The sequence below is a fragment of the Somniosus microcephalus genome, chromosome 2, assembly GCF_052327205.1.
Source record: "Somniosus microcephalus isolate GS21.2 chromosome 2, FLI_Smic_1.0, whole genome shotgun sequence".
Classification (NCBI taxonomy): domain Eukaryota; kingdom Metazoa; phylum Chordata; class Chondrichthyes; order Squaliformes; family Somniosidae; genus Somniosus; species Somniosus microcephalus.
This window is the reverse complement of record NC_140988.1, coordinates 351,501,562-351,645,740: the sequence shown is the minus strand read 5'-3', so window position 1 is coordinate 351,645,740 and position 144,179 is coordinate 351,501,562. Positions and strand designations below refer to the sequence as shown.

At 47.6% G+C, this 144,179-nt stretch overlaps 2 protein-coding genes across 2 annotated transcripts in view; one reads left to right on the top strand and one right to left on the bottom strand.

The window, feature by feature from the left end:
* adra1d (adrenoceptor alpha 1D) overlaps nucleotides 1-12,991 on the top strand; it is a 49,226-nt gene extending 36,235 nt beyond the window's left edge. The window contains exon 2 of the mRNA XM_085975531.1: nucleotides 6,464-12,991. Coding sequence (XP_085831657.1) covers nucleotides 6,464-7,089 — 626 coding nt within the window. The 3' untranslated portion in view covers nucleotides 7,090-12,991. The remainder of the gene's footprint in view (nucleotides 1-6,463) is intronic.
* Nucleotides 12,992-72,192: 59,201 nt separating this feature from the next.
* On the bottom strand, nucleotides 72,193-128,521 carry LOC147123690 (trace amine-associated receptor 1). The gene is made up of 3 exons (XM_085966940.1): nucleotides 128,489-128,521; nucleotides 127,747-127,941; nucleotides 72,193-73,284 (listed from the first exon to the last, which is right to left on the bottom strand). The coding sequence occupies exons 1-3, from the start codon at nucleotides 128,519-128,521 to the stop codon at nucleotides 72,193-72,195; spliced, it is 1,320 nt and encodes a 439-aa protein (XP_085823066.1).
* Between the last annotated feature and the right edge of the window lie 15,658 nt (nucleotides 128,522-144,179).

Here is a 144,179-nt window from a genome sequence, read left to right as displayed (position 1 = left end):
GCAGGAGATGCAACAGATGCCCTTTTACCTCCTCCCTTCCCAATGCCCAGGGCCCCAAACACCCCTTCCAGGTGAAACAGTGATTTACTTGTACTTCTCACAATCTAGTATACTGTATTCGCTGCTCACGATACGGTCTCCTCTACACTGGGGAGACCAAACGCAGATTGGATGATCGCTTTGCGGAACACCTCCGTTCAGTCTGTAAGGATGACCCGGAGCTTCCGGTCGCCTGTCACTTTAATTCTCCGCTCCACTCCCACTCAGACCTCGCCGTCCTCGGCCTCTTACACTGTTCCAATGAAGCTCAACGTAAGCTCGAGGAACAGCACCTCATCTTTTGATTAGGCACTTTACAGCCTTCTGGGCTCAACATTGAGTTCAACAATTTCAAACCATAAACTCTGCCCCTATCTTTTTTTTCATTTTTTCTCTCTCTCACATGGCAGCTGTCGATCATTCTGCCAGTCCCATTTACACTTCATCTAGAGTCATCTTTTGTTTCTTAACTTGTCCTATTACCATCTCCTTTTGCCTTGCACCATCATCCCTTTTGTCTCTTAATCTCTCCTGCCTTCCATCCTATCACAGACCTTCCCCTTTGTTCTTTCCTCTCCTCCCCTCTTTCCCTGCCCCTGCACTTGCTTAAAAACCTGTTCCATCTCCAACTTTTTCCAGTTCTGTCGAAGGATCATCGACCTGAAACGTTTCTCTCTGAGAAACTCTGTTTCTCTCTCCACGGATGCTGCCTGACCTGCTGAGTATTTCCAGCATTTTCTGTTTTTACTCTGGATTACTAGTCCAGTAACCTAACCACTGTGCTACCGTTCCCTGTACAATATGTTTAGCCATGATGCTTTGGCCATCATGGTGTGTGGGGCAGGCTTGATGGACCAGCTGGTCTTTTCCTGCCCCATAATTTTGTATGTTTGTATGTTAACAACAGCCCTAAATAAAACACAATGGAATTTTAGATGAATGAGTTGACCAGTGCACTACCAGAGGACATGAAACCCCCAGGAGTGTAAGATAACCGCAACTGGATAATCTTACAGAAGAAAATTATACAGGCAAGCTGAAAGGAACCAAAGGGCCTATTTGACCAAATGTGTGCCCCAGGCACAGAGCTTCCCTCATTGAAGGTATATAGTGAGGAAATCTCTGGTGCACTCAAGTCATGAGGGCTGATTTTACACCCACTGGGAAATGGATGGAAAATCATGGGGCGTGCACCAAAGATTGCCAAAGATCAAAGGAAGATGGGGAAATACAAAGAAAGATTTGAAACTTTGGGGCTGTTTTATTAGAACAGCTGAGATTACAGAGTGATTTGATAGAGGTGTTTAAAATTATGAAGGGATGGGACAGATCTGATTGCAACAGACTGCTTCCGGTGATTGAGGAGTCTAGAATGAGGGGACACAGATACACAATGAAATGTAAGAGATTTAGGAAATTGAGCAGTTTTTTTTTAACGCAGAGGGAGGTGAGGCGGTGAAATGCACCGCTGGAGTTAGTGACAAGGCCGGGAATTGCCTCAGAGTTGCTCCCGTTCGGTTGCCGTAGCCTCGCCTAGAAATACGGCGAAAACGTGGCTTACGCACGTCAAAACGGGGTTCGTGCCGCACCTGCCGAAGTTGCGGCAGCAGGACGGGTGCAGCTCCGAGGGAATTAGCGGCCATGGCAACATTTAAGAACGGGTTAGGAAGGCGGTCGAAGGGAAAGCGAGCAAAGGGTTCTGGGTGATCAGGCCTATTGCTCATGTGAAGGATAAACATCAGCACGGTCTGGTTGGGCCAAACAGCCTGTTGTCATTTCGATGTAAATCAATGAATGAAACTCCTAACATGAATCAAAATTTCATAATTGAGATTTCCCATGCCATCAAGCTTAGGCGACAGACAAGGTACATGGGTCATTTAATGGAGGGCCACCTGAATTTACTAAAGTATATCTTTCATTGTAAAGCCAGAAGATGAATAAAGCAAATGATCCGTGCTCAACTTTACACATTGCTGGAGTTTGCATGAGGTCAGGAAAAGGTTAGGTAGCTCCGATCACACAGCTGCCCGTGTTGCCGCAGCTAGCAATGCCTGAAAACCTGCGGTTGTTCTCGTCTGAGCGATCTCAAGCCCGGGTTGCTAACAAGTTTGCTTGTAATTAGGGACGTGGAGTTCGATCTGTGCCAAGCGGACCTGCAGTGGGAATCAAGGAACTTCCCGTGCAGAAAGCAAATCCGTCTGAAAGTTTACTCTGCTGGCTGAGTGAAGCCAGAAGGAGCAACCTAAAACAAGGGCGGACAAATTGGAGGTCCAACTCCATCTAGTCATTTGTGCCCCGCAGGGATTGGGGGAGTGAGGTTTTGAACGTGTGTCTGTCCCTGCATCCACGCAGCAGGTTCCGACCAAATCGATGTTACGGTAACTTACAGACTCAATCATCAGCCTCCTTGACGATGTGTGATAAAACGTTTTGTTATCATCACGTTGGAGGATTCCCTCTTTACTGCAATTGTTATCAGTTGTTATCCCATGGTGTTGCTTGCAGTAAGTCAGAAAATACTCTGTTTTATAACGACAGGAGAAAGAAATAGAAAGATTTGCATTTATATTGCGCCTTTCATGACCTCAGGATGTCCCAAAGCACTTTACAGCCAATTAAGTACTTTTTGAAGTGTAGTCACTGTTGTAATATAGGAAACACAACAGCCAATCCACACACAGCAAGCTCCCACAAACAGCCATGTGATGATAACCAGATAATCTGTTTTAGTGATGTTGATTAAGGGATAAATATTGGCCAGGACACCGGGGATAACTCCCCTGCTCTTTTTCAAAATAGTGCCATGGAATCTTTTGTGTCCACCTGAGAGAGTAGACAGGGCATCTGAAAGACGGCACCTCTGGCAGTGCAGCACTCCCTCAGTACTGCACTGGAGTGTCAGCCTAGATTTTATTCTCAAGTCTCTGGAGTGGGACTCGAACCCACAACCTTCTGACTCAGAGGCGAGGCTGAGCCATGGCTGACACACACAGTTATACCTTAGTCTGCTACTAGAAACACTTGGGATTAGATTGAAGGTTCTGTAGGGACCCACTGACCTCTACACTTGAATTCCTAATAGGTGTGTGATCACTCCCATACTTACTTTCCTTCCTGCTTGTTTCTCCAAATCAAGGCCTAATGCAGCCCAGATACTTGCGATCAATACGTAGAAGGGAGCGAATCCGGCTCCACTTGTTTATGCTTAAGTGTCTCATGAGACCAGTGAAAACCTTGGGGCTCTAATGCCATTCGATGTATGAAGTTTCCCTGCATTATATTACAAGAGTGACGTGGGAACTCCCTCCCTAGCAGCACTGTGGGAGTACCTTCACCACACAGACTGCAGCGGTTCAAGAAGGCGGCTCACCACCACCTTCTCAAGGGCAACTAGGGATGGGCAGTAAATGCTGGCCTTGCCAGCGATGCCCACATCCCAGGAACAAATTTTTAAAAAGAGCAGTGGGAGTCTGCTGCTGACAGAAGTACCTTCTGCTAACTGTATTAGATTGCATACACTGAGCACAGTGAGCTTTAGCTAGTGCAGGATGGAGATTTTCCAATAGCCAGAATTGTATTGCACAGATCACATAAGCAAGTGCACCCACACCAGTAATTTAATGCAGCATAGGGGAACTGTCCCTCTCACAATATAAATCATTAGGCAAATTAATCTACAGATAGATAATCAATTAGCTTGAAACAACAGAAAATGCTGGAAACACTCAGCAGACCCTTCACCGACCTGAAACGTTAACTCTTGTTTCTCTCTCCACGATGCTGCCTGACCTGCTGAGTGTTTCCAGCAGTTTCTGTTGTTGTTTCAGATTTCCAGCATCTGCAGTATTTTGCTATTCCATCAATTAGTTTTTGATTGAGAAGCATTGGTGTGGGGCCAGAGCCGACAGTGCTGGATAAGGCAGAAAAGAGTAGGAGAGAAGATGAGATCGTGAAGAGGTTAGGGCCAGGTGGTGCCAAGCTTAAGCTTTAGAAATCAATAGTGTCAGCATTCATCGCCGGAACTCAGACTATAGTTAGCTGTATAGTTATTGCCTACATCACCACTGTCACCACACTCTGAAAATAGATCATTGTGTGAGGCTCCTTGAGTCGTTTCCATGTGACAGGGTGCTATATAAATACAGGTATTATGAATATTCTGTAACTGAAGGGAATAATTAAACAATCTTATCATCCGGATAACAATTGGTGGCTCTCATAAGCAGTGAGTATCCAGTCCTGATAAAGGGACACGCCTGAAGCGTTAACCTACCTTCTGAAGGGGAGGATTTTAACGGGGTGGGGGGAACAGGAGTTAAAATCGAATGGCTCGTTTTCCCCTCTGGTACCGCCTCATTGCCATTTTAACACAGAGCGGTTGCGGCGTCCACCTGATTCATATCAGATAATCTGGGGTCTTATCGCTCAGAGCCCAAAGACATCTTAGCAGCTGACTCACTACAGGGAGTAGTTGAGGTGAATTTCATAGATGCGTTGAGGGAGAAGCTAGATAAACACAGGAGGGAGAAAGGAATATATGGATATTCTAATGGCGTGAGATGAAGTAGGGTGAGAGGAGGCTCGTGTGGAGCATAAATGCCAGCATCGACCCATTGGCGACCTCAACCACCTAGAAGGACAAGGGCAGCAGGCGCATGGGAACACCACCACCTCCAAGTTCCCCTGTAAGTCACACACCATCCTGACTTGGAAGTATATCGCCGATCCTTCATTGTCGCTGGGTCAAAATCCTGGAACTCCCTAGCTAATGTTACACCACTATTCAAAAAAGGTGGTAGAGAAAAAGCGGGGAATTATAGACCGGTAAGCCTGACATCGGTAGTGGGGAAAATGCTAGAGTCTATTATAAAAGATGTAATAGCAGAGCACTTGGAAAGCAGTGACAGGATCGGACAAAGTCAACATGGATTTACAAAAGGTAAATCATGCTTGACTAATCTACTGGAATTTTTTGAGGATGTAACTAGTAAAATAGATAAGGGAGAACCAGTGGATGTGTATTTGGACTTTCAGAAGGCTTTCGATAAGGTCCCACATAAGAGATTAGCGTGCAAAATTAAGGTACATGGGATTGGGGGCAAGGTATTGACTTGGATAGAGAACTGGTTGGCGGACAGAAAGCAAAGAGTTGGAATAAACGGGTCGTTTTCCGAGTGGCAGGCAGTGACTAGTGGGGTACCGCAAGGATCGGTCCGAGGACCCCAGCTGTTCACAATATATATTAATGATCTGGATGAGGGAATTGGATGTAATATCTCCAAATTTGCAGACGACACAAAGCTGGGTGGGAGGGTAAGCTGTGAGGAGGATGTCGTGAAACTCCAGTACGATTTGGACAGGTTGGGTGATTGGGCAGAAACATGGCAAATGCACTATAATGTGGATAAATGTGAGGTTATCCACTTTGGTGGCAAAAACAGGAAGGCAGATTATTATTTGAATGGCAATAGTTTGGGAGAAGGGGAAGTGCAAAGAGACCTGGGTGTTCTTGTGCACCAGTCGCTGAAGGTAAGCATGCAGGTGCAGCAGGCGGTCAAGAAGGCAAATGGTATGTTGGCCTTCGTAGCAAGAGGGTTCGAGTACAGGAACAAGGATGTCTTGCTACAGTTGTACAGGGCCTTGGTGAGACCGCACCTTGAGTATTGTGTGCAGTTTTGGTCGCCTTACCTGAAGAAGGATGTTCTTGCCATGGAAGGAGTGCAGCGAAGATTCACCAGGCTGATACCTGGGATGGCAGGAATGACGTATGAGGAGAGATTGTGTCGATTGGGCTTATACTCACTGGAGTTTAGAAGATTGAGAGGGGATCTCATCGAAACCTATAAAATTCTGTCAGGCCTGGAAAGACTAGATGCAGGAAGGATGTTTCTGATGGCCGGGGAGTCCAGAACCAGGGGTCATAGTCTAAGGATAAGGGGTAAGCCATTTAGGACTGAAATGAGGAGGAATTTCTTCACCCAGAGAGTGGTGAACCTGTGGAATTCTCTGCCACAGAGGGCGGTGGAGGCCAGTTCATTAAATATATTCAAGAAAGAGTTGGATATATTTCTTAAGGTTAAAGGGATCAAAGGATATGGGGAGAAGGCAGGGACAGGGTACTGAATTTGGATGATAAGCCATGATCTCATTGAATGGCGGAGCGGGCTCAAAGGGCCGAATGGCCTACTCCTGCTCCTATCTTCTATGTTTCTATGTTTCACCACACGGACTGCAGCGGTTCAAGAAGGCGGCTCACCACCACCTTCTCAAGGGCAACTAGGGATGGGCAATAAATGCTGGCCTTGCCAGCGATGCCTACATCCCAGGAACGGATTTTTAAAATGGCCTGTTTCTGCCCTGTACATTCTATGTAATAATGAGAGGCTAGTTCATTGATTTTTTTCTTTTGAATGTATTTCAGGTGCTTTCTTTCCAACTATCAAGCCCCCTGACATGGTTTTCAAGGTGATCTTCTGGCTGGGTTACTTCAACAGCTGCATAAACCCCATCATCTACCCCTGCTTCAGCAAAGAGTTCAAGCGGGCCTTCACCAGGCTGTTGAAGTGCCAGTGCCGGAGGAGACGGCGCCCGGCCTGGCGGGTGTACGACCACCGCGACTGGAGGGCCTCCACCAACAGCTCGGAGCGTGGCTTCGAGGGCGAGCTGGCAACCAGAACCGTCGTGAGCCACGAGACATTGTCGGTAAACAATTCCTTTGCGCTGAACCGCGGGCACCGAGGGAGTGTTGCTGCCGGCGGTGAGGGCGTCAGCGGAGGCGGCGGCGCCAACCGGGCACTCAGCCTTCACGGCTGGAGACTCTTCCCCTCTTTGTCCAAATCGCCCTTCCAGCTTAGAGAGAAAATGAACAACCTCTCCAACAAAATAAGGATGGGACAGCACAGGCCCTGTACGTCTACCATCAGCAAGGTAGACAGTGTTCCGGTGGAGTCCATCTCCATTGGAGTATGCCAGGAGTTCAAAGAGCACAACGCTTATCAAATATACGAAGTTACTGACTGCTTCGGACTGAAAGAGACGGATATTTAAGGCGGGGGCCAGGCAGGAATGCTCTAGTGAGATGTATGTTCTGTAAATGTGTTTGTTCATGGGTTGGTTTTGTGTCTGCATTGCCAATTTCGGCGAGAATGAGAAAGAGTGTTTAAAAAATAAACGCCAAGAATTTCCTTGAAGGTTCTCCCGATCGCTCCTCCCCAGGTTCCTCGAGGATTCTCCTGATCGCTCCTCCCCAAGTTCCTCGAGGCTTCTCCTGATTGCTCCTCCCCAGGTTCCTCGAGGCTTCTCCTGATCGCTCCGCCCCAGGTTCCTCGAGGGTTCTCCTTTCGCTCCTCCCCAGGTCCCTCAAAGGTTCTCCTGATCGCTCCTCCCAAGGTTCCTCGAGGGTTCTCCTGATCGCTCCTCCCCAGGTCCCTCAAAGGTTCTGATCACTCCTCCCCAGGTTCCTCGATGGTTCTCCTGATCGCTCCTCCCCCATGTTCCTCAAGGGTTCTCCCGATCGCTCCTCCCCAGGTTCCTCAAAGGTTCTGATCGCTCCTTCCCAGGTTCCTCAAGGGTTCTGTTGATCGCTCCTCCCCCATGTTCTTCAAGGATTCTCCCGATCGCTCCTCCCCAGGTTCCTGAGGGTTCTCCTGATCGCTCCTCCCCATGTTCCTTGAGGATTCTCCCGATCGCTCCTCCCCAGGTTCCTCAAGGGTTCTCCTGATCGCTCCTCCCCAGGATCCTCCAGGGTTCTCCCGATCGCTCCTCCCCCATGTTCCTCGAGGATTCTCCCGATCGCTCCTCTCCAGGTTCCTCGAGGGTTCTCCTGATCGCTCCTCCCCAGGTTCCTTGAGGATTCTCCCGATCGCTCCTCTCCAGGTTCCTCGAGGGTTCTCCTGATCGCTCCTCCCCAGGTTCCTTGAGGATTCTCCCGATCGCTCCTCCCCATGTTCCTCGAGGGTTCTCCTGATCGCTCCTCCCCCATGTTCCTCGAGGATTCTCCTGATCGCTCCTCCCCAGGTTCCTCAAGGGTTCTCCTGATCGCTCCTCCCCCGGTTCCTCGAGGATTCTCCCGATCGCTCCTCCCCAGGTTCCTCAAGGGTTCTCCTGATCGCTCCTCCCCATGTTTCTCGAGGGTTCTCCCAATAAACCTCTGCACCGTGTTCCTCAAGTGTTCTCCCGATCACCCCACCCCCTCCCCCCCGTGTTCCTCGCGGGTTCCCCACTGATCACCCCACCCCAAAGGTGTTGCTTTGGAAATAAGTGCAAATCCGTAAAAAAAATTCCTTCAGGAATTTTCAGTATGGCATCCTATGGGATATTATGGAAAGGAAATGTCTGGGGCTCATTAGTACTTAACCCATCCCCATTATTGTTTACAGGTATTCCATTGAAATCATGCTAGCTTTGACTAATCCCATCCTACTGATTGACAGGAACCCCATACAGATTTTAGCACTTTAATCATTAACGGAGAATTGTAGGTCTTTGAAAGTGGAATGAGAGTCAAAAGCTGTGTCAGTCAAGGCTTCCCGCCAGCAAGTCTTAATCCTAGCTCTGCTGCCTGTAAGTTATAAACACAATTCACTTTGTTACACAGAAGTTAATCCTATATTTGAAGCTGCTCATGGTGGTGGAGCATCATGTCTTGTGGTGAACTGACATTTTATCCAAAGAATTAACACTGCATAGACATCCAAGGTCAACATATTCTTGGCCCGCAGGAAGTAAACTCTATTGATCTCTTTGATATTTTGAGTCAGGAGTGTGAAGGAATACTCTCCACTTGCCTGGATTGATGCAATTGCAACAACATTCAAGAAGCTCGACACCATCCAGGACAAAGCAGCCCACTTGATTGGCACCCCATCCACCACCTTAAACATTCACTCCCTCCACCACCGGCGTGCCGTGGCTGCAGTGTGTACCATCTACAAGATGTACTGCAGCAACTCGCCAAGGCTTCTTCGGCAGCACCTCCCAAACCCGCGACCTCTTCCACCTAGAAGGACAAGGACAGCAGGCGCATGGGAACACCACCACCTCCAAGTTCCCCTCCAAGTCACACACCATCCTGAATTGGAAGTATATCGCCGATCCTTCATAATCGCTGGGTCAAAATCCTGGAACTTCCTACCTAACAGCACTGTGGGAGTACCTTCACCACACGGACTGCAGCGGTTCAAGAAGGTGGCTCACCACCACCTTCTCAAGGGCAATTAGGGATGGGCAATAAATGCCATCTTTGCCAGCGCCGCCCACATCCTAAGAATGAATTAAAAAATGACCACCCCACCCCCCCCCCGTTTGTCAACATTCAAGATTAGATTAGATAGGTGGTTGAAGGAAAAGGTGAAAAAGGGACATGGGAATGAAATGGGTAAATGTGATTAGGACTGTTTGCTCACATGGAACATGGCTGAATGGCCTGTTTCCGTGTTGTAACTTCTAAGTATGTGTTTCAATGAACAGAGGCTGGAAAGAACGGGAGGAAGCAGAAGAAAAACTAGAATCAAACACATGAGGGGTCATTTTTTAACTTTGCGTTGCCTGGGGTGCATCATCAGAAAATTCGGATACCCATTCCTTGAATTCACAACCATTAATGTATGTCCTGGGAAAAGCATGCGTGGAGTCAGAAAATTACACCTTGAATATCAAAGAGATCCGTACGTAGAGTTAGCTGCAGTAGACTGCCAACAGTGAGACCATCATGATCACCTTTATTCACCTACTCTTTCATAGAATCATAGAATGGTTACAACACATTAATGGTGCCGGCTCTCTGCAAGAGCACTTCAGCTAGTCCCATTCCCCCGCCCTTTCCCTGTAGCCCTGCCATTTCTTTTCCTCATGTACTTATCCAACTCTCTTTTAAAAGCTGTGATTGAGTCTGCCTCCACCACCTTTTCAGGCATGCATTGCATTCCAGATCATAACCACTCGCTGAGTAAAACAGTTTTTCCTCATGTCGCCATTGGTTCTTCTGTCAATAACCTTAAATCTGTGCCCTCTGGTTCTCGACCCTTCAGCCAATGGGAACAGTTTCTCTCTATCTACTCTGTCCAGACCCCTCATGATTTTGAACACCTCTGTCAAATCTCCTCTCAATCTTCTCTGCTCTAAGAACAACCTCAGCTTCTCTCCCACATGGCAGCTGTCTCCCATTCTGCCAGCACATTTCACACCTAATCTAGAGCCGTCTTTTGTCTCCACTAGTCCTATCACCATCTCGTCTCGTTTTGAATACCTCTTAATGTTTCTTCATTTCTCTTTTGTTCTCTCCCAGCCTGGCCTTTCAATCTATTTCATTTCCTGTGCCTTTCCAGTCTTGACAAAGGGTTTGACTCGAAACGTTGACTCTACTTTCTCTCCACGGATGTTGCCTGGCCTGCTGAGTTTTTCCAGCATTTTCTGTTGTTATTTCCCAGCTTCTCCAGTCTATCCACGTAACTGAATTCCCTCATCCCTGGAATCATTATCGTAAATCTTTTCTGCACCCTCTCTAAGGCTTTAACATCCTTCCTAAAGTGCGGTGCCCAGAATTGGACACAATACTCCAGTTGAGGCCGAACCAATGTTTTATTAAGGTTCATCATAATTTCCACGCTTTTGTACTCTATACCTCTATTCATGAAGCCCAGGATCCCGTAAGCTTTTTTAACTGCTTTCTCAACCTGCCCTGCCACCTTCAACGATTTGTGTACATATACCTCTAGGTCTCTCTGCTCATGCACTCCCTTGAGGATTGCATCCTTTAGTTTATGTTTCCTCTCCTCATTCTTTCTACCAAAATGTATCACTTTGCACTTTTCTGCGTTAAATTTCATCTGCAATGTGTCTGCCCATTCCACCAGCCTGTCTATGTCTGCTTGAAGTCTATCACTATCCTCCTCACTGTTCACTGAGTCATCTGCAAATTTTGAAATTGTGCCCTGTACACCCACATCCAAGTCAGTAATATATATCAAGAAAAGCAGTGGTCCTAGAACAGACCCCTGGGGAACACCACTGTATACCTTCCTCCAGTCCGAAAAACAACCGTTCACCATTACTCTCTATTTCCTGTCACTTAGCCAATTCCGTATCCATGCTGCCACTGTCCCTTTTATTCCATGGGCTTCAACTTTGCTGGCAAGCCTATTATGTGGCACTTTGTCAAACGCCTTTTGGAAATCCATGTACACTGCATCAACCACATTATCCTCATCAACCCTCTCTGTTACGTCATCAAAAAACTCGATTAGTTAAACACAATTTGCCTTTAACAAATCTGTGCTGACTTTCCTTAATTAATCCACACTTGTCTAAGTGACTGTTAATTTTGTCCCTGATTATTGTTTCTAAAATCTTCCCCACTACCGAGGTTAAACTGACTGACCTGTAGTTGCTGGGTTTATCTTTACACCCTTTTTTGAACAAGGGTGTAACATTTGCAATTCTCCAGTCCTCTGGCACCACCCCCATTTCTAAGGAGGATTGGAAGATTATGGCCAGTACCTCCATGATTTCTTCCTTCACTTCCCTCAGTGTCCTAGGATGCACCCCATCCACCCCTAGTGACTTAACTACTTTAAGTACAGCCAGCCTTTCTAGTACCTCTTCTTTATTAATTTGTATCCCATCCAATATCTCCTCTACCTCCTCCTTCACTATGTCTATGGCAGCATCTTCTTCCTTGGTGAAGACAGATGCAAAGTATTCATTTAGTACCTCAGCAATGCCCTCTGCCTCCATGTGTAAGTCTCCTTTTGGGTCCCTAATCGGCCCCACCCCTCCTCTTACTACCCGTTTACTATTTATATGCCTATAGAAGACTTTTGGATTACCTTCTATGTTGGCTGCCATTCTATTCTCATACCCTCTCTTTGCCCCTCATATTTTCTTTTCACTTCTCCTCTGAACTTTCTATATTTAACCCGATTCTCAGATGTATTCTTGACCTGACAGCTGTCATACGCGCTCTTTTTCTGCTTCATCTTACTCTCTATCTCTTTCATCATCCAGGGAGCTCTGGCTTTAGTTGCCCTACCTTTCCCACTAGTGGGAATGTACCTCGACTGTACCCAAACTGTTTCCTCTTTAAAGGCAGCCCATTGTTCCATTACAGTTTTGCCTGCCAATCTTTGATTCCAATTTACCCGGGCCAGATCCGTTCCCATCCCACTGAAATTGGCCTTCCTCCAATTAAGTATTTTTACTCTAGATTGCTCCCTGTCCTTTTCCATGGCTAATCTAAACCTTATGATATTATGATCACTGTTCCCTAAATGTTCCCCTCCTGACACTTGCTCCACTTGACCCACCTCATTCCCCAGAACCAGATCCAGCAATGCCTCCTTCCTCGTTGGGCCGGAAGCGTACTGATCAAGAAAGTTCTCCTGAACACATTTTCTTTCTCAAAGTGCCTTGAAGTCACACTTTGGAAAACGAGCAACGAACGTGTTGGCACATCACATAAAATTCCGCTGTCGATATTTTAACAAAAGTGTTGCTAACCGATTTATTTTAATTTAACCCATTCATTTTAAGTCATTAACAATTTTATTTTAAAAGGGTTACCAGCATAAAATAAATGGGCTAATGCCTTTGTTAAAGAGTGGACAGCAAAATTTCATACAAACATCATAACATCTCCATATACAATTTGAAGACATGGGTCTTTTTATTTCTGTAAAGAGCAAATTCTTCATTTCATGTAAAAAAAAGTAATCATTCCTTTTTCATTGTTCAAGTCTTAGGATATTTGCCCCCCTCCTCTCCCCTCCCCTGAAGTCTGACACTTGCCACAGTACTTTGCCCATGTGGCCACACTTCATGGGCTGGATTTTGTAATTTCCTGCCCGGAATTCGATCTTATTGACAGGCGGGGAATGCTGACCCGGACGCCACAGGCAGGGGTTCGATCCCGGGGGGTCCGAACTCCGACCCGGGAGGGTGGGGTCCAATCCAATCTCCAACCTCAGGGGTGGGTGGGTGGGTGGGGGTGCGGGCTGCTGGTGGGTGAGCTCGGGGGGCTGGGAGGAAGCACTGCTCCTCCTCCCGGCCGACAAGGATTGCTCCCAAAGGCTGTGCTCGCCTCGCTGCAGCTACCGAGAATCCTGGATCCCGGGATCCCCGGCCGGCTGCAGTAAAACCTGCACAGTAGGTTGGAGCAGAGGCTTCAGGCCTCAATAAGATATTTAAAATGCCAACCCGCCTCCTGGCAGCCCTGTCCCGCCTGAGTGAAAGTCAACAAGTTGAAGGCGTGTTGGGGTCGGGTTTTAGATTTTTAAAACTTTAACTTCCCCCCCCCACTCCACCCCGTCTCCAACCCACCCACTTTTCCATGTGAAAATTCCCCCCATGTGTAAGACTAGCAGGTTGGAGGGCTATTCAGCTGCAGAGGGCCATCGCAACCGATCATGACCTTGTTCTCATCTGATGCTCACGCTTGGCTCACTGGATAACTAGCAGGAGTGGGAATCCTGGCTGCTTTTTTTTACCCCCTTCCATAGTCGAGGAGTACGAAGAGCCTATTGCAGCATTCCCTGCTGCTGCCGCAACTGAAATCGGCTGGCAACACAGGCCAGGAATGGAACCGTGCCACCTTATGGTCTGTGTGGCTCGGTGGAACAGTCCTGGGCTATTGAGGGAGCTTTGCTTCTTCTCTTTCTGCTTTGGGGCTGCAGTTGATCGATGTGCAGCCCGGGTAGTTTTTATTTTGGATGAGCTCCTATTAAGGACTAACTGCCTACGTGGAACTGTGCATCAACAGAGGGTTAGAATGACAGGCCTAATAAACCCAAACATGCTCAGGTCCACCAGTCCCGCTCACTTGTCGAGAAGATGTAGCGCGGCCAAGTTATTTACAGCCTTGAGCTTGTGGTGATTTTTTTTTACAGTGTTTCTCAATGCTGTCCCTTCCATCAAAAACAGTGCAAGTATGTAGCAGGGACTAAATCAGTTTATAGAAGTGCCCGGCTCCAGAGCGGTAGATAATCTCAAACAGAAACTGTTCCTGTAAAGCAAAAAAAAAAATGAAGAAATGCAAGAAAGCTTGAAGTATGTAAATTATTAAAGACTCTTTATCCCACGAGTCATGTCGTGCGATATTAGCATCTGAACAGCCAGGGCCTGAAATTCAGCTTGTGTCCTGCGTGTTTCATCTGTGCAGCTGCCAGCTGAGGGCCAGAAAGTAGGGGTGGGATCCAGTCCCATCTGTTGCCCCTGGAGATGGGGGGGAGGAAGAGGATTTATTTTCCACCCGATTACCCCTTCCCAGCTCAAGGGGGCATGTCTGGGGGAGTTGCCAGGCTTCTGTATCTGTTAGACCGTGCCAACCCCCATGCCCCACCCTCCCCGATATAAGGCTCGCTCCCGGGGAGAGGGGGCAAAATGATAGCAGTAAAAAAGAATCTGCGGCCCGTGTCAGGAAAAATTCCGGGAAATCCCACCACGATTGCCTAAGACAGTCAAGCAAGCTCCAGCAGACCAGGATTGCCCCTGAGGCATCAGTAGAGATACAGGAACACCCCCCGCCGCCTCCCCTCCCCTCCCCACACACACCCATATGCCCCAATTATTTTAATAAAGCATGACTGTACAGAACCACAACCAACTCCATCCATCCATTGGGGCAGTCCCAGAATTTGAATCACAAGCACGTGTGAATGAGACCATTCCCATCTTTCACCCCCATTTACCCAACCAAGTAACGCAACACCGAGAAGCTACAGCACCAGCCAACTCATTGTAACAAGGTTATAGAGAAGCTCAGACCTCGCCTTCTAGTTCTAAGTGAGCAGGGAGGCAGACGGTAAATGCAATGGGACAAGCGGGCAGCAGTAGAAATAGGCCGGTCACAATATGCTACGTAAGTTGAACATCACTTTGTTCTGGTTTAAATGTATTTTGGGGATATCAGATGCTGACATTTTTAAGACCAGAAGAGGTATGAGGTTTCAGATCAGGACATCCTGCGGAATGTACTCTTCCCCCAGCTCTGTACACTTAATAAAGCCGGAAGTGAAGTTTCACAGCAGATTGTTTTGATGTTTACAAATAGGTATTTTTGGGCTTGGGACATCATTTGAAAATTTAAAAAAAATCACAACATGTATTTAGACATTAGCCCGTTGCTATGTTTGTCCAGTCTCCACACTGCAGGTGCTGGGCGGGGAAGAGGGAATAAAACTTCCTCTGGTTGCTATGTGTAGCATCATCGTAAATGCATTGGCGAAGATTTACTCTGTTTAGTCTTTCTACAGAAAGAAAGCATTCAATGAATTACAGAGGAAATCATCACAAAACCATTTACAATGTTACTCTACATAGTCACCCCTGTGTTGGTAAATTATTGTCTATATACAAACTCCTTAAATTATATTGTTATTCCATGTTTACTATTTTTGTAAGTCACCAAATTCCATATTTGATGTTAAATTATATTTTTGTTTTTTTTTCAAATGTGTTTAAAAAGCCACACAGAGTTTAATCTGCATGATTTTCTCCTTTTGAAGTGAAAAGGTGTTGTATAATGTTCCACCAATGCACCAATAAAAGGGAATAAGTTGCTTAACAAGACTCGTGACTGGAGAAAGTGGTGAAATAGGAACGTGACCCACCTCTTAATTGGGGGAAAGGGACTGAGAGACTAATAAAAATGCTTTGTGTCTGCAGTGAATGTTACTTCTCACAGTGTCTGACAATGTTCTCAGTTTCATTGGTCCAATGGTTTTCACTGATAGAATGGGGTGCTAGATGTGTCAAAGCCCTGCCACCAATCAGCTAAGGTATGTCAAAATCTCAACCAATCAGAATGGGGATAAAACAATTTTCAGTGGCCATTTTTCTTCCAGGTAGTTGCCACTGTACCACCTCCAGCCTTTACGTCCCTAGGGTGCCTCCCCCTTGGTGCTCTGCTCCTTAGCCTGGCTCCATCCTTGACCTGTGCTGCACTGCTCAGTCCTGTCCATAGCCCTGCACCTCAGCCTGCACTGCTTTGGAAATACCTAAATTTAGCCTGACTTTATTTATTTCTATACTCATCTGTGTGGAACTAAATAAGTAACTAATGCCAGGCTAAATGAACTGGTGACTTTATTTTTTATTTCACTACCGGTCTGTCTCTGGGAGCACAGTACCAACCAGAAGAGAGAGTCATGGGGCAGCTATTGTTCAGGGAAGGGAGACAGCCCTCCTTCAGCGGAGAAGAAGAAAAAAACAAATAGCTTCTTGAGCGGGGTGAGAAGGACAACAACTTTCATTTATATAGCACCTTTAATGTAGTAAAACATCCCAAGATGCTTCACAGGAGTGTAATCAGACAGAAATTGACACTGAGGCAAAGAAGGAGACATTAAAACAAGTGAACGAAAGCTTGATCAAAGAGGTAGGTTTTAAGGAGCGTCTTAAAGGAGGAGAGAGAGGCGGTGAGGTTTAGGGAGGGAATTTCTAGAACTTACGACCTTGGCAGCTGAAGGCACGGCCACCAATGGTGGGGCAAAGGAAGTGCGGGATGCACAAGAGGCCAGATCTGGAGGAATGCAGAGTTCTTGGAGGGTTGTAGGGATGGAAAAGGTTACAAAGATAAGAAGGGGTGAGGCCCTGGAGATACTTGAATTCTAAAATCGAGGCATTGTTGGACCAGGAGTCAATGTAGGTCAGCAGAGCACGAGGGTGATGAGTGAATAGGACTTGGTGTGAGTTAGGATAGGAGCAGTAAAACCCTTACAGAGGAGAGGCAGGATGTTTAGCTCTGCTGGGACTATGAATGATCCTGTCTAACGGGAATTAGCAGGTCTACTTTATAATATAGTGTGTCCTCCAACTCATGTGAGCAACACCACAAGAAATTCACTAGCAGATATAAAGAAAAAGTACTGAAGAGTTGTTAGACATTATTAACCCAAACCATAACTCAAGAACATACATGCACAAAGAGATCCATGCACACACACACACATACACATATACACGCAGGCAAACTTGGACACACGGGCATGCACATTCAGATACAGTATATACACATAGTTGGATGTGTGTGCATAAATATATACATATACAAGCAGACATATTTGGACTCACATACCTGCACATGCATACACAAACATTTGCAGGTACTGAAAGACATATGTTAATGGTTGGAAATTCGGGGTGGAGTCCACTATGGGCAGGTGGTCTTCTGCCTGATTTTGGTCTATGTGCTGAGCCCAATCAATCCCTTATGCCCAAGTGCCAGATACACATGCATGTACAAATACTGCAGACACAGATATGTGCACACAGATTTAAAAGGCCACGATTTAACTCCAGGTGGATTCCCCGCTCAGGCCTGAGTTAAAATTACAGTCGGGTCTCAATGATGTCATTGGGCCTCAACATGCAGATGTAAAGAGGGACTCTGATGGCTCCGGGTGCATCTCCTTGCTACCTGCTCAGGCGAGCAGGTTAATATTGTGGCTGCTACGATCAGGACGTCTATTGGACAGGTAAGAGCCAGGGGGATTTTAACTGCCCACCCGCCAGGTTTCTGCTGAGCGAGTAGGGTTAAAATCACCCCACACCTGCCAAATCAATGGTGTGCACTAAACCCAATCAGTCAGCATGTGATATCTGGATGTACAGATAAAGAATTAAAACCATTCCAGTTTTCTGCTTTAAATCCTGCACCTTCTAAAATCATGTGGCAAGCTAATAAGAAAACATTCAATAAAAGTCAGAAGGCATATAAAAATCACAAGCACTTTAACTCCTATTCAGTTTTTTTTATTCTTAAACATTTTAGATGTTTGATAAGGTTTCAAATCTCCGATGCATGTGAAGAGCTCTTCATAATTACTTACAATCACTGATGTAAACATGATGGTGGCAGATCGACAATTTGTAGCCTGGTTCTTATTAATTATTGTGGTCCCCATCTTATTACTTTGTTTTCCCAATGTTTTTCTTCTTATGCCACTGTGTCTCAACCTGCAGTAGGTACCTCATCCCAAAGAGGCCAGTCTTCATTAGTGAGCACAATCAGGCATCATAGGAACAGGAGTTGGCCATTCAGCCTCTCAAGTCTGCTCCGCCATTCAGTTAGATCATGACAGATCTGCACCTCAACTCCATTTACCCGCCTTTGCTCCATATCCTTTGAGATACTTATCTAACAAAAATCTATTGATCTTAGGGGGCGATTTTGTGACTGGGGGCGCCTTGGAGGCGGGACTGCTGCTTGTCGGGTCGATGTCCCGCCTCCATCGATTTGTGGCCAACCCACGCTATTTTCCCTTGATTGACCTTGTTAAGTCCGCACAGCGGGCTTAGCAGGCCAATTAAGGGAAAGCCGGTTGCAGAGCACGTCAGCATTTTGATAGATGAATTGTCATCGTTTGACAGCACTGTGAAGCTGTCAAACAGTGACATTCTCTGCAGTTTGATGAGGTCTTGAATACAAGACCCCATCAACCTTCTATCTTTTGCAGAAATGAGATGGTTGTTGCATCTGAGAATGCAACGGCCGTCTGTCACTCCCAACGCGGAGGTTCGAGAGTCTCCGCATACAAACCGACTGAAGCCTGCAGGAAGAAACAAAGGCAAGTACACTTTTACTAACACTTTGCACTTACCTCAGATACTCACCTCTCCACTCTTGAACCCATCACTTACCTTCACAGCACACTTTTGCACCCCCCCCCACCAACCCCCGCTGACCCAGAACTCACCTCGCTGACCTGGCAGGTTTTGAAGCCTTCGGGAAGCCCGCACTTGTGAGGGCAAAAAGGGGATAATCCTATTTTCTGCCTGTTAACTACCTGTTAACAGGCAGTTAATTGGCTTTAATCCCTTCCCGCCTCCAAGGAGATGGGACCCGGCACGGGATGGCTACCCGCCTCCTGGGAAGATGGCATGGAGGCGGGTTGGACACCCGCCCCCAAATTCTGCCATTTTCCCAGCAGTCCCGCCTCCCCAGGGCTGGCAAAATCGCCCCCATAGTCTTGAAAGCTCAAATTGACCCAGCATCATTGACCCTACATAAAGCTGGGCTCATCCAAAATTCTGCTGCCCATATCGTAACTCACACCAAGTCCCGTTCACCCATCACCCCTGTGCGCACTGACCTACGTTGACTCCAAGTGCAGCAACATCTCAATTTTAAAATTCTCATCCTTGTTTTCAAATCCCTCCATAGACTTTCCCCTCTCTATCTCTGTAAACTCCTCCAGACCGACAAGCTTTCGAAATCTCTGCGCTCCTCCAACTCTGGCCTCTTGCGCATCTCTGATTTAAATTGCTCCACCATTGGCGGCTGTGCCTTCAGCTGCCTCGGCCCTAAACTCTGGAATTCCCTCCCTAAACCTCTCCGTCTCTCTCTTCCTTTAAGACGCTCCTTAAAACCTATCCCTTTGACCAAGCTTTTGGTCACATGTCCTAATTTCTCCTTATTTGGCTCGGTGTCAACATTTTGGCTGATAATCGTTCCTGTGAAGCGCCTTGGGGCATTTTACTATGTTAAAGGTGCTGTATAAATACAAGTTGTTGTTGAGAGAGGTCCAGATTTCTATCGCCCTTTGTGTGAAAACCTGCTTCCTGATTTCGCCCTTGAATAGCCTAGCTCTAATTTTAATTTTAATTTCTCTTGTTCTTGATTCCCCCACCGGAGGAAATAGTTTCTCCGTATCTACCCCATCAAATCCTTTGAACATTTTTATCACCTCGATCAGTTCGCCCCTTGATCTCCTATGCACAAGCCAAGTTTCTGCTACCTGTACCCGTAGTTTCTGCGCTTCCGTGATCACCACTTGCTTAACAGGGTCTTTCAGCTTGTATTTGCAGCAAGCAGTTAGGAAGGCAAATGGTATGTTGGCCTTTATTGCTAGAGGATTTGAGTGCAGGAGCAAGGATGTCTTACTACAGTTATACGGGGCCTTGGTGAGACCACACCTGGCGTACTGTGTGCAGTTTTGGTCTCCTTATCTAAGAAAGGATATACTTGCCGTAGAGGGAGTGCAGCGAAGGTTCACCAGACTGATTCTTGGGATGGCAGGACTGTCGTATGAGGAGAGGTTGGGTCGACTAGGCCTGTATTCACTAGAGTTCAGAAGAATGAGAGGGGATCTCATTAAAACATATAAAATCTTTACAGGGCTTACTCGACATGCTGCCTGACCAACTGACTATTTCCAGCATTTTACGCTGTCACTTCACATTTACAGCATCCACTTGCAGAGGGCAGAGGAAGACACAGAAGAGGAGGAATCAGAAGAGGGAGATGCAGAAGAGGGAGACGCAGAAGAGGAGGAAACATCCAAAAGGATGCATCTCAGACAGCTTCTTTGTCGCCGGGATATCCAGGATGGAATCATCTGCCTGTGGTCCCACTGGCTGGGCATGCTGCCTCTTCTTGTTGACCCACTGGCTGGGCATGCTGCCTCTTCTTGTTGACCCACTGGCTGGGCATGCTGCCTCTTCTTGTTCACCCACTGGCTGGACAGGCTGCATTTCTTGAGTGTGTGAAATGAGGACGGTACAAGGGTGGAGTTGTGCAGACAGGAGAGCAGGAAAGCAAGAGGTGCATGCCAAAAGGAGGATAAAGTTCGAGGACATCAGCCCCTCCACTGGCCAAGGGCCCAACCATGCCCCTGCCAAGAATGGCCTGCACCCTCTCCTCCAAGGGGGTGGGGTGAGGCTAGGAATGGGAGATGTGCCTCATCATTGGTGCAGATTGTTGGTAGGTAAGTGATTGGGGGTTGTGCATTGAGCAGTGTGTGAGGCTAGTGATGCAGTTGGTAGGAGATGGCTTTTGAAGATGCATTCACTGACCTTGACCAGTGGTCTGAGGTCATGAAGCTTCTTTGGGCACTGGAGCCAGATGGTGGGGGCGACACTGCTGGCAATGACGGCCTTAGTGAAGTACGCCTGCATCGTTCTTTCTGGAGGGCCTCCATGCCCCTGCGGGTCGAGGGCCGCTCTTGCAGTGTTGACCCCCTACACAAAGCTAGAATGCTGCAGGTGAGACCCTCGGTGTCCCTTCCCTGGCTTGCTGAGCCATTTGTGTTAGTGCTGAGGCAGTTTTCCCATTTGTTGAGGTTAGGAAGGTAATTCAACTTTAACAATATTCACATTTGGAACTTCTTTTAAATATTGAATATTTCTTAAAATGTAGAAAGGGCTGAAAAATGTATTGATTCACTGCATTTTATTTTGTATTGCCCCTTTAAATCTCAGACCTCTTCATTGCCCACAATTCTCTGCAAGAGCACTTCAGCTAGTCCCACTCCCGTGCCCTTTCCCCATAGCCAAGCAAATTTATTTCCTTCAGATATTTATCCAACTGCCTTTTGAAAGTCGTGATTGAGTCTGCCTCCACCACCCTTTCAGGCAGTGCGTTACAGATCTTAACTACTCGCTGTGTAAAAAAGATTTTCCTCAAGTTGCCTTTGGTTCTTCTGCCAATCACCTTAAATCTGTGTCCTCTGGTTCTCGACCCTTTTGCAAATGGGAACAGTTTCCCTCTATCTACTCTGTCTAGACCCCTCATAGAAACATAGAAACATAGAAGATAGGAGCAGGAGTAGGCCATTCGGCCCCTCGAGCCTGCTCCGCCATTCAATGCGATCATGGCTGATCATCCAAATTCAGTACCCTGTCCCTGCTTTCTCCCCATATCCTTTGATCCCTTTAGCCTTAAGAAATATATCCAACTCCTTCTTGAATATATTTAATGAATTGGCCTCTACTGCCTTCTGTGGTAGAGAATTCCACAGGTTCACCGGGTGAAGAAATTCCTCCTCATTTCTGTCCTAAATGGCTTACCCCTTATCTTTAGACTGTGACCCTTGGTTCTGGACTCCCCGACCATCGGGAACATCCTTCCTGCATCTAGTCTGTCCAATCCTGTCAGAATTTCATAAGTTTCAATGAGATCCCCTCTCATTCTTCTAAACTCCAGTGAGTATAAGCCCAATCGACCCAATCTCTCCTCATACATCATTCCTGCCATCCCAGGAATCAGCCTGGTGAATCTTCGCTGAATTCCTTCCATGGCAAGAACATCCTTCCTCAGATAAGGTGACCAAAACTGCACACAATACTCAAGATGTGGTCTCACCAAGGCCCTGTAGAACTGCAGCAAGACATCCTTGTTCCTGTACTGAAACCCTCTCACTACATCCTTGTTCCTGTACTCAAACCTGTAATGATCAATTGCACATTCTCCCTGTGTTTGCGTGGGTTTCCTCCGGGTGCTCCGGTTTCCTCCCACAGTCCAAAGATGTGCGGGTTAGGTTGATTGGCTATGATAAAATTGACCCTTAGTGTTAGGGGGATTAAATACGTGGGGTTACGGGGATCGGGTGGGATATGTGTCGGTGCAGACTCGATGGGCCAAAATGGCCTCTATCTGCACTGTGGGGTTTCTGTGATTTCTGTGAATAACATGTCATTCTATAGTGGACACTAGGTGGAGCTGTAGAGCTGTGTAGAGCTGTATATAGCTGTATGTATAAGACTAAACTACCCAGCTGTATGATATTAAGACTACATTACCCATGAGGCACTAGGCTACCCACAAGGCAGCAGTCAAGATGGAAGCCTCTACAGATACAGTACCTAGTCCACATGTGCTCAATAAAGTAACTAGCAAAAGCTAGCTGTGTTCATAATAAGAATGTCTATTTATTAATGAACATAACATGGTACCAGGATGGTGAAGACCTGCTGAAAATTGTGAAAAGCGACATGGAGAATTTGAAGCCACCAGAGCGTTTGAAACTCACAGAAAAAATCGACTACAATTGGCAGACTTTTAAACAACAATTCGAACTCTACATTGCAGCCATCGGATTCGGTACGAAGCCAGATGCAAGGAAGATAGTGTTGCTGCTCACGGTTGCAGGCCCACAGGCGATAGAGGTATTTAATACATTTGTATTTAATCCAGTGGAGAACAGAGAAAAATTAGAAGATGTGCTAAAAATATTTGATGCACATTGCTCTCCCAAAAAGAATGAGACGTATGAAAGATACATCTTCCGTTCTCGGACACAGCAACAAAATGAGACTTTTGATAGCTTTATAACTGATCTGAAACTGAAAGCACAGACATGTAATTTCTCTGAGCTCAAAGCATCCATGATTCGTGACCAGATTGTGTTTGGTATTTATGATAAAAAAAGTCAGGGAACGTCTGTTGAGAGAAACCGAACTAAATTTGGAAAATGCGGTGAAAATATGCCAAGCCAGTGAGCTAGCTCGAAAGCACGTGAAGACTTTCAGTGAAATCAATAATGATGCGATTGTAATGAGTGATAATGCTGCTGTCGGTGCTGTGTCCTATAAGGGGAAGAAACATGGGCAGAACAGAAATGAAAAGCAATCGGAGGATGAAATTTTTACTTGTAAACGCTGTGGTTACAAACACCAGTTAAGACAATGCCCAGTGTTTGGAAAAATGTGCACAAAGTGTAATGGAAAGAATCACTTTGCCAAACAATGCTTTTCAAAAGTACAAACTAAGAAAGGGCAACGAGTTAATGTAATTGAGGACACTGATTTAAGTGAGACATTTTTTGTAGGAGTGGTGTCATGTGACAATATCAAAAAGGATACAGAAAATGTGCAGCCCTCAGAAATGGACAATGCTGAACATAAAGTTAATGCAGTAAAAGAGGACAAATGGATGATCCCACTGTCGTTAAATGGAGCATTAGTTACCTTGAAACTAGACACTGGGGCAAAAGCAAACCTAATCAGTATGAGTGACATTAACAATATGAAAGAAAAGCCCAAAATACAGAAAAAGTCAGTACTACTGAAGGACTATAATGGACAGAAAATAGATAGCTTAGGTGTATGCAGACTTAAAGTGACAGTCAAAGACAAAGTGCATCATCTCATGTTTTCTGTTGTGGCTGAAAGGCTTGATTCACTACTGGGTGACAATGCTTGTGAAGACTTGGAACTGGTCAAGAGAGTCTACCGTATAAACTGTGCCATAAGCAGACCAGATGACTCGGTGGATTCTGTAGTGAATAATTTCCAGGATGTGTTCAAAGGATTTGGAGTTCTACCATTCACTTACAAGATCCAGCTAAAGCAGGATGCTCAGCCAGTGGTACATGCTCCACGAAGAGTTCCAGCACCCCTGCGTGACCGGCTCAAGAATGAACTGGACAGAATGACCACACTAGGAGTCATCAGGAAAGTCGAAGAGCCAACAGACTGGGTTATGTGTAAAGAAAAAGAACAATGATCTAAGAATATGCATGGATCCAAAGGACTTAAATGCAAACGTAAAACGTGAACACTACCAGATTCCCAAGCGAGAAGAAACCACCAGTGAAATGTCAGGTGCCAGATACTTTACAAAGCTCGATGCCTCACAAGGATTTTGGCAACTAAAACTGGATGAAGAGAGCACCAAATACTGTACCTTCAACACACCATTTGGCAGGTATTGTTTCCTCAGAATGCCTTTCGGGATAATATCTGCATCTGAAATCTTTCATAGAGCGATGGAACACATAATTGAAGGTCTGGAAGGAGTTCGGGTCTATGTTGATGACATCATCATCTGGGGCTCCACACTGAAAGAACACAATGAGAGACTGACTAAAGTGCTACAGAGCATACGCCGGAATGGACTGAAGCTCAACAAAGCCAAGTGTCAGTTTGGCGTCCAGGAAGTCACTTTCCTGGGAGATAATCTATCTGGTAAAGGAATAGAGCCAGATATGGAAAAAGTAAACGCCATACTCAAAATGCCCCGACCCACTGACAAAAAAGGAGTGCTACGCATCATGGGGATGATAAACTTCATTGGAAAGTTCATTCCTAACTTGTCAGCCAAGACAGCCTGTCTGCGAGACCTACTACATAAAACAAATGAGTTCGCATGGACAGAAAGACATGAACAAGAGTGGATAAACCTCAAAACAGTGCTGACAACCACACCTGTACTCACCTTCTTTGACCCAACAAAAAGAATCAAAGTGTCAACGGATGCATCAAAAGATGGCCTAGGTGCGGTCTTGCTACAAGCAGAGCGTGAAGATTGGAAGCCTGTTGCCTATGCCTCCAGGTCTATGACTGATACTGAGTGTCGATACGCCCAGATTGAAAAGGAATGTCTAGGCTTGGTAGTTGGACTAGAAAAGTTTCATGGCTACATATATGGACTTCCCACCTTCACAGTTGAGACAGACCACAGCCCTCTGGTTGCCATCATAAAAAAAAACCTGAATGAGATGTCTCCAAGGATTCAACGACTCATGATGAAGCTGCAAAGATATGACTTTGAACTGATCTACACACCAGGCAAATACATAGTGTTAGCAGATGCACTATCCCGAGCACCCACAATGAGTCATGTGAGCTCTACTGAAGAAGACGTGGATGTTCATGTGAGTATGGTCACTGCTGCGCTGCCCGTGTCAGACACAAAATCAAAGCAAATAGCAGAAGAAACAGTAAAAGATACAGTATTACAAACAGTAATAGAGAACATTCATCATGGTTGGCCAAAAGGTTCCTGTCCAAAATATTTTCACATAAGGTCAGAATTGAGTGTCGCAAGTGGACTATTACTAAAACAGAACAGAATAGTCATTCCACAGGCTCTACGTCAAGACATGCTCAAAAGGATTCATGAGGGACACCTCGGAATTGAAAAATGCAAAAGGAGAGCAAGAGACACTGTTTATTGGCCTGGCATAAATAAGGACATTGAGAACATGATAGGCAAATGTGAGACATGTCAGAAACACCAAAACAAACAAGCAAAGGAACCAATGATAGTAGCTGACATACCAACAGCAGCATGGCAAAAGGTTTGTATGGACCTTTTTCATTTAAATGGTAAAGACTACCTAATAGTGATTGACTACTATTCTAACTCTCCTGAGATGGCGCTGCTCTCAAGCACCACAGCAAGCAGTGTCATAATGCATGTGAAATCCATCTTCGCCAGACATGGAATTCCCAGGATTGCCGTTAGCGACAATGGTCCGTGCTTCAACTGTAAGGAGTGGCAACAGTTTGCAACACATTATGACTTTCAGCACATCACATCCAGTCCTTTGTATGCTCAGTCAAATGGTAAGGCAGAGAAAGGTGTTCAAGTTCTCAAGCAGCTACTGAAGAAAGCGACAGAAAGCAAGTCTGATCCTTATCTCGCCCTGCTGAGCTACCGAGCCTCACCTTTAGACTGTGGTTCTTCACCTGCTGAACTACTGATGGGTCACAAGTTGTGCACCATGCTACCCTGCTGTGCAAAAGAACAGCAAAGTGAGGAACTGAGACAGAGACTTCAACTGTTAAAGCTGAAACAGAAATCATACTATGACAAGTCATCCAAAACTCTAAAACCATTGACAAGGGATGATGTTGTCAGGATTGAGGATCCAGATGCATGGAACAGGAAAGCTACAGTTCTTGAGGAAGTAGGACCAAGGTCATACACTGTTAGAACTGAGGAAGGACAGATTCTCAGGAGGAACCGCCGTTCCCTCCTAAAAACACAAGAGACTATTCAAGACCAGATTGATGACAATGCCGCAACTGAATCTTGTCACTCACCACCAGAACAATCTCATGAAGACACATCAGACTTACCCGTGTTGAGAAGATCCACACGTGAAGTAAAAGAGCCTGATAGACTTAATCTTTGAGTACAATGTAAAGCTTTGAAAATGTGTTGACTGTTGTGAAAATGTTTATGTTTATAGAGCACTAACAATCAAGATGTGGTCTCACCAAGGCCCTGTACAACTGCAGCAAGACATCCTTGTTCCTGTACTCAAACCCTCTCGCTACATCCTTGTTCCTGTACTCAAACCCTCTCGCTACAAACCCTCTCACTCATGATTTTGAACACCTCTATCAAATCTCCTCTCAACCTTCTCTGCTCCAAGGAGAACAACCACAGCTTCTCCAGTCTACCCACATAACTGAAGTCCCTCATTCCTGGAATCATTTTCGTAAATCTTTTCTGCACCCTCTCTAAGGCCTTCACATCCTTCCTAAAGTGTGGTGCCCAGAATTGGGGCCGGACCAGTGTTTTCTACAGGTTCATCATAATTTCCACACTTTTGTACTCTATACCTCTATTTATGAAGCCCAGGATCCCCTAAACCTTTTTAACTGCTTTCTCAATCTGCCCTGCCACCTTTAACAATTTGTGCACATATACCCCCAAGTCTCTCTGTTCGTGCACCTACTTTAGGATTGTACCATTTAGTTTATATTTCCTCTCCTCATTCTTTCGACCAAAATGTATCACTTCACACTTTTCTGCGTTAAATTTCATCTGCCACGTGTCTGCCCATTCCACCAGCCTGTTTCTGTCTTCCTGAAGTCTATCACTCTCCTCCTTACTGTTCACTATACTTCCAAGTTTTGTGTCATCAGCAAATTTTTAAATTGTGCCCTGTACACCCACACCCAAGTCATTAATATATATCAAGAAAAGCAGTGGTCCTAGAACCGACCCTTGGGGAACACCACTGTGTACCTTCCTCCAGTCCGAAAAACAACCGTTCACCACTACTCTCTGTTTCCTGTCACTTAGCCAATTCCGTATCCATGCTGCCACTGTCCCTTTTATTCCATGGGCTTCAACTTTGCTGGATATGGAGCAATGGCAGGAAAACAGAGTTGAGGTGCAGATCAGCCAAGCTCTAGGTGAATGGCGGAACAGGCTCGAGGGGCTGATTGGCCAACTCCTGTTCCTATATTCAGGCTCAAGGAGCTGATTGGCCGACTCCTGTTCCTATATTCAGGCTCGAGAGACTCATTGGCCGACTCCTGTTCCTATATTCAGGCTCGAGGAGCTGATTGGCCGACTCCTGTTCCTATTTTCAGGCTCGAGGGGCTGATTGGCCAACTCACAGAAATCACAGAAACCCCACAGTGCAGATAGAGGCCATTTCGGCCCATCGAGCCTGCACCGACACATATCCCACCCGATCCCCGTAACCCGTACACCAACACATATCCCACCCTATCCCCGTAACCCCACGTATTTAATCCCCCTAACACTAAGGGTCAATTTATCATAGCCAATCAACCTAACCCGCACATCTTTGGACTGTGGGAGGAAACCGGAGCACCCGGAGGAAACCCACGCAAACACGGGGAGAATGTGCAAACTCCACACAGACAGTCACCCGAGGCTGGATTCGAACCCGGGTCCCTGGCGCTGTGAGGCAACAGTGCTAACCACTATGCCACCGTGCTCTATGAACTCCTGTTCCTATATTCAGGCTCGAGGGGCTGATTGGCCGACTCCTGTTCCTATATTCCTACAAAATGCACAGCAGGTCAGTCAGAAGCTGTAAAGAGGGGAAAAAAATTGCTTATTTTGCACGGGACCATTCCATCAGAATTTATTGTTGGATCATTTAAAATTAGTACTGTACTTAGAGCACTTTTTAATACCAACATGTTAAAATACTATTTGAAATAACAACAGTTAAATTCTCCAGAAGGAATCTGGTCTGCTATTCCGTTACCCACAGATTTGCTGTTTCACGTACAGTGACACCTTCTTGCCAGTGTTCATGTTCATTAAGATTGGCCATGATGGGGGGCAACTTTGACTTTGGGCAACAGTGTGAATTGGGCAATATCAGATCAGTCACCATTTATACATCTGTATTTCCATTAAAGTCCATTGACATATAATGTGGGGAAATGTGAGTTTATTCACTTTGGTAGGAAGAATGGAAAAACAGAATATTTTTTAAATGGTGAGAAACCATTAAATGTTGGTGTTCAGAGAGATTTGTGTGTCCTCGTACAGGAAACACAGAAAGTTAGCCTACAGGTACAGCAGGCAATTAGGAAGGTAAATGGCATGTTGGCCTTTAATGCAAGGGAGTTGGAGTATAAGAGTAAGGAAGTCTTGCTACAAGTGTACAAGGCTTTGGTGAGACCACACCTGGAGTACTGTGCACAATTTTGGTCTCCTTATCTAAGGAAGGATATACTTGTCTTAGAGGCGGTGCAACAAAGGTTCACTAGATTGATCTCTAGGATGAGAGGGCTGTCCTATGAGGAGAGATTGAGTAGATTGGGCCGATACTCTCTGGAGTTTAGAAGAATTAGTGATGATCTCATTGAAACATTCTGAAGGGGATTGGCAGGGTAGATGCTGAGAGGTTGTTTCCCCTGGCTGGAGCGTCTAGAGCTAAGGGGCATAGTCTCAGGATAAGGGGTAGGCCGTTTAAGACTGAGATGAGGAGGAATTTCTTCTCTCAGAGGGTTGTAAATCTTTGGAATTCTCTACCCCAAAGGGCTGTGAATGCTGAATCATTGAGTATATTCAAGGCTGAGATAGATAGATTTTTGGACTCTAGGGGAATTAAGGGATATGGAGATTGGGCGGGAAGATGGAGTTGAGATCAAAGGTCAGTCATGATCTTATTGAATGGCGGAGCAGGCTCGAAGGGCCATGTGGCCTACTCTGATTATAATCGCTCAACCATTGGTGGCTGTGCCTTCTGTTGCCTAGGCACTAAGCTCTGGAATTCCCTGCCTAAACCTCTCCACCTCGCTACCTTTCTTTCCTCCTTTGTGACGCTCTTTAAAACCAACCTCTTTGACCAAGCTTTTGGTCACCTGCCCTAATTTCTCCTTATGTGGCTCGGTGTCAAATTTTTTTGTTTTATAATACTTCTGTGATTGGGCCGCTTTAGTACGTTAGAAGTGCTACATAAATACAAGTTGTGTTGTTCTTATCAATTGCACTTTTTACACTATTGCCCGAAGTCAAAATGACCCCTGATAATTTTGTTTCACATTTCTACTGCACTGGCCTTTGCTGGGAGATCACCTCACTATTTTGTTAATATGCCTGTCGAACTGATAACATAAGAACATAAGAAATAGGAGCAGGAGTAGGCCATTCGGCCTTCGAGCCTGCTCCGCCATTCAATGAGATTCTGCCTCAACTCCATTCACCGGCCCTATCGTCATATCCCTTGATGCCCTTACTAGCCAGAAATCTATCGACTTCTGTTTTGAATATACCCAATGACTGAGCCTCCACAGCCCTCTGGGCTAGAGAATTCCAAAGATTCACCACCCTCTGTATGAAGAAATTTCTTTTCATCTCAGTCCTGAATGGCCTACCCTTTATCTTGAGGCTGTGGCCCTTGGTTCTAGACTCCCCAGCTAAGGTAAACATTCTCCCAGCATCCATCCTATCAAGCCCTGTAATAATTTTGTATGCTTCAATGATATCCCCTCTCATTCTTCTGAATTCAAGAGAATACAGGCTTAGTTTACTCAATCTCTTCTCATACGACAGTCCCGCCATTCCAGGAATCAATCTCATGAACCTTCGTTGCACTCCCTCTATGGCAAGTATATCCTTCCTTAGGTAAGGAGACCAAAATTGTACACAGTACTTGTAAGAGCCGTAAAAGCTTAAGAAAATACTTTAAAATAGTGGCTAAATGGCATAATACAGTTAATTTACCTGAACGACTTATTGTATTAAGAAACCCCCTATTTTCTTGCTCCAGTAGTATAGTCCGACACCCCCTTCATTCTTGCCACAATGAAACAGTCCCTAAGCCACACATGGGTGCAGCCATCTTACAGTTTTAAACTGCACGTGGTGAAAGAGGCAGAAGCTGTGAGGTTTGGAGCAGTACAGTTTTTGACCGTGTTCGTTTATACGTGTTTGCTTTGTAATTCTGTTTGTTAAGTGTTATAGTAAACCATTTAAAAGACAAAGCTACGTTTGGGAACGTTTTATTTCGACACGCGTCTACTCGATGTTAAAAGCCCCACAGCCCAGTGGCCTGCCTGTTTGGAAACTAAGAAGCGCCACTACATTAGTCAAAAACTAGCTCCCTAAGAAGGAAGGGACGGAATCGTCGGCGAACATATACATGAATGGTCACGGAGCCAGACGACAATTTAAGAAAGCGAAGGTACAGTGACTGTTACTTGCTTTGTTCATTCTGTTGAGAAGCTAAATAAGAGCTGCGGGTAAAATGGCCGAGGCCTTACGGAGCCAGGAGCTTCCCCCAGCCAGAAGGATTGCTGGCCAAAAGAGGGAAATAAAGCTCACCCCAAAGGCAAGGGAAGAGAAGTTACATAGAAGCATAGGTGCAAGGAAGGCTAAATTAGTTCAGATAACTGGAAAAATGAAGATAATTGATCGTCTCATGGAAGATAATGCTAATATTAAGAAAGCTGAAGACATAATGTATTACGATTTCTCCAAGCTGCATGAAGAATTTAATATACTCAATGAAGATGTATTAGCACTTCTGTCTGAAGAAGAGGGAAACACTGATCAGCACGACTGGTTTGATCTTAAATCAACCAGCATTAAGGACTATATCAAGGCCACGGAGCAGTGGATGTTAAAAATTCGTCAAGATGCTGATACAGCAGAGAAAGATAAGGTTGACGATGAAGTCGGACCAGACGATAGCATTTCAGAGACTTCCGCCAGACCGAGCAAAAATCGAAAAGAAGGTACCTCTGTTTCTGGACGCAGGTCAGTCGCTTCTACCACAAGCTCGGCGCGACGCATGAGAGCGGAGGCTGAACGGGCGGCGTTGATGGCGCGCGCAGCATCTTTAGATGAGAAGCAAGCTCTTGAACGGGAAGAGGCCCAACTGCAGGTCCAAGAGGCCCAACTGCAGGCCCAACTGCAGGCCCAACAGGCCCAACTGCAGGCTCAACTGCAGGCCCAACAGGCCCAACTGCAGGCCCAAGCGCAGGCCCAACAGGCCCAAGTGCAGGCCCAGCGGGCCCAGGTGCAGGCAAAGAAAGAACGGCTGGAGATTAAAACAGCTATCGAGGTCTCAGATGCCAGGTTGAGTGCGTACGAAGATTATGAAGGCTCACGGGACGCCGGGAGCCACTGCCAGTCAACGTTGCCACATAGAGTTGGATCCAGGGCACCTTCAAGAGTTACAACAGAGCCCGAAAGCAATTCCCCGGCATTACAGCGTGGAAGAGTGGCCTCTCCACTAACAGGAGCACGTGACGCTACCCCAGACGTCAGACGGTCTAGACTAGACCCTGCTGATGACCACCAGAGGCCTGAAGACACAGGGAGAAGCCTATACCGAGTGATGCAACGTCAGAACGAAATTACAGAGATGCTTGTAAAACAACAGAATCTGTTTCGACTCCCTCAAAGAGACATACCAGTGTTCCAAGGTGACCCACTCAAGTATAAGCCCTTCATCAGATCCTTTGAACAAGCCATTGACTCCAAGACAGAGAGCAGCAGTGATAAGTTGTACTACCTGGGACAGTACACCAGTGGTAAACCACAAGGCCTGGTCAGAAGCTGTGAACACATGAGACCGGACCGGGGATACATAGAAGCCAGGAAGTTGCTGCAGGAGCACTATGGTAACGAGCTGAAGATAGCCACTGCATATATCGAAAAGGCTACCAAGTGGCCACAGATCAGATCGGAAGACGGAGAGGCATTGAACGCATATGTTCTCTTCCTCATAGGATGTCGCAACACCATGGAGGATGTTGAATTCATGGAAGAGATGGACAATCCTACGACTATGAGAATCGCCATCTCTAAGCTTCCTTACAGGATGAGAGAACAATGGAGAAGAACAGCCTTTGAGATAATGGAGAGACAGAAAAGTAGAGCCAGGTTTGCAGACTTAGTGAATTTCATAGACAAACAGGCTAAAATTGCTAGGGACCCATTGTTTGGAAACATCCAGGATGTCAGCCCAACCACCGATGGAAGAGTGAAAGCCAAGCCTGCTGAATCAAAGACTCTCAGGAAAGGTGGTTCCAGGGGAAGCAGCTTTGCAACTATCGTCACTCAGGCCGAGGAAGAAAGGCCCCAGAACTCATCTCCCAAAAAGAGCAGCACAGTGACGCCTGCTAATGCCTTTCAGAAGCCATGCTTATTCTGCCAGAAGAATCATACATTGGATTTCTGCAGCGACATCAAAGCACAGCCACATAAGGACAGAATCGAATTCCTGAAGTACAACGGCCTATGTTTTGAATGTCTCTCTCAGGGGCACCTGAGTAGAAACTGTAAGCAAAGAACAACATGCAGAGAGTGCACTCGGAAACATCCCAGTCTGCTGCACATCCATAAAGAAGAACAAGTCTCTAAGAAGAGTGAAGAAAACAATACCGACGAGAAGGTTGTTTCAAGTGCTCTGGTGTCGCTAGAACCAGAGACTTGTGGACTCACTGGGGCCGGTGACAGTGACTGTATTCTTGCCATCATACCAGTAAGGATCAAGTCTAAGAGGAGTGAGAAGGTTGTGGAGACTTACGCCTTCATGGATCCAGGTAGTTCAGCAACGTTCTGCACAGAATCACTCATGCGACAGCTGAACGTTAGAGGCAGAAGAACAGAAATCCTATTACGCACCATGGGTCATGAGAAGTCAATGCAAAGTTATACCCTGTCAGACCTAGAAGTGTGTGGACTTGAAGAGAAGGACTTCATAGACCTGCCTAATGTTTTCACACAGAGGGAGATTCCTGTTAGAATAGGGAACCTAGCCCTGCAGAAGGATGTGGATAGATGGCCCTACCTAGAAAAGGTGCGTCTCCCATACATTGAAGCAGAAATTGGCCTATGAATTGGAACCAATGCCTACAAAACTATGGAGCCATGGCAGGTGATAAACAGCAAGGATGATGGACCCTACGCCGTCAGGACAGCCCTTGGATGGGTAATCAATGGACCGGTAAGGAGAGATGATGGCCACAAGTCGAACAAGGAGGAACGACAAAACGTCACAGTTAATCGCATCTCTATCGCAAGCATTGAAGAGCTGTTGATACAGCAGTTCAACGCAGACTTCTCAGAACGCAGCTGTGAGGAAAAGACAGAGATGTCACAAGAAGACCATCAGTTCATGGATTTGATGACAAGGTCTACACAGTTCATTGATGGCCACTATCACATTGGTTTGCCACTGAGAAGACAGACCGCGAAGATGCCGAACAATCGCTGCATAGCAGAGCAACGCGCCATCAGTCTAAAGAGAAAGCTGAACAAGAACCCCGACTTTCACGAAGACTACAAAGACTTCATGAGAAACATCATAGCGAAAGGCTATGCTGTAAAAGTGCCCGAAGAACAGTTGAACAGAGACGATGGAAGGGTCTGGTACATTCCTCATCACGGGGTGTATCACCCAAAGAAGAAAAAGATCCGTGTAGTGTTTGACTGCGCCACCTCATTCAGAGGAACCTCATTGAATGACCAGCTGCTTCAAGGTTCTGATCTTACTAATACCCTCATTGGCGTCTTGACTAGGTTTAGACAAGAGCTCGTTGCCATGATGGCAGACATAGAATCAATGTTCTACCAAGTCAGAATCCCTGACGAAGATGCTGATCTTCTGCGTTTCCTTTGGTGGCCAGATGGCGACGTTAGTGAAGCGATAGTGGAATGTAGAATGGCCGTACACCTGTTTGGAGCCACATCATCTCCCAGCTGTGCAAGCTACGCTCTCAGAAAAACTGCAGAAGATGGCAAGGGCAAAGCACCATCCGAGGCTGTGGAGACAATCTTCAGAAACTTTTATGTCGATGACTGTCTGAAGTCCGTGTCAACAGAAGACGATGCCATCGCACTGTCAAGAGACCTTAGAACTCTGTGTTCGAATGGAGGATTCCATCTGACTAAGTGGATAAGCAACAGCAGAGCAGTTCTAGCTTCTATCCCAGAAAAGGAAAGAGCCACTGAAGTCAAAGATCTGGACCTGAGCCACGATGTCCTTCCTATCGAGAGAGCTCTTGGTGTACAATGGTGCATCGAGTCAGACACGTTCAACTTCAGGATAATGGTGAACGAAAGACCATCCACAAGACGAGGGATTCTCTCCGTGGTCAGCTCCATCTACGACCCTCTCGGATTCCTGGCACCACTCATTCTGCCGGTGAAGCTGATGCTACGAGAGCTGTGTAGAGACAAGAGAGGATGGGATGAAGATATCCCAGAAGGTCAAGCTCAGAGATGGCACAGATGGCTGACAGATTTGCAACAACTTTCTAGCTTCAACGTCAGTAGATGCATCAAGCCCGCGAGTTTTGGAGTTACAAAGACGGCTCAACTACATCATTTCTCGGACGCCAGTGAGGACGGCTATGGCACGGCTACCTACCTCTTGCTGACAAATCAACAGGGCCAGAAACATTGTGCCTTCCTCATGGGAAAATCCAGGGTGGCTCCGCTGAAGCAGGTCACCATCCCGAGACTGGAATTGACGGCAGCGGTTGTTGCAGTTAAAGTTGACCAGGTGATGCGTAAAGAGTTACAGCTCCCATTAGAAGAATCTGTCTTCTGGACGGATAGCACGACGGTGCTGAAGTATATAGAGAATGAGAAGATACGCTTCAAGACCTTCGTAGCAAACAGAATCTCATCCATTAGAGAAGCTACACAACCATCTCAATGGAGGTATGTAAACATCCCATTAAACCCAGCAGATCAAGCCTCACGGGGATTGAAGGCTGAAAACTTCATGAGGAGTGAAACTTGGATACAAGGCCCAAGTTATCTGCTGGAAACAGAGAGATCATGGCCAGAAAGACCAGATATGCCAAGTCAGATTACTGAAGACGACGTCGAAGTCAAGAGATCAGTCACAGTAAATTTCATAACTACGAAAGAGGACTTTGACACAGTGAACAAGCTTGTTAACCATTTCTCAGGATGGCACCAGTTGAGGAAAGCAGTTGCATGGTTTCTAAGGTTGAAAGAGTTGCTGCTACACCTGAGCGGTAAGAGAAAAGAGTACCGAGCCACTATCAGTCAGTCTGAAAGTAACCCTGATAAGCAGAGAATGCTTCTACAGCAGTATATGCATCAGCACAAGACCACATTGAGCAAGAATTCATTGACCGTGGAGGATTTGGCCAAGGCTGAGAAGGAGATAGTTTGCTTCAGTCAAAGACAAAGATACCCAGAAGAAACCGAAGCTCTACAGCAAAATACTCCAATCAAGAAAGGTGGTCATATCTACAAGCTGGACCCTACACTGCAAGATGGAGTACTGAGGGTGGGAGGGAGACTAAACAAATCTGCTATGCCAGAGGAGGCCAAGCATCCTGCTATCCTTTCTAAGGACCTCCGGGTTGCTACTCTCATTCTTCAGCATATACACCAGAGTATTGGACACAGTGGGAGGAATCACGTGCTTGCGAAGCTAAGACAAAGATACTGGTTTCCAGGAGCTAATTCCGTAATAAGAAAAATACTCTCTGAATGTATTGTTTGCAGACGGTTACACGCTAGAGCTGGGGAGCAGAAAATGGCAGGCCTGCCTGAAGACCGTTTGTTACCAGACAAGCCCCCATTTACAAACGTAGGGGTGGACTATTTCGGGCCTTTCGAGGTAAAGCGAGGACGGAGCCTTGTCAAGAGATATGGTGTGCTTTTCACTTGTTTGACCATCAGAGCAGTTCATATTGAGGTGGCACACACGCTTGACACTGATTCCTGTATTAACGCCTTGCGGCGCTTTGTCTGTAGAAGAGGACAGGTGTCCATTATGCGTTCTGATAATGGCACTAATTTCGTCGGAGCGGAGAGAGAACTACGGGAAGCTATTGAAGGTTGGAATCAGCTTAAAATACAGGAAGCCATGATGCAAACAGGAATTAAGTGGATCTTCAATCCTCCGGCTGCATCCCACCACGGAGGTGTCTGGGAAAGACAGATACGCACCGTAAGAAAACTACTCAGTTCTGTACTGAAGCAGCAAGCGCTGGACGACGAGGGACTCCAAACCGTTCTGTGCGAGGTCGAAGCCATCATTAATGACCGACCGATAACTAAGACATCAGATGATCCCAATGACCTCGAAGCCCTGACTCCGAACCACCTGTTGTTGTTGAAAACACAGCCAGCCATGCCCCCGGGAGTCTTCAAAAAGGAAGATCTGTATGCCTGTCGGAAGTGGAGGCAAGTTCAGTATATGTCAGACCTCTTCTGGACCAGATGGACAAGAGAATACTTACCTCTGCTACAGGAGCGTCAAAAATGGTCCAAAATAAAGAGGAACTTCATCGTCGGAGACATTGTCTTAATTGTGGATGATTCAGCCCCTAGAAATTCTTGGTTGATGGGAAAAATTATTAAGACCATGCCAGACTCCAGAGGCGTCGTTTGTCGCGTCTGTTTGCAAACCAAGACCAGTACCCTGGAGAGACCGATCACAAAGCTCTGCCTGCTACAAGAAGCAGCGTGAAAAGCTCCTGAACGAAAGAAAAAAGTGGACACTTGTATTGTAAATATGTTGAACTCATTAGTTTATGACTCTTAATGTTTGAGTAATTGATATGCTTCATGTGCCTAGTCAATTAGGGGCCGGAATGTAAGAGCCATAAAAGCTTAAGAAAATACTTTAAAATAGTGGCTAAATGGCATAATACAGTTAATTTACCTGAACGACTTATTGTATTAAGAAACCCCCTATTTTCTTGCTCCAGTAGTATAGTCCGACACCCCCTTCATTCTTGCCACAATGGAACAGTCCCTAAGCCACACATGGGTGCAGCCATCTTACAGTTTTAAACTGCATGTGGTGAAAGAGGCAGAAGCTGTGAGGTTTGGAGCAGTACAGTTTTTGACCGTGTTCGTTTATACGTGTTTGCTTTGTAATTCTGTTTGTTAAGTGTTATAGTAAACCATTTAAAAGACAAAGCTACGTTTGGGAACGTTTTATTTCGACACGCGTCTACTCGATGTTAAAAGCCCCACAGCCCAGTGGCCTGCCTGTTTGGAAACTAAGAAGCGCCACTACAGTACTCCAGGTGTGGTCTCACCAAGGCCCTATATAATTGGAGTAAGACTTCTTTACTCCTGTGCTCAAATCCTCTTGTATTGAAGGCCAGCATACCATTTGCCTTCCTAATGGCTTGCTGCAACTGCACATTCAATTTCAGTAACTCATGTACAAGGACACCCAGGTCCCTTTGAGCATCTGCATTCCCCAATCTTTCACCATTTAGAAAATACTCTGCCTTTCTGTTTTTTCGACCAAAGTGGATAACTTCACATTTATCCACATTATATTCGATCTGCCATGTTCTCGCCCACTCACTGAGCCTGTCGAGATCCCCTTGAAGCCTCCTCACATCCTCTTCGCAACTGACACTGCCACCTAGCTTTGTGTCATCAGCAAATTTGGAAATGTTACATTTAGTCCCCTCATCCAAATCATTGATATAGATTGTGAATAGCTGGGCCCAAGCACCGATCCTTGCGGTACCCCACTAGTCACAGCCTGCCATCCTGAAAAAGACCCGTTTATCCCTACTCTTTGTTTTCTGTCTGTTAACCAATTCTCAATCCATGCTAGTATATTATCCCCAATTCCATGTGCCCTAATTTTGTTCACCAACCTCTTGTGTGGGATCTTATCGAAGGCCTTCTGAAAATTCAGATACACCACATCTACCGGTTCCCACTAGTTACATCCTCAAAGAACTCCAATAGTTTTGTCAAACAGGATTTCCCTTTCATAAATCCATGTTGACTCTGCCCAATCTTACTATTAGTTTCTAAGTGCCCAGTTATTGCATCCTTTATAATAGATTCCAGCATTTTCCCAACTACTGATGTGAGGCTAACAGGTCTGTAGTTCCCCGTTTTCTCTCTCCCTCCTTTCTTAAATAGCAGGGTTACATTTGCTATCCTCCAATCTGCAGGAACCGTTCCAGAATCTATAGAATTTTGGAAGATGACAACCAATGCATCCACTATTCCAATGGTCACCTCTTTCAAAACCCTAGGATGTAGGTCATCCGGTCCTTGGGATTTGTCGACTTTCAGTCCCATTAATTTTGCTAGTACTGTTTTTTTACTAATAATAATTTCTGTAAGTTCCTCATTCTCGCCACACCGTGAAGACAGAAACAAAGTATTAATTTAATTTCTCTGCCATTTCCTCATTCCCCATTATAAATTCCCCCATCTCTGACTGTAAAGGACCTATATTTACCTTCACAAGTCTTTTCCTTTTCACATACCTGCTCATAATGCTCATTGCTCTTCAAAGACACAATATCATGGACTGGTCGAAGATCTATTTTGTGCGATGCCTGTGGCCTCTACTATAAATTCTCTTGCCAATGGTTGGAGTTTTGGGACAGTTTTCTGACTAACATGGAAGATATCTCCACTAACTGCAATATTCTGTCACCATGCATACGATTCCTCACATCCTGTCCACGCTGCAGCTGTGTCACACAGTGGGCTCAGTCCCAAATTGCTTTTGATATCTTCAAGTTGATTGTGACTTGAAAGTCCACAACCAAAGTCTCCTGGATTTACTCCAGCCATTTGCTCCTGGCCCCTGGCCATAGAAGGACAGTCATTTGCAGTAAGATGACCTTTCCCACACTGTCCGTCCAGGAATTTTAGGGACATCGGATTAACCAGAAATTGAAAACCAAGTTCACATTGGTGTGATTTGGCTTACAAACTCAGTCAAGATAAAATGCTAATGTTTTATTATTGTTTTGCACTTGTTTTACACCTCCTGCCTTGGTGGGGGGGGGGGGGGGGAGGAGGGCGGGAACAGCAAAGTTGATTGAAATATAAATAATACAATTATAACTTCAACTTGGATTTTTCTTTGGGAGGGTAATTGATTGTCAATTAGGCTCAGTTGTTAGCATTTTCTCTTTTGAATTAGAAGGTTGTGGGTTCAAACCTCAATATAAGACTTGAGGGCATAATCTAGGCTGCCACTTCAGTGCAGTGCTGAGGGAGGGCTGCATTATCAGAGGTGTCACCTTTTGGATGAGACGCTGAACTGAGACCCTGCCTCAGTCTCTTCTATAGTTCAGAAGGACATTAATGATTCTATGGTAGGGAGCCCTCCAGGCCAAGGTAATTCCTGCAATTAACACTAACAAAAAAATAATAGAATAATTGGTCATTCGTCTAATTACTGCGTGTGAGATCTTGCTGAATGCAAAATTGTGTTGTATTTGCCTACATAAAAACAATGACTGTACTCAAAGCAACCCATTGTTTGTGAAATGCACTGGGATGTTTCTCAAAGGAGTGTTACATAGAAACATAGAAGATAGGAGCAGGAGTAGGCCATTCGGCCCCTCGAGCCTGCTCTGCCATTTAATGAGATCATGGCTGATCATCCAAATTCAGTCCCCTGTCCCTGCTTTCTCCCCATATCCCTTGATCCCTTTAGCCTTAAGAAATATATCTAACTCTTTCTTGAATATATTTAATGAATTGGCCTCAACTGCCTTGTGTGGTAGTGAATTCCACAGGTTCACCACTCTCTGGGTGAATAAATTCCCCCTCATCTCAGTCCTAAATGGCTTACCCCTTATCCTTAGACTGTGACCCCTGGCTCTGGACTCCCCGCCGTCAGGAACATCCTTCCTGCATCTAGTCTTTCTATTCCTGTTAGAATTTTATAAGTTTCAATGAGATCCCCTCTCATTCTTCTAAACTCTAGCAAATATAAGCCTAATCGACCCAATCTCTCCTCTAGATGCTAGATAGACTCTTTCTTTTTTTTAAACCAACCATAGGTGTGCCCAGTAACCATTTTGGTCATTCCTTTCTTCTGGCACTATCGAATCAAGTGATCTACTGAACTAAGTGTTCATCTCCAGTGTGGTGGCCATTATCAGTGGCTGCTTTAAGAAGACAGGAGAGGACAGACGACACAAAGCTGGGTGGGAGGGTAAGCTGTGAGGAGGATGTCGTGAAACTCCAGTACGATTTGGACAGGTTGGGTGATTGGGCAGAAACATGGCAAATGCGCTATAATGTGGGTAAATGTGAGGTTATCCACTTTGGTGGCAAAAACAGGAAGGCAGATTATTTTTTGAATGGCAATAGATTGGGAGAAGGGGAAGTGCAAAGAGACCTGGGTGTTCTTGTGCACCAGTCGCTGAAGGTAAGCATGCAGGTGCAGCAGGCGGTTAAGAAGGCAAATGGTATGTTGGCCTTCGTAACAAGAGGGTTCGAGTACAGGAACAAGGATGTCTTGCTGCAGTTGTACAGGGCCTTGGTGAGACCGCACCTTGAGTATTGTGTGCAGTTTTGGTCGCCTTATCTGAGGAAGGACGTTCTTGCCATGGAAGGAGTGCAGCGAAGATTCACCAGGCTGATACCTGGGATGGCAGGAATGACGTATGAGGAGAGATTGGGTCGATTGGGCTTATACTCACTGGAGTTTAGAAGATTGAGAGGGGATCTCATCGAAACCTATAAAATTCTGTCAGTCCTGGACAGACTACATGCAGGAATGATGTTTCTGATGGCCGGGGAGTCCAGAACCAGGGGTCATAGCCTAAGGATAAGGGGTAAGCCATTTAGGACTGAAATGAGGAGGAATTTCTTCACCCAGAGAATGGTGAACCTGTGGAATTCTCTGCCACAGAGGGTGGTGGAGGCCAGTTCATTAAATATATTCAAGAAGGAGTTGGATATATTTCTTAAGGCTAAAGGGATCAAGGGATATGGGGAGAAGGCAGGGACAGGGTACTGAATTTGGATGATCAGCCATGATCTCCTTGAATGGCGGAGCAGGCTCGAAGGGCCGAATGGCCTACTCCTGCTCCTATCTTCTATGTTTCTATGTTTCTATTAGGCCCACTCAAGCAACAAGTTATAATGGCTGAGATTTCTTCATCGCAGCACAACAATGTAAGTTCCACACACACGCAACTGTATCTGGAGCACTGACCATGACTCCCGCCATACCTGAGAGGGGAGAAGAGCCTTTTTACAAGCATAAAGAAGAAGATCAGCGATGCATGAGAAGTGGCGAACCTGCAGACCAGCCAGTAATTCTTCCAACCTGCCCCAGTTCTCTTTTCAGGCCCTAGGACTGTGAGGTGGCACTGTCAACATTAATGCCATGAGTTAATTGTTCAACTGGCAATAGCCAAGTGAAGAGATTGCTCAAGAATCAACCCCTAACATTGGCCACTTTCCCACCACCTCCTTCATGAAGGCCCAGGAGTGTAGCAGAGTTTATCCAGGAGTTCTCCATCTGTCTCTTGTAAATCAGGTTATCCTTGCTCTGGGGACATGGCCAAAGTGGGAGGTCAGTGTGACATGAACTTGTAATGATTTAAGCTGTCACTATACCCACTATTCCATTATTTGTATTATACTGGGTAGGGGGGCGGGTGGTGGGGGAGGAGGGAGGGGAAGGAACTGAAATACACGAAAGTGTAATTTTCACAATGGTGGATTTAGAAATGTTGGAGCTCTGAGGGCTACAAGATTTATTTCTTGGGGCGGGGGTGGGGGATGTTGGAGGGCCAGGTATATGTCGCCCAGAAATTTAGATTTTTGACACTTCCTGGTGCATTTTCTAGTTTTTTGAAATGCATTGCGATGTTTTTTCTTATCTGCTTTTCTTCTGTTCCTTTGCTGTGCTTTCTGTTTTCCAGATAAATGGCTGATTGTTTGCTCTGCTGCTGAAACTCAGCGCAGTCGTGCATATTTACCAACTTTTCCCCCCTTGAGCAGTCTCCGTTCTTTCAATCCCTGAGCAATGTTTGGGATTTGAACTGGTTGAATTAGAAAACACAGTGCATATGGAAATGGACATGCTTGAGGTGAAACAAATAAAGCTGCAACAGAAAACGTGCAGCCTGATGCTGAGAGGAAAATAATATTGAACAAATTATATTCTGTAACCATCAATTCAATCAGTGGTTTGTCAAATTTGGAATTTAAAGAAAAAATGTTAGGACCATTTTATGAGTTTGAAGGCTACATTCACTGAGCTTTGGCCCCGATTTTAACTCCAGGTAGATTCCCCGCTCAGGCCTGAGTTAAAGTTACAGTCGGGTCTCAATTATGTCATCCGTCCGTAACATGCAAACGTAAAGAAGGACCCCATTGGCTCCGGGCGCCTCTCCTTGCTGCCTGCTCAGGAGAGCAGGTTAAAATTTCAGATGATGTGATTATGGCGGCTTTCGGACAGGTAAGAGCCAGGGGGATTTTGACTGCCCACCCACCAAGTTTCAGCTGAGCGAGTGGGGTTAAAATGGCCCCCAATTATTCATCTTTAAAATAAAACTGTCACTGTTATTTTCAGTGCTGATTCTCTCCCTTTGGTGCTCAAGTCCCCGAACCTCCATATATGTGCGTTCCGTACATGCACGCAAACAACATTCTGAGATCCGTGGAGCACTAAGAAAGAGACTTTAACGGGAAAACACTAACACACGGACCACACTCCGAAAACACCGGCTGTCCGCTGTAACATTTGCATATTGATTTATCATTGGCCCGCAGGCATCTGTAAGGAATACCTATTATATTCGCATATGATCACATGCTGACTTGTCATTGGCCTGCAGGCATCTGTAAGGACTGCTATTGTTTAGAAGACCCAGGGGTCCGGACTCCATCTGGTCCACACGGTGCTGTACTGTTGTGAGTCAGATCACAGACCTGATGCTTCATTAAAAGAGTTTAAATTGTAATACTCCATTGTCCTGCAATTTATTATTTTTGTACAAAGTGTGCAAAACAAGACATGGGCCTAGAAATTCAGTTGGCTGCGCCAGCCGTTAGCGCCTTAGGAGGAGTAGATCTCGAGCGCTAGGCGCTTAGCACCCGGGCGCAGCGCGATCTGCGCCTCGCCCCAACTTCAGTAGACATTTAGCGCCGGCGCAAAGTCATTGCGCGCGCTCATCTGCGCGCGCAGATCATGACGTCATTTCGTCGTGCAACGCCCTTTGTGCGCCCGGAACCGGAACTTCACTCGCGCCGCCCCATTGTGCGCCTGGCGGCCCGAACGACTGTGAAGTGGAACGGTACACAGCCGAGGCGGGCCGTGGGGAGCGCAAATTAAAGGGCACTCCTGCAGTAGAAAAGGCAGCCGTTTTGCAACACTCCTTTGGGGAGGGGGGGAGAGGAGGAGGAGGAGGAGGAGGAGGAGGAGGAACAAAGTGATGGAGAGAAGTCCTCCCCAAAAACACAAATACACTAGTCTCGGCCTGTCAAAAAAACAAATCCACCCTCCCCCTTTAAGAGCTCACCGGAGCCAGAGTGTCTGCCGGCAATCAGCAGCTCGCCGCACCTGCCCTGCGCCCAACTTCCGGTGTTAGCGCCCCGGGCTGCCGGCTTAGTGCCTAATGATAGTCGTGCATCGCCTGTTTTAGCGCAGCAGCAACCTCTTAGGGCGATGCAACTGAATATCGGTGAAGTGGCCTCAACTTTGCGCCGGGCGCAAACTTTAGCGGCCGCCTGACTTTACCGCCTCAAAAGTGGCTATAATGAATTTCTAGGCCATGGTGTCAGAACAGGGATTTGAAATGGACATCGTTGGAGCTCCCTTACCTCGAATGGATTGGGAATCTTTGAACTTACCTAGAGAATGGCGCAAGTTCAAGCAACACGTGGAGTTAATGTTCTCGGGTCCGTTGAAAAGAAAAGGGGAGGAAGAAAAATGCAGCTACCTACTCCTGTGGATCGAAGAAAAAGGGAGAGACATTTTTAACACATGGTCTCTCACCGCAGATGAAGCAAAGGTACTGAAAAGTTATTTTGACCGTTTTGAAGCATATGTGATGCCCAAGACAAATACGATATTCGCTAGATACAAGTTTCAGGAGAAAGTAGAAGGAGCTAGTGAGTCATTTGAACAGTTCGTGACTGAATTAAAACTGCTGGTAAAAGATTGTGTATATGCAGATAAAGATGAGATGGTCAGAGACCGCATCGTGTTTGGAATACATTCAGCTAAAGTGAGAGAGAAACTTTTGAATGTTGGGTCCAGGCTAACGCTGGACAAAGCTATAGACATAGCTAGATCGCACAAGATAGCCCAAGCACAGTTGAAAACCATAACCGGCGCTACGAACAGCTCGAGTGAACAGACAGTGCACGCAGTTAATAGATACACACCAAAGAACACTGCCCAGAGAGCGTGTTTCAGAACAGAAAGAACAGCGAGAGTTCTAAAAATGGGCGACACAGACATAAAACGCTTCAAAAACTGTGGATATTGTGGGAACAACTGGCATGGAGAAAAGGAGTACTGCCCTGCCAAAGGAAGGCAATGTACTAAATGTGGTAAACGGAACCATTTTGCTAAAGTTTGCAGGACTGTTTTCAGAAAAACGGTACACACAGTGAGTGACAGCCAAATGCCAGATAGAGAGCCAAATGCAGAGGAACTATTTATTGATTCTGTGTCACAGAAAAAACAGATTTCAGAGACTGAGCAAGCCTATGCCGATATTGAGATAGGAAAACAGGGCAAAGAGCTTAAGTTTAAACTAGACACTGGATCTCAGGTTAACGTAATTCCTCTGAGTGAGTATCACAGCTTGAAGGATGAGTGTGAGCTACAGCCCACCTCATGCAGACTGACCGGCTATGGGGGTGAGCAGCTCATTGTAAAAGGCACATGCGTGATGAAATGCAAGTACAAAGAAAGCAACATGATGCTGGACTTTTACATTATTGACACTCAAGCACCTCCAGTGCTAGGTCTAAAGGCATGTTTAGACATGGACCTCGTCAAGCTAGTACTATCATTGACAGCACCAGTTGAGAAGCAGACAGTCATGGAGGAGTTTGCTGACGTTTTCAAAGGAATCGGACTATTCCCAGGTGAATGCACTATTCACCTCGACCCAGCAGCAACCCCTGTGGTTTGCCCACCGAGAAGGATACCCCTTGCTTTACATAGTCGCCTGAAGGAGGAGCTGCAGAGCATGGAGAATACAGAAATCATCGTCCAGGAAACAGAACTGACAGAGTGGGTCAACGCGTTAGTGGTTGAGAAACCACATACAGGCAAGCTCAGAGTCTGTCTCGACCCCAGAGATTTGAACAAGGCTATCAAACGCCCTCACTACCCTCTACCAACGCTAGATGACATCACACCCAAGCTAGTGGGAGCATGTTACTTCAGTGTAATGGACGCACGATCAGGATACTGGAATATCAAGCTTACGGAAGGGTCATCTAAGCTAACAACATTCAGCACACCATTTGGACGCTACCGATTTCTGCGTTTACCATTTGGTCTTATCTCAGCTCAGGATGAATTCCAGCGGAAGATCGACAAAATCTATGAAGGCCTCGATGGAGTAGTCGCAATCGTAGACGACATCCTCATCTATGGCAGGAATAGAGAGGAACATGACAGGAGCCTCCGTGCGATGCTACAAAGATCACGGGAGAAAGGTATCCGGCTCAACCCTGAGAAAAGCATAATCAGATCCACCGAGATCAGTTATTTCGGGCATCGCCTCTCAACTGATGGCATTAAGCCGGATCCAGAGAAAATCGCCGCCATCAAGAAGATGGAGCCGCCAAAGAACCACGCAGAGCTAGAGACAGTACTAGGCATGGTTAACTACTTAGCCAAGTTTGCCCCGAGCCTCTCCGAAATCAACGCACCCATGCGTCAGTTGCTCAAACAATCCAATGAGTTCCTGTGGGACAAACAACATGACACAGCATTTCAGAAAATGAAAGACCTAATCACCAGAGAACCAGGACCAGTTCTTGCCTACTTCGACCCCAACAAAGAGCTCAGACTACAAGTGGACGCATCAAAGTATGGACTAGGTGCAGTATTACTGCAAGAAGGAAAGCCCATTGGCTACACTTCCAGATCTCTCACAGACAGTGAAATCAACTATGCTCAAATCGAGAAAGAGCTATATGCAATTCTGTTTGGATGTAAGCGTTTCCACCAGTACGTCTATGGCCGACAAGTCATTGTGGAATCCGACCACAAGCCCCTCGAGTCAATCATGAGGAAACCACTAGCCGCAGCCCCACCAAGGCTACAGAGAATGATCCTTCAGCTACAGAAGTACGACTTCACAATCATTCACCGTCCAGGCAAAGGCAGTCCTGTCGCAGATACGCTCTCCAGAAAGTCTCTTAGCTACCAGGACAGCAGCCTCAGTGAAGGCATGGATGTGCAGGTGCACATGGTGTACAACAGCTTACCTGTGAGTGACTCAAAACTGAAGGAGATCCGAGCAGAAACAGAGAAAGATGCACAACTCACACTGCTGAGCAAAGTCATACATGAAGGATGGCCTGAGGAAAGGAGGAAATGCCCTCAGAGCATATCTGAATTCTGGAACCACAGAGACGAACTGTCACAAATCAACGGAATCATCTTCAAAGGGGTGAAAATCATCATTCCTACCAGTCTCAGAGAAGAGATGTTGACAAAAATTCATGCTGGACATATGGGCATGGAAAAATGCAAACAAAGAGCACGTGACATTATGTTTTGGCCCGGAATGTGCAAACACATTGAGGACATTGTCGGAAAATGTTCCATTTGTCTAGAACGCCACCCATCAAATGTCAAAGAGCCCATGATACCTCACCGTCTCCCAGACAAGCCCTGGCAGGTTGCGGCAATAGATCTGTTCACATGGAACAACGAGGACTACATAGTGACTGTTGATTACTACAGCAGATTTTTTGAATTGGACAAGCTTCACAGCACCACATCTGCAGCTGTGATCCACAAGCTAAAGGCAGCCTTTGCCAGGCATGGCATTGTAGAGACCTTAGTCTCAGACAATGGGCCCCAATACAAATCAAAAGAGTTTGAGTCGTTTGCCAAGGCATGGGTTTTCACACATGTCACATCAAGCCCACATTACCCTCAAAGTAATGGTCTTGCTGAAAAAACTGTCCAGATTGCAAAAACACTCATGGACAAAGCCAAAGCGGACAAAAGAGACCCCTACATCAGTCTCCTTGAGTACCACAACACTCCGGTTGACAACTTCAAGTCACCAGCACAGCTGTTGATGAGCCGCAGACTTCGCTCAATTCTTCCAAGCACCAACCAGCAGCTGCAGCCAGAGGTCGTCAGCTTCAAGCAAGTGCATGCAAAACATGTACAGAGACAGCAACACCAAAAGAGATACTATGACAGGTCAGCTAGACTACTGCCGCCACTGCACAATGGAGAATCCGTCAGAATCCAGGAGCATGACTACTGGAAGCCAGCAGTCATCATCCAGCCAGCTGACACTGAGCGATCGTATCACGTCCGCACCCCAGAAGGACAGGTGTACTGCCGCAATCGCAGGCACCTCCTGAACACCAAGGAACAACACCGTCATTCCAATGAGAGGATCAGTTCAACAGAGTGTGATGAACAGAGCAATACACAAAACACATCATGCTTACCTGAACCTGAACCTGAACCTGAATTGTTGACCGATTCAGGAGCATGCTCAGTTCCATACCATACAAGGTCGGGACGAGAGGTCAAGCCTAGAGTTATCCTTGACTTGTGAACTGTCAAAGGGTGTAGGCGGATCGCTGCCCTAAAAAAAACTGTACATCGTTATTGAAATGTTGAGATGTTTTCAGTGCTAGTTAAATGTTGAGTTTACTTATATGTTGATGCTACTGAGGACATTATGTAGAAGAAAGGTTCAAAAGTAATGCATAACATTTTTCTTTTAAAAGAAAGGGGATGTAACATTTGCATATTGATTTATCATTGGTCTGCAGGCATCTGTAAGGAATACCTATTATATTCACATGTGATCACATGCTGAGTTGTCATTGGCCTGCAGGCATCTGTAAGGACTGCTATTGTTTAGAAGACCCAGGGGTCCGGACTCCCTCTGGTCCACACGATGCTGTATTGTTGTGAGTCAGATCACAGACCTGATGCTTCATTAAAAGAGTTTAAATTGTAATACTCCGTTGTCCTGCAATTTATTATTTTTGTACAAAGTGTGCAAAACAAGACATCCGCGACAAAACGCGGGCAGCTGCCAACTGTGAAAGGAACTTCTTCCAGGGGAAAGGTAATAAACCTCATCTCCCAGGCAGGGTAATACGAGCACAGGCGTAAAGAGGGTAAACTTTACAAATGCGCAGTGTCATGGCAGTAGGGTTGCCAACTCTGGTTGGATGCATTCCTGTAGGTTTCAACCGTCCCACCTGGTCAAACAGTCTTTTGCACCCCCACCGCCCCCCGCCCACATCTGTGATATTTTTATGGAAAATGGAAACAAAACGCAGAATTTTGTTTAATGCACCAATGATTTTTCTCCCGGATTTGCTTGCGGCAGTGCCCTGCAGATTATTCTTCAATTCCTGGAGACTCCAAGGCAATCCTGGAGGGTTGGCGACCCTATGCATTTGCAAAATTTACCTATTGTTTTGTTCAAAACACAGTTGGTTTGCTAAGCTCGGAGAGTTAGAACACCAGACAGACCAATTTCAGCAGGTCGAAAAGCCTCTCTTATCCTTGACTTCCCGATTGAATTGAGGGTGACACGCTGAGGGGAAATGAGCACATCCCCAATGTGACTTGGACTGACAAACAATGACAGCAGGGCTCTGTACATCCCCAGTAACTTTGAAGGTGCAGTGGAGGATGAGACTTGAGCCAGCAGCCAGGGAGGGCGTGAAGGAAATGTGGAAGAAAGTATTGGCTGGTCTGTCTCCGATCAGTGCAGCTTATTTAGTCACTGGAGGTTGTGGTAGCTTCACACTTGTCCCACGGAGAATAGCATGAGGTAGTGGCAGGATTCGCCACAAGGCGAACTTTCCAAGCTAGCCCGGAAATGCCCCTAAATATGCCGGTAAAGTCTCTGCGGGACATGAGGGGAATCAGGCTAAGGAAATGCCATCCCCATTGCCCCCTGTGATGAAATAACTCTGTGCTCTGGATTGTCTGTTGTTGTACTTGTTAATGTCTGTAAATGTTTTACAGGTGTAACCACTAATGTTCCTCCCTAGCTCCGCCTTTATGGATCCTCCTGATTGGTGTGAGTCTTACTTATAAGAGCTGGGTTTTACTCATAAGGGCTGGGTCGGTGATGAATGGTAGTTGCCCTGTGTTAACTTGATGCCAAGATTCTTACTTAATAAAAGCCTTTAGTTTTAAGTTGTAACCTCATGGATTCAGGCAGTTATTTGGCACATCAATTTTATTAAGTAACAACTTTGGAAGATGGATCGATTTTTGAAACCAAAGTGTCTGGATATCGATCCCCATTCGGCAGATGCATCGAAGAAATTTACGCATTGGCTTCGATGTTTTGAATACTTCATCGCATCGATCGATCCGACGGTTAACAAGTTGGGTCTTTTAACCAACTTGCTAAGTCATCAAACTTACTCTATATTTGAAGATATTACTACGTATGAAGAGGCCCTTGCAGCTCTTAAGGCCCAGTACCTTAAGTCGGTTAATGAAGTATACGCCAGGTATCTTTTGTCTACTCGCAGGCAATTACCCGAGGAATCCCTGGATGATTTTCTGCAGGATCTTAAGGCTTTGGCTAAGGATTGCAACTACAAGGCTGTCTCTGCCATATTGTATCAGAAAGAAGCCATCCATGATTCTTTCATATCTGGCCTTCGATCTAATTATATTAGACAGAGACTCCTCGAGAATGACTCGTTAGTTTTAAAAACAGTCGTTGTTACGGCTCGATCGTTAGATGTAGCCCAGAAGAATTTAGAAGTGTATGCTTCAGCCCATGCGTCTCTCTCAGCCTCGTGTGTTCCGAGTATGGAGGCATCCATAACGTCAATGGAGCCTCCACTTAATCCTACTGTTGCGGCTGTACCCAATGGGTCTAAGTGTTATTTTTGTGGCCAACCTAAACACTCCAGGCAAAGATGCCCAGCCAGAGAGGCTACTTGTTTTAAATGTAAGAAACGGGGACATTTTAGTAAAGTGTGTAAGGGTAATCCTGTACCTGATGTCTTCTCTGCTGCCGCCTATTGTTTTACTCTAGCCTCGGTTACGGTTGACCAGACCATACCGTGTTCCTTGTCGAAATCTATGATGGACATTAAGATTAATGGTCGTCCTACTGGGTGTTTGATAGACTGTGGCAGTAATGAAAGTTTTATACATCCCAACCTTGTTAACTCCTGTTCATTGAAGGTGTATCCTACTCGAAGTGAAATTGTGATGGCATCCAAGTCCCTTACTTCGGAGGTAACTGGATATTGTAAAGTCACATTGACTGTTAAGGATACAGAGTATAAGGACTTTAAACTCCTTATATTACCTCAGTTGTGTGTGAACTTAATTTTAGGTTTGGACTTCCAGTGTCAGCATGAGAGCGTTACCCTTAAGTATGGTGGGTCTCAGCCTCCACTCACAGTCTGCGTGCGGCCTTTCTACTTTAAAAGTAAGTCCGCCTTCTTTGTTCGTGAACCTTGCTCCTAATTGTAGACCTATAGTGACTAAGAGTCGACGGTATAGTTCAGAAGATAAAACATTTATAAAAGAGGAAGTGGAAAGGCTTCAACGGGAGGGAATCATCAAACACAGTAATAGCCCGTGGCGTGCCCAGGTGGTGGTGGTTAAAACTAATGAAAAGAAAAGACTTGTGGTCGATTATAGCCAGACTATAAACTTGTATACCCAATTGGACGCCTATCCTTTGCCTCGTATTTCTGAGATGGTGAACCAGATAGCTCAGTATCGCGTGTTCTCCACCATTGATTTAAAGTCTGCCTACCATCAACTCCCTATCAAAATAGAAGACTGACCTTATACGGCCTTCGAAGCTAATGGGCGCCTGTATCAATTTCTTAGAGTGCCCTTTGGAGTGATGAATGGGGTATCCGTCTTCCAACGGGAGATGGATCGTATGGTGGATGAATACGCGTTGGAAGCAACAGTCCCGTACCTGGACAATGTTACTATCTGTGGGCATGACCAACGGGAGCATGATCAAAATCTCGCGAAGTTCCTAGAGACAGCAAAGAGGTTAAACCTGACCTACAATGAAAACAAGTGTACCTTCATTACTACTTGTTTGTGTATTCTTGGTTGCGTTGTGGAGAATGGGATAATTGGGCCGGATCCTGAAAGATTATGCCCACTTAAGGAATTACCTTTACCTCACACTGTAAAAGCTTTAAGAAGGTGTCTGGGATTCTTTTCGCACTATGCCCAGTGGGTGGCTAGCTACTCAGATAAAGTCCGACCTCTTATTAAGTCGACGTCTTTTCTGCTATCGGCAGAAGCTCAGGAGGCTTTCTGTAATATCAAACGGGACGTTGAAAAGGCAGTGGTATGTGCCGTGGATGAGAAGATCCCTTTTCAAGTGGAAAGTGATGCATCTGATTTTGCGTTGGCAGCAACTCTTAACCAAGCTAGTAGACCAGTAGCTTTCTTCTCTTGTACATTGCAAGGGCCAGAAGTTCGACATTCTTCAGTGGAAAAGGAGGCGCAGGCGATTATCGAAGCAGTCAGGTATTGGAGACATTATCTCGCTGGCCAACGTTTTACGCTTATTACTGACCAGCGATCTGTGGCCTTTATGTTCAATACTAAGCAGAGAGGCAAGATCAAAAATGATAAGATTTTAAGATGGCGAATAGAACTGTCAACATAAGACTATGATATTCAGTACAGGCCTGGAGTATTTAATGAGCCATTGGATGCTTTGTCACGAGGAGTATGTGCTAGTCTAGGTATAGATAAGCTTCAAAGTCTCCACAATGCACTCTGCCACCCTGGGGTTACCAGAATGAACCACTTCATTAAGTCCCACAATCTACCCTACTCTATTGAGGAGGACCAGACAATGACCAGAACCTGTCGTGTTTGTGCTGAATGCAAACGCCGCTTCTATAAGCCATCCGAGCCAGCTCATCTTATTTGAGCGTTTGAGTCTCGATTTTAAAGGTCCCCTTCCATCGAGCGACCGTAATGTCTATTTTCTTAATATTATAGACAAGTACTCTCGGTTCCCTTTTGTTATCCCCTGTTCGGATGTGACCAGTGCTGTTGTAATTAAATGCCTCTGCCAACTGTTTTCTTTGTTTGGCATGCCTAACTATATACATAGTGATAGGGGTTCTTCCTTTATGAGTGAAGAATTGTGACAGTTTTTGCTATCGAAAGGAATTGCAACGAGTAGAACTACCAGCTTTAACCCTCGTGGTAATGGGCAGGTCGAGAAAGAAAATGCGACAGTGTAGAAGGCTATCGTATTGTCTCTGAAGTCGCGAGGCCTGCCGACCTCTCGCTGGCAGGATGTCCTGCCAGATGTGCTGCATTCCATAAGGTCTCTTTTGTGTACAGCGACGAATGCCACCCCTCATGAAAGGATGTTTAGCTTTCCAAGAAAAGCTACAAATGGAGTATCGTTACCCACATGGTTGACGACCATGGGCCCTGTGCTGTTGTGCAGGCATGTGAGAGGCCACAAGACTGATCCACTGGTGGAGGAAGTACAACTCCTTCATGCTAATCCCCAGTATGCGTACATTCAATATCCGGATGGGCAAGAGGATACGGTCTCTATTAAAGATCTTGCACCTGCTGGAGCTCAAAGAGTTCGACTCTGAGAGTAGAATTTTTAATCGTGGTATTGGACCTTTAGAGACACAAACCCTCAGTGTGGAAAACACTGATGATTCTGGGAATTCGAATGAACCGGAGTTAGTACTCCGGGAGGAGCCTCGGCAAGAGTTACATCATTCCCAGAGGATTATCAGACCTCCTGACAGACTGAATCTATAGCAGGGGGTGAATGTGATGAAATAACTCTGTGTTCTGGATTGCCTGTTGTTGTACTTGTTAGTGTCTGTAAATCTTTTACAGGTGTAACCACTAATGTTCCTCCCTAGCTCCGCCTTTATGGATCCTCCTGATTGGTGTGAGTCTTATTTATAAGAGCTGGGTTTTACTCATAAGGGCTGGGTCAGTGATGAATGATGGTTGCCTTGTGTTAACTTGATGCCAAGGTTTTTACTTAATAAAAGCCTTTAGTTTTAAGTTGTAACCTCATGGATTCAGGCAATTATTTGGCACATCACCCCCTTAGGTCAGAATTGTTTTGTACAATGAGGGGGAACCGCAGCAGTTTGGATTCCACCCTAAATTCTGGTGCAAATCCTGATTTCAGCCCTTCCACAACCCAGGAATTTTGGGTTCCATGTCTCACTCTCTGATAAACATATTGGAGCAGATTGTTCTGTTTTGCATATGGGTGTTTGATAGTCAGAGCATGTAGCGGAAACTCTTTGTTACAGGTTTACGATGCTCTCCCCAATCTTCCCCCGCTGAATTTCCTCGGGGCCTGGCACCCTAGCAATTATTTGGCACCTTAGCAAGAAAGAGGAGCTTCTGCCTCATATCCTCTCTCTCCCCCCCTCTCACACAGCAATCTCTCTGTTTTTTTCTTTTGTCGCTTTCTCACACTAAGGCCGCGATTTTCCTCACCTCTGCGGGTCCCGACCCTGCTGCTGGCTGCAGCCCACTGTGCAAAATGACTTTACGTTTGGGCTAGTTAAGCCCCGCTCAGTGTGTTATCCAGCCCAATTAGAGGAAGCGGGTCTGGTGATGTCATTTGATGACGCTTCATCAGCTGGTTTCCTTAAAGGGACCATGGCCACGTTTGTCTTGGCATTTGTGCTGTCAGTGTTCCACAGCATTGAGGTGCTGCAAATACTGACAAGCACTGCACAGAGGTGCACGGCTGCACCCAGGCTCTCCCATGACTCCCTCCATATGCTTATGGAGGGAGTCACAGCAAGCAGGGTGGTCCTCTGCCCTTCCCATGAGCAGAAGACGCCTCCCCAGAAGATCAACACAGCTTGGTTGCACATTGCACAGGAGGGCACAAGCAGGGATATGGTCAGGAGGATCTGGGTGCAGTGCTGCAAATGTTTCAATGATCTCAGTAGATCACAAAACGTTAGTACAAAGCCACACTCAACTTCATCCTGCTGTGCCTCTCATCACATCCCCATCATTCTGCACATCCTTACTCACACCAACTTACCTTGCACCTCCATTCATCCCTCTCTATCTAAATTATCACATCCCCATCTCACTAGCCACCCCTCCCACTCACCCTCATCCTACTGCAATCATACCAACTAACAACACAGAAGGGTAGGCACTTGGGTGTTTTATGCAATGTTCATGTAAAGTTTCTGTTAATGTGACGTCAAACATTTTAACATTTATTTTCAACAGTTTGCGTTCTTGGACAGATCTGTGTGCACCTTTGGAAGTGGCTTAGTGAGTTGCAGTGAATAGTGAGACATAACGGTAACCCCGCAATGCTGAGGAGTGTGAAAGGAATGGCTTGGGCATTGTAGGGATGCTTTATGGTGTTGGTGTGGAGTGGTGCCAACCTGGCATATCATTTGGTAGCCAGGCTGTACAGCAACAAGTGAAGTAAATCTGGCCATGGTGAGGCCATCCCTGGCCTCCCAGGCAGAAATGTGGTCAGGTGCTGATGCCCTGTATCCTGTGCAGCATCAGTTGATTGCGGAGAAGGTTGGTGCTGGTGTGCCTGGTGCTGCTGGTGTTGGGGTTGATCGTGGTGGGATTCTAAGGATCAAGGTGAGAGGGTATAAAAGGCACTCATGTTGATGAATAGATGGCAGGTAAAGTAGAGATGACAGAAGCGATCTGTCAATGGTGAGAGTTTTCTTCCAATGAGGTGAGAGTGGCTGGAGAGTGGAAAGTGGAAAGCCTGCAGAATGTGTGCTGGAAATGGACTGAGAAAAAACTTCTGCCTGAGGAAAGTGATCATCTGTCAGGTGGGACCTTTTACTGTACATTTGAAGCTGTCAAGTAATCAGCTGGAGCAATGGCCACTGAACTCACGCCTCAGGTTGCCGGCCGTGGCCTACGCACAGCAGGGATCCTGTGGTCATGAAGTAAAAGACAAAAGATAAGTGAAAACAGGTTGTTAAGCATTTGGCAACTGGATGCTAATCATTTGAATTAGGTCTCCCGCCATGCTAGTCAAGTCTGCTCAGAGTTGACAGACCCGGCATTGGGAAAGGCACGACAACAGAAAACGCTGGAAAAACTCAGCAGGCCTGATGAAAGGTCTTCGACCTGAAACAGTAACTCTGTTTCTCTCTCCACGGATGCTGCCCTGGCCTGCTGAGTTTTTCCAGCGTTTTCTGTTGTTGTTTCAGATTTCCAGCATCCGCAGTATTTTGCTATTGTATTGGGAATGGCACGCTGTGGCAGGTTCACAGCAGGGTCCCGACCCGCTGCAAAAAAACCCCCACTTTCCCACCCGACCAGCCACCAATCCTGCCCACCTGGAAAATTCAGGCCTCTGTTTCTCAAAATCTCCCTCTGTACATAGCTACATAATTAAACAGCCTATTTAATGCAGTTACTTTCCAGACAGTGGAAAAAAGCACAGACGGAGTGTTTGCTTCTGATTGCTGTCCATTGACCCTTGTTAATAGAAAAGAAAGATTTATTTATATAGCACCTTTCACAACCTCAGAATGTCCCAAAGCACTTTACAGCTCTTCTTCAAAATATGCAAAGGGATCTTTTATGTACAACTGAGAGGGCAGACAAGACCTTGGTTTAATGTTTCATCCAAAAGACAGCGGGCCAGAACTTCGGGTCCCCATGGGTGAGTACGCGCTGGGTACTCACACGTAGGCCCAACGAAAGTGCCGGTTTCATGCATGCACTGCGCATGCGTGGGAAACCAGAACTTCCGTTCCCTTAAAAGAAGAGGTTCACAGGTCGAACGCGTGCGCCGGAGAGGCAGCGCGTACGCCTGGAACTTCTGGGTTTTTTCCAGGTTTCTCCAGGAGGGTAAGTCTCCAGGAGCTACGCTTGTAAAAAGCAGGCGCAAGGCCTGCTTTTAACAAGGTAAGTGGTGAATTAAGTTAAATTAAAACATTTTTTCCACAGGTTTATTATTTTTAAATACTTTAAAGAAAGGTAAGTTTATTTTTAGCCCTGTTAGAAACTGTAATTAATTTTTTCAAAAATTAAAATTGTTTAAAATAGTTATTTTGTAACTTAGTTATTTTAAAAATGTGATTAAAAAAAAAAATTATTTGAAGTTTTAGTGATGTTTTGGGGCTGAATTGTTTTCATAGATTTGACAGCTCTTCCCATCAAATTTATGAATACAGATTCCCTGCTACCATTGGCTCTCCATGTCCCACGTGATTCCAGGGGACGTTTCGAACTAACTCCGCCCCTGGGATACGCAAGCACTGCGCGCCGGCAGTTGGAGGCCCAGGATCGGAATCCCACACGGGCCCACAGCTCAACGGCCGGCACGCTAGGTAAGTGCAGGTCGGGGGCTTGCACCCGCGGGAAGCCTCCAACCCGAATTTCTGGGCCATTATTTCCAACAGTGCGGTACTCCCTCAGCACTGCAGTGGAGTGTCAGCCTGGATTATGCACACAAGTGTCTGGAGGGGGACTTGAACCCACAACTTTCTGACTCAGAAGCACTGAGCCACGGCTGACAGCTAAACTGCTGGAAAGCAGACGTGTATGGACTTCGGGTGAGGAGAGGATTGAGCTCGATGGTGATTGACCCCTCACCCCCCCATGGAAAAATAACCTAGATACTCATTGCCCAAATTCTCATGTGAAGGAAGGCCCATTGGGGAAAGTGCTGAGGGCGGTCACTTTCCGAGGATGAGGGGCAAACATACAGGGAAAAGAAAAATCATATGTAATTTGTGAAGTGCAAGTATGTGTACACTGTGCCAGACTTGTGGGAAAGGGATGTTTTGGCTAATACAGCTGGGGTTAGGGTCACCTCCATGTAACATATACAGCAGAAACATTCTTAAGTTGCAAACAGGCAGTATGTCTGCAAAAGACTTGTCTCCCTCTGCCGGTTTATCCTGGTAGTGTTATGTTTTTTGAACAATCTTGTGATTTGTGATCAACTATTGGCCTCAGCTGGTAAAAGCCATAAGATGCACAAGACGCACTCACTCAGAACTTTAAAAAAAAGAAAATTGTGACTGAAATCTGTACCAGTGAGTGAAATTTACCCCTCCTTGTTATTTCGTGCCCCTAACTTACTTGAATTTTAATTTCTAAGTAAGAAGCACTTGCATTTATTTAGCACCTTTCATGACCTCAGGACACACCAAAGCACTTTACAGCCAATGAAGTACTTGTGGTGTATGTGCCTTTAAGAGCAATTATGGTGTATGTGCCTTTAAGAGCCAACAGTGAATAAACGGAAACCACAGTAAAACAGCGTTGTTATCGGTAGCAGCGGCGGGAAAGCGCAGGAAGCGCCATATCGTTGCTACAGAGAGAAAGAAAAAAGCGCGGGAAGCGCCATATCTTTTCTGAAATGCCTAAATCTGGTAATATTGAGGCTTTTGATGGCGAAATAGAAGATTGGACTACATACGTGGAAAGAGTAGAGGTTTATTGCACTGCAAATGGAATAACAGATGAAAAAAAAGCTTCAGTACTTCTGAACTTAATGGGCGCGAAGACATACGGGCTGTTACGAAATTTAATCACTCCAGTCAAACCAAAGGACAAGACTTTTAAAGAAATTGTTGATACCCTGCAGGAGCATTTAAACCCAACACCGCTGCTGATAGCGGAACGATTCAAGTTCTTCAGGAGAAATCAACACAAGAATGAAAGTAACGCTGATTACCTAACCGAATTAAGAAAGCTATCAAAGTACTGCTAATTCAGAGCAGGACTATCGGATTATCTTCGAGACAAATTGTTTGCGGTCTCTTAAGTGAAGGAACACAAAAAAGACTGCTTTCTTGAAAAAGATTTAACATTGGACAAAGCTTTCAGTATGGCTGTATCATACGAAGCAGCAGCAAAAGGAGCTGCAGAGATACAACAAGAGACACAGGACTTCAGCACCCATAAAATGACACAGGAGTTCGGAAGATGTTATCGCTGCGGCAGATCCACCCATAACCAGAGGGACTGCTGGTTCAAGGGCAAAGCATGCAGGCAATGTGGTAAGATTGGACACATTGCACGGGTATGCCAATCTGGACAAAATAAATCCACTGACAGAAAACAAAAAATCAATAAAGAAAAGTACAGGAAGGTACAAATGATGACGGACAATAGCTCCGAAGACCAGAATAGCGATAGCGACTCCGGAAACAAGAAACTAAGCTGTCTCAAATTACATAATGTACTTGCCAAAGAGGATTACCAAACCATTTGGGTTACCCTCACAATAGCAGGGTCCCCAGTTAAAATGGAGCTAGATACAGGATCAGCTCTAACCGTAATAAATTGACGAGATTACGAGAGGCTATTTTCGCATATACCTCTAAAAGACACATCCATTATCTTAAAAACATATACGGGGCAGAAAGTCTACCCCAAAGGAAAAATAAGGGTGCCTGTGGTATACAACGGCAAAGAAATACAAAAGTTGTATTTATACATTCTACAAGATGGTGGTCCACCGTTGTTGGGACGTGAATGGATAAGGAAGATACGTTTAGACTGGCACTCCATTCAGGCACTGACGGTGACCAGTAGGGAAAAAAAATGACATCATACCTGAACGATTAAAAGACATCTTGGCCAACGCCAAAGAAGTGTTTCAAGAGAAACTAGGAACCTTGAAAGGCATCACCGCCTCAATAAAAGTGGAAGATACAGCAATTCCAAAATTTTTTAAGGCAAGACCGGTGCCATACGCAATACGTCCGGCAGTCGAGGCAGAGCTGAAGAATTTGGAAAAGGCAGGCGTATTATCCAAAATAGATTGGAGCGAATGGGCAACACCCATCGTTCCAGTCATGAAAAAAACATTGAAAAATAACTCTGAGGAACAGAAAAAAATTCGCATCTGTGGGGACTTTAAGGTGACTGTAAACCCGATCCTTCACACGGTACAGTATCCTCTTCCGAGGATAGAAGATATTTTCGCCTCACTATCCGGAGGGAAACGTTTCACAAAAATTGACTTGGCACAGGCATATCTACAGATGGAGGTTGAGGAGACCTCTAAAAAGTATCTCACAATAAACACACACAAAGGCCTGTACCAGTACAATCGACTGGTTTTTGGAATAGCATCAGCTCCAGCTATCTGGCAAAGAGCTATGGAGCAAGTCCTGCAAGGGATTCCGGGGACTCATTGCTACCTAGACGACATCCTTGTAACAGGAGAAAACGACAATGAGCACCTTGCCAATTTGGAGCAGGTGCTCACTAGGCTGAAAGAACGGGGCCTACGAGCAAATCGCCCCAAGTGTGAATTTTTCCAAAATCAGATATCATATTGTGGCCACATAATTAATAAGGAAGGGTTGCATAAGTCACCTGAAAAAATTGAAGCAGTTATAAAAGCCCCAGCACCTGAAAATGTTTCACAATTAAGGTCATTCCTGGGATTAATAAATTACTATCATAAATTTTTACCGAACTTATCAACTATTCTACACCCTCTTAATGATCTTCTACAGACAGGAGTGATTTGGAAATGGAACGAAGACTGTAAACGTGCCTTCCATAAATGTAAAGACTTAATCACATCCGAGAAAATTTTGGCTCATTACAACCCATCACAACCAATCAGACTGGCGTGCGATGCATCCCCTTACGGCATAGGAGCGGTATTGTCCCATAGATTCCCTGATGGCTCGGAATGGCCGATAGCTTTTGCGTCACGCTCATTGAACTCAGCTGAGCGTAACTATGCCCAGATAGACAGGGAAGCACTCAGCCTGGTATGGGGAGTGAAGAAATTCAACCATTACCTACACGGACAAAAATTTACCTTGCTGACTGACCATCAACCCCTCATCTCCATATTCAACCCTAAAAAAGGTGTCCCCATTATGACGGCACAAAGACTACAGAGGTGGTCCCTTTTTCTAGGGGCACACCAATACAACATTGAATACAAAGGGTCAAAACAGCATGGGAATGCTGACGGTTTATCACGCCTACCGTTGCCAACAATAGAAGAGGCACCTACAGTAGACCCAGTAGAGATATTCCACTCTACCATAGTGGAATGTCTACCGGTGACAAATTCTGCCATTGAAAGGGAGACAAGAAATGACCCTACTCTCTCACGGGTCTACGATTTAACAGTGAAGGGATGGCCAGCACATGGCGAAACACTGTTGCCAGCATTCTCGCAAAGAGGAGAACAGCTGTCAGTGTGCCGAGGAACCTTGATGTGTGGATCCAGAGTGGTGATTCCACCCAAACTCCAGGATAAAGTGCTAAAGGAGCTTCACGAGGGGCATCTGGGTGGAGTGAAAATGAAGAACCTAGCTAGGGCGTTTGTATGGTGGCCAGGTATCGATGGAGACATCGAAGACATGACCAAGAGCTGCCTAGGATGCCAGAAGGTCCAAAATGCTCCGCCACAGGCCCCTCTACATCCATGGGAGTGGCCCTCATCTCCCTGGCAAAGGGTGCACATCGACTTTGCTGGTCCATTTATGGACTCAATGTTCTTAATCGCGGTTGATGCACACTCCAAGTGGCCGGAGGTAATAAAGATGTCCTCCACCACCACGGAAAAAACCATCACAGTATTAAGGACCATATTTGCCAGGAATGGGCTGCCGGAGCAGATATGTTCTGATAATGGACCGCAATTTGTGTCCGAAGAATTCAGAAAGTTCTTAAAGAACAATGGGGTAAAGCACTACACGTCCGCCCCATACCATCCCGCCACCAATGGATTGGCTGAAAGGTTTGTCCAGACCTTCAAGAAGGCCATCAAGGCCATGGGTAATGAAGACATAAAACTTCAGCACAAGGTGGATAACTTCTTATTTGCATATAGGAATGCAACGCATATGGTTACTAACCAAACTCCCGCCATGATGTTCTACAATAGAAACCTAAGATGCCGGCTGGATTTGGTCAAGCCCAACATCCGAAGGGACGTGGAGAACCGGCAGTTTCAGGGCATGAATGAAAGGCCAACTAGGGCCTTCCAGATAGGCCAACCGGTTTTGGCCCGGGACTACCGTACCGAGAAATGGCAGCCTGGAACTATCTGCACACGATTAGGACCACTGATGTATACCGTGGACATTGGAGACAGCATAATAAGGCGCCATGCTGACCAAATCATCAAGTCATCCGAAAAGGGACAACCTACATCACCACTCTATACATCTAACGATGAAGTAGAGATACCCATATCTACCTCCGATCCAGTGATACTGGAGCCCGATGAACCCGACACTGGCCTTCAAGCCGAATCAGCCTTGCCAGAAGAACCTACTACACCACCAGAAACTACTACACCCCCGAGGCGTTATCCGGACCGAGTCAGGAAGCCTCCTGAGAGACTAACTTATAATTAATTAATACAGCAATGTATATTATTTTGCATATAACATGTAATTAATAATTACTTAAAATATGATGTACTAGTTAGCTAGAAGGGGAGGAATTGTGGTGTATGTGCCTTTAACAGCAATTATGGTGTATGTGCCTTTAAGAGCCCCAGGTGTGCGTAATGCCGGTAATTGCCACTTGGGCTATATAAGCCTGTGTATTGTGTATATCCTTTAGAAACCCCCCCCCAGACTTGCTTAGTAAATACCTATGAACCAACTCCTGTCTTCAGTGTCTTTATCTACACACGGACACTACAGTACTTTTGAAGTGTTGTCATGTAGGAAACGCAGCAGCCAATTTGCACACAGCAAGCTCCCACAAACAGCAATGTGATATCGACCAGATTATCTGCTTTAATGATTGGTGGTTGAGGGATAGGTATTTGGCCAGGACACCAGGGAGAATTCCCCAGCTCATCCTTGAATAGTGCCATTGGATCAGTTACTTCCACCTGCGAGAACTGATCAGTTTTACGTCTCATCTGTAAGACGGCACCTGACAGTACAGCGCCTCCTCATGGCAGGGCAGGCTCGAGGGGCCGTATGGCCGACTCCTGCTCCTATTTCTTATGTACTGTACTGGTGGGTCAGCCTAGCTTTTATGTTCTTGTCCCTGCAGTGGGACTTGAACCTGCAATCTTCTGACTCAGAGGTGTGAGTGCTACCACTGAGCCAAGATTGGCACCTTGCAGCACTAATGGGTTGGAATCAAGTTGTGCAATATTAGCGCAGAAGCACATTGATGGCCCAGAAATTCGGGTCGGGAGCTTCCCGCGGGTTCAAGCCCCCGACCTGCACTTACCTACCGCGCCGGCCGTTGAGCTGTGGGCCCCCGTGAGATTCCGATCCTGGGCCTCCTCCAACTGCCGGCACGCAGTGCTTGCGTATCCCAGGGGCGCAGTTAGTTCGATGTGTCCCCTGGGCTCACATGGGCCACGGAGAGCCAATGGTAGCAGGGAATGCTTCATTCATAAGTTTGACAGGAAGACCTGTCAAACCTATAAATACTATAAGCCCCAAAACATCATTAAAACCTCAAATAAATTTTAAAAAAACATCACATTTTTAAAAAACTATAAACCACACGAAATAACTATTTTAAACAATAATTTAAATTTTTGAAAAAATTAATTACATTTTCTAACGGGGCTAAAAATAAACTTACCTTTCTTTAAAGTATTTAAAAATAATAAACCTGTGGAAAACATGTTTTAATTTTAATTAATTCACCACTTACCTTGTTAAAAGCAGCCCTTGCGCCTGCTTTTTAAAAGTGTAACTGCTGGAGACTTACCCTCCCGGAGAAACCTGCAAAAAAAACGTAAGTTCAATGCGCACGCGCTGCCTCTCCGGCGCACGCGTTCGACTTCTGAACCCCTTCTTTCAGGGGAACGGAAGTGCCGGTTTCCCGTGCATGTGCAGTGCATGCACGAAACCGGCACTTCCATTGGGCTTACGGGTGAGTACCCCGTGCGTACTCACCCGTGGAGACCCGAATTTCTGGGCCAATGTGTTTGTATGAAATTCCTCTCTGTCATTTGAACAAAGGAGGTAAACTGTTTAATACATCGTTGTAGGTAGACACTTCACTGTGCAATTTCACGCCATAACATTGTACCAATGATGTCCCAATGCTTTACCCAGGTTACAGTCATGCTGACTGTAGGCAAACCAAGGAATCAATACAATAATACTGAATCCCCTGCACACCATAACAGCACAAGATTATACATCAGTGCAATGAAACAGCCCACATTATGCTAATCTGCCTACAAAATCTCCAGCTCCGTGGTAGACTCAGCAATCGCTTTGCTTGTGCCAGCTCGGTAACACTGGCATCGCAGTCAGTGTCACCTGTGGTTGCTCACCAGGCTCCTGGTTTCTCAGGGAGCTGGCATATCCCAGGTGCAATGCCAGGACAACCACTCAAATAAAAGCCCAATATTAAATTCAACCCAAGGGCTCAGATTGTCAGTATGTGAGAATAACAGAAACACTAAGGCCTAGAAATTCAGTGGGCTGCGCCACCCGTTAGCGCCTTAAGAGGGCGCTAAGTGGGTCGGAAGCCACTGGCCACGCCTCCCGCTGCATTCAGCGGGATGCTAATGGCGGCGCTAGCCGTTAGCGCTGCACCGCTACCAATGACGTCATCGGTGTGCGCAGCGCCCCGCTAATGCCCCGATCGCGATATTTACATGCGCCCCCTGCTTTAACGCCGGACGCTATGTGCGACCGGTTCAGGGAGGCCTACCTGCGGCGGTAGAGGCGCTAATTAAAGGAGGTGCGGGGCGACCATTTTTGTTGCTGGCCGCCTGCCAGCACCTCTCCGCGCTCCCGTCCCCGGCCTCCTGAACAACCACCCCCCCCCCCGCGGAGTGGTGCCAACTGCGTTCCAAGAGCCCGGCACTTCTCCTCGGTGCCGGGCTCTTTTGCCGGCACTCACGATCCTCGATCGCGCTGCACAAGGCCCCTCCCCTTTAAGAAGGGGAGGAAGGCCTGCAGTACCGCAGCGCGCCGTGCTGCAGCGTGTGGCGCTGCAGCACGTTGCACAGCGATATTCAGTTGCAGCGCCACAAGAGGGATGCGGGGCGCCTCCAGTAGTGCCGTGCTTCCCTCTGGGGCACGCCAACTGAATTTCCAGCGGGCGGTCGCGACTGCTTCCGGGGCGCTACTTTTAGTGCTCTGGCGAGGCTGGCGCCCCAAACGGGGCTATAGTGAATTTCTAGGCCTAAGTCCTCATATTCGTCTAGGGCCCAACATCTAAACATACAATAGTGTAACTCAGGGGTGTAACAACAGGATCCGCAAGTGACCTGAACTGGACATCATGCCTTTTGCACATCCCCCCATGTAAGCCTCCCCAATCTTTTTGAAGGCAGACTGAGAAATCATTCAGTAAGATGCGACTAGACACAAATCATGAAATTACTTTATTTCCCAGACAGCTGATGGACATACAGAGCAACAGTTATTTCAGTCAGTACAATATGCCTTCACATGGTTATACAAAAATAACAAACCCCCAATGCAATCAGTACAACATGCCTTCACGTAATAATACAAAATTATGAACAAGCTATGCTTCCCCACACAAGTGGGCCATCTTACTTTACTTAAACAAAATAACATAGAAGCATAGAATCATAGAAAGTTATGGCACAGAAGGAGGTCATTCGACCCATCATGCCTGTGCTGGCCGAGAAAGTGCTATCCAGCCTAATCCCACTTTACAATTCCTGGTCCGTAACCTTGTAGGTTATGGCACTTCAAGTGCACATCCAAATACTTTTTAAATGTGATGGGGGTTTCTGCCTCTATCACCTTTTCGGGCAGTGAGTTCCAGACCCCACTGCCCTCTGGGTGAAAAAAGTTCTCCTCAACTCCCCTCTAATCATAAGAACATAAGAAATAGGAGCAGGAATAGGCCACTTGGCCCCTCGAGCCTGCTCCGCCATTCAACAAGATCATGGCTGATCTTGGGCTCAAAGCCACTTCCCCGCCCGCTCCCCATAACCCTTCACTCCCTTATCTTGCAAAAATTTGTCTATCTCCACCTTAAATGTATTTAATGACCCAGCCTCCACGGCTCTCTGGGGCAGAGAATTCCACAGATTTACGACCCTCTGAGAGAAGAAATTCCTCCTCATCTCAGTTCTAAAAGGGCGACCCTTTATTCTAAAACTGTGCCCCCGCGTTCTAGATTTCCCCACGAGGGGAAACATCCTCTCTGCATCTACCTTGTCATGCCCCCTCAGTATCTTATATGTTTCAATAAGATCACCTCTCATTCTTCTAAATTCCAATGAGTATAGGCCCAGTCTGCTCATAAGTCAACACCCTCATTTCTGGAATTAACCTAGTGAATCATCTCTGAACTGCCCCCAATGTAATCATAAGAACATAAGAAGTAGGAGCAGGAGTAGGCGATACGGCCCCTCGGGCCTGCTCCACCATTCAATAGGATCATGGCTGATCCGAACCTAGACTCACATCCACTTCCCTGCCCTCTCCCCGTAACCCCTAATTCCCTTATCTGCTAGGAAACTGTCTAACTCCGTTTTAAATTTATTTAATGTTGCAGCTTCCACAGCTCTCTGGGGTAGCAAATTCCATAGATTTACTACCCTCTGAGTGAAGAAGTTTCTCCTCATCTCAGTTTTGAAAGGGCAGCCCCTTATTCTAAGATTATGCCCCCTAGTTCTAGTCTCACCCATCAGTGGAAACATCCTCACCGAATCCACCCGATGAAGCCCCCTCACAATCTTACATGTTTCGATAAGATCGCCTCTCATTCTTCTGAACTCCAATGAGTAGAGGCCCAACCTAGTTAACCTTTCCTCATACGTCAACCCCCTCATCAACTGAGTGAACCTTTTCTGAACTGCCTCGAGAGCAAGTATATCTTTTCTTAAATATGGAAACCAAAACTGCACGCAGTATTCCAGGTGTGGCCTCACCAATACCCTGTATAACTGCAGCAAGACTTCCCTGTTTTTATACTCCATCCCCCTTGCAATAAAAGCCAAGATTCCATTGGCCTTCCTGATCACCTGCTGCACCTGCATACTAACTTTGTGTTTCATGCACCAGGACCCCCAGATCCCTTTGTACTGTAGCACTTTTTGCAGTTTTTCTCCATTTAGATAATAACTTGCTCTTTGATTTTTTCTGCCAAAGTGCATAACCTCACACTTTCCAGTATTATATTACATCTGCCAAGTCTCTGCCCACTCACTTAGCCTGTCTATGTCCTTTTGCAGGTTTTTTATGTCTTCCTCACTCACTGCTTTCCCTCCCATCTTTGTATCGTCGGCAAACTTGGATATGTTGCACTCGGTCCCTTCCTCCAAATCGTTTATATAGATTGTAAAGAGTTGGGGTCCCAGCACTGACCCCTGCGGAACACCACTAGTTACTGATTGCAAGCCCGAGAATGAACCATTTATCCCAACTCTTTGTTTTCTGTTAGATAGCCAATCTTCTACCCATGCCAGTATATTACCCCCAATCCTGTGATTTTTTATCTTGATCAGTAATCTTTTGTGTGGCACCTTGTCAAATGCCTTTTGGAAGTCCAAATACACCACATCCACTGGATCGCCCTTATTCACCCTGTACGTTACGTCCTCAAAAAATTCGAGCAAATTTGTCAAACATGACTACCCCTTCACAAAACCATGCTGACTCTGTCCTATTAAATTATGTTTATCCAAATGCCCTGTTACTGTTTCCTTAATAATGGACTCCAACATTTTACCAACCACAGATGTTAGGCTAACTGGTCTATAGTTTCCAGCCTTTTGTCTACTTCCCTTCTTAAATAAGGGCATTACATTAGCAGTTTTCCAATCTGCCGGGACCTTTCCTGAGTCCAGGGAGTTTTGGAAAATAATCACCAATGCATCCACAATCCCTAACGCCACTTCTCTCAAGACCCTAGGATGTAAACCATCAGGTCCGGGGGATTTATCTGCCTTAAGTCCCATTATTTTACCGAGTACCACCTCCTTAGTGATTTTAATTGTGTTTCGCTCCTCCTCCCCCCCCCCCCCCCCATAGCCCCCTGTTTGTCCAGTGTTGGGATATTCTTAGTGTCCTCTACTGTAAAGACTGATACAAAATATTGGTTCAGCGTTTTTGCCATCTCCATGTTCCCCACCACTAATTTCCCGGTCTCATCCTCTAAGGGGCCAACGTTCACTTTAGCCACCCTTTTTCTTTTTATATAACTGTAGAAACTTTTGTTATCCATTTTTATATTTTTTACTAGTTTACTTTCATAATCTATCTTCCCTTTCTTAATTAATCTTTTAGTTATTCTTTGCTGGCTTTTAAATGCTTCCCAATCTTCTATCCTCCCACTAGATTTGGCTAATTTATATGCCCTTGTTTTCAGTTGGATACTATCCTTTATTACTTTACTAAGCCACGGATGGCTATCTTTTCTTTTACTCCCCTTTTTCCTCAGTGGAATATATTTATCATGAAAGTTGTGAAATATCTCCTTGAATGTAAACCACTGCTCTTGTACTGTCCTACACTTTAATCTATTTTCCCAGTCCACTTTAGTCAATCCTACTCTCATACCTTCATAGTCTCCTTTATTTAAGCTCAGTACGCTGGTTTGAGATCCAACTCTCTCACCCTCCAACTGAATTTGGAATTCAACCATGTTATGGTCACTCATTCCAAGGGGATCCTTCACTAGGACATTTTTTATTAATCCTGTCTCATTACACAGGACCAGATCTAAGATTGCCTGCCCCCTGGTGGGTTCAGTTACATACTGCCCAAGGAACCCGTCCCTAATGCACTCTATGAACTCTTCCTCAAGGCTGCCATGCCCAATTTGATTTGTCCAGTCAGTATGAAAGTTAAAATCCCCCATGATTATAGCTGTCCCCTTATTACAAGCCCCAACTATTTCCTGATTTATACACCGACCAACAGAGTTGCAACTGTGAGGAGGCCTATAGACTACACCCACTAGTGACGTTTTCCCCTTATTATTCCTTATCTCCACCCAAACTGTTTCACTATCCTGGTCCTTTGACCCAATATCATTTCTGACTATTGCAGTGATTCCATCCTTGATTAACAGAGCAACCCCACCTCCCTTTCCTTCCTGTCTGTCCTTCCTAATTGTCAAATACCCCTGTACATTTAGTTCCTAGTCATGGTCACCTTGCAGCCATGTTTCTGTAATGGCCACCAGGTCATACCCATGTGTAGTTATTTGTACCATCAACTCGTCTATTAAAGTACTTTCAAATATGTGTTGTGACAATTTATTCCTGCGTTTACCCCTTTTACTACTTTACCTTTATCTTTATACATTCTGTCCCTTCCTGACACGCTCTGGTTTTTAATTCCCCTGCTACCTTGCTCTATTGCCTTCTCTGCTGTCATTTTTATTTTTTGCTCTCTTAATACCTCCCCCCCACTAATTAGTTTAAAGCCCTCTCTACAGCCCTAGTTATTCGATTTGCCAGGATTCTAGTCCCAGCACTGGCCAAGTGAAGTCCGTCCCAACGGAACAGCTCTCTCCCGTCCCAGTGCCCCAAGAAGCAAAACCCATTTCTCCCACACCAGTCTTTGAGCCACGCATTTAACTCTCTAATTTTATTTACCCTAGCCAAATTTGCTCGTGGCACAGGTAGTAATCCAGAGATTATTACCCTTGTGGTTCTGCTTTTTAATTTGGCCCCTAGCTGCTCAAACTCCCTCAGCAGAACCTCTTTCCTTGTCCTATCTATGTCATTGGTACCAACATGGACCACGACAACTGGATCCTCCCCCTCCCACTCCAAGTTTCTCTCCAGCCCAGAGGAGATGTCCTTAACCCTGGCACAGGGCAGGCAACACAGCCTTCGGGACTCTCTATCTCGGCTGCAAAGAACCCTATCTATCCCCCTAACGATACTATCCCCTACCACTACAATATTTATTTTAACTCCCCCCACTTGAATGGCCCCCCATTCCACAGTGCTGTGGCCAGGTTGCTCATCCTCCCTGCAGTCCCCATTCCCATCCTCACAGGGAGTAAGAGCCTCAAACCTGTTGGACAAGAGCAAGGGCTGCGGTTCCTCCAACACTACCCCCTGGATCCCCGTACCTGCCTCACTCCTAGTCACACCATCCTGTCCCTGACCACGGACTACATCTGAATTAATTAATCTCAAAGGTGTGACTACCTCCTGAAACATAGAGTCCAGGTAACTCTCCCCCTCCCTGATGTGTCGCAGTTTATGAAGCTCGGTCTCAAGCTCATCAACACGGTGCCGGAGTTCCTCTAGCATCAAACACTTACTGCAAATGTAATCACCGTGAGCATCAATGGTATTCACCAGCTCCCACATATTGCAGCAGTAACACATCACCTGCTCTCCCATTCTATGCAATTAATTAAATTTATTAATATTATTTAAAAGACCCTCTGCCCCTATTCTAGGTGAAGATCACACCTCTAATTAAAAGAACTTACCAACTTATAAAGGTTTTTAAACAGACAAAAACAGCCCCTCACTCCCCACTTGTCTGAGCTCTCTCACTTACCAAACGCTCAGCAGAAGCACTCCGTGCCACCGCACCCACACTGGCCTTTATAAACTGTTAGCAGCCAATCAGACACCCCGGTTCAAATGGTTACAGAACCAGTTTCACCGGTTTTCTAACGGCTTCTACTGCCTCCAATTAACCCTACTGTTTGACTCTTTAAAACTACAGAATCCCAAAGATTTAAATTGTCCCCTAAACTTAACTGCTTAAGTAATCTTTTAATTAATTAATCTTATTAAGAACTACTGCTACCAATTATTTTAAATCTAGCTACATGGGACAGGCAGGTACCAGACATGCACCCATAGTAGCGCTTATGCCTGCCTGCACCATGCAAATTAAGTGTCCTCCCACTGACCCAATAAACTCCAGCAGGGTCAACAATGGGCCTACTGGAAAGGATTGCATCCTAAAGATTTTCAGCGTCAATATCTTCTAATTGTCCTCCCGCATCCTAACCTTTAAAGTCTGGCGAAAAGTCTGCTCCACCAAAGTTCTGCTTAAAAAACCTGTCCTTGTGTGTTTCTGTCCCTATTTTTATCACCCTCTGTTCACAACCAGAAGGAGGGACCTATGACAGAGAAGCACCTGGCACCAGAGACTTCCCAACACAATGGGTGTGAGGTGCTAATCAATCACCAAGGCGGGCTAATGAATTGCCTATTGTGTTCAGTCTTTGGTGGAAAAACTTCAATATTTAGCTCATTATCATTTCATCTCGGCATTTTTTATATAAACTTGTGTGAATACACTTTGCTTTAGGTATCTAACATTTAAAGGTAACGCCTAGCCAAATCCTTTGTGTGGAAAGATGGTCAAAAATATCAAAACGTAATATTCAGCATTTCCAATTTTGACGTTTAGGATTCTGCAAGAAATGTAGACCAGAGAAAATCTTCCCAATTGTATTTACGGTGTTCTTACACACAATGGGGTAGATCTTGACTGTGTGCGCTAGTGTAAAGAAAGGTGCTAGCTAGTCAGCAGCCCTTGTTACATCTCTCCCGCTTTTTATTTTTATTTCCATTGACTACTTGTGCCAGTTCGCTAACATTGGCAGCTCATCAGTTGGTGCCACTTGTGAAGTCAATCGGGAGTGATATAAAATGGGCTGCCGACTCACTATCACCCGTCTTACACTATTGCAAAAAATCAAGATCTATCCCAATGAACGGAGAAATTCTTCCCTCTCCCTCTCCCTCTCCCTCCTCCCACTGCCTGCTTTGACATTGCTCTGTGTGATAATGGTAATGAATTCATTAAGGGGGCAATTTTGACTTTGGGTGATAGTGTTAAATGGACGATATCGATTCAGCCGCCCGTTATAAATCTCTCCTGATTTTTATTTTGATTGAAGTCAACAACAACCTGTATTTATATAGCGCCATTAACATAGTAAAACATCCCAAGGTGCTTCACAGGAGTGTTACAAAACATAATTTGACACCCAGCCACATAAGGAGAAATTAGGGCAGGTGACCAAAAGCTTGGTCAAAGAGGTAGATTTTAAGGAGCGTCTTAAAGGAGGAGAGAGAGGTAGAGAGCCGGAGGGGTTTAGGGAGGGAATTCCAGAGCTTAGGGCCTAGGCAACAGAAGGCACGGCCATAGATGGTGGAGCGATTAAAATCGGGGATAGTCAGGAGGCCAGAATTAGAGGAGCACAGCTATCTCGGAGGGTTGTGGGGCCGGAGGAGATTACAGAGATAGGGAGAAGCGAGGCCATGGAGGGATTTGAAAACAAGGATGAGAATTTTAAAATCGAGGTGTTGCTTAACCGGGCGCCAATCGGGAGAGTTGTAAAACGGGCTGCCAACTCGCGATCGCCCATTTTACACTATCGCACAAAGTCAAAATTACCCCCAGAAGTTCTCCTGCTTGCTATTTTGAGGAAGATGTTAATCCTTTCAAAAGAAACAAAATGAAAGTGGCAGACAGCGGAATGCCACATAGATGCTGTAACGCAATCACCGCTACCACTATATGACCCAAGCTGGCACAGTGCACACATCCTCACCGTGTCTACACCCTCAGTGCACCAACCCCTGTGCAGCATCCCGCTTGATGTTGGCTAAATCAAAGTTCTGCAGAGATCGGGGAACGCAGATCTTACAGCCGATGATGAGGAGGAATGCTTGTCTGAATGACCTGTTGAAAAATCCGTAGAGAAATGGGTTCATGGAAGAATTACTGTAGCCGAGCCAGACCGACACCTCCCAAGTCGCTCTGTCTATCTTGTAACCCAAGAAAGGATCAATGATATTCGCTGTGAAGAAGGGCAACCAGAAGACAAGAAATGTGCCGATAATTATCCCCAGGGTTTTAGCTGCCTTTCTTTCCCGTTTCATGGATTGTTTGTGTGCCTGAGCCGTTACTGAACCTGAGGCACATCCCTGGACTTGGTTCTCCATTGCGTCAATCTGAATCGCCTGTTTTCTAGCTGCCCTGTAAATCTTCCAGTATGCCGCCAGCATCATGAACATGGGCAGATAAAAGGCGATTAGAGACGCACAGACAGCATAGGCCCTGTTCACCACGAGCGCACAGCTGCCATTGGCCAGCAAGTCCGGATCAATGCCCGATCTGTGTAGCTGCAGCATTATTTGGATGAACGATATAGTTGCGGGGACCATCCAGCAGACGAGGAGCAGAGCGGCCACCCTGCCGGGTGACATCTTGCAATTATACACAAGAGGGTCACAGACGGCATAGTAGCGGTCCAGGGCAATGCAACTCAGGTGAAGGATGGAGGCGGTGCAGAACAGCACATCCAGGCTTGAATGGATTTGACAGAAGATGGATCCAAAGTGCCAGCATCCTTCAATGGTCCTGATCATACTATAGGGCATCACCATAATCCCGACAAGGAAATCAGCTATGGATAGTGATAGCACAAAGGCATTGGTTGGAGACTGCAGCTGCTTGAAGTAGACAACCGCGAGCACCACTAGGAAATTGCCAACCATTGTGACTGTCACAATCACCATTATGAAGATGTAAAGGCCTATCCTGACTGTAGGTGTCTCCATTCTCGATAAGCATTGATCAGCTGTTCTCCAGCCCGATGAGCCAGTGACATTGAATGAACTCGAGACGTTCTCCATGCTTTGAGATACTTCTACCTGGGGAAAAGTGGAGATATAATCAGAAACCACATTTACTGTCAAACATAACCTTTTTAGCTGGTCCTCTGGTATCTCATCCTAATGACATTCTTCATCTGCTATTTATTCCTTCTCAGGATGTGGGCATCACTGAAGACAGGCAGTTATTGCCCATCCCTAGTTGCCCTAAGAAGGTGGTGGTGGGCCTTCTTAGAACGTCAGCAGTTTGATCCAACTGAGTGGCTTGCTAGGCCACTTCAGAGGGCCGACATTGTAGTCAACCAGTGGACTCACACATAGGCCAGACTGGGTAAGGACGGCAGGTTTCCTTCCCTAAACAGCATTAATGAAACAGTTGAATTTTTACGACAGCTCATGGTCACTTTTACTAATGCCAGCTTTTTATCTCCAGGTTTTTTTAAACTAAATTCAAATTCCCAAACTGTCAAGGTGGGATTTGAAATGATGTCGAGTGGATCATTAGTCCACTAATATAACTACTATGCTACCACACCATGGTGAGTGTTGTCAGTTTGTTGACGGTGTGGTTACAGCTGAGCCCTATTCCGATATCCATGTGCATTTTCCAACATGGATCGATGGACAATGGCCAGGGGTGAGAACCCTGACTGACAGATCAACGGAGGATGCAATCACAACTGCTCTACACTCAGCACTGAATCACTTAGATGGTAAGGAGACCTACATCAGAATGCTGTTCATAGACTACAGCTCAGCATTCAACACTATCGTCCCCAACAAGCTGGCCACCAAACCCAAACTCTTGGCCTGAACACTTCCCTCTGCAACTGGACCCTGGACTTCCTAACAAACAGACCCCAGTCTGTCAAATTAGGTAACCACACCTCCCCACCCCTGACCCTGAACACGGGGGCCCCACAAGGATGTGTGCTGAGCCCCCTCCTCTACTCCCTCTTCACCCACGACTGTGTGGCTGTTCATGGTTCCAACACCATCATCAAGTTTGCGGATGATACCACGGTAGTAGGCCAGATCACCAACAACGATGAGTCAGCCTACAGGGAGGAGGTCCAGCATCTCGTGAAGTGGTATGCCGATAACAACCTGGCCCTTAACATCAAGAAAACCAAAGAAATCATTGTGGACTTCAGGAAGTCTAAAGGCAGAAGTCACACCCCCATCCACATCAATGGGGCTGTGGTGGAAAGGGTGGACAGCTTTAAGTTCCTCGGAGTCCACATCACGGAAGACCTCTTCTGGTCCCTCAATACCTCCTCTCTGGTGAAGAATGCCCAGCAGCGCCTATATTTCCTAAGGAGGCTGAAGGGATGTAACCTGTCACCCCTGATCCTCTCTAACTTTTACCGCTGCACAATAGAGAGCATCCTGACAAACTGTATCACCGTATGGTATGGCAGCTGTAGCTACTATGACCGGAAAGCCCTGCAGCGGGTAGTCAAAACTGCCCAACGCATCACCGGCACCCGGCTACCAACCATAGAGCACATATACCAGAAACGCTGTTTACGGAGGTCACAGTCCATCATCAAAGACCCTACCCACCCCAGCCACAGACTGTTTGCCCTCCTGCCATCTGGGAGACGCTACAGATGCATTCGCACCCGTACGACCAGATTTAGGAACAGCTTCTTTCCCAGGGCTGTCATCCTACTGAACTCCACAAATAAACTCTAAAGCCTGCACATCTGCCAATGCACTTTATTATGGTTATGTTTATGTTAATGTATTACAAGCCAAATGTATGTTGAATGTTTAAATGTCTTAATCTAAATGTACACTCTCGGGGAGCCGCAAGCCTACATTTTGTTGTACTGCACTTGCGCACTAACAATGACAATAAAGTTGATTTGATTTGATTTGATTTGATCTTTGCCCTCATGAGTCCGAGGCCACTGAAGCCAGTTGTAATACCGAAACTGCTGCCCTTGCCGAAGATGTGTGTGGATGTTGAGGGAGGATAGGATCATGCTTGGATGTGATTCCTCCCCCCGCCCCGCATCCCCCCTCTCACCCCCCACCCCGCCATGCTGATTTTTGGAAGGAAATAGGTTCATAACTTAATTTTATGAGAAACTGGCAGGAGGGTCAGTAACCAGAAGCCACAGATTTAAGACAATTGGCAAAAGAACCAGAGGGGAGAGGAGGAGAATTTCTTTTACGCAGCGAGTTGTTGTGATCTGGAACGCACTGCCTGAAAGGGCGGTGGAAGCAGATTCAATAGTAACCTTCAAAAGATAATTGGATAAATACTTGAAGTGGAAAAGTTTGCCTGGGAATTTAAAACAAAATTCAAGAAAGATCCAGACATCACATCCTGGATCTCAGTCATTTTAATCATGGCAAATCCATCCTTTGAAAAGGTGGTCGCACTGAATTGAGATCAAATAGGACTCACAGCTCTTTTGAGTATTGTTTAAAGTCAGCCTGCCTTTCTTGGAACTTCCTACCTAACAGCGCTGTGGGAGTGGTGGTGGGCAGAGGGGAGGATAGGAGAGACGATCAAGGCCGAATGTAGCCCTCAGCATTGCTGTGGAGCCGATCATAGGAACATAGGAACAGGAGTAGACCATTCAGCCCCTTGAGCCTGTTCCGCCATTCAATGAGGTATATTCCTTTATATCCTTGGCTAGTAAACATCTATCGATCTCAGATTTTAAATGATGAATTGAGCTCGCATCTACTGCTTTTTGTGGGAGAGAGTTCCACACTTCTACCACCCTTTGTGTGAAGAATGTTTCCCAACTTCTCTCCTGAATGGCCTGGCTCTGATTTTAAGGTTGTGTCCCCTTGTCCTGGACTCCCCACCAGTGGAAGAACTTTCTCTCTGTCTACCCTGTCAATTCCTTTCAAAATCTCAATCATTGTACCCTTTAACCTTCTATATTCCAGGGAATACAAAGCTAATTTAAGTAATCTCTCCTCATAATCAAATCTTGGCACCCTGGTAACATTCTGGTGAACCTGCGCTTCACTCCTTCCAAGGCCAATATATCCTTTCTAAGGTGCAGTGCCCAGAACTGCACACAGTCCTCCAGATGTGGTCTAATCAGGGCTTTGTACAGCTGTAACAAAACGTCCTCCCCTTTATATTCTAGCCCGCTAGTTATAAAGACTAACAGTCCATTAGCCTTTTAGATTATTTTTTGCACCTGACGACTATATTTCAGTGATCTCCATACATGGACCCCTAAATCTCTTGGGCTTCCACTGTTCCTATCTTTTCACAATTCAAGTAATACTCGGATCGATCCTTTTTTGGTCCAAAAAGGATGACCTCACATTTACCTGTATTGAAATCCATCTGCCAAAGTTTCGACCACTCACTTAATCTATCAATGTCTCCTTGTAATTTTATGTGCCTGCCTACAGTACTTACTATGCCACCAATCTTTGTGTCATCGACAAACTTGGGTATATGGCTCTCTATTGTGTTATCTAAATCATTAATAAATATAGTGAATAGTTGAGGCCCCAGCACAGATCCTTGTGGCACCCCCACTTCCTTCTAGCATGAATACATTCCCATTATCCCTACTCCTTGTCTTCTACCACCTAACCAATCTCCTAACAAGGTCAATAATTTGCCTTCAATTCCAGGAGTTTTAATTTTAGCTAAGAGTCTCTTATGTGGAACCTTATTGAATACCTTCTGGAAGTCCATATAACCTACATCCATAGACATTCCCCTGTCTACTACTTCAGTTACCTCCTCAAAAACTTCAATTAGGTTTGTTAGACATGACCTACCCTTTACAAACCCATGTTGGCTCTCTCTAATCAGCTCAGATTTCGCCAAGTGCTCAGTCACTCTGCCCTTAATTATAGCTTCCAATAACTTCCCTACAATAGGTGTTAGACTAACAAGTCTATAATTTCCTGGTTTCCCTCATTCACTTTTCTTAAATAATTGAGTTACATTGGCAATTTTCCAATCTAAAGGGACGATTCTTGAATCGAGAAAGTTTTGGAAGATTATGGCTAAAGTATCTTCAATTTTCTCACCTACTTCCTTTAAAGCCCTGGGGTGGAAACCATCAGGTCCTGGGGATTTATCACTCTTTAGTGCCATTATTTTTTCTAATCTTTTTTCTTGCTTACATTAATTTTGTGAGTTCCAGTCCTGGGTGGAGTTCTGGTCCTCCTGGCTCCACATGAAACTTTTTTTTAAATTACTTTTTGTTATTATCAACTTGTTAGCCCACATCCATGGCCGAAAAACCTGAGGAGAACAGACTTTTCAACAAATAAGTAAACACCTCCCACACACACACCTGCACACATATCTACAAACATCTCCGGCCCACACACAAACACCCTACACGTATATACCCACACACAAACCCATCTCCGCACACAAACCCATCTCCACACACAAACCCTTCTCCACACAAACCCATCTCCGCACACAAACCCATCTCCAAACACAAACCCATCTCCGCACACAAACCCATCTCCGCACTAAAACCCATCTCCGCACAAACCCATCTCCGCACACAAACCCATCTCCACACACAAACCCATCTCCGCACACAAACCCATCTCCGCACACAAACGCATCTCCGCACAAACCCATCTCCGCACAAACCCATCTCTGCACTAAAACCCATCTCCGCACACCAACCCATCTCCGCACACCAACCCATCTCCGCACACCAACCCATCTCCGCACACAAACCCATCTCCGCACACAAACCCATCTCCGCACTAAAACCCATCTCCGCACAAACCCATCTCCGCACACAAACCCATCTCCACACACAAACCCATCTCCGCACACAAACCCATCTCCGCACTAAAACCCATCTCCGCACAAACCCATCTCCACACAAACCCATCTCCGCACTAAAACCCATCTCCGCACACCAACCCATCTCCGCACACCAACCCATCTCCGCACACCAACCCATCTCCACACACAAACCCATCTCCACACACAAACCCATCTCCGCACACAGACCCAATTCCACACAAACCCATCTCCACACAAACCCATCTCCGCACACAAACCCATCTCTGCACACAAACCCATCTCCACACAAACCCATCTCCACACAAACCCATCTCCACACAAACCCATCTCCGCATACAAACCCATCTCCGCACAAACCCATCGCCGCACACAAACCCATCTCCGCACACAAACCCATCTCCGCACAAACCCATCTCCGCACAAACCCATCTCCGCACAAACCCATCTCCACAGAAACCCATCTCCGCACACAAACCCATCTCCACACAAACCCATCTCCGCACAAACCCATCTCTGCACACAAACCCATCTCCGCACACAAACCCATCTCCACACAAACCCATCTCCGCACAAACCCATCTCCGCACAAACCCATCTCCGCACAAACCCATCTCCGCACAAACCCATCTCCGCACAAACCCATCTCCACACACAAACCCATCTCCTCACACAAACCCATCTCCGCACACAAACCCATCTCCGCACACAAACCCATCTCCACACAAACCCATCTCCACACACAAACCCATCTCCTCACACAAACCAATCTCCGCACACAAACCCATCTCCGCACACAAACCCATCTCCACACAAACCCATCTCTACACACAAACCCATCTCCACACAAACCCAGCTGCGCACACAAACCCATCTCCGCACACAAACCCATCTCCACACAAACCCATCTCCACACACAAACCCATCTCCACACACAAACCCATCTCCACACACAAATACATCTCCATACACAAACCCATCTCCGCACACAAACCCATCTCCACACAAACCCATCTCCACACACAAACCCACCTCCACACACAAACCCATCTCCACACAAACTCATCTCCACACACAAACCCATCTCCACACAAACCCAACTCCACACAAACCCATCTCCGCACAAACCCATCTCCGCACAAACCCATCTCCACACAAACCCATCTCCACACAAACCCATCTGCACACAAACCCATCTCCACACAAACCCATCTCCGCACACAAACCCATCTCCGCACACAAACCCATCTCCGCACACAAACCCATCTCCACACACAAACCCATCTCCACACACAAACACATTTCCACACACAAACTCATCTCCACACAAACCCATCACCACACAAACCCATCTGCGCACAAACCCATCTCCACAAAACCCATTTCCGCACACAAACCCATCTCCGCACAAACCCATCTCTGCACAAACCCATCTCCACACAGACCCATCTCCGCACAGATCCATCTCCGCACACAGACCCATCTCCGCACAAACACATCTCCGCACACAGACCCATCTCCGCACAAACCCATCTCCGCACACAAACCCATCTCCGCACACAGACCCATCTCCGCACAAACCTATCTCCGTGCACAGACCCATCTCCACGCACAAACCCATCTCCGCACATAGACACATCTCCGCACAAACCCATCTCCGCACAAAAACCCATCTCCGCACACAGACCCATCTCCGCACAAACCCATCTCCACACACAAACCCATCTCCGCACACAAACCCATCTCCACACAAACCCATCTCCACACAAACCCATCTCCACACAAACCCATCTCCGCATACAAACCCATCTCCGCACACAGATCCATCCCCGCACAAACCCATCTCCGCACACAAACCCATCTCCGCACAAACCCATCTCCGCACAAACCCATCTCCGCAGAAACCCATCTCTGCACACAAACCCATCTCCACACAAATCCATCTCCGCACACAAACCCATCTCCACACAAACCCATCTCCACAAAAAACCCATCTGCACACAAACCCATCTCCACACAAACCCATCTCCGCACACAAACCCATCTCCGCACACAGGCCCATCTCCACACACAAACACATCTCCGCACACAGACCCATCTCCACACAAACCCATCTTCGCTCACAAACCCATCTCCGCACACAAACCCATCTCCGCACACAAACCCATCTCCACACAAACCCATCTCCACACACAATCCCATCTCCGCACACAGACCCATCTCCACACACAAACACATCTCCGCACACAGACCCATCTCCACACAAACCCATCTCCGCACACAAACCCATCTCCGTACACAAACCCATCTCCGCACACAAACCCATCTCCGCACACAAACCCATCTCCGCACACAAACCCATCTCCGCACAAAAACCCATCTCCGCACACAGACCCATCTCCACACACAAACCCATCTCTACACACAAACCCACCTCCACACAAACCCATTTCCGCACACAAACCCGTCTCTGCACAAACCCATCTCCGCACAGACCCATCTCTGCACAGACCCATCTCCGCACACAGACCCATCTCCGCACAAACACATCTCCGCACACAGACCCATCTCCGCACAAACCTATCTCCGCACACAAACCCATCTCCGCACACAAACCCATCTCCGCACAAACCTATCTCCGCACACAGACCCATCTCCGCACAAACCCATCTCCGCACATAGACCCATCTCCGCACAAACCCATCTCCGCACAAAAACCCATCTCCGCACACAGACCCATCTCCGCACACAGACACATCTCTGCACACAGACACATCTCCGCACAAACCCATCTCCACACACAAACCCATCTCCGCACACAAACCCATCTCCACACAAACCCATCTCCGCACAAACCCATCTCCGCACACAAACCCATCTCCGCACACAAACCCATCTCCGCACACAGATCCATCCCCGCACAAACCCATCTCCGCACACAAACCCATCTCCGCACAAACCCATCTCCGCACAAACCCATCTCCGCACAAACCCATCTCTGCACACAAACCCATCTCCACACAAATCCATCTCCGCACACAAACCCATCTCCACACAAACCCATCTGCACATAAACCCATCTCCACACAAACCCATCTCCGCACACAAACCCATCTCCGCACACAGACCCATCTCCGCACACAAACCCATCTCCACACACAAACCCATCTCCACACAAACCCATCTCCGCACACAAACCGCACACAAACCCATCTCCGCACACAAACCCATCTCCACACACAAACCCATCTCCACACAGACCCATCTCCGCACACAGACCCATCTCCGCACACAGTCCCATCTCCTCACACAAACCCATCTGCGCACAAACCCATCTCCACACACAGACCCATCTCCGCACACAGACCCATCTCCGCACACAGACCCATCTCCACACAGTCCCATCTCCTCACACAAACCCATCTGCGCACAAACCCATCTCCACACACAGACCCATCTCCACACAAACCCATCTCCGCACACATATACAAGAATCCTTTCACAAACTGTCACGAATATAAGATATCCCGCCCTCCCCTCCCACACACACAGCCCTTTCCTATTTCTCTCTCTCTCACTTGTGTACAAAACTCTCCCGCACAAAGACACGTTAAACCTCCCCCATTCTCCCTCACACACAGACGGATTTGTTTGATACTGAAGCTCCCTCCGTGTGTCTGTAGCTCAGAGCTGTGATGTGATGTGAGAGCTCTGCTGTCCCGGGTCTGACGGCTATAGGAGTTGCCCCGCTCCAATATTGCGACCAATGCCAACTCCCAGCCGGGACCTGCCCTGTACCGGGATCCCAGAGCAAGAGAAACAAACTCTTACCTGACAGCAATTCATCAGAAAATGCCTCTCGGTTCTGCTGGTGTCCTTTGCGAGTCTTCAGCGAGAGAGAGAGAGAGAGACCCGGCACATCGCCTGTCTAATGCTGATATGTAAATATTAGAGGCGCTGCTCTCTCAGATGTTAACTCACGGATGAAGAGGTGCGAAGTGCGGACACCACCTCTAGCTGGTCTCAGCTCCAGCTCCAGCCGCACCACAAGCCCCAGACTCAACCCCCAAACCAACTCCAGCTCCAACCCAACCTCAAACCACCCCCCAACACCAACCCCAACCCTAACCCCAAAACTAACCCAAACCCTAACCCCAAACCCCACACCCCAACCCTAACCCCACACCCCAACCCCACACCCCACACTCCAACCAAAACCCCCCAACCCAACAACCCCTCCAACCCCCAACCCCAGCTCCAGACCCACCGGCCCAGACCCACACCCAGCTCCAGCTCCAGGATTCAAGGGAAGGTCAAGGATGAAGGTCATTCAGAATGCCACGGTTCTATATCTGTGGACTCAGCATGAGATGGATGCCAGAATGGTTGATGGCCTGTATGCCGAGGCCCTGAGGTGCTGACAGCAACTAGAGAGGATTGCCTCAGTTTTGCCTGCTGAAGCTAGTTTTGCCTCATCTAGGTCTTGCTAGCAGACAGGCAACTTGAGAGACATGCATTAAGCTTTGAGTCAGTAGAGAAGGCAGTGCGTTAGATGATACATATGGAATCTCACCCTGTACTTCTGGAATATATCACCAAGGGGTAGAATGTAGATAGTGATGAGGGGGCACCAAGGTTGAACACCTGGGATGCACCGGAGGTGATCATGCGAGCAGAAGTGAAAAAGCATTGTGCGCAGTAAATGTCCAACCAGGAGAGAGCAGTGCCCCTGGTGGACTGCTGGGGGAGAGATGCTAGAAGAGGATGGAGTGGTTGAAAGTGGCAGAATGATTGAGGAAGGACAAGAAGCCAAAGTCACAGTCACACCAAACCTCGACCACTGAGGTCTTCCTACTGTGGACAATGGGGGAGGGTGGGGGGTGATGGGGGGGAGGAGAAGGAGGATTGGAGGGATTCGAATAAGGAGTGGTTAGAGAAGTCAGAAGACAGTTTAATGGCAATAATATATTCCAGGACTTAGAAGAAGAAATGAAAGTTTGGGATAGGGCAATGTTTGGGATAGGGCAATGCTCGGGGTTTAGGAAAGGTTGCTTCAGGTGATAGTGGTGGTTTTGAAAGAGATGGGGATGGTGATGGACAAGAGAGACAGGATGATGAGGCCGGCAAGCATGGACTGAGGAAATGAAATTGGGTGGTTAACCGATGGGATGGGAGGGGATCAAGGAAGCAGGTCATGCTCTTCGGGAATGAGGTCAGTGAATTGAGGAATCAATGGGGAAGATTTGCAGAGAATGGAAAGGGTCATAAGAACCTAAGAATTAGTAGCAGGAGTCGGCCATTCGGCCCTTCAAGTCTGCTCCGCCATTCAATAAGATCATGGCTGATCTTTGACCTCAACTCCACTTTCCTGCTCTATCCCCATATCCCTTGGTTCTCCTAGAGTCATGGGACCATTACATTAATCACAGAATCACAGAATTACAGAAACCCCACAGTGCAGATAGAGGCCATTTCGGCCCATCGAGCCTGCACCGACACATATCCCACCCGATCCCCGTAACCCCTACACCAACACATATCCCACCCTATCCCCGTAACCCCACATATTTTAATCCCCCTAACACTAAGGGTCAATTTATCATAGCCAATCAACCTAACCCGCACATCTTTGGACTGTGGGAGGAAACCGGAACACCCGGAGAAATTTACGCAACACCGCTACATAGTCCATTACTCTCTCTTCCTCTTTCCTGTTCCTTGAATTAAACTTGAACTGCTGTACAATCTCACTAGGCTTAGGGTTGAAATGTTCTTTTAGCAAAGCCACTAATTCAACAAATGATTTGTCTCCAGGCTTTTCAGGACTGAGCAGATTTTTCATCAAACTGTAGGTTTGGCTTCCCACTGAACTAAGCAGAATGGCTTTCCTTTTTCCGGCATCATTTATTTCATTTACTTCAAAAAAATAACCCAACACTTCACAATATTCTTCCCAGGTTTGTGCTTGAACATCAAAAGCAGAAACCATTCCTACCGTGGCAGCCATGCTCTCTTCCAGCTTGTAGCTAACTTTAGCTCATGATTTTGTCATTTAAATGTCCCGGCAGACTTTTCTTCTTTATGCAGGGTCCTTTAGTTGCCTCGTCGCCAAATGCGATAAATCCAGAAAGTGGAACAAGGAACTCAAAGAGGCTAGATGTTAGAATGTTTCCTACATTACAACAGTGACTACACTTCAAAAGTACTTCAGTGGATGTAAAGCGCTTTGGGAAGTCCTGAGGTTGTGAAAGGTGCTATATAGATGCAAGTCTTTATTTTTCTTAGGTGCAGAGCTGATGGGGAAATTGTGAGTTTGTGGGAATGGGAGGTTGGGGGGGGTACAGTTAGAGGAGGCATGGGCCATTGTGAGGAATGGCCTTGGTTTTGGAATTAAAAGTTCACAAGCCCCTCTGTGTATTGTGTCTTAGATGAGGATGTTGGGTTGGTAGGGGGAAGGGGGTGGGGGAGGGTGGGGATCCTGACAAGACAGTTAGTAGTGAAGAAGAGTTTGAGTTGCTTATGCTCTCTGCGATGATCTTGGAGTTATTACATAGGATTACATAAGATATACAGCACAGAAACAGGCCATTCAACCCAACCAGTCCATGGGGGCGTTTACGCTCCACTCGAGCCTCCTCCCATCTTTCCTCATCTAACTCTTTCAGCATAACCCTCTATTCCCTTCTCCCTCATATGCTTATCCAGCACAAGGACACCCAGGTCTCGTTGCACTTCCCCTTCTCCCAATCTATTGCCATTCAGATAATAATCTGCCTTCCTGTTTTTGACGCCAAAGTGGATAACCTCGCATTTATCCACGTTATATTGTATCTGCCATGCTTCTGCCCAATCACCCAACCTGTCCAAATCATACTGGAGTTTCTCGGCATCCTCCTCACGGCACACACGCCCACCCAGCTTTGTGTCATCTGCAAACTTGGAGATATTACATCTAGTTCCCTTGTCTAGATCATTAATATATATTGTAAATAGCTGGGGTCCAAGGACCGATTCCTGCGGTACCCCAGTAGTCACTGCCTGCCACTCGGAAAAAGACCCATTTATTCCAACTCTTTGCTTTCTGTCTGCCAACCAGTTCTCTATCCAAGTCAATACCTTGCCCCCAATCCCATGTGCCTTAAATTTACACGCTAATCTCTTATGCGGGACCTTATCGAAAGCCTTCTGAAAGTCCAAATACACCACATCCACTGGTTCTCCTTTATCTATTTTACCAGTACCATCCTCAAAAAATTTAAGTAGATTAGTCAAGCACGATTTACCTTTTGTAAATCCATGTTGACTTTGTCCAATCCTGTCACTGTTTTCCAAGTGCTCTGCTATTACATCTTTTATAATGGACTCTAGCATTTTCCCCACTGCCGATGTCAGGCTTACTGGTCTGTAATTCCCCGTTTTCTCTCTACCACCTTTTTTGAATAGTGGGGTAACATTAGCTACCCTCTAATCCATGTGGTACTGTTCCAGATTCCATCGAATGTTGGAAGATGATCAGCAATGCATCTACTATTTCTAGGGCCACTTCCTTAAGTACCCTAGGATGTAGATTACCAGGCCCTGGGGATTTATCGGCCTTCAATCTCGTCAATTTCCCGAACACCATTTCCCTAGAAATACTGATTTCTTTCAGTTCCTCCATTTCATCAGACCCTATGTTCCCCGACATCTCTGGGAGGTTATTTGTGTCCTCCTTTGTGAAGACAGAACCAAAATATGTATTTAATTCGTCTGCCATTTCTTTGTTCCCCATTATAAATTCCCCTGATTCTGACTGCAAGGGACCTACGCTTGAGTTCAATCTTATTCTCTTCACATATCTATAAAAGCTTTTACAGTCAGTTTTTATGTTCCCTGCAAGCTTACTCTCATATTCTATTTTCCCCCTCTTAATTAATCCTTTTGTCCTCCTTTGTTGAATCTTAAACTGCTCCCAATCCTCAGGTTTACTGCTTTTTCTGGCCAATTTATATGTCCTCTCCTTGGATCTTATGCTATCCCTAATTTCCCTTGTTAGCCACGGTTGAGTCATATTTTTTTGTTTTATTTTTATGCCAAACTGGGATGAACAAATTCTGTAGTTCATCCATGCGGTCTTTGAATGTTTACCATTGCCTATCCACCGTCAACCCTTTGAGTGACATTCCCCAATCAATCCTACCCAACTCGTGCCTCATACCATCGTAGTTTCCTTTATTTAAATTCAGGACCCTAGTCTCTGAGTCAACTACTTCACTCTCCATCTTAATGAAGAATTCTATCATATTATGATCGCTCCGACCCAAGGGGCCTCGTACAACAAGATTGCTAATTAATCCTCTCACATTACATAATACCCAGTCTAAGATGGCCTGATCTCCAGTTGGTTCCTTGACATATTGGTCCAGGAAACCATCCCATAAACACTCCAGGAATTCCTCCTCCACAGTATTATTACTAATTTGGTTAGCCCAATCTATATGTAGATTAAAGTCACCCTTGATGACTGCTGTGCCCTTATTGCACGCTTCTCTAATTTCCCTTTTAATGCCATCCCCAACCTCCGCATTACTGTTTGGAGGTCTATATACCACTCCCACTAACGTTTTCTGCCCCTTGGTATTTCTCAGTTCTACCCATACAGATTCCACATCATCAGAGCTAATATCCTTCCTTGTGTTAATCCCCTCTTTAACCAGCAATGCTACCCCACCTCCCTTTCATTTTGAATATCTTTCCTGAATATTGAATACCCCTGGATGTTGAGTTCCCAGCCTTGGCCACCCTGGGGCCATGTTTCCATAATCCCAATCAAATCATATTCCTTTACCTCTATTTGACAAGCTAATTCAGCCACCTTATTACGAATGCTCCTCACATTAAGACACAAAGCCTTCAAGCTTGTTTTTTTAACGCTCTTAGGCCTATTAGAATTATTATTTACTGTGGCCATGTTTGATTTAAACCGTTGATTTCTCTGACAGCCACTTTTGTTTTTCTCCTTCCTATCTTTTGCTTTTATCCTTGTTTCCCTTTCCTCTGTCTCCCTGATCAGGTTCCCAAACCCCTGCCATTTTAGTTTAAACCCTCCCCCAGCTCACTAGCAAACATTCCCCCTAGGACATCGGACTCGGCCGTGCCCAGGTGCAAACCGTCCGGTTTGTACTGGTCCCACCTCCCTCAGAACCGGTTCCAATGTCCCAGGAATTTGAATCCCTCCCCCTTGCACCATTCCTCTAGCCACGTATTCATCTGAAATATCCTTCTATTTCTACTCTGACTAGCACGTGGCACTGGTAGCAATCCTGAGATTACTACCTTTGAGGTCCTATTTTTTAATTTACCTCCTAACTCCCTATATTCAGCTTTTAGGACCTCATCCCGTTTTTTACCTATATCGTTGGTACCTATATGCACCAGGACAACTGCTGTTCACCCTCCCCTTCCAAGATGTTCTGCAGCCGCTCTGAGACATCCTTGACCCTTGCGCCAGGGAGGCAACACACCATCCTGGAGTCTCGTTTGTGGCCGCAGAAATGCCTATCTATTCCCCTTACAATAGAATCCCCTATTACTATAGCTCTACCCCTCTTTTTCCTCCCATCCTGTGCAGCAGAGCCACCCCTGGTGCCAGGAAGTTGGCTGCTGCTGCCTTCCCCCTCAACAGTATTCAAAGTGGTATATCTGTTTGAGAGGGGGATGTCCACAGGGGACCCCTGCACTACCTGCCTGCGCCTACTACTCTGCCTGTTGGTCACCCATTCCCTTTCTGCCTTTGCAACCTTTCTTCTTCTTCTTAGGCAGTCCCTTGGAACTGAGGATGACTTGCTTCCACATTAAAAATGAGCTCGCATGTGACTGATTAGTCCAATGCGGGACCTACAGTCTCTGTCACAGGTGGGGCAGACGGTGGTTGAAGGGACGGGTGGGTGGGGTGTTTGGGTTGACGTGCGCTCCTTGCGCTGCTTGTGCTTGGCTTCCGCTTGCTCCCGGCAAAGAGACTCAAGGTGTTCGGCGCCTTCCCGGATGCTTCTCCTCCACTTTGTGCGGTCTTGGGCCAGGGATTCCCAGGTGTCGGTGGGGATGTTGCACTTTTTCAAGGAGGCTTTGAGGGTGTCCTTGAAGCATTTCCTCTGCCCACCTGGGGCTCTCTTGCCGTGCCGGAGCTCCGAGTAGAGCGCTTGTTTTGGGAGTCTCGTATCGGGCATGCGGACAATGTGACCCGTCCACCGGAGCTGATTGAGTGTGGTCAGATCTTCGATGCTGGGGATGTTGGCCTGAGCAAGAACACTGACGTTGGTGCGCCTATCCTGCCAATGGATTTGCAGGATCTTGCGGAGGCAGCGTTGGTGGTACCTCGCCAGTGCTTTGAGGTGCCTGCTGTACATGGTCCATGTCTCTGAGGCATACAGCAGGGCAGGTATCACTGCTGCCCTGCAGACTATGAGCTTAGTGCCGGGTTTGAGGTCCTGGCCTTCAAACACTCTCTTCCTCATTCCAACCTTTGCCTGCGGTGTGACCAACTGCTTAAGCGTGATATCCACGATGTCCTCTGCATCGCGAATGGTCCAGTATGTATGTTTCAAGAGAAAAGAGACCCAGCCTGTTCATCATTTCTGATATGTATACCCTCGCATTTCTCGTATCATCCTGGTAAATCTTCTCTATACCCTCTCCAGTGCCTCAATACCCTTTTTATAATATGGTGACCAGAACTGTACGCAGTACTCTAAATGTGGTCTAACCAAGGTTCGATACAGGTTTAGCATAACTTACCTACTTTTCAATTCTATACCTCTAGAAATAAACCCTAGTGCTTGGTTTGCTTTTTTTATGGCCTTGCTAACCTGTGTCGCAACTTTTAGTGATTTGCGCACTTGTACTCGGAGATCCCTTTGTTCCTCTACCCCACCTAGACTCGTACCGTCCAAGTGATAAGTGACCTCCCTATTCTTCCTACCAAAATGTAATACCTTACATTTATCTGTGTTGAACTTCATTTGCCAATTATATGCCAATTATATGCCCATTCTGCAAGTTTATTAATGTTCTCCTGTAATTGCAGTCCTCCTCAGTATTGACTGGTTGGGGTTTGGGGCATGTAGGCATGTGATGGGGACTATAATAAAGTAAGTGACAATTTTGATCGCTATTTTCTGCCACTCCATGATCTTCACACTACCAGCACACGGAATGCATGTGACTGTAACTAAACACAGTAAGTGTTCATCACAGACCTATCTGCGGCTCGGGAAATCCCCACACAACAATGCCATTATGTCTGTCCTTCAGAAAAATCATTCAGAAACGTGCGCACTCAGTCAACATGTACGATCAACCTCCAACTTTAGGTAAGAGCATTCCAGTCAGGTTATAGAAAGGAAGTGGTGAGTAAGATCATACGACACATGAGCTGTCAGCAAGTGCAACACAGCACGATACAGGACAAGAGCCACAGTAAGGGGGCAAAGCACATAATGGGACAGGAGCTAGTTCAATACAAGAATGAAAGGCTGCAGGAAAAGGTGTTATAATAAAATCAACTGATCTTTACTCGTTCGAATGTGGAAGAGAGGACTGAATTCAGTAATGCCCATGGATTACATTTCTGGTTTATACAACAGCAAGAACTTTATTTACTGCTTTCAACATCGTAAATTCCAAGGTCATTTACATTGTACTTGTGGATAAAGTAAATGGTCGATATTTTTCTCCTGTCTCCCTTCCCTCCTCTCCTCTCCTCTCCCCCTCCCTTCCACTCCGACCCCCTCCTCTCCTCTCCTCTCCCTCCTCTTCACTCCTCTCCCCCTCCCTTCCCCTCCTCTCCCTCCTCTCCCACTCCCGTCCCCTCCTCTCCCCTCCTCTATCCCCTCCTCTCCATCTCCCGTCCCCTTCTCTTCTCTCCTCTCCCTTCCTCTCCTCTCCTCTCCCCCTCCCTTCCCCTCCTCACCCCCTCCCTTCCCCTCCTCTCCCCCTCTCCCCTCCTCTCCCCCTCTCCCCTCCTCTCCCCCTCTCCCCTCCTCTCCCCCTCCCTTCCACTCCGACCCCCTCCCCTCCTCTCCTCTCCCCCTCTCCCCTCCTCTCCCCCTCTCCCCTCCTCTCCCCCTCCCTTCCCCTCCCTTTCCCTCCTCTCCCCTCCTGTCCCCTCCCCCCTGTCCTCTCCTCTCCCCCTCTCCTCTCCTCTCCCCCTCCACTCCTCTCCCCCTCCACTCCTCTCCCCCTCCACTCCTCTCCTCCCCTCTATCCCTCCCTTCTGCTCCTCTCCTCTTCTCTCCTCTCCCCTTCCCTTCCTCTTCTCTCCCCTCTCTTCCCCTCTCGTCCCCTCCCCTCCTCTCCTCTGCCCCTCCCTTCCCCTCCCCTCCTCTCCTCTCCCCCTCCCTTCCACTCCGACCCCCTCCTCTCCCCCTCTCCCCTCCTCTCCCCCTCTCCCCTCCTCCCTTCCCCTCTGCACATCTCCTCTCCCCCTCCCTTCCCCTCCTCTCCCCCTCCCTTCCCTTCCCCTCCCTTTCCCTCCTCTCCCCTCCTGTCCCCTCCCCCTGTCCTCTCCTCTCCCCCTCTCCTCTCCTCTCCCCCTCCCCTCCTCTCCTCTCGCCTCTCCTTTCCCCTCTTCTCCCCTCTCCCTTCCCCTCCTCTCCTTTCCCCTTCCCTCCTCTTCTCTCCCCTCTCCTCTCCTCTCTCCCTTCCCCTCCTCTCCTCTCCCTGCTCCCCCTCCCCTCTCCCCTCTCCCCCTCTCCTCCCCTCCTCTCCTCTCCCCTCTCCTCTCCCTTCCCTCCTCTCCTCTCTCCACTCCACTCCCACTCCACCTCTCTCCGCCCCCTCCTCTCCTCTCTCCTCTCCACTCCTCTCCTCTCTCTGCCCCCTCCTCTCCTCTCCTCTCCCCTCCCCCTTTCCTCTCTCCGCCCCCTCCTCTCCTCTCCCCTCTCCCCCTCTCTCCTCTCCCCTCCCCGCCCCCTCCTCTCCCCTCTCCCCCTCTCTCCTCTCGCCTCCCCGCCCCCTCCTCTCCCCTCTCCCCTCTCCTCTCCCCTCTCCCCCTCTCCTCTCCTCTCCCTTCCCCTCCTCTCCTCTCTCCTCTCTTCTCCTCTCCCCGCCTCTCCTCTCCTCTCTTCTATTCTCTCCACTACTCTCCCCCTCCCTTCCCCTCCTTTCCCCTCCTCTCCCCCTCCCTTCCCCTCCTTTCCCCTCCTCTCCCCCTCCTCTCCCCTCCTCTCCCCCTCCCTTCCCCTCCCCTCCTCTCCCCTCCCTTCCCCTCCTTTCCCCTCCTCTCCCCCTCCTTTCCCCTCCTCTCCCCTTCTCTCCCCCTCCCTCCCCCTCCTTTCCCCTCCTCCCTCTCCCCTCCCCTCCTCTTCCCTCCCCTCCACTCCACTCCTCTCCCTCCCCTCCCCTCCCCCACTCCCCCTCTCCTCTCCCACTCCCCCCTCTCCTCTCCTCTCCCCATTCCCCTCTCCTCCTCTCCTCTCCGCTCCCCTCCTCTCTCCCCCTTCCTCTCCTCTCTCCCCCTCTCCTCTCTCCTATTCTCTCCCCTCCCCCCTCTCCTCCCCTCCTCTCCTCTCCCTTCCCACCTCTCCTCTCCTTCCCCTCCCCTCCTCTCCCCCTCCCTACCTCTCCTCTCCTTCCCCTCCCCTCCTCTCCCCCTCCCTTCCTGCCTCTCCCCTCCCCTCCCCTTCCCTCCTCTCCTCTCCCCTTCGCTCCTCTCCTCTCCCCTCTCCTCTCCTCTCCCCTCCCCTCCTCTCCCCTCTCCTCTCCTCTCCTCTCCCCTCCCCTCCTCTCCCCTCTCCTCTCCTCTCCTCTCCCCTCCCCTCCTCTCCCCTCTCCCTTCCCCTCCTCTCCTCTCCCCTCTCCCCTCACCCCTTCCCCCCTCTCCTCTCCTCTTCCCTCCTCTCTTCTCCTATTCTCCCCACTCCTCTCCCTCTCCCTTCCCCTCCCCTCCTCTCCTTTCCTCTCCCCTTCCCTCTTCTCTCCCCTCTCCTCTCCCCTCTCCTCTCCCCTCTCCCTTCCCCTCCTCTCCTCTCCCCTCTCCCCCTCCCCCTCTCCTCTGCACCTCCCCTCCTCTCCCCTCCTCTCCCCTCTTCCCCTCTTCTCTCCGCCCCTGCTCTCCTCTCCCCTCTCCTCTCCTCTCCTCTCCTCTCCCCTCTCCCCTCTCCCTTCCCCTCCTCTCCTCTTTCCCCCCTCTCTTCTCCTCGCCCCTCCTCGCCTCTCTTCTATTCTCTCCACTCCTCTCCCCCTCCCTTCCCCTCCCCTCCCCCTCCCTCCCCCTCCTCTCCCCTCCTCTCCTCTCCCTCTCCCTCTCCCCTCCACTCCTCTCTCCGCTCCCCCTCCCCTCCTCTCCTCTCCCCACTCCCCCTCTCCTCTCCCCTTCCCTTCTCTCCTCTCCTCTCCTCTCCCCTCTCCTCTCCCCACTTCCCCTCTCCTCTCCCTCTCCTCTCCCTCTCTGCTCCCCTCCTCTCCTCTCCCCTCTCCCTTCTCCTCCTCTCCCCTCTCCCCCTCTCCTCCTGTTAAGTCTGTGTGTCCCAGTTATGCTTATTATAAATCACTGGACACAGACCACAAGAATAACTTTAACAGGTCTTTACTATTCGGAGGTCAGGGCTGGACTGCCCAGCAATTCCCTACACAACACTTATATACCGGTGTGGTCACCACCGGTATTACAGTATACAGCAGCCAAGAGAAAGTAGTACATCTCTTAAGGTAGTTCTCTTAAGGTGGAACAGGTTACATACACCACAATCCTCCCTTTTTAGCTTAACAGTTATATCCCCATTTAACATAACATAATAACATATATATATATACAACTTCATGCAAAACAGTTCAAAGATTCAGTCTCTGAGGAGGCCTCCTGATTCGAGTTGGATAACGCCTTTCAGGGGTCTCTGATTCTCGTTGCTGGGGTGACTCATCTAGTTGCTCTCTTATGGATTGGACATCATCATCAGGTACATTCACTTCTGAGGTAGATGCTTCAGGTTCACTAACTTCTTCCACGGTTGTCTCTGCCGTAACCATGGGTTCGACCCTTGTTCTCGATTCTACCAGTTGGTCAGCATGACGCCGTATTACATTTTCACCAATATCCACCGTGTACATCAGGGGTCCTTGTCTGGCCCGAATTGTTCCAGATTGCCATTTCTCGTGTTTATAGTCCCGGGCTAACACTGGTTGTCCTATTTCGAAACTCCGAGTGGTCTTGTTATTTATATGCTGGAACTGTTTGTTTTCAACTTCCCTCCGCACATTTGATTTTAACAAGTCCAACCTGGACCGCAACCTCCTGTTATAGAACATCATGGCAGGACTTTGGTTTGTCACTGCATGAGTGGCGTTTCGATATGCCAGTAGGAATTTGTCCACCTTGTGTTGTAGTGGAATCTGATCTTCGCTCATGGCCTTTATTGCTTTTTTGAACGTTTGTACAAATCTCTCGGCCAACCTGTTTGTAGCCGGATGATATGGGGCAGAGGTATAATGTTTCACCCCATTCTTCTTCATGAATTTCTGGAATTCTTCTGACACGAACTGCGGTCCGTTGTCTGAACATATTTGTTCTGGCAATCCATTTCTTGCAAATATCGTTCTTAGCACTGCGATCGTCTTTTCCGAGGTAGTGGTAGTCGTCTTAATCACTTCTGGCAATTTAGAATGTGCGTCCACCGCAATTAAAAACATGGAGTCCATGAATGGACCCGCAAAGTCAATATGTACATGTTGCCATGGGGTTGAAGGCCATTCCCATGGATGCAGCGGTGCAATCGGAGGTGCATTTTGCACTTTTTGGCACCCTGAGCAGCTTTTCGTCAGATCCTCTATCTGTTGGTCGATACCCGGCCACCACACATAAGCCCTAGCAAGGCTTTTCATCTTGACTCCCCCCAGATGACCTTCATGCAGTTCCTTTAGAACTCTCTCTCTTAACTTAGGAGGAATAATCACCCTTGTTCCATACATCAATGTTCCTTGACAGACGGACAGCTGTTCTCGTCTTGCTGAGAATGCCGGTAACAGTGGATCACCATGTGCTGGCCATCCCTTCACTGTCACTTCGTAGACCCGGGACAGTGTCGGGTCGTTCCTGGTTTCTCTTTCAATACTTGCATTGGTGACTGGTAAACATTCGATGATGGTCGAGTGAAATAACTCAACAGGGTCAACCGTCGGTGCCTCCTCCTCTGTAGGTAGTGGCAGGCGCGACAGCCCATCAGCATTACCATGCTGCTTTGTACCTTTGAATTTGATCTGATATTGATGTGCCCCTAGGAAAAGGGACCATCTCTGGAGTCTCTGTGCTGTCATCACCGAAACACCCTTCTTAGGGTTAAAAATGGATACCAACGGCTGGTGGTCTGTCAGAAGCGTAAACTTTTGGCCCTGCAGGTAACGATTAAACTTCTTTACTCCCCACACAAGGCTGAGAGCCTCCCTATCTATCTGAGCATAGTTGCGCTCAGCGGAGGTCAATGATCTGGATGCGAACGCAACTGGCCTCTCCAGGCCATTTGGCAACTTGTGTGAGAGTACTGCCCCAATACCATATGGAGAAGCATCACAAGCCAAACGAATTGGCAGCGTTGGGTTGAAGTGAGCCAACACTTCCTCTGAGGTGATCAATGCTTTGCTTTTGCGAAAGGCCCTCTTACAGTCCTCGCTCCACTTCCATGGCACTCCCTTCTGCAAAAGAGCGTTCAGCGGGTGCAGCACCGTGGATAAATTTGGCAGAAACTTATGGTAATAGTTAATCAACCCTAGGAACGACCTCAACTGGGATACATTATCCGGAGCGGGAGCCTTCACAACAGCTTCGATCTTGTCAGGAGACTTATGAAGCCCCTCCTGGTCAATGACACGACCACAGTAAGAGATCCGCTTCTGAAAGAACTCACATTTCTGGCGATTAACTCGAAGTCCATATTCTTTCAATCTGGTGAGCACCAGTTCCAAATTTGCAAGGTGTTCCTCGTCATCATCTCCTGTAATCAGAATATCGTCCAGGTAACATTGTGTGCCTGGAATTCCCTGTAATACCTGCTCCATGGCCCTCTGCCAAATTGCTGGAGCCGATGCCACTCCAAAAACCAGTCTATTATACCGGTACAAGCCTCTATGCGTGTTGATCGTGAGATACTGGCGTGACTCTTCCTCAACTTCCATCTGTAAGTACACCTGCGCCAGGTCTATCTTGGTGAAGTGTTTCCCGCCAGACAACGAAGCGAAGATATCCTCAATCCGCGGAAGCGGATACTGCACCGTGTGAAGCACCGGATTAACAGTGATCTTGAAATCTCCACAGATGCGAACCTTCCCCGGTTCCCCCGGCTTGTTGCTCGATGAACGCTTCATGACGGGAACAATGGGCGTGGTCCACTCACTCCAGTCTACCTTAGACAGTACTCCTGAATGTTCTAGCCCTTCCAGCTCAGCTTCCACAGCAGGTCGCATCACATAAGGTACCGGTCTGGCTTTGAAAAATTTCGGGTTTGCATGTTCTTCAACCTTGATGTTTGCCGTAATTCCTCTCAGTGTTCCCAGTCCCTGTTGGAACACCTCTTTAGCATCGTCCAATATTCTGGACAATCGTTTAGGTTTGACATCTTTTTTACCAGAATCTACCGTTAGTGCTTTTAAGGAATGCCAGTCCATATTTATTTTCCTAATCCACTCCCGTCCCAGTAGTGGTGGACCTCCCTCAGGTAGCACATATAAGTCCATTCCTCGGCTTTCTTTGCCCTTGTGGACCACCTTTACCTCTATCTTCCCGATGGGGTATACTCTTTGCCCCGTGTATGTTTTCAATACAATCTCCGTATCCCGTAGGGGAATATGTGGGAATAACCTTTTGTAATCTTGCTTATTCATGACCGTCAATGCCGATCCAGTGTCCAATTCCATCTTCACTTGGACTCCTGCTATCTGAAGTGTGACCCAGATTGTTTGGAGGTCTGCTTCATTACCAACATTGTGTACTCTTAGACTACCCAGTTCATTACTGCTGGAGTCTGAATTTGACTTCTGTTCGTTCGAACTGTTCTCTGTCACCTTGTGTACCTTTCTGTACTTTTCCTGCGGTGACTTTTTGTTGCTGGTCTTCTTTCCTGACCGGCATACTTTAGCTATGTGACCAAGCCTGCCACATTTTCTGCATTCCTGATTTTTGAACCAGCACTGGTCCTGATTGTGCGTTGTCTTTCCACAACGATAACATTTTACTGCACCCAAGACCATTTGATTGGTGCTGAGTTCCGGTGACCGTAGCTGCATTTCCGCAGTGCCTCTCGCTGTGGCTTTGTGCGATGCTGCAATAGTGACAGCTTTATCAAGCGTAAGATCATTCTCCTCAAGCAGTCGCTTTTGTGTTCCTTCTTTTAACTATCCACACACAAATTTATCTCTCAGCGCATCTGCTAGTCCTGTTCCAAACTGACAGTACTTTGATAGCTTATGCAGTTCAATTAAAAATTCAGCGTTGCTTTCGTCTTTCAACTGCGTTCTTCTGTAAAATTTAAATCGTTCCGCTATCATCAGCGGCATGGGGTTTAAATGATTTTTCAGGACAGTAACAATATTCGCGAAAGTCTGATCCGTCGGTTTATCTGGTGATAGAAGGTGCTTCAATAGCCCGTATGTCTTCGCACCCATTGAGCTTAATAAGGTTAGTGCTTTCTCATCATCTGGTACCTTATTTGCTTTACAATAAACTTCCATGCGTTCTACATACGTGGCCCAATCTTCGATATCGCTATCAAAGGTATTAATGTTCCCATGTTTAGGCATCCTTGCAAGTTTTTTAATTTTTCTTTTTCTCAAAATGGCGGCTTCCCGCGCTTGTCTTCTTCCCCCGCCTACTAAAATGGCGGCTTCCCGCGCTTGGCGGTCTTTCCCGCGCTCGTCTTCTTCCCCCGCTGACTACAATGGCGGATTCCCGCGTTTGCCTTCTTCCCCCGCTGGCTGCAATGGCGATCGCCGTGCTGCTGCCGTTCTCACCTCCCCAGCGGTTCTCAATTCCCCGATGCTGCTTTTACTCCCCCGCAGTTCCCGTGGGCATTCACGCTTCCCCTGCTGTTGCGCCTCTCAGCCCCGCATGCAGCCCGGTCCTTTACACCGGCTGCGTTTGAGTTCTCCGCGGCTCTCGTGCCTTAAGCTGCCCCAGTCGCTGCGCCTCTCGGCCTCGATTGCAGCCCGGCCCTTTTCACCGGCCGTGGTCGAGTTCTCCGCCCTTTTTCCTCCGTTTTCCCTCCCCCACTCCACAGTCAACGCAGCCGACTTTCTGCTCGTGTCGCTGATCGGCTTACCCACCACCGTGGTAGAAGGGATGATCACTGCCTGTCGCTGATGGAGGGCTTCGTGGTCAGAATTTTTCTTTTTAACCTGGGTTCTCGATGCCTCCCGTGCGATGGTGCTCAGCAGGATGATGAGGGTGGATGCCTCTTCTCAACGCCCATTCTGAGGACGAAGCTGCCTTGGAAGTAAAACTGCCGCAGGGTAAGATCGGACTCGTCGCCACTGTTAAGTCTGTGTGTCCCAGTTATGCTTATTATAAATCACTGGACACAGACCACAAGAATAACTTTTAACAGGTCTTTACTATTCGGAGGTCAGGGCTGAACTGCCCAGCAAATCCCTACACAACGTTTATATACCGGTGTGGTCACCACCGGTATTATAGTATACAGCAGCCAAGAGAAAGTAGTACATCTCTTAAGGTAGTTCTCTTAAGGTGGAACAGGTTACATACACCATACCTCCCCTCTCCTCTCCCCCTCTCCTCCCCTCTCCCCTTCCCTCCTCTCCTCTCCTTCCCCTCCCCCCTCCCCTCCCCTCCTCTCCTCTCCTCTCCCCTTCTCTCCTCTCCTTCCCCTCCCCCCTCCCCTCCCCTCCTCTCCTCTCCTCTCCTCTCCTTCCCCTCCCCACTCCTCTCCTCTCCTCTTCTCTCCACTCCTCTCCCTGTCCCTCCTCTCCTCTCCACTCTCTCTTTCTCTCCTGGTTGTTCTGTAATTCTAACGCCAGCCACCATCTGGTGCCTGGGGTGAGCTGCTGCTCTTCTTGTCTGAGTTTTGACGGTCAGTGCTGCAGGGGTGATTAAATGTGAGGTTGGGGGGGGGGAGGGGGCCTCAGAGCTGAGTATGTTCTGGTTCTCAATTGACACCCAGACACAGGGGTCACTGGGTAGAAACAGGAATCCGAACTGAATGCCCCTTCCCTAACCCGGGGCACTAGCCCCATTATAGCACCCTGACTGAGAAGCCTGATCTTCAATGAGATTCAATGTGTTTTTTGAAGTAATCCCCCCCATACTGTTGAGTCTCATGAAGTCCATTATGAAGTGTTTACTAATTAACACAAGGATAGTCTATTGTTATAGAAAAAGCAAAAATAATCTCTTTGTAGTCGACAAGATCTGCATAATGACATTTGTAAATAAAATTCTGACTGATAAGCAAATTGCTTCCAACAAAGCCTAATCTTTTCATTCTTTACATGCTAAATGATCAAAGCTGCACAGTAGTAGATAAATCTAGCCAGTAGTGTGTCTGCTCCCTGTTAATTAAAAGTAGTACATTGAACAGGAGCAGGTTTGTAAGACTCAGAGGCAGCACGCCTGCTATCTGCCATCACCCAGCCGACAGATACTCCAGTTCCGGATTTGCATTTACAATGAATGTGCTCTCAGCCACCAAAGCTGCCAGGTGTGTTAGTTGAAAGTGCGATCGGCATAGCATATCACACTTTCCCTATTCATCCCACAGTCCAGTGCCAAATTAACACAAGATTAAAGCATTCCCGTTAACAAAGAATAGGCTTCGACACTGCATTAATATTAAATACACTCCATTCTGAGGAATAATTAGGTGTATTGCTGGGTACAGGGGTGTCGATGGTAACATCAGTAAACAGCTCTTTTTGCTTTCCCTTTTTTTGTCCACATCAGTGTTTTTCCACTCACATTCCCCGCACTCGCCCTCCTGAAAAGGCTGATTCTTCTCAGAGTATAGTTCTGGCATTGGTTACGATGTCAATAACACACAAATTTGCCTTCGGCAAATCAGATCACAACTCCATCCTGCTGCTACCCACCTATAGGCAGAAACTGAAACAGGAAAAGCCTGTGATGAGATCTCTACAACGGTGGTCGGATCAATCAGACTGGGATATGTTCCGGAATGCCTCGGACAATGACATCAACACATATACAGATTCAGTCATTAGTTTCATAAACAAGTGCATAGATGACGTTGTTCCGAGGATTGTTGTACAAACATTTCCCAACCAGAAACCTTGGGTAAATGGCGATATCCGTGCTATGCTAAAAGCACGGTCCATTGCATTCAACTCTGGGGACATAGATGAGTACAAGAAATCAAAGTGCGAGCTAAGAAAAACCATCAAAAATGCAAAGAAAAATACACGGATAAAGTGGAGTCACACTATCATAGCTCAGATTCGCGAAGGATGTGGAGTGGACTACAATCTATTACAGACTACAAAGGGAAACCCAGCTGTGTCATGCCCAGCAATGCCTCTCTCCCGGATGAGCTTAACACTTTTTACGCCCGGTTTGAGGCCAACAACAACTGGCCTGTTACAAGGGCGCCCGCGGCTCAGGACGACCAGGTCTTCTCAATCTCCGTGGCTGACGTGAGCAAGACTTTTAAGAGAGTGAACACCCACAAAGCACCTGGTCCAGGTGGAATCCCTGGGCGTGTCCTTAGAGCATGCGCTGACCAGCTGGCAGCCGTGTTTACGGATATATTCAACCGTTCACTGTACCAGTCTGTAGTCCCCACCTGCTTCAAGATGACATCGGTTATTCCAGTCCCCCCCAAAAAAAAGTAACCTGTTTAACCGACTACCGCCCCATAGCACTCACTTCTGTCATCATGAAGTGCTTTGAGAGGCTGGTCAAAACCCACATCAACTCCTTACTAACTGACACACTGGACCCACTCCAATTTGCCTACCGCCCAAACAGATCTAGGGATGATGCCATCACCACTGTATAAGAGGAACACCTATGTGAGAATGTTGTTCATTGATTATAGTTCAGCATTCAATGCCATTATCCCCTCCAAGCTTGTCAACAAGCTCAGTGAGCTAGGACTTAACACCTCCCTATGCAACTGGATCCTGGACTTCTGACGGGCAGACCCCAGGTGGTGAAAATAGGCAGTAACACCTCCTCCACACTGATCCTGAACACGGGAGCTCCCCAGGGTTGTGTGCTCAGCCCCCTTCTGTACTCTCTGTTTACTCACGATTGCGTGGCCATGCACAACTCCAACTCAATCATCAAGTTTGCTGATGACACTACAGTTGTAGGCCTGATCACAGATGGCGACGAGACAGGCTACAGGGAGGAGGTAAGAGCTCAAGCAGAATGGTGCAAGTACAACAACCTCTCCCACAACATCAGCAAAACAAAGGAGATGATCGTGGACTACAGGAAGCGGCAGGGGGAGGGACACACCCCAATCTACATCGAAGGGGCTGAGGTGGAGAGGGTCAGCAGCTTCAAATTCCTGGGTGTATTCATTACGGAGGACTTAACGTGGTCCCATCACATCGACGTCGTAACCAAGAAGGCATGCCAACGCCTGTTCTTCCTCAGGAGACTGAAGAAATTTGGAATGGCCCCCCAGATTCTCACCAACTTCTACCGGTGCACCATCGAGAGTATCCTGTCCAGCTGCATCACTACCTGGTATGGCAACTGCACCGCCATAGACCGCAAGGCTCTACAGATGGTGGTGAAAGCTGCACAACATACTATAGGAATTAAACTACCTGAGGTGCAGGATATCTACCCCGAGAGGTGCTGGGGGAAGGCCCTGAGAATCATCAAAGACGCGAGCCACCCCAGCTACAACCTCTTCGCTCTGCTCCCGTCCGGTAAGAGATACCGAAGCATACGGTCTCGTACCAACAGGTTTCGAAACAGCTTCTACCCCCAGGCCATAAGACTCATGAACGTATAATTTATTATTATTAGTTACTGTTGTTTTATTTATTATTACTGTATTTCTATTAGTATTTTTATCATTGTTATGCCATCTTTATTCCAATGTTGGGAGGACTCGTAAAAATCAACATTTAATTCTGCAGTGCACACGTCTGCTGCATAAATAACAAATTTAAAAAAACAGTGACCGGGGGAAATCTCCCGTCATGTTTACGATGTCACTAACACACAGTGACCGGGGGAAATCTCCCGCCATGTTTACGATGTCACTAACACACAGTGACCGGGGGAAATCTCCCGCCATGTTTACGATGTCACTAACACACAGTGACCGGGGGAAATCTCCCGCCATGTTTACGATGTCACTAACACACAGTGACCGGGGGAAATCTCCCGCCATGTTTACGATGTCACTAACACCCAGTGACCGGGGGAAATCTCCCGTCATGTTTACGATGTCACTAACACACAGTGACCAGGGGAAATCTCCCGCCATGTTTACGATGTCTCTAACACACAGTGACAGGGGGAAATCTCCCGCCATGTTTACGATGTCACTAACACACAGTGACCGGGGGAAATCTCCCGCCATGTTTACGATGTCACTAACACACAGTGACCGGGGGAAATCTCCCGCCATGTTTACGATGTCACTAACACCCAGTGACCGGGGGAAATCTCCCGCCATGTTTACGATGTCACTAACACACAGTGACCGGGGGAAATCTCCCGCCATGTTTACGATGTCACTAACACACAGTGACCGGGGGAAATCTCCCGCCATGTTTACGATGTCACTAACACACAGTGACCAGGGGAAATATCCCCGCCATGTTTACGATGTCACTAACACACAGTGACCGGGGGAAATCTCCCGCCATGTTTACGATGTCACTAACACACAGTGACCGGGGGAAATCTCCCGCCATGTTTACGATGTCACTAACACACAGTGACCGGGGGAAATCTCCCGCCATGTTTACGATGTCACTAACACACAGTGACCGAGGGAAATCTCCCGCCATGTTTACGATGTCACTAACACACAGTGACCGGGGGAAATCTCCCGCCATGTTTACGATGTCACTAACACACAGTGACCGGGGGAAATCTCCCGCCATGTTTACGATGTCACTAACACCCAGTGACCGGGGGAAATCTCCCCGCCATGTTTACGATGTCACTAACACACAGTGACCGGGGGAAATCTCCCCGCCATGTTTACGATGTCACTAACACACAGTGACCGGGGGAAATCTCCCGCCATGTTTACGATGTCACTAACACACAGTGACCGGGGGAAATCTCCCGCCATGTTTACGATGTCACTAACACACAGTGACCGGGGGAAATCTCCCGCCATGTTTACGATGTCACTAACACACAGTGACCGAGGGAAATCTCCCGCCATGTTTACGATGTCACTAACACACAGTGACCGGGGGAAATCTCCCGCCATGTTTACGATGTCACTAACACACAGTGACAGGGGGAAATCTCCCCGCCATGTTTAGGATGTCACTAACACCCAGTGACCGGGGGAAATCTCCCGCCATGTTTACGATGTCACTAACACACAGTGACCGAGGGAAATCTCCCGTCATGTTTACGATGTCACTAACACCCAGTGACCGGGGGAAATCTCCCGCCATGTTTACGATGTCACTAACACACAGTGACCGGGGGAAATCTCCCGCCATGTTTACGATGTCACTAACACACAGTGACCGAGGGAAATCTCCCGCCATGTTTACGATGTCACTAACACCCAGTGACCGGGGGAAATCTCCCCGCCATGTTTACGATGTCACTAACACACAGTGACCGGGGGAAATCTCCCGCCATGTTTACGATGTCACTAACACACAGTGACCGGGGGAAATCTCCCGCCATGTTTACGATGTCACTAACACACAGTGACCGGGGGAAATCTCCCGCCATGTTTACGATGTCACTAACACACAGTGACCGGGGGAAATCTCCCGTCATGTTTACGATGTCACTAACACACAGTGACCGGGGGAAATCTCCCGTCATGTTTACGATGTCACTAACACACAGTGACCGAGGGAAATCTCCCGCCATGTTTACGATGTCACTAACACACAGTGACCGGGGGAAATCTCCCGCCATGTTTACGATGTCACTAACACACAGTGACCGGGGGAAATCTCCCGCCATGTTTACGATGTCACTAACACACAGTGACCGGGGGAAATCTCCCGCCATGTTTACGATGTCACTAACACACAGTGACCGAGGGAAATCTCCCGCCATGTTTACGATGTCACTAACACACAGTGACCGGGGGAAATCTCCCGCCATGTTTACGATGTCACTAACACACAGTGACCGAGGGAAATCTCCCGCCATGTTTACGATGTCACTAACACACAGTGACCGGGGGAAATCTCCCGCCATGTTTACGATGTCACTAACACACAGTGACCGGGGGAAATCTCCCGCCATGTTTACGATGTCACTAACACACAGTGACCGAGGGAAATCTCCCGCCATGTTTACGATGTCACTAACACACAGTGACCGGGGGAAATCTCCCGCCATGTTTACGATGTCACTAACACACAGTGACCGGGGGAAATCTCCCGCCATGTTTACGATGTCACTAACACACAGTGACCGGGGGAAATCTCCCGCCATGTTTACGATGTCACTAACACACAGTGACCGGGGGAAATCTCCCGCCATGTTTACGATGTCACTAACACACAGTGACCGGGGGAAATCTCCCGCCATGTTTACGATGTCACTAACACACAGTGACCGGGGGAAATCTCCCGCCATGTTTACGATGTCACTAACACACACTGACCGGGGGAAATCTCATAAGAACATAAGAACATAAGAACATAAGAAATAGGAGCAGGAGTAGGCCAATCGGCCCCTCGAGCCTGCTCCGCCATTCAATAAGATCATGGCTGATCTGATCCTAACTGCCAATCCACTATCACAGAACCATCTCCTGAATCTAACAGAATTAGACACACGAAATAGGAGCAGGATCAGGCTACATGGCCCCTGGGCCCGCTCCGCTACCCACAGGGCCATGACCGATCCAAACCTAGACTCATGTCCAAATTCCTGCCCGCTCCCCGTAACCCTTAATTCCCTTTACTTCTAGGAAACTGTCTATTTCTGTTTTAAATTTATGTAATGATGTAGCTTCTACAGTTTTTTGGGGCAGCATATTCCATGGACCTACTACCCTCTGAGTGAAGTAGTTCCTCCTCATTTCAGTTTTGAAAGAGCAGCCCCTTATTCTAAGACTATGCCCCCTAGTTCTAGTTTCACCCATCATCGGGAACATCCTCCCCGCATCCACCCGATCCAACCCCTTCACAATCTTATATGTTTCAATAAGATCGCCTCTCATTCTTCTGAACTCCAATGAGTAGAGTCCCAATCTACTCAACCTCTCCTCATATATCCATCCCCTCATCCCCGGGATTAACCGAGTGAACCTTCTTTGTACTGACTCGAGAGCAAGTATGTCCTTTCTTAAGTATGGACACCAAAACTGTACGCAGTATTCCAGGTGCGGTCTCACCAATACCTTGTACAACTGAAGCAATACCTCCCTATTTTTATATTCTATCCCCCTAGCAATGAAAGCCAACATTCCATTGGCCTTCTTAATCACTTGCTGCACCTGCATACTAACCTTTTGAGTTTCGTGCACCAGGACCCCCAGGTCCCTTTGTACTTCAGTACTTTCCAGTTTCTTGCCATTAAGATAATAACTTGCTCTACGATTTTTCCTGCCAAAGTGCATAACCTCACACTTTCCAGTATTGTATTCCATCTGCCAAATCTCTGCCCACTTACTTAGCCTGTCTATGTCCCCTTGAAGGTTTTTTATGTCCTCCTCACTCACTACTTTCTCCCCCATCTTAGTATCATCTGCAAACTTTGATATGTTACACTCGGTCCCCTCCTCCAAATCGTTAATATAGATTGTAAAGATTTGGGGACCCAGCACTGACCCCTGCGGAACACCACTAGTTACTGATTGCCAGTCTGAGAATGAACCATTTATCCCAACTCTCTGCCTTCTGTTAGATAGCCAATCCTCTATCCATGCCAGAATATTACCCCCAATCCCGTGATTTTTTATCTTAAGCAATAATCTTTTGTGTGGCACCTTGTCAAATGCCTTTTGGAAGTCTAAATACACTACGTCCACTGGTTCCCCTTTATCCACCCTATATGTTACTTCCTCAAAGAACTCCAGCAAATTTGTCAAACATGACTTCCCCTTCATAAAACCATGCTGACTTTGTCCTATTAAATTATGATTATCCAAATGTCCTGTTACTGTCTCCTTAATAATGGACTCCAAAATTTTACCTACAACAGATGTTAGGCTAACCGGTCTATAGTTTCCAGCTTTCTGTCTACTGCCCTTTTTAAATAAGGGTGTTACATTAGCAGTTTTCCAGTCTGCCGGGACCATTGCCGAGTCCAGGGAGTTTTGGAAAATTATTACCAATGCATCCACAATCCCTACCGCCACTTCCCTCAAGACCCTAGGATGTAAGCCATCAGGTCCAGGTGATTTATCCGCCTTGAGTCCCATTATTTTACCGAGTACCACTTCCTTAGTGATTTTGATCGTGTTTAGCTCCTCCCCCCATTTAGCCCCCTGTTTGTCCAGTGTTGGGATATTCTTAGTGTCTTCTACTGTAAAGACTGATGTAAAATATTCATTCAGTGTTTTTGCCATCTCCATATTTCCCACCATTAATTTCCCAGTCTCATCCTCTAAGGGACCAACATTTACTTTAGCCACCCTTTTTCTTTTCATATAACTATAAAAACTCTTACAACTTTACAATGTCAGTAACACCCAGTGACTGGGGGAAATCTCCCCGCCATGTTTACGATGTCACTAACACACAGTAACCGGGGGAAACCTCCCGTCATGTTTACGATGTCTCTAACACACAGTGACCGGGGGAAATCTCCCGCCATGTTTACGATGTCACTAACACACAGTGACAGGGGGAAATCTCCCGCCATGTTTACGATGTCACTAACACACAGTAAGCGGGGGAAACCTCCCGTCATGTTTACGATGTCACTAACACACAGTGACCGGGGGAAATCTCCCCGCCATGTTTACGATGTCACTAACACAGAGTGACCGAGGGAAATCTCCCGCCATGTTTACGATGTCACTAACGCACAGTGACCGGGGGAAATCTCCCCGCCATGTTTACGATGTCTCTAACACACAGTGACCGGGGGAAATCTCCCCGCCATGTTTACGATGTCACTAACACACAGTGACCGAGGGAAATCTCCCCGCCATGTTTACGATGTCACTAACACACAGTGACCGAGGGAAATCTCCCGCCATGTTTACGATGTCTCTAACACACAGTGACCGGGGGAAATCTCCCCGCCATGTTTACGATGTCACTAACACACAGTGACCGAGGGAAATCTCCCGCCATGTTTACGATGTCACTAACACACAGTGACCGGGGGAAATCTCCCGCCATGTTTACGATGTCACTAACACACAGTGACTGAGGGAAATCTCCCGCCATGTTTACGATGTCACTAACACACAGTGACCGGGGGAAATCTCCCCGCCATGTTTACGATGTCACTAACACACAGTGACCGGGGGAAATCTCCCGCCATGTTTACGATGTCACTAACGCACAGTGACCGGGGGAAATCTCCCCGCCATGTTTACGATGTCACTAACACACAGTGACCGAGGGAAATCTCCCGCCATGTTTACGATGTCACTAACACACAGTGACCGGGGGAAATCTCCCGCCATGTTTACGATGTCACTAACACACAGTGACCGGGGGAAATCTCCCGCCATGTTTACGATGTCACTAACACACAGTGACCGGGGGAAATCTCCCCGCCATGTTTACGATGTCACCAACGCACAGTGACCGGGGGAAATCTCCCGCCATGTTTACGATGTCACTAACACACAGTGACCGGGGGAAATCTCCCGCCATGTTTACGATGTCACTAACACACAGTGACCGGGGGAAATCTCCCCGTCATGTTTACGATGTCACTAACACCCAGTGACCGGGGGAAATCTCCCGCCATGTTTACGATGTCACTAACACACAGTGACCGGGGGAAATCTCCCCGCCATGTTTACGATGTCACTAACACCCAGTGACCGGGGGAAATCTCCCCGCCATGTTTACGATGTCACTAACACCCAGTGACCGGGGGAAATCTCCCCGTCATGTTTACGATGTCACTAACACCCAGTGACCGGGGGAAATCTCCCCGCCATGTTTACGATGTCACTAACACACAGTGACCGGGGGAAATCTCCCGCCATGTTTACGATGTCTCTAACGCACAGTGACCGGGGGAAATCTCCCGCCATGTTTACGATGTCACTAACACCCAGTGACCGGGGGAAATCTCCCACCATGTTTACGATGTCACTAACACACAGTGACCGGGGGAAATCTCCCCGCCATGTTTACGATGTCACTAACACACAGTGACCGAGGGAAATCTCCCGCCATGTTTACGATGTCACTAACACACAGTGACCGGGGTAAATCTCCCACCATGTTTACGATGTCACTAACACCCAGTGACCGGGGGAAATCTCCCGCCATGTTTACGATGTCTCTAACACACAGTGACCGAGGGAAATCTCCCGCCACGTTTACGATGTCACTAACACACAGTGACCGGGGGAAATCTCCCACCATGTTTACGATGTCACTAACACCCAGTGACCGGGGGAAATCTCCCGCCATGTTTACGATGTCTCTAACACACAGTGACCGAGGGAAATCTCCCGCCACGTTTACGATGTCACTAACACACAGTGACCGGGGGAAATCTCCCGCCATGTTTACGATGTCACTAACACACAGTGACCGGGGGAAATCTCCCGCCATGTTTACGATGTCACTAACACACAGTGACCGGGGGAAATCTCCCGCCATGTTTACGATGTCACTAACACACACTGACCGGGGGAAATCTCCCGCCATGTTTACGATGTCACTAACACACAGTGACCGGGGGAAATCTCCCCGCCATGTTTACGATGTCACTAACACACAGTGACCGGGGGAAATCTCCCGCCATGTTTACGATGTCACTAACACACAGTGACCGGGGGAAATCTCCCGCCATGTTTACGATGTCACTAACACACAGTGACCGGGGGAAATCTCCCGCCATGTTTACGATGTCACTAACACACAGTGACCGGGGGAAATCTCCCACCATGTTTACGATGTCACTAACACACAGTGACCGGGGGAAATCTCCCGCCATGTTTACGATGTCACTAACAAACAGTGACCGGGGGAAATCTCCCGCCATGTTTACGATGTCACTAACACACAGTGACCGGGGGAAATCTCCCCGCCATGTTTACGATGTCACTAACACACAGTGACCGGGGGAAATCTCCCGCCATGTTTACGATGTCACTAACACACAGTGACCGGGGGAAATCTCCCCGCCATGTTTACGATGTCACTAACACACAGTGACCGGGGGAAATCTCCCCGCCATGTTTACGATGTCACTAACACACAGTGACCGGGGGAAATCTCCCGCCATGTTTAGGATGTCACTAACACACAGTGACCGGGGGAAATCTCCCCGCCATGTTTACGATGTCACTAACACACAGTGACCGAGGGAAATCTCCCGCCATGTTTACGATGTCACTAACACCCAGTGACCGGGGGAAATCTCCCCGCCATGTTTACGATGTCACTAACACACAGTGACCGGGGGAAATCTCCCGCCATGTTTACGATGTCTCTAACACACAGTGACCGGGGAAAATCTCCCCGCCATGTTTACGATGTCACTAACACACAGTGACCGGGGGAAATCTCCCGCCATGTTTACGATGTCACTAACACACAGTGACCGGGGGAAATCTCCCGCCATGTTTACGATGTCTCTAACACACAGTGACCGGGGAAAATCTCCCGCCATGTTTACGATGTCACTAACACACAGTGACCGGGGGAAATCTCCCGCCATGTTTACGATGTCACTAACACACAGTGACCGGGGGAAATCTCCCCGCCATGTTTACGATGTCACTAACACACAGTGACCGGGGGAAATCTCCCGCCATGTTTACGATGTCACTAACACGCAGTGACCGGGGGAAATCTCCCCGCCATGTTTACGATGTCACTAACACACAGTGACCGGGGGAAATCTCCCGTCATGTTTACGATGTCACTAACACACAGTGACAGGGGGAAATCTCCCGCCATGTTTACGATGTCATTAACACACACTGACCGGGGGAAATCTCCCGCCATGTTTACGATGTCTCTAACACACAGTGACCGAGGGAAATCTCCCCGCCATGTTTACGATGTCACTAACACACAGTGACCGGGGGAAATCTCCCGCCATGTTTACGATGTCACTAACACCCAGTGACCGGAGGAAATCTCCCCACCATGTTTACGATGTCACTAACACCCAGTGACCGGGGGAAATCTCCCGCCATGTTTACGATGTCACTAACACGCAGTGACCGGGGGAAATCTCCCCGCCATGTTTACGATGTCACTAACACCCAGTGACCGGGGGAAATCTCCCGCCATGTTTACGATGTCACTAACACACAGTGACCGGGGGAAATCTCCCCGCCATGTTTACGATGTCACTAACACACACTGACCGGGGGAAATCTCCCGTCATGTTTACGATGTCACTAACACACAGTGACAGGGGGAAATCTCCCGCCATGTTTACGATGTCACTAACACGCAGTGACCGGGGGAAATCTCCCGCCATGTTTACGATGTCACTAACACCCAGTGACCGGGGGAAATCTCCCACCATGTTTACGATGTCACTAACACACACTGACCGGGGGAAATCTCCCCGCCATGTTTACGATGTCACTAACACACACTGACCGGGGGAAATCTCCCGTCATGTTTACGATGTCACTAACACACAGTGACAGGGGGAAATCTCCCGCCATGTTTACGATGTCACTAACACACACTGACCGAGGGAAATCTCCCGCCATGTTTACGATGTCACTAACACACAGTGACCGGGGGAAATCTCCCGCCATGTTTACGATGTCACTAACACGCAGTGACCGGGGGAAATCTCCCCGCCATGTTTACGATGTCACTAACACACAGTGACCGGGGGAAATCTCCCGTCATGTTTACGATGTCACTAACACACAGTGACAGGGGGAAATCTCCCCGCCATGTTTACGATGTCACTAACACACAGTGACAGGGGGAAATCTCCCGCCATGTTTACGATGTCTCTAACACACAGTGACCGAGGGAAATCTCCCCGCCATGTTTACGATGTCACTAACACACAGTGACAGGGGGAAATCTCCCGCCATGTTTACGATGTCACTAACACACAGTGACCGAGGGAAATCTCCCGCCATGTTTACGATGTCTTTCCCCCTCCCATTTCTGTAAACGTTATTTAAAACAAAATCATAAGTGAATTCTTCGTACACACGTTTATGATTTCACCAGGAACAGAGAACGGGGACACCTTCCGCTCTGAGCTCCCAGGACTGTGTGTATTTCAGGCACAACTTTAAGTCTTGAGCAGCATAAACAGTCAGACAGACAGATTTGATCTTTTTAATATAAATCTACATGACGTCTGATGCCTAATGTTTATGAATTGTAAACCAGCTGCTGAATAAATGAGGAAATCTGACCTTTGAAGTGTGTCTTTTAACAGAGAATGACTCTCCAAAGCTCAATAAATTAAACATGTTTGGATCAACCTCCTACTTTAACTGAAAGCAGCCCCAGCTGATGTTTGGCTAGGGGTAGAAGTGTCTTTTGATGCTCTAGGATGTCACTGAGATTTGATCCTCCAACAACAACAACAGCAACAACTTGTATTTATATAGCACCTGTAATGTAGTAAAACATCCCAAGGCATTTGACAGGAGCGTTATATAACAACATTTGAAACTGAGCCCCATAAGGAGGTATTAGGACAGATGAGAGGCAGGTTTTAAGGAGCGTCTTAAAGGAAGAGACAGAGGCGGAGAGGTTTAGGTCAGATGACCAAAAGCTTGGTCAAAGAGGCAGGTTTTCAGGAGCTTCTTAAAGGGGGAGAGAGAGGTGGAGATGTGGAGAGGTTTAGGGAGGGATTCCAGAGCTTAGGGCCGAGGCAACAGAAGGCACAGCCACCAATGGTGGAGCGATTATAATCAGGGAGGCTCAACCGGCCAGAATTAGAAGAGCGCAGATATCTGAAAGGGTTGTGGGGCTGGAGAAGGTTACAGAGATAGGGAGGGCCGAGGCCATGGAGGGATTTGTAAACAAGGATGAGAATTTTAAAATCCATAGAAAGGGAAGTAAAAAAAAACTTTCCCTGCCATTTCTTCAGCAGATTCCAGCGGTCCCTTTGAGGACCGCTGTTTTGGACACTGTAGGACTGGAAAAACTTGTTGGAGCTTGACCTAGTTTTGCACACATTCTACAGGAGGGTCCTGAAACTGGTGCGTATTTAAATTCATCCAACGCTGATTTCAGGTAGCTGCCAGATATGCCTAAAGACTGAGGACCAATGTGGCGACGGCCATGCTGCTGGTGCGGATTAGGTGCAGGACCACACACCCTGAAATTGATGTACATTGCACCCATTTTACACCCAAAAAACATACCAGTTTCTACTCCAATGTGTCCACTGAACTTGTGCCAAATGTGGCCCACGCCAAGTGCCAGGGTGTCAGATCAGGGGCCCACCAGGTAAATTGAGTTTGACAGCTCTCGACCAGATTATGTGCTCAAGTCTCTGGACTGGGACTCACAACCTTCTGACTTAGAGGCGAGGCTGCTACCCACGGAGCCACAGTTGACACAGGCCGTGATGTCCCCACTGTGATCTGCGCCCAGAACTGTACATAATACTCAAGGTGGGGGAGTGTCCAGTGCATTGTACAAACTCAATGACGTAAGAAAACTACTAGGTGTTTTGATTTCTTTTTGGGTTCAATAAAGACTCATTTCTGAAAGAGAATGTTGTTTAATCTAAAGTCTTGTTCAAGACTTTCTACAGCTTTTTACAGAACACACTATGCTGTGATGCAGCTAGAATCAAACTGAAAGTAAAACTGCCAGCCTGCTTGTCTGGTCACATGACCTCTGCTGCTAAGGCACAAGCAATCAAAAACACAGACAAATATGCTGTAAGGCATAAGTAATCAAACACAGACAAATATCATCACTATTTGCTGATATCATTACATCTCCCTTTCTTAAAACAAAAGTATTTTACTTTTAACTAACAACATTTAATGAACTTACATCATCATTATCATGATCAAGGTTTTTTACCCTTGCTTTGTGTGTTCACATGAAATATGTCAATACACTAGAACTTGAAGAAAGAATAAGATAACATTACTTCCTTCTTTAACAATAGTCCTTAAATTTGCTCAATGAGTCTCTCAGGAGGCTTCACGTGTCTTGAGGATTTTCTGATTAATTGTCCTTGAATCTGAGTTGTTGCCTCAGATGATTGGTTCCCAGCTGTGTGATCTGGTTGTTCTTTGAACTTCCTCACTTTCTCCCCCTCTTTTGTTTTCAGGAGTTTCTCCGGGATGGGTAGGTTTGACCTTAGCCGACGTCCCATCAGGAGTTGGGCTGGTGACATACCACACTCGAGCGGCGTTGTGCGGTATACAAGCATGCTCTGGTCGAAGTCAGTTCCACTGTCTTTTGCCTTGTACTTCAGTCTTTTCACTGTGTTTGCGGGCTCTCCTGGGTCAACAGCTCTGGACAACGTGTCTGCTGTATACATCAGCTTACCCGGTGTGTACGCAACATTCAGTTCATCATAGACTGTCTCTCTTTCACTTTCCACAACGAGGACTCTCTTTACCAGGTTCAGCCTCTCACAGGCTTTTAAACCTAGTATGGCTTGCACATCCTTTGGCACCACGATTAATGCTAGCGTGTGCTCTCTGTCCTTATGTGTTACTTTGACAATGCATTTTCCTTTCACTGGTATATCAGTACCTGAGTATCCGGTCACTTTCACTTGTATTCCATGTAACTTTGGTCTGGGTCTAATTCTCTTAAAATCGGTCTCTGATATCACATTAACTTGTGCTCCAGTATCCAATTTAAATGGAATGTGTATGTCATTCACTTTTAGTGTCAACATCCAGTCTCTTTCTTTTTTGTTTTCAGACACAACATCTACATAGAATTCCTCTATGTCGCTTGCATCTACTGCATGGACCTTGCTTTGTTGCACTTGGTTCTTGCAGCAACGGGCATAATGGTTGTTCTTGTTGCAACTATAGCAAGTTTTACCATATGCTGGACACTTTCTTGGTGGATGCTGTGTACCGCATCGACTACATGACTTCTGATTGTCCCTTTCATTTTCGTTTGCTGGCCACGTCTCTTTTTTCACATTGGCGCTCTCTTTGTTAAACGGTTTGTATCCGTGCTTTCTCACTGCATCCACGTTGCAGCCACTGTCACTGAACAGCTCCTTTGCCTGCAACTTCACAGTCTCTGTAACCCTACACAGTGCTATGGCTTTTCCCAGGTCTAGATCTTGCTCTCTTAGCAGTCTTTCCCTTAGACCATTATATCGAATACCACACACCAGTCTGTCTTTTATCAGCGAGTCTGTGAGTCCCCCAAATTCACACAATTTGCTCCGGTTTCTCAGTTCAGTCACATACTGATCAATAGTCTCGCCGATTTTCTGGACACATGTGAAAAATTTGTGCCTCTCAAAGGTCACGTTGCGTTTAGGTATGCAGTAGTCCTCAAACTGTTCCATTATTTTATCTAGCTTCATTTTGTCTCCATCAACGGCAAATATGAAATTATTATATACCTCCAGCGCTGCATCACCCACTACATGTAAAAACACGGACGATTTCTGTTTATTACTTTTATCGTCAGCTCCGATTGCTGATAAATACAACCCTACACGTTGTTTGAATCTCCTCCAATTTTCAGCCACATTACCGGTCAATTGAAGCGTCGCCGGTGGGAGTAAACCTTCCATTTTTTCACTTCGTTAGCTATTCTCTAATGGTAAGCAACGATGTTCTCTTCTGGCTTGCTAATATGTGGAGAGCTGATTTCGCTTACTTGCCACAACTGCTTTCACTGTCCCATCAAGTTGCTAACTTCAGATTTTTTCTCTCTCAGCCACTTCTGACATCATGTTTTGATTTCTTTTTGGGTTCAATAAAGACTCATTCCTGAAAGAGAATGTTGTTTAATCTAAAGTCTTGTTCAAGACTTTCTACAGCTTTTTACAGAACACACTATGCTGTGATGCAGCTAGAATCAAACTGAAAGTAAAACTGCCAGCCTGCTTGTCTGGTCACATGACCTCTGCTGCTAAGGCACAAGCAATCAAAAACACAGACAAATATGCTGTAAGGTATAAGTAATCAAACACAGACAAATATCATCACTATTTGCTGATATCCTTACACTAGGCACTTGGTCTAAGCGTTAAACAAAGCTTTAATCTACTGTTTTACAACATGGAGGTCTAGTTGTGTCCTTCACTAGTTCCTGTTAAGAATGTCCTGCGCAAGCTGGGCCCGTGCCCGAGTATTTATACTCTCCCTGGACAGCACCACCCGCAGGCTGCTCAGTATTATCTCATAAGTCTTTCTTTCACGAATGACTGATTCATGTCACTCAGTATTTCCACCCTCGAGTTATACATCCCAAGGTCCAGTTTGCTTTTTCGTTCACCACTGCTGCACATTGCTCTGATGGGTTCATGGTCTTTTCCAATAACCACGCCCCCCCCCCCTCCCACCGCCACCCCCCCCCACCAACCTCCTTCTCCTTTAGGCTGTTCCCATTTATTTTAGAATACAAAGGGGTAGAAGTTATGCTGCAGCTATACAAACCCTGGTTAGACCACACCTGGAGCACTGTGAGCAGTTCTGGGCACCACACCTTAGGAAGGATATATTGGTCTTGGAGGGAGTGCAGTGTAGGTTTACCAGAATGGTACCTGGACTTCAAGGGTTAAGTTACGAGGAGAGATTACACAAATTAGGGTTGTATTCCCTAGAATTTAGAAGATTAAGGGGTGATTTGATCGAAGTTTTCAGGATATTAAGGGGAACAGATAGGATAGATAGAGAGAAACTATTTCCGCTGGTTGGGGATTCTAGGACTAGGGGGCATAGTCTAAAAATTAGAGCCAGACCTTTCAGGAGTGAAATTAGGAAACACTTCTACACACAAAGGGTGATAGAAGTTTGGAACTCTCTTCTGCAAACAGCAATCGATGCTAGATCAATTGTTAATTTTAAATCGGAGATTGATAGGTTCTAGTGAAGCAAAGGTATTAAGGGCTATGGGGCAAATGGAGTTAGGTCACAGATCATTGAATGGCTCGAGGGGCTGAATGGCCTCCTCCTGCTCCTATCTTCCTATTTTGTACTCCTATTCTTTGTTTGCCTCGCCCTCAGCTCCATGATTTTGAATCACTGGTTAAGGGCCCTGCCTTGTGCGTGAAGTGAGCCAAGCAGACCCTGAAGGTTCCAAGTTCCTGAATTCCCTGACCTGATCGCAGCTAAGGCAGGAGCTGGGGCGGAGGATGGGCTGGTGGGGGGGAGGGGGGGCGGCGGGGGAGGGGGCAACAGTCAATGTATCTGGTCCTGATTGGTATCCAGTGAATCCTTCTGGAATAGATATGTGAGTAAACATTAGGGGGCGGGAGGGGGTTGTTATGAGGAAGGATGTTCTTGCCATGGAGGGAGTGCAGCGAAGATTCACCAGACTTCACCTGGGATGGCAGGAATGACGTATGAGGAGAGATTGGGTCGATTGGGCTTATATTCGCCGGAGTTTAGAAGAATGAGAGGGGATCTCATTGAAACTTATAAAATTCTGACAGGACTGGACAGACTAGATGCAGGAAGAATGTTCCTGATGGCCGGGGAGTCCAGAACCAGGGGTCATAGTCTAAGGATAAGGGGTAAGCCATTTAGGACAGAAATGAGGAGGAATTTCTTCACCCAGAGAGTGGTGAACCTATGGAATTCTCTACCACAGAAGGCAGTGGAGGCCAATTCATTAAATATATTCAAGAAGGAATTAGATATATTTCTTAAGGCTAAAGGGATCAAGGGATATGGGGAGAAAGCAGGGACAGGGTACTGAATTTGGATGATCAGCCATGATCTCATTGAGGGGCCGAATGGCCTACTCCTGTTCTGATCTTCTATGTTTCTATGAAACTTGATGGGGCCGGAAACAGGCGGTAACGGATTATCCGCCCCATTATACACCCTGCGTGGTTTTCCTTCCCATTCACTTCAAAGTTTCTGAATAAGAAGCACGTTGGACTAAGGCAAACCAGCACACATTCAGTTAGCATCTGTATCACTGAACTCCACTGTGTGAAATATTTAATGTCAAAGTGTTGCTGCAAGGCACATTTCAGAAAGTGATTAATAGGGCCAGAGATTAACTGCAAGTACCGCGGTCGGATGTGTTTAATCATCCATTCATCATCTTCAGTCAACATTAGATCACTGTTAAATACACAGCGGCCTTCACTGTGAGGAAATAAGGAGCTCAGTCAGACGATCACATGAATTATCTACCGCGGATTCGACATTTAAACTGTAGAAAAAATACAAGTGCTGGGAATCAGAAATACAGAGAGGAAATGTTGGAAATTCATCGCAGGTCAGTCAGCAACAGAAAGAGAACAGACAGGTTAAAAATTAAATTTGCATTTATATAGTACCTCATTACATCATCACAATATCACAAAGGTGCTAGGCTCTGGGTCAGAAGGTCGTGGGTTCAAGCACCATTCCGGGGACTCGAGCGCAAAATCTAGGCTGCGAGTGCAGTACTGATGGAGTGCTGCACTGCCGGAGGGGCAGTACTGAGGAAGTGCTGCACTGTGGGAGGGGCAGTACTGAGGGAGCGCTGCACTGTGGGAGGGGCAGTACTGAGGGAGCGCTGCACTGTGGGAGGGGCAGTACTGAGGGAGCGCTGCACTGTGGGAGGGGCAGTACTGAGGGAGCGCTGCACTGTCGGAGGGGCAGTACTGAGGGAGTGCTGCACTGCCGGAGGGGCAGTACTGAGGGAGCGCTGCACTGCCGGAGGGGCAGTACTGAGGGAGCGCTGCACTGTCGGAGGGGCAGTACTGAGGGAGCGCTGCACTGTCGGAGGGGCAGTACTGAGGGAGCGCCGCACTGTCGGAGGGGCAGTACTGAGGGAGCGCTGCACTGTCGGAGGGGCAGTACTGAGGGAGCACCGCACTGTCGGAGGGGCAGTACTGAGGGAGCGCTGCACTTTCGGAGGGGCAGTACTGAGGGAGCACTGCACTGTGGGAGGGGCAGTACTGAGGGAGCTCCGCACTGTCGGAGGGGCAGTACTGAGGGAGCGCTGCACTGTCGGAGGGGCAGTACTGAGGGAGCGCTGCACTGTCGGAGGGGCAGTACTGAGGGAGCACCGCACTGTCGGAGGGGCAGTACTGAGGGAGCGCTGCACTTTCGGAGGGGCAGTACTGAGGGAGCGCTGCACTGTGGGAGGGGCAGTACTGAGGGAGCTCCGCAGTGTCGGAGGGGCAGTACTGAGGGAGGGCTGCACTGTCGGAGGGGCAGTACTGAGGGAGCGCTGCACTGTCGGAGAGGCAGTACTGAGGGAGCGCTGCACTGTCGGAGGGGCAGTACTGGGGGAGCGCTGCACTGTCGGAGGGACAGTACTGAGGGAGCGCTGCATTGTGGGAGGGGCAGTACTGAGGGAGCGCTGCACTGTGGGAGGGGCAGTACTGAGGGAGCACTGCACTGTCGGAGGGGCAGTACTGAGGGAGCGCTGCATTGTGGGAGGGGCAGTACTGAGGGAGCGCTGCACTGTGGGAGGGGCAGTACTGAGGGAGCACTGCACTGTCGGAGGGGCAGTACTGAGGGAGCGCTGCACTGTGGGAGGGGCAGTACTGAGGGAGCACTGCACTGTCGGAGGGGCAGTACTGAGGGAGCGCTGCACTGTGGGAGGGGCAGTACTGAGGGAGCGCTGCACTGTCGGAGGGGCAGTACTGAGGGAGTGCTGCACTGCCGGAGGGGCAGTACTGAGGGAGCGCTGCACTGCCGGAGGGGCAGTACTGAGGGAGCGCTGCACTGTCGGAGGGGCAGTACTGAGGGAGCGCCGCACTGTCGGAGGGGCAGTACTGAGGGAGCGCTGCACTGTCGGAGGGGCAGTACTGAGGGAGCACCGCACTGTCGGAGGGGCAGTACTGAGGGAGCGCTGCACTTTCGGAGGGGCAGTACTGAGGGAGCACTGCACTGTGGGAGGGGCAGTACTGAGGGAGCTCCGCACTGTCGGAGGGGCAGTACTGAGGGAGCGCTGCACTGTCGGAGGGGCAGTACTGAGGGAGCGCTGCACTGTCGGAGGGGCAGTACTGAGGGAGCACCGCACTGTCGGAGGGGCAGTACTGAGGGAGCGCTGCACTTTCGGAGGGGCAGTACTGAGGGAGCGCTGCACTGTGGGAGGGGCAGTACTGAGGGAGCTCCGCAGTGTCGGAGGGGCAGTACTGAGGGAGTGCTGCACTGTCGGAGGGGCAGTACTGAGGGAGCGCTGCACTGTCGGAGAGGCAGTACTGAGGGAGCGCTGCACTGTCGGAGGGGCAGTACTGGGGGAGCGCTGCACTGTCGGAGGGACAGTACTGAGGGAGCGCTGCATTGTGGGAGGGGCAGTACTGAGGGAGCGCTGCACTGTGGGAGGGGCAGTACTGAGGGAGCACTGCACTGTGGGAGGGGCAGTACTGAGGGAGTGCTGCACTGTGGGAGGGGCAGTACTGAGGGAGCGCTGCACTGTGGGAGGGGCAGTACTGAGGGAGCGCTGCACTGTTGGAGGGGCAGTACTGAGGGAGTACAACACTGTCGTAGGGGCAGTACTGAGGGAGCGCTGCACTGTGGGAGGGGCAGTACTGAGGGAGTACCACACTGTCATAGGGGCAGTACTGAGGGAGCGCTGCACTGTCGGAGGGGCAGTACTGAGGGAGCGCGGCACTGTCGGAGAGGCAGTACTGAGGGAGCGCTGCACTGTCAGAAGGGCAGTACTGAGGGAGCACTGCACTGTTGGAGGGGCAGTACTGAGGGAGTACCACACTGTCATAGGGGCAGTACTGAGGGAGTGATGCACTGTCGGAGGGGCAGTACTGAGGGAGCGCTGCACTGTTGGAGTGGCAGTACTGAGGGAGCACTGCACTGTCGGAGGGGCAGTACTGAGGGAGTGCTGCACTGTCGGGGGGCAGTACTGAGGGAGCGCTGCACTGTTGGAGGGGCAGTACTGAGGGAGCGCTGCACTGTCGGAGGGGCAGTACTGAGGGAGCGCTGCACTGTCGGAGGGGCATTACTGAGGGAGCGCTGCACTGTCGGAGGGGCAGTACTGAGGGAGCACTGCACTGTCAGAGGGGCATTACTGAGGGAGCGCTGCACTGTCAGAGGGGCAGTACTGAGGGAGTGCTGCACTGTCGGATATGCCGTCTTTCGGATGAGATGTTAAACCACATAAAAGATCCCTTGGCACTCATTCAAAGTGGAACAGGAGAGTTAACCCTGGCGTACTGGACAATATTTATCCCTCAACCTACACCATTGAAACTAACAGATTATCTGGTCATTATCACGCTGCGGTTTGTGGGAGCTTGCTGTGCGCAAATTGACTGCCGCATTTACGACCTTTAACCCTCTCATCCCTGGTGAATCCACACTGTGTCATTCTCATTGCCCTTGTATACTTCCTATAATGGGGTTCCCAAAACTTGTTTTTTATTTGTTCATGGGGTGTGGGCATCGCTGGCAAGGCCAGCATTTATTGCCCATCCCTATTTGCCCTTGAGAAGGTGGTGGTGAGCCTCCTTCTTGAACCGCCGCAGTCCATGTGGTGAAGATACTCCCTTAGTACTGTTAGGGAGGGAGTTCCAGGATTTTGACCCAGCGACGATGAAGGATCGGCGATATATTTCCAAGACAGAATGGTGTGGGACTTGGAGGGGAACTTGGAGGTGGTGGTGTTCCCATGCGTCTGCTGTCCTTGTTCTTCTAGGTGGAAGAGGTCGTGGGTTTGGGAGATGCTGCCGAAGAAGCCTTGGCAAGTTGCTGCAGTGCATCTTGTAGATGGTACACACTGCAGCCACAGTACGCCGGTGGTGGAGGGAGTGAATGTTTAAGGTGGTGGATGGGGTGCCAATCAAGCGGGCTGCTTTGTTTTGGATGGTGTCGAGTTTCTTGAATGTTATTGGAACTGCAAGTGGAGAGTATTCCATTACACTCCTTACTTGTGACTTGTAGGTGGTGGAAAGGCTTCAAGGAGTCCAAAGGTGAGACACTCGCCACAGAATACCTAGCCTCTGACCTGCACTTGTTGCCACGGTATTAATGTGGCTGGTCCAGTTAAGTTTCTGGTCAATGGTGACCCCCCAGGATGTTGATGGTGGATTCGGTGATGGCAATGTCATTGAACGTCAAGGGGAGTTGGTTACATTCTCTCTTGTTGAAGATAGTCATTGCCTGGCACTTGTGTGGCACGAATATTACTTGCCACTTATCAGCCCAAGCCGAGATGTTTTCCAGGTCTTGCTGCATGTGGGCATGGACTGCTTCATTATCTGAAGAGTTGCGAATGGCGCTGAACACTATGCAGTCATTAGCGAACATCCCCATTTCTGACCTTATGTTGGAGGGAAGGTCGTTGATGAAGCAGCTGTAGATGGTTGGGCCGAGGACACTGCCCTGAGGAACTCCTGCAGCGATGTCCTGGGGCTGAGATGATTGGCTTCCAACAACCCGAACCATCTTCCTTTGTGCTAGGTATGACTCCAGCCAGTGAAGAGTTTTCCCCCTGATCAACATTGACTTCAATTTTACTAGGGCTCCTTGATGCCACACTCATGCTGCCCTGATTTCAATGGCAGCTGCTTTCACCTCACACTGAACACAATACTCCAACTATAGCCCAACTAACGTCTTGTACAGGTTCAACATTACCTCCTTGTTTTTTTTCTACTCTAACGGATTTCCTTTAGATTACTGCCTCCCTGCCATCTGGGAGATGCTACAGATGCATTCGCACCCGAACGACCAGATTTAGGAACAGCTTCTTTCCCAGGGCTGTCATCCTACTGAACTCTACAAATAAACTCTAAAGCCTGCACATCTGCCAATGCACTTTATTATGTTTATGTTAATGTATTACAAGCCAAATGATTGTTGAATGTTAAATGTCTTAATCTAAATGTACACTCTCGGGAGCCGCAAGCCTACATTTCATTGTACTGCACTTGTGCACTAACAATGACAATAAAGTTGATGATTATTATTATTATTATTTCAAGTGGTGTTGGGTTGCCAAACACTAGTTAGGCGTATTCCTGGAGGTTACATCACATGCCCTCCCGCCTCCTACTGCCCTGCCTCCACCATAGATCTACCAACCAGTTCATCCTCTCTGAGCACCGCCTCCCCACACCGGTTGAGAAGCGAACAGACTGGATGATTCTCAGCTTCAGTCGAACAGCCTGTTTCCCATACCAAATGTTTATTTTATAACTAATAAGCAAATGTGTTCAAAGATTATTTCCAAAAAGCAGACAATTCTTTTCACGTCCCAATGGTTTTTTTCTCCAGGGTTGCTCAGAGCAGTGCCCTGGACCCCAATCTTCAATTCCTGGAGACTCCAGGCCAAGCGTGGAGGGTTGGCAACTCTAGGCATCATAGGGTTGGCCTGGCAATTAATATGGTCCGAAGAGGCCCTCCATTGAAAATCTGCACTGAAACGTGGGCTGCTGAAAATGTATTTCCCGTGACCCCGCTGCGACCCTGATCTGACCGCCCTAAGTGTGTCCAGCTGCAGTTAAATGAAGCAGGGGTTGTTTCCGTCCACTTACCCCCCTTGGAGTTCACCGCCACCATAAAGGTGTCTGATCCCCAATCCCAATGGGGGGCTCCGATCTCCGACCCCGGGGGTCTTTATATTGAGGGGGGTGGTCTGATGAGGGGGTTCTGATCCAAGGCATAAGGGTAAGCTTGGGTGGCCGAGGGGAAGCACTTCTGCTCCTCCTGGCTGCAAGCAGTGCTGTAAAGGCCCTTACCTCCTCCCCGAAACTGTCCTCGCCTCCCTTCAGCTGCCGGGTTTCCCGAGGCCTGGGCAACCCGACCGGGCTGGGTTATGTGAGGCTGCCAGCCTCACTGAAATATTTAAATTGCCAACCCACCTCCTGGGAGCGGGTTGGCTGCCCGTCCCTTGCCCCGTCTCCGTTAACAGGACTAGACAGACTAGATGCAGGAAGGATGTTCCCGATGGCGGGGGAGTCCAGAACCAGGGGTCACAGTCTAAGGATAAGGGGTAAGCCATTTAGGACTGAAATGAGGAGGAATTTCTTCACCCAGAGAGTGGTGAACCTGTGGAATTCTCTACCACAGAGGGCGGTGGAGGCCAATTCATTAAATATATTCAAGAAGGAGTTAGATATATTTCTTAAGGCTAAAGGGATCAAGGGATATGGGGAGAAGGCAGGGACAGGGTACTGAATTTCATTGAATGGCAGAGCAGGCTCGAGGGGCCGAATGGCCCACTCCTGCTCCTACCTTCTATGTTTCTATGTAAACCTCCGGATGTGGTCGGGTTGGGGTTGGGTTGGAGGTAATTTCAAATTTTAACATCTCACCCGACCCTAACCCATCTGATTTGGGGGGGGGTTAAAATTCACCCTTGGGACTCCCCTCTCCCCCCCCTCCACTGGCCGCAGACCCCCACGGGGGCTGATCCAGCCACTCCTCCGCTGTCAGTGGGCCGCGCAATTTTCCGCTGCACCCCGCCCGGAACAGGTGGAAAGTCAGTTTTGGGTGGGATTTAAATGAGGAACTGGAGTCAAAATACCCTAGGCCTTATTCCCAACTCACACCGCTGCTCACCCGCCCAAAACTGACCCGCAGTTAAAATCGGGGGCAAAAATGGCTTTCTTGCCATCTCTTCTTTCTTAGGCAGTCCCTCGGAACCGAGGATGATTTGCTTCCACATTAAAAATGAGCTCGCAGGTGACTGATGAGTCCAATGCGGGACCTACAGTCTCTGTCACAGGTGGGGCAGACGGTGGTTGAAGGGGCGGGTGGGTGGGGTGCTTGGGTTGACGTGCGCTCCTTGCGCTGCCCGCGCTTGGCTTCCGCTTGCTCCCGGCGAAGAGACTCGAGGTGTTCGGCGCCTTCCCGGATGCTTCTCCTCCACTTTGTGCGGTCTTGGGCCAGGGATTCCCAGGTGTCAGTGGGGATGTTACACTTTTTCAAGGAGGGTTTGAGGGTGTCCTTGAAACATTTCCTCTGCCCACCTGGGGCTCTCTTGCTGTGCCGGAGCTCCGAGTACAGCGTTTGTTTTGGGAGTATCGTATCGGGCATGTGGACAATGTGACCCGTCCATTGGAGCTGATCGAGCGTGGTCAGAGCTTCGATGCTGGGGATGTTGGCCTGAGCAAGAACACTGACGTTGGTGCGCCTCTCCTGCCAATGGATTTGCAGGATCTTGCGGAGGCAGCGTTGGTGGTACCTCTCCAGTGCTTTGAGGTGCCTGCTGTACATGGTCCATGTCTCTGAGGCATACAGCAGGGCGGGTATCACTGCTGCTCTGTAGACCATGAGCTTGGTGCCAGGTTTGAAGTCCTGGTCTTCAAACACTCTCTTCCTCAGGCAACCGAAGGCTGCACTGGCACACTGAAGGCGGTGTTGGACTTCGTCGTCGACGTCTGCCCTTGTTGACAGTAGGCTCCCGAGGTATGGAAAGTGGTCCACGTTGTCCAAGGACTTGCGGTGGATTTTTGTTGTGGTGTCTGCCATCTAGTGTTTGACTCAGTGCATTGCATCATCCGTACATCAAAGGTGTTATGGTGCAATGTTGCCACAAGGCGGCGCTGATGCAGTGCTAAATGTTTAAACAGCCCAGCCGTAAAAAAGCTCCCTGCTCATAGAGACATGAATTTTGAGGGAGGATTTTTTTATGCTTTAACTCGATCACAGTCATTCTTAAACAGGACCTGCCTCACTACTGAATTTTCTTGGTTTAGACTTCTCCCAGTCTAGGGCTGGCTCATCAATCTCCAAAGTGAGTGCCTCCCAGCCGACTGGAAAACTAACTTTGAAATGAACCCCCTGCAAGGTGCGGAGCGTGCCAGCTTTTTTCTTCCCTGCTGTATTAGAATTTATCGACCTGTGTATTTATTTGTTTCTGCTAAATATTTGTACTTCTCAAGGCAAAGGCTGTTAGGAAGATAGGAGCAGGAGGGGGCCATTCAGCCCCTCCAGCCTGCTCCGCCATTCAATGAGATCCTGGCTGATCTGGGACCTCAGCTCAATTTACCCGCCTTAGCTCCATATCCCTTAACACCCTTACTGAACAAAAATCTATCGGTCTCAGTCTTGAAAGCCCCAATTGTCCCATTTCCACCACCCTTTGTGTGAAAAAGTGCTTTCTGATTCCACTCCTGAATGTCCAAACTCTGATTTTAAGATTGTGTCCCCTTGTTCTGGATTCCCCCACCAGAGCAAATAGTTTCTCTGTATCTACCTCATCAAATCCTTTTAACATCTTAAATACCGAGATCAGGTCACTTCTCGATTTTCCGAAACTCATGGTGATACAAGCCAAATTTGTGCAGTCCGTCCTCATAATGTCATCCTTTTAGCCGTGGTGTCATTCTGGTGAACCTGTGCTGCACCTCCTCCGCGGCCAATATATCCTCTCTCAGAACTGACCGCAGTGCTCCAGATGGGCTCCACAAGGCGCTGTACTACTGAAGCATCACTTGCTCCCCTTTTGTTTTTGCACAGACCTTGAGGAATGGAACATTTCTCGGAGTCTGGGTCGGGTACGGCTCATCGAGTTGCAGAGTACAGATCGCCCCACTCGGCCCCAACAACGCTAGCTTAGCTCCAACTGCAAAACAGCGCCCGGCTGCACGAGTGTGACACGTTCTACTTCCAGCCCCAGTCATCCTACGGCCTTCTCTGACTGAGGTTGTCAGTTGCACCTTTCGTGCTGTAGGTTTGGGACATAGAAACATAGAAGATAGGAGCAGGAGTAGGCCATTCAGCCCCTCGAGCCTGCTCCACCATTCAATGCGATCATGGCTGATCATCCAAATTCAGTGCCCTGTCCCTGCTTTCTCCCCATATCCCTTGATCCCTTTAGCCTTAAGAAATATATCCAACTCCTTCTTGAAAATATTTAATGAATTGGCCTCAACTGCCTTCTGTGGGACTCACTGGAAACTGAATTGATCCTGACCAAACTCGTTTCGCACAGCAGGAAGGGAGCCTCATTGCCTTGATCTGAGATTATAGGAACATAGGCTGGAATGTTACCTACCTTGGCGGGTCCTGTGCGGGCGGTGTCCGTGGCGGGTCACGACCTCGCTGCCGGCTCCATCCCACTGCTGAAAATGAACTTACCTTAATGGGCCCACCCAGCGTGTTACCCGACCCAATTAGATGGAGCGGGTCTGGTGACGTCATTCATGATGCGTTTTCAACCAGGATATTTAAAGGGACCACGGCCATATTTGATTTGAAGTTTAATCTAACATAGTGCTGTCAGTGTACTACAGCATTGGAGTGCTGCAAACAGTGACACTGACCGCACAGCAATGTGGTCGGGTGCTGATACCCTGTGTCCTGTGCAGCATCAGGTGATTGCGGAAAAGGTTGGCGTTGTTGTTGGTGCTGCTGGTGTGCCTGGTGCTGCTGGTGTTTGGGCTCATCATGGTCCGATTCTGCGGACCAATGTGAGACAGTATAAAGGGCACCCATGTTGATTCAATAGATAGCAGGTGAAGTAGAGATGACAGGAGTATTCTGTCAATGGTGAGAGAGCTCTTCCAATGAGGTGATACTGGATGGAGATTTGCTTGAAAGACTTGCAGCCTGCAGAAAGCTCAATCTGTGTTGCAAATGCAGTGATGAGAAACAGCTTCTGCCTGAGGAAAGTGATCAGCTGTCAGGTGGGAGCTTTCACTGTACATTTAATCCTGTCAACTAATCAGCTGGAGCAATGGCCACTGAACTCCTGCCTCTGGTTTACAGACGTGCTTCCCGAGCAGCGTGGTCCCCATGGGCATCCAGTTAAATTTAAAAGGTAAGTTCAAAAACACTCTCAAGGCTCCGACAACAAACTAATAATTGTTTAAATTGGGTCGCCCACCTCTGCCGGTCGGGTCAGGTTCACGATGACAGACGCACCTGGTGGAAAGGCGCTTGGGAGCGGGATGACAGCGGGTTCCCGACACGCTGTCAAAAATAACAACTTTCCCACCCGACCCACCACTGATCACGCCCGCTACCAACGGAAAATTCCAGCCATTGGAACAGGAGTTGGCCATTCAGCCCCTGGTGCCTGCTCCACCATTCAATTAGATCGTGGCTGATCTGCACCTGCACCCCATTGACCCGCCTTTGACCCATAATCCCTTAATAACCTGAAGGTTATTTCAATCCCTGGTCCCAGAGCTGAAGGGACAGACTACCACTTGCTCCTCTCTGCCCCCATCAGACCTGGGTGTCTAATCCATTCGTCAACACTTACTGACAAAAGCCAGCACAGACTGGGCCCGTCTTCCCTCATTGCTAATGGCTAATGGCTAATCCATATTTAAGAAAAGATATACTTGCTCTCAAGGCAGTTCAGAGAAGGTTCACTCGGTTGATTCCAGAGATGAGGGGGTTGACGTATGAGGAAAGGTTGAGTAGGTTGGGACTCTACTCATTGGAGTTCAGAAGAATGAGAGGCGATCTTATCGAAACATATAAGATTGTGAGGGGGATTGATCGGGTGGATGCGGTGAGGATGTTTCCACTGATGGGTGAGATTAGAACTAGGGGGCATAATCTTAGAATAAGGGGCTGCCCTTTCAAAGCTGAGATGAGGAGAAACTTCTTCACTCAGAGGGTAGTAAATCTATGGAATTTGCTACCCCAGAGAGCTGTGGAAGCTGCAACATTAAATAAATTTAAAATGGAGATAGACAGTTTCCTAGCAGATAAGGGAATTAGGGGTTACGGGGAGAGGGCAGGGAAGTGGACGCGAGTCTAGATTCGGATCAGCCATGATCCTATTGAATGGCGGAGCAGGCCCGAGGGGCCGTATGGCCTACTCCTGCTCCTACTTTTTATGTTCTTATGAAGTAATTCGGGCTGTTTGTACTGTAGGTGGGACATCCCACGTGAACCGACATCACTTGGAGTAGCAGCAGCACTCGAGCAGTGTCGAGCAGGAAGCGGGTGGCTGGTAATATTTGCACCACATAGATAGCAGGTAATGGCCACCTCGAACATGGGACAGCCCAGTCATCTTCCCTTGACCTTCAACTGCACCAGCATCGCAGAACCTCCCGCCAGCAAACACCTGGGGCTCACAACTGGCCAGAAGCTAAACTGAACCAGGCACCTCAACACCAGGTCTGCAAGAGCTGGACAGAGGCTGGGGGAGCGCCATCACCACAAGGGTGTGAGGCTAACCATCCCCTTCTCAGGAATGGGCAATAAATGCGACCTTGCAGCGATGCCCATATCCCGAGAACAGGAGGGATTGCGAGCCGGGGAATCGGGGGCTCCAGTGTTGTGGGCTTATCTCCGTCCCGTGCCCCCTTCAAGTGCTGCTAAGATGGGAGCTCGAGAACACTGAATTTACTCCTGTCTTCCAGAGACAGCAGAAGAATTATGTTTCCGAATGTGTCTGTGGGATTCGGCGCTTGCGAAACTAACAAGCTTCAGCCTCAATATCTTTGGGTCTCGACGAGTCTCCAAATCATCTTCTCGTCCCATGTGGCCTTGAAATGTAAGACCCGGCCTTGGAAGCTCTGTTGCAGCTTCCTCGGCTTTTTCCAGCTCTGCCCTGGGTTCGTGCGATGGACTCTCCACCTCCCCTTCCTTCCGCTCGCCGCTTTCAAACATCATCAGCTCACAGGAGCAAAGTCGAAAGTTTCACAGCTGCACCTCAGCAAACATGAAACCAGCAGCTGGGGATTTTAACACGTATACAGATGTCGGCAATATTTAAACCCCAATGATGCAGCAAAACACACTGCGCAGATACCGAACATACCCTTATCAGGCAGATTTAGCCCTTATCTGCTAATCCATAGTTCAGCCAAGCCCTTTACTCCACTAGAAATCTCCACGTGCAAAAACCTCGCTTTCTGCTACCCCTCCAGCCTCTCCTTCAAGATCTTTATCATCCACCACCTTTCCCAACCAACCACCCCTCCCCGCCAGGGATTTCCCTGTTCTGATCTCACCTGTGTTACCTCATCTTAGTCTCTGCACTCAGTGACTCCTCAGTCTCAGTGACTTCAGCTTACGCCTGAGCTCCCTCGGTTCCCTTGCCATGGACTTTGCTGTACTCCTGTTCCCACTCCGCCTCCTCCTGCAGGTAACGTCTCCTCAGCCACCCCATTATGGAAAGTCTCTCCAACCCCCAGGGTCGCAATCATCAATGACTTCTGACCTCTTCCTCGTCGTCTTCATCATCCATATCCATCTGCCCGCTTTTAACCCTTCTGCCCTTACACTTCTGTAAAAAAAACTACCTGCAGTCAGAACAGCAACATCTTGTATTTATATAGCGCCTTTAACATGGTAAAACGTCCCAAGGCGCTGCACAGGAGTATTATAAGACAAAAATTTTGACAGCAAGCCACATAAGCAGAAATTAGGGCAGGTGACCAAAAGCTTGGTCAAAGAGGTAGGTTTTCAGGACCGTCTTAAAGGAGGAAAGAGAGGCAATGAGGCGGAGAGGTTTAGGCCGAGGCAACAGAAGGCACGGCCACCAATGGTTGAGCGATTATATAATCAGGGATAATCAGAACCCTCTCTAACTCCTAACTGCACCTTCTCTGATCTGCTACCTGTCATGACAGCAACATTGCCGCTGCTTAACAACTGTTTTGTCTCTACCTTCAATGCCCTTGTCCTCATAAGGTCCATGATGGTCTCCTCCCATTGCTGCTCTCCGAGTTATAACAGCTCTTTTCACAATCTCAAATCTAAAGGGCACATGCTCAAGTTCACCAGCCTGATTTTCCACTGTCATATTTGATTTCATGGTGACTATCATTCTTTGATGGCCTCATTGAAACATACAAGATTCTGAAGGGGATTGACAGGGTAGATGCTGAGAGGTTGTTTCCCCTGGCTGGAGTGTCTAGAACTAGGGGATAAGGGGATAGTCTCAGGATAAGGGGTAGGTCATTTAATGTAAGAAGTCACACAACACCAGGTTATAGTCCAACAGTTTTATTTGAAATCACAAGCTTTCGGAGCGCTGCTCCTTCATCAGGTGAAGTGGAGAGATGCATAAAGACACAACTTATATAGTCAGAGAATAATGTCAGATGATTACAGGTAATCTTTCTAACTGCCATTTATCACACCTCGGCAGAGAGATAATCACAGCAATCAAAGGTGTGAATGGTGTCCAAACAGGTCAGTCAGGAAAACATTACATCAAAGAACAATGAGGTGGGGTCACACGGGGTCAAATGTTGCAGATGCTGGGGTCTGTATGAAAAACAAAAAAACATTTTTTTTGCTGGAAATCACAGCAGGTCCGGCTGCATCTGTGTAGAGAGAACAAGCCAACAACGACTCGAGTCTGGGTGACCCTACGTCAGGTGGGGTTACATGTAGCATGATATGAACCCAAGATCTTGGTTGAGGCCGTCCTCATGAGTGCGGAACTTGGCTATCAGTTTCTGCTCGACAATTTTGTGTTGTCGTGTGTCTCGAAGGCCGCCTTGGAGAATGCTTACCCGAAGATCGGAGGCTGAATGTCCTTGACTGCTGAAGTGTTCCCCGACTGGGAGGGAACACTCCTGCCTGGCGATTGTTGCGCGGTGTCCGTTCATCCGTTGTCGCAGTGTCTGCATGGTCTCGCCGATGTACCATGCTCCGGGAGGGCATCCTTTCCTGCAATGTATGAGGTAGACAACGTTGGCCGAGTTACATGAGTATGTACCATGTACCTGGTGGGTGGTGTCCTCACGTGTGATGATGGTATCTGTGTTGATGATCTGGCATGTCTTGCAGAGGTTGCCGTGGCAGGGTTGTGTGGTGTCGTGGTCGCTGTTCTCCTGAAAGCTGGGTAATTTGCTGCAAACGATGGTCTGTTTGAGGTTAGGCAGCTGTTTGAAGGTGAGTAGTGGAAGCATGGGGATGGCCTTAGCAAGGTGTTCGTCGTCATCGATGACATGTTGAAGACTGCGAAGAAAAAATGTTTTTTTGTTTTTCATACAGACCCCAGCATCTGCAACATTTGACCCCTTGTGACCCCACCTCATTGTTGTTTGATGTAATGTTTTCCTGACTAACCTGTTTGGACACCATTCACACCTTTGATTGCTGTGATTATCTCTCTGCTGAGGTGTGATAAATGGCAGTTAGAAAGATTACCTGTAATCATCTGGCATTATTCTCTGACTATATAAGCTGTGTCTGTATGCATCTCTCCACTTCACCTGACGAAGGAGCAGCGCTCCGAAAGCTTGTGATTTCAAATAAAGCTGTTGGACTATAACCTGGTGTTGTGTGACTTCTTACATTTGTCCACCCCAGTCCAACACCGGCATCTCCACGCCATAGGTCATTTAAGACTGAGATGAGGAGGAATTTCTTCACTCAGATGGCTGTGAATCTTTGTAATTCTCTGCCCCAAAGGGCTGTGAATGCTGAGTCTTTGAGTATATTCAAGGCTGAGATAGATAGATTTTTGGACTCTAGGGGAATCAAGGGATATGGAGATCGGGCGGGAAAGTGGAGTTGAGGTCAATGGTCAGCGATGATCTTATTGAATGGCGGAGCAGGCTCGAGGGGCCGTATGGTCGACTCCTGCTCCTATTTCTTATGTTTTTACATTCTAGTTTTCCTCTACCCAGCCTGTTCATTCTTTCCTGATAAATATAACCTCGCAGTTCTGGAATCATCCTTGTAAATCTTTATGGAGTACCCTCTCCAGCGCCTCTATATCCTTTTTATAATAGGGCGACCAGAATTGTACACAGTACTCTAAGTGTGATCTAACCAAGGTTCAATACATGTTCAGCGTAACTTCTCTACTTTACAATTCTATCCCTCTAGAAATAACCCCAGTTCTTGGTTTGCTTTTTTATGGCCTTTTTCACCTGTGTCACAACTTATAGTGATTTGTGTATTTGTACTCCGAGATTCCTTTGCTCCTCTACTACATTTAGATTCTTATTTTCCAAGTAATATGTGACCTCCTTATTTTTCTTACCAAAATGTAACACCTCACACTTAGCTGCATTGAAATTTATTTGCCAATTATATGCCCATTCTGCAAGTTTATTAATGTCTTCTTGTAATTTGTTGCAATCCCCCTCAGTATTAACTATCCCCCCCCGTCCCGCCCCCTACCCCCACACCAAATTTGGTGTCATCCACAAATTTAGAAACTATGGGGTCAATTTTCTGGCAGCCTTCGGGTGGCTTTCCAGGCGGCCGGGGGCTGAAAATCGCGGAAAAAGCGGGTCGGGACCCCCCCACTTGATTCCCTGCCCCATCCGACTTTCGGACCGCCATTTCTGCGCGATCCGCTTCAGTCCCGGCCGCCGCTGGCGGGACTGGTCGTCGGGACACTAATCACCAATGATCACCTTGTTGAGGAAGATTTTCCGGGGCCGTTGTGAATTTGGGGCTTTCCCCACCTGAAACACGCCTGCGGGGAACCCCGCTGATGAGACCTGGCATGAAGCTTGCCGGCTTGCTTGCTTGCAGCTGCAGGTCAATCGGAGAAGCTGCGATTTAAAGGGACAGCACTTGTATGTTGAAGGACCTTGTTGTTGCAGGTTTGGGGCTACTTCTTCAAGGCTTAGGCACAGCTGTGGAAGGTTGGAGTCTCACACACTTCTCCAATGTGATCTCCTGGGAAGCCCCTCTCGCCACCCTCACTCAGCGCTTCCTCACCGGAGGCATCTGCAAGAAGCATGGGACGCCTTTTTTTCCTTCCCTTCTTGCCATTACAGGATCTACAGCAGCAGAGGTGGCAGCCGCAGAACCAGGAACAGCAGGATCAGCAACAGGAGCACCAGGCTGCTGCTCACTCACCTGAAACTGCACAGGCCAGAGGGGCCAGTGCTTGGAAGTGGCTTGAGAGCACCTTGCTGTGCTTTAGGGGGCCATGGGGACCTGTTTCTGCACTGGCAGTCCTACTCAGAAGGACTTCCATGAAGACCTGGGGGTCGATTTTCTGGCCGCCGTCGGGCGGCTTTCCAGGTGGCCGGGGGCCGAAAATCGGCAAAAAAGTGGGTCGGGACCCGCCCCGTCCGACTTTCGGACCGCTGTTTCTATGTGACCCGCCTCAGTCCCGGCTGCCGCTGGCGGGACTGGTCGTCGGAGCAGTAATGAGCAATTATCTCCTTGTTGAGGTAGATTTTCTGGGGCCGATGCGACTTTGGGGCTTTCCCCACATCAAACACGCCTGCGGGGAATCCCGCTGATGAGAGCTGGTGTGAAAACAGTTGGCTTGCTTGCTGTCAGCTGCAGGTCAATGAGGGCTGAAGAGATTTAAAGAGGCAGCATTTGCAGGCTGCAGAACCTTGTTGATGAAGGCTTGGGGAAACTTTTTGAAGGCTTAGGAACAGCTGTAGAAAGTTGGAGCCTCACACACTTCTCCAGTGTGAGCTCCTGGGAAGCCCCTCTCACCACCCTAACTCAGCGCCCCCTTAACGGAGGCATCTGCCAGAAGCATGGGAGGCCTTTGGTACCTTCCCTTCCTGGCATTAGAGGATCTCCAACAGCAGAGGCGGCAGCAGCAGAACCAGGAACAGTAGGATGAGCACCAGGAGCACCAGGCTGCTGTTCACTCACCTGAAGCTGCACAGGCCAGAAGGGGCCAGCGCTTGGAAGTGGCTTGAGAGCACCTTGCTGCGCTTTAGGGGGCCAGTGGGACCCGTTTCTGCACTGGCAGTCCTACTCAGAAGGACTTCCATGAAGATCTGGTTTCTCTGTTCAACAGATGGCCAACGCTCCTCAAGAGATGTCATTCTCTTATGAGCACTCACTATGTTTTCCGTACCCTGGCGAGTTATCTCCTCCATGGAGGTTGCCAACCTTTCCATGGTGATGCGTTCATGCGCCAATGACTCCACAAAGGCTCTGCTCATGGTCGCTATGGACTCCTCCATTCGCTCCACACTCACAGCGACCCTGGAGACAAAACCTGCCAGAGACTCCTGCATCTGTGCATGGAGATCCATCACCTCTTCTCTTGCGGATGGACCCAGAGGCAGAGGGTCGACATGCAGCGCAGCTGAGCTGTGCTGGCAGAGTCCTGCGCCCTCTGATGAGGACTCTCCACTGCTGTCCCTGTCTCCAGAATCTGCTGAGGCTCACTTGTGAGCTGTGAAACACCAGGTGACAACACTACTCTATGTCCCAAAGGTTCCCCCGAGGTGTGGGTGTCTGCGCTGGTGCTGGGTGCACTTACTTCTGCTGACGCTGCGCCCTCAGAGGTTGGAGTTTCCTCTGAGGAGTCTGGCTGCACAGCCTCTTCCTCCTGCACAGTGAGGACGGGGGCTCTGGATGGTACTGTGGGGGAGTTAAGGAAGGAATTAGAGATGTAATGCCAAGGTTCTTCTGGTGACTCCCAGCGAGTTGGCATCTGCTGACGCCTGCATCCATGCAGCATTGGTCTCAGTGGGAGGCCTCTTCCTCCCTGACCTAGGGAAGAGGACCTCCCTGTGGACCCCAACCCCATCCAATAATGCCTGCAGTGAAGCCTCGTCGAATTTGGAGGCAGCTCAGGGTCTGGCACTGGCCACAGCTGCTGCAGGCTCCTCTGCCATCCTGTATGGTTCATTTGGAAGCCTTCAGAGGATGCAGTGCTTGCTATGGACCTTGAAAGCACCACGAATGATGACATCATACTGTGGGGATTTCTGACTCGAATTGGACAATTAGCAAGGCTTCCCATATGCTGGGAATTAATTGGCCACTTGAGGGAAAATTGCGTGGAGCTGGCTGACACTTTTTTATGTGTGTCAGAAACCCCACATTCGGGGAAACCCGACCATTTCCCACACAAGCCAAAAATCTATCCCTATATTTTTGATTCCAAAGCCTAAATTGTTAATGTAACTTGCAAACAACAGTGATCCCAGCGGTGATCCTTGTGGGTCCCCACTTTCCACCTTCTGCCACACTGAATAGCTACCCTTTACTCTCACTCTCTGCTTTCTGTCTTGAAGCCAGCTAACTATCCATTCTGCTACTTGTCCCCTGATTCTCTGATCTTATTCATCAGTCTATTATGTGGTACCTTATCGAAGGCCTTTTGAAAATCTAGATAAATTACATCTACTGCATTACCCTTGTCTATTCTCTCTGTTACCTCTTCAAAAAATTCAATGAGGTTGGTCAAGCAAAACGTTCCCTTTTGAAATTCATGCTGGCTATTCATTGTTATATTTTTGGTTTCTAGATTTTTTCCCCATTTTTTCCTTTACATAAGAACATAAGAAGTAGGAGCAGGAGCAGGCCATACGGCTCCTTGGGCCTGCTCCGCCATTCAATAGGATCATGGCTGATCCGAACCTAGACTCACATCCACTTCCCTGCCCACTCCCCATAACCCCTAATTCCCTTATCAGCTAGGAAACTGTCTATCTCCATTTTAAATTTATTTAATGTCACAGCTTCCACAGCTCTCTGGGGTAGCAAATTCCATAGATTTACTACACTCTGAGTGAAGAAGTTTCTCCTCATCTCAGTTTTGAAATGTCCCCTAGTTCTAGTCTCACCCATCAGTGGAAACATCCTCCCCGCATCCACCCGATCAAGCCCCCTCACAATCTTATATGTTTCGATAAGATCGCCTCTCATTCTTCTGAATTCCAATGAGTAGAGGCCCAACCTACTCAACCTGTCCTCATAAGTCAACCCCCTCATCTCCGGAATCAACTGAGTGAACCTTCTCTGAACTGCCTCGAGAGCAAGTATATCTTTTCTTAAATATGGAAACCAAAACTGTACGCAGTATTTCAGGTGTGGCCTTACCAGTACCCTGTATAACTGAAGCAAGACTTCCCTGCTTTTATACTCCATCCCCTTTGCAATAAAAGCCAAGATTCCATTGGCCTTCCTGATCACCTGCTGTACCTGCATACTAACTTTTAGTGTTTCATGCACCAGGACCCCCAGATCCCTTTGTACTGTAGCACTTTGCAGTTTCTCTCCATTTAGATAATAACTTGCTCTTTGATTTTTTCTGCCAAAGTGCATAACCTCACACTTTCCAACATTATATTCCATCTGCCAAATTTCTGCCCACTCACTTAGCCTGTCTATGTCCTTTTGCAAGTTTTTTATGTCCTCCTCACTCACTGCTTTCCCTCCCATCTTTGTATCGTCGGCAAACTTGGATACGTTGCACTTGGTCCCCTCCTCCAAATCATTAATATAGATTGTAAAGAGTTGGGGTCCCAGCACTGACCCCTGTGGAACACCACTAGTCACTGATGGCCAACCCGAGAATGAACCATTTATCCCAACTCTCTGTTTTCTGTTAGATAGCCAATCTTCCACCCATGCCAGTATATTACCCCCAATCCCGTGATTTTTTATCTTGTGCAGTAATCTTTTGTGTGGCACCTTGTCAAATGCCTTTTGGAAGTCCAAATACACCACATCCACTGGTTCCCCTTTATCCACCCTGTTTGTTACATCCTCAAAGAATTCGAGCAAATTTGTCAAACATGACTTCCCCTTCATAAAACCATGCTGACTCTGTCCGATTAGATTATGCTTATCCAAATGTCCTGTTACTGCTTCCTTAATAACGGACTCTAACATTTTACCAACCACAGATGTTAGGCTAACTGGTCTATAGTTTCCAGCCTTTTGTCCACCTCCCTTTTTAAATTAGGGTGTTACATTAGCAGTTTTCCAATCTGCTGGGACCTTTCCTGAATCCAGGGAGTTTTGGAAAATTACCACCAATGCATCTGCAATCCCTACCGCTACTTCTTTCAAGACCCTCGGATGTAAGCCATCAGGTCCAGGGGATTTATCTGCCTTAAGTCCCATTATCTTACCGAGTACCATCTCCTTAGTGATTTTAATCGTGTTTAGCTCCTCCCCCCCTATAGCCCCCTGTTTGTCCAGTGTTGGGATATTTTTAGTGTCCTCTACTTTAAAGTCTGATACAAAATATTTGTTCAGCGTTTCTGCCAACTCCATGTTCCCCACCACTAATTTCCCGGTCTCATCCTCTAAGGGAGCAACATTCACTTTAGCCACCCTTTTTCTTTTTATATAACTGTAGAAACTTTTGCTATCTGTTTTTATATTTTTTGCTGGTTTACTTTCATAATCTATCTTCCCTTTCTTAATTAATCTTTTAGTTATTCTTTGCTGGCTTTTAAATGCTTCCCAATCTTCTGTCCTCCCACTAGATTTGGCTACTTTATATGCCCTTGTTTTCAGTCGGATACTATCCTTTATTACTTTACTTAGCCACAGATGGCTGTCTTTTCTTTTACGCCCCTTTTTCCTCAGTGGAATATATTTTTCTTGAAAGTTGTGAAATATCTCCTTGAATGTACACCACTGCTCATGTACTGTCTTACACCTTAATCTATTTTCCCAGTCCACTTTAGTCAACTCTGCTCTCATATCTTCATAGTCTCCTTTGAACGCTTGTTTGAGATCCAACTCTCTCACCCTCCAACTGAATTTGGAATTCAACCATGTTATGGTCACTCATTCCAAGGCGATCCTTTACTAGGACATTTTTTATTAATCCTGTCTCATTGCACAGGACCAGATCTAAGATTGCCTGCCCCCTGGTTGGTTCAGTAACATACTGCTCAAGGAACCCGTCCCTAATGCACTCTATTAGTAGGGATTCCATTATTTTTCCTGCCACCGATGCTAAGCTGACTGGTTTATAGTTCCCTGAACATGTTCTATCTCCCTTCTTAAAGATCGGTATAATGTTAACTATCCACCAGTCCTCTGGCACTACGCCTTTTTCTAACGAATTATTAAGTATGTGTAATAGTCCCTCTGCTATCTCTTCCCTAGGTTCTTTTAAAATGTGCAGATGCAATCCGTCCGGATCAGGTGTTTTATCCTCTTTAAGTTTGATTAGTTTATTTAATATTACTCCTCTTTTTATTTTAAATGTGGTTATACCATTTCTAATCTCATCTCTCGATGTTATGTAAATCTGATCCATCTCCCTGGTAAATACTGAAACAAAATAATTATTTAATATTTATTATTTCTGCCATTTCGCTAATGCTGACTGTAATTTTATCCTGTCCATCCCTTAGTGGCCCTATTCCTATCCCGACTTTCATTTTTTTATTTGTAGAATATTTTACTATTTTGTTTTATATTCCTTGATAATTTAATTTCATGGTTCCTCTTTGCCTTCCTAATTGTTTTTTTGACTTTTCCCCTAATCTCTTCATATTCTCCCTAATCATGCTCTCCCCTGTTGTCAAGGTACTTAGTGTATACCTCTTTCCTTACCCTCAATTTTTCTCTTATGTATTTATTCATCCATAGTGTCTCATTAGTGTTCAGTTTATTATTGTTTTTAGCGGAATATACCGTCGACCTTAAGAGACTTGTGCACTATAATTTCTAAGTCCCTTTCCCTCTCCACAGACTTTGATTCAGAGCCCAGCATGATATACATATGCCTGGCATTAGTCCTACCCACTTACATTATCTACATTAAATGTCATCTGCCATATGTGGGCCCATTTCCCCATTGCATCTAGATCAGATTGTAATTTTTCTTGCTCCTCACTGATTCAGACTCCAGCATAGATCTTTATGTCTTCAGTGGACTTGTGGACAGTATTCCCAAGGTCTTCATCCAGATCATTGGCATAAATCACGAAGAGTAACAGCCCTGACACTAATCCCTGCAGATCTCTATCATTAATGACAGCCATTAATGACAACCCTCTGCCTACAAAAACACAACCAATTTCCTAGCCTACCCTTACAGAGCAACCTATTGTGAGACACCTTGTTAAAAGTCTAAAAGTTCAAGGCCTAGAAATTCGAGCTCGCTGGGGCCACCATGGGCTGGAGTTAATGGCCACCGAAAATAGTGGCGCTGGGAGGACCGGGATATTGGTGCCGGTTGCTAATTAACATTAGCCCAGGACTAAACTCACTGTGCAAGGCCGTTTTCGTGGTGGTAGTCCCGGCAGGAGCCCCAATGTAGTATGGCCACGGCGTCATTGCAGCAAGAACAACCTGCTCTAGGAGCAAGACCATCATTTTAGAGAGCAGTGCGGCCCCTTAAGGGGAACTGCCTTCTAAAATGAAAAAAATTAAAATCATTTAAAATTAGGCTGTTTTTAGCTCAACTGCCTTCTGAAAAAAAATTAACATTCAAAAGAATTCCCAAATGGGAGTCTTCAGCTCTTAAAGCTGAATTGCCTTCTGTACCTAAAAAAGTGGGACAGGTGCTTCAGCACTAACACAAATGGCTTAGCAAGCCAGGGAAGGGGCACACAGGGTCTCGCACATAGCACTTCTGCTTTGTGCAGGGGGTCAACACTGCAAGAGAGGTTCTTTACTCACAGGGGCCAGGAGGCCCTCTAGAAAGAACGATGTGGGACCACATCACCAAGTCCATCACTGCCGGCAGTGTCGCCCCCCACGACCTGGTCCAGTTTCCAAAGAAGCTTCATGACCTCAGACCAGTGGTCAAGGTCAGTGAATGCAACTTCAAAAGCCGTCTCCTACCAACTGCACCACTAGCCTCACACACACCTCAATGCATGACTCCCCTGCCCCCCCCGCCCCAATCACTCACCTACCAACAATCTGTACCAATCACGAGGCACACCTCCCATTCCTAGCCTCACCTCACCCCCTTGGAGGAGACGGTCCTGCCCATTATTGGCAGTGGCGTGGCTGAGCCCTTGGCCAGCAGCAGGGCTGAAAGGATACAAGATGCTGGTATCCTCATATGTTATCCTCCTTCTCGGGTGCACATCTTGCTTTCCCGCCTCCCATCACCACAACTCCTCCCTTGTGCCTTCCTCATTTCACACACCCAAGAAATGCAGCCTGACCAGCCAGCAGGTGACCAAGAAGAGGGAGAGGAGAGTGAAGAAGAACAAGAAGAAGAAGATTGATTTGACACACCCAGCCACCAGCTCCTCAAGGTCAACCAGCAAGGCCATTTGCAGTGTCCCCCACTGAAAGTCAGCAGCCTTCCACCAGCCATGCTGCAGCCACTGGGGTAGCACTGCGTGACATCAGTAGGATAGGCAAAGGCACACACAAGACAGTCGCTAAGGGAATACATAAGGGTGATGAGTTGATATCTTGATGTCCTATTGGATGGATAGATGTATAAAGTTGGATTGGAAAGTTTGCTTTGTGGTGGCTTTTATTTCAGCATTGTGGCCAAGAGGACGCTGTGATGGTCAGTAACAGAGGGAAGGTAAGGTGCGGGACTAATATTGAAAGGGGAATTGGGGTTGTGGTCACTGGAACCGCAGGCGGATCATTTCATCCTCGATATCCCGGCCAGAAAGGGACTGTCTGATTTGCATCCTTTCTTCTGCTTCCACCTCTTCTGCGTCTTCCTCTTCCTTCTGCGAGCGGATGCTGTAAATCTGAAATAAAAGCAGAAAATGCTGGAAATACCCAGCAGGACAGGCAGCATCTCGACCTGAGACGTGAACTCTGTTTCTCTCTCTACAGATGCTACCTGATCTGCAGAGTATTTCCAGCAATTTTTGCCTTCTCAGAGGCCTTCATTTACCATCTGAGGCCGTGCAAGCATCCAGCAGCACTCCTTGCACACTTTAAAAACTTTAAACATGTATTGCACCAAGCCACTACTTCAAAAAAATATTAAAAAATCCAGTCCAAAAGCTTAAATGCAAACTTACCTGAAAGATGTATGTGTCCCTTTAAGAAGTGCTGATAGCACCTCTGTCATTCTGCTGCACGCTCGTTATTCAGAGCGAGCTTAGGACCCAGCATTAAACTCAGCGCTGAGGTCGAAGTTCGCAGAGCGTGATGTTAAGTTAACGTTGCACGCTGACTGACATCACACTCTCCGTTTTTGCATATCCAGGGCCAGCACTGCTATCGGCAGCACTCAGGCCCTCACTAAAATGGCGGCGGCCGTGTCCCACGCCAGCGTTAGAGCAGCGGCCACCATTTTTTCCAGGATTGAGGTGGTAACTCGTAGCTGTAAGTAGCCCAATTTCTGGGCCCTATAGATATACTATGGGGGAGAAATTGGGTGGAGCTGCAAATGGGGCGCCAAGCTCGCCTGGGCGCCAGATTTCGCGCTGCGATCGGAGCAGCAGCGATCGCCGGAAATTCAGCTTGAGCGCCCCAAGAAGGACACGGGACGAGGCTCGAGGTGCTCCGCGTCCCTCTTAGGGCGCTGAAACTGAATATCACAGCGGAATGTGCCGCAGCGCCACATGCTGCAGCACGGCGCGCTGCAGTACTGCAGGCCTTCCTCCCATTCTTAAGGGGGAGGGGCCTGCACCAGCGCGATGCGCGATTGCGAGTGCCGGCAAAGGAGCCCGGCACAGAGAAGTGCCGGGCTCTCGGAAAACAGCCGGCAATGCTGCAGGGGGAGAACAGGAGGCCGGGGATGGAGGTGCTGGCAGGCGGCCGCCGAAAAAAACGGCCGCCTGCCAGGACCTCCGCCACAGGTAGGCCCTGCGAACCGGGCGCAATTAGCGAGTGGCGCTACAGAGGCGGTCATTGCCAAATATCGCGATCGGGGCGGTAGCGGGGCATTGCGCACACCGATGACGTCATCGGTGGTGGCGCAGCGCAACAGGCTAACGCCGCCATTAGCGCCCCAGCTAAATATCGCGGGAGGCGTGGCCAGTGGCGCTAAAGCCACTGAGTGCCCTCTTTATGCACTAACTGGTGGCGCAGCCCACCGAATTTCTCCCCCTATGTGTCTTGGGATACCTTCATTCATCAGCCTCGTAACCACTTCGAAGAACTCAACCAGTTAAGATCATAGAATCATAAAATGATGCAGCACATAAGGAGGCCATTCGGCCCATCGTGCCTGCACTGGCTCTTTGGTAGAGCCATCCAATTAATCCCACTCCCCTTCTCTTTCCCCACAGCCCTGTAAATGTTTTCCTTTAAGCATTTATCCAATTCTCTTTTGAATGCTACCACTAAATCTGCCTCCACCAGCCTTTCAAGCAGTGCAATCCAGATCGCAACAACTCACTGTGTAAGAAATGTTTCCTTGTGTCACCTCTGGTTCTTTTGCCAATCACCTTAAATCTGTGTCCTCTGGTTACCGACTTGTCTGCCATTGGAAACAGTTTCTCCCTATTTACTCTATCAAAACCATTCATGATTTTGAACACCTCTATCAAATCTCCTCTTAACCTTCTCTGCTCTAAAGAGAACAACCCCAGCTTCTCTAGTCTCTCCACATAACTGAAGTTCCTTATCACTGGTACCATTCCAGCAAATCTCTTCTGCACCCTCTCCAAGGCCTCGTCATCCTTCCTAAAGTGTGGTGCCCAGAATTGAAGGCAATACTCCAGCTGAGGCCTAGCCAGTGTTTTATAAAGGTTTAGCATAACTTCTTTGCTTTTTTACTCTATTCCTCTATTAATAAAGCCAAGGATCCCGTATGCCTTTTTAACAGCCTTCTCAACCTGCCCTGCCACCTTCAAAGATTTGTGTACATACACCCCCAGGTCTCACTGTTCCTACACCCCCTTTAAAATTGTACCCTTTAGTTTATATTGCCTCTCCTCATTCTTCCTACTAAAATGAATCACTTCACACTTCTCAGCGTGGAGTTTCATCTGCCATGTGTCTGCCCATTTTACCAGTCTGTATATGTCCTCCTGAAGTCAGTTACTATCCTCCTCATTGTTTACTACATTTCTCTCCTTGGCTGCTCACTCAGCCTTTGTGTCCTATTCAACACTCAGCTGAATTTCAAACCCCTGGTCTGATCAATCGTCAAGACTGGCCATTTGCATCTGCAGAATATTGGCCTGCTTCGTCCCTCCCTCATCCCTTGTGTCACTGAAGCCATCTCATCCACACCTCTACCCCTAACACTCTCCCCACCAGCCTTCCCAGCCCCGCTCCATGTTATTCAGAACTCTGCTGCCTGCATCCTCCCTTTCAAGCAATGAAGGAGATGAGCGCTGTCTTCTAACTCAGAAACCTGCATCTGATCTTCCTGAATAATTACAGAGATGTTACAGTGTGCAGTCAGGAGGTGTGTAATAGTGCCGCAATGCACAGCAGGACGAGTTTATAGATTAATTCTACTTTTTTGTGTGTGGAAAGAACACAAATTATAAATTATACAAAACAAGTGAAAACAGGCATCAATAATACTCATCTAATATCAAAATACCTGTAATCACTGAATGTAGTGAGATGATTATTATCTTACCTTCTGTGCACTGAGAATAATTATACTGTCGCCATCGCTAATTACAATGATAAACCTGTGTGAGTGTTCACTTAATGATTTGTGCAATACCAAGATTCTGGAACAATTAAAGATTCCCCATAATATAAACGAATCCTTGCGCCTAGCATCAATAACATTGAACGCCTTCAAAAATAACTTGCATTTATATAGCGCCTTTAACGTAGTAAAACATCCCAAGGCGCTTCACAGGAGCGATTATCGAACAGAATTTGACACCGAGCCACATATGGAGATATAAGGAGATGTTACTCAAAGAGGTAGGTTTTAAGTAGCATCTTAAAGGGGGAGAGAGAGGCGAGAGGTTTAGGGAGGGAATTCCAGAGCTAGGCTGCCAATGGTGGAGCGATTAAAATCGGGGATATGCAAGAGACCAGGATTGGAGGAGTGCAGAGATCTCAGAGGGTTGTAGGGCTGGAGGAGGTTACAGAGATAGGGAGAGGTGAGCCTATGGAGGGATTTGAAAACAAGGATGAGAATTTATAAATCAAGGTGTTGCCGGATCGGGAACCAATATAGGTCAGCGAACACAGGGGTGACGGGTGAACGAGACTTGGTGTGAGTTAGGACACGGGCAGCAGAGTTCTGGATGAGTTCATGTTTACAGAGTGTGCAAGGTTGGAGAGCAAAGGCACTCGTAACACCTGTAGGATTCGCAAAATTGGACTTTACATTAATAAGGGTCAAATGGCAGGAGAGGCCGTGATTTTAAAGACTGTTTTAAAAGTAGCCCAGAAAAAGGGGCATACAAAATGGCCACCATACCATGTGACCAGCTTATTGGGACACTTTCAAATGGTTCCTGCGCAACCTCAGACAGCTTTGTGGATTCAACCCACAGTAAGTTCTGGAAGCCGTTCCTGAGAGAACAAAACCAGACCCACACGTATGCATATGGATTAGATGCAGATCTAGTCAAGATCGGCCTGGAGACAGAGGTCATCAAAATGTTGGCCCAGACAAAAGGGGACAATTTCATATTCATGAGAACAGCACCCAGGACTAGATAACGAGACCAGCAGGACATTAAAAACAATGAAGGTAATTCCAGACCAGAGATGGGCCTCTTGCCAGCCATTTAAGACATTTTAAAATATAATGACTACCCCACTGTGCTCCCAGCCCGCCAAAAATTAAACAAAGACTAACCTGATTTTGGGCGGGAAGTGAAGCCTCTGGAAGAAAGGTATATCTGGAAGACTTTTTCGGCAGTTGGACACACAGGCAGACGAGCAGGCTTGGAGAGCTGGAAGCATACAGCTTGAATCCGGACACCCAGAAAAAGAAGCAGGCAATCGCAGGAGGAAGAAGAAAGCCAACATCGAGAAGGCCGTCTCGAAACCGGCGTTCCGCCCTGGGGAAGCACATCGGGAGATCATCGACCATCCCCGGGCCGTTGCCGGAACGAGAGGCCATCGAACCAACTTGGGAGAAGAGACAAAAAAATAAAGGTCCCAAGAGAAGAAACCTACCAGCCACCCCGGCTCGGGAGAAGAGATAAAAAACTGAAGAAGCGATGGGAGCCAGCCCAAGGCTCCTCTAACCAGGGTCGAGCCGACGATCCTCGACCCCGCCGACATCCAGGCCCGCCGGTGTCCAGCCGCCCCCGACCCCCACCTCAGAAGAGAGGTGTGGCGCAGCTCGCAGGGGCTCCACGATCCACGTGGAGACGAAACGCCTGAAAGGACCA

Bases quoted from the DNA above. Each gene is read 5' to 3' on its own strand.
- LOC147123690 (XM_085966940.1), bottom strand. From the start codon at position 128,521: ATGGATATGGATGATGAAGACGACGAGGAAGAG. The intron at 127,942-128,488 runs GTCAGAAGTCAT...TGCTCCTGTGAG, and splicing joins ATGAAGACGACGAGGAAGAG to CTGATGATGTTTGAAAGCGG. The intron at 73,285-127,746 runs GTTAGTTTCGCA...ACTTTTCCCCAG, and splicing joins AGATATTGAGGCTGAAGCTT to GTAGAAGTATCTCAAAGCAT.